The following is a 144,179-nucleotide window of genomic DNA, read 5'->3' on the forward strand; positions in this document are numbered from 1 at the left end:
TATGAACTTGTGTACCCTGCCGTTCAAAATCGAACACTGTTTCAACCAGTTTGATATTTTTCGCAGTTACGTTTTCACGTTTGAAACAATTTGTGAAAGTTTCGTGATGATCGCAGAAATATTCAATTTCTGGCGATTTTTTGAAATTTTATATAGAAATCGAATTTAAAAACTTCAGAGTCCATTTTCTCAATGCCTACTTTTTACATATGGGACTGACTTGCGATTCACGGCAGTGTTGTGGTTCCCTATTTTAAGTGCGAGAGTTCCCTGCCCGCGAGTTCCGTGACGTGAGCGTGCCGACCCTGAGGCTATTGTGTCGGGGAGTCTCAGTACCGCTCCCGACCGACTTACCCGATAATTACAAACCGGCGCCCGATTTTCTCCTGCCAATGAATCTCAGCTCATTTCAACCCATAATATGATTATTTCTTAAAATATTTACCAAATCTATAATTTTACTATAAGTTTGAGCTAATTTTCTTCACGCGGTCAGATTTAGTTATTTTTGAGACTACAAATGGCTCTCAAATGTTTGTTAAAGCTTTGTTTAGTACCAAAAAACTACCAGGCGTTGTTAGTAATCCCAATTTTGCGTAAACAAAAAAAAAGTTGGAAGGTAAGCTTATCGTCGATCATCACCCCCAAGTGTTTGACGGAGTGCTTCGAAGTGATAGTGCCATCGCCTACACTGATTTCCGATTACTGCTCCGACTTTCGGTTGTTCACAACCACCACCTCAGTTTTGTGGCGAGCCAAATCCTGTTTTCTGAACGTCATCCACGCCCAAGGAGAATACATTTTACTAAGGTGGCGCAGATAAACATTGCAAACCACTGGTTGTCTCTTCCACTCTTCTGGTGTTCTTATGCAACTAAAATAGTGACGTCACTATTTCAGTTCCATAAGAACACCAGAAGAGTGGAAGAGACAACCAGTGGTTTGCAATGTTTATCTGCGCCACCTTAGTAAAATGTATTCTCCTTGATCCACGCCTACACAACCTCGATCGAGTGGGCAGTAGTCAACTCCACTTCTGCGATCGATTCACCATAGACTTCCAGCGTAATATCGTCAGCGAAGCGAACGATCTCCATCCCCACCGGGAACTCTAACCTCAATGCCCCGCCGTACATGGCATTCCATAACACCGGAACCAGGATGGAACTTTGAGGGACTACTGAGGTTATGTGAAAGCACTTCCGACCCATCTCTGTGTCGTAAACTAGTACTCGATTCTGGAAGTAATTTCCAAGAATCTTGTACAGGTAGACGGGTGCGTGAGTGCATCGGAAATAGCCAGCCAACTGGCGCTATTGAACGCGTTCCTTACATCCAGGGTCACTACTGCACTCGGCGATTTTTGTAACCGACAGGATAGCGTCGACGATCGACTTCCCCTTCCGGAAGTTGCTCGGGAGACCATTTTCATCCTCGGTGTGCCTCAACATCTTTTCAAGCACTTTCCTCGCCATGTCAATCACGCATATTATTGTATATGCCGACGGGTCTCCGGGTGGTTCCCTTGCATTTGACAATAGGACCAGGCTTTGTCGCTTCAAACCTCTGGGAAAACTTCTTCGACCAAGCATTTCTGCATAGCAGACCTAAACATCTCGGAAGTCCCTGCTTGTCCCTGGAAGTCTTTCAGCTGTGTGAATAAAAATATATGGTTTGTTCAGTAAAATCGAAAACCAACATCAAGTCAAATTGTCCCATAATGAAAAGTAATCGCAAGTCAGTCCCATTATGAACTTGTGTACCCTGCCGTTCAAAATCGAACACTGTTTCAACCAGTTTGATATTTTTCGCAGTTACGTTTTCACGTTTGAAACAATTTGTGAAAGTTTCGTGATGATCGCAGAAATATTCAATTTCTGGCGATTTTTTGAAATTTTATATAGAAATCGAATTTAAAAACTTCAGAGTCCATTTTCTCAATGCCTACTTTTTACATATGGGACTGACTTGCGATTCACGGCAGTGTTGTGGTTCCCTATTTTAAGTGCGAGAGTTCCCTGCCCGCGAGTTCCGTGACGTGAGCGTGCCGACCCTGAGGCTATTGTGTCGGGGAGTCTCAGTACCGCTCCCGACCGACTTACCCGATAATTACAAACCGGCGCCCGATTTTCTCCTGCCAATGAATCTCAGCTCATTTCAACCCATAATATGATTATTTCTTAAAATATTTACCAAATCTATAATTTTACTATAAGTTTGAGCTAATTTTCTTCACGCGGTCAGATTTAGTTATTTTTGAGACTACAAATGGATCTCAAATGTTTGTTAAAGCTTTGTTTAGTACCAAAAAACTACCAGGCGTTGTTAGTAATCCCAATTTTGCGTAAACAAAAAAAAAGTTGGAAGGTAAGCTTATCGTCGATCATCACCCCCAAGTGTTTGACGGAGTGCTTCGAAGTGATAGTGCCATCGCCTACACTGATTTCCGATTACTGCTCCGACTTTCGGTTGTTCACAACCACCACCTCAGTTTTGTGGCGAGCCAAATCCTGTTTTCTGAACGTCATCCACGCCTACACAACCTCGATCGAGTGGGCAGTAGTCAACTCCACTTCTGCGATCGATTCACCATAGACTTCCAGCGTAATATCGTCAGCGAAGCGAACGATCTCCATCCCCACCGGGAACTCTAACCTCAATGCCCCGCCGTACATGGCATTCCATAACACCGGAACCAGGATGGAACTTTGAGGGACTACTGAGGTTATGTGAAAGCACTTCCGACCCATCTCTGTGTCGTAAACTAGTACTCGATTCTGGAAGTAATTTCCAAGAATCTTGTACAGGTAGACGGGTGCGTGAGTGCATCGGAAATAGCCAGCCAACTGGCGCTATTGAACGCGTTCCTTACATCCAGGGTCACTACTGCACTCGGCGATTTTTGTAACCGACAGGATAGCGTCGACGATCGACTTCCCCTTCCGGAAGTTGCTCGGGAGACCATTTTCATCCTCGGTGTGCCTCAACATCTTTTCAAGCACTTTCCTCGCCATGTCAATCACGCATATTATTGTATATGCCGACGGGTCTCCGGGTGGTTCCCTTGCATTTGACAATAGGACCAGGCTTTGTCGCTTCAAACCTCTGGGAAAACTTCTTCGACCAAGCATTTCTGCATAGCAGACCTAAACATCTCGGAAGTCCCTGCTATAGCTACTTTTACGGCCAGTTTTGGAACTCCGTCCTAACTTTTGGGCCTTTTCTACGCTAAGGGACTTTGCTATCTATTCAAGTTCCACATCGGGGACCCTTTCTCATCGCCAGCCCCAGTCTCCGGCGGTCCTACGACATGAGGCCAAGGGTTACCCAAGTAGCACCTGCAACTAAAATAGAAATGAACATCGTTGCAAACATGTTGCAACTAAGTTTCCCAACTAAGGTGGGAATTTTGCCGATCTCAGGGTCGTCTCATTAATTAATACCGCCTCTATCACTGCATCACCAGTCACTTACCTTCGGTGTGGGAGTTTATCTGTTATTTTCCCTGACAGCTGAATGGTAAACAGACCATTAGAAGGACCGAAGCGAAATGAATCAAGGTGAAGTCAAATTTTATAGCAACTTATCGAGCAGTAGGGTTGAAGACCACTTGTGGGTACGGAAAAGAGAGTGGTGTATATACAAGCAGGGAGTGCGTTGGCTAAATAAGGCTAACGGCCAATTGAGCTTACATATCTAGGTTTTATTGACCCATTTTAGGGACGATTTGGGTGTTGTTGAGAGACGGTTACATGGTACTTGCCGTTTTGATCTGGCGGTCGTTGCCGATCGTTGTGGATCCACGGGTGACTCGGGGAGGAATGGCTATCTCCAATGGAACACCAGGGCCATTCACGATTAGGCCTTGGCCGGACCTGGGCCTGGGCGGTGGTGGCGGCGATAGGCGGTTTGGACGTTTGCAGGGAAGGGTCCCCTCACAGCGGTGTAGCGTTGTACCTTGCTGGGTGGACTAGGGCCCGCCAGCTGGGCTACGGTTGATCCTGGACCGATCGATGGCCTTGGAATCGTTGGAGATGACCAACGTAAACCCACGCCGGGGTGTTGGCTGGTGCCGATGAAGTGGCAGAGGATTCTCTTTCCACAGGACGCACACGGTGATGACGAGTGCTTGGTTGAAGATGGCCGCCGAACTATCCCAATGGCCGACCTCCAAAATGGCGCCACGGGGTGGCACTTTCGTTGCACGTTTGCAAGGGTGAACCGGCGTTACCGGCGTTTATTCTCTCGGCCGCTGACCAAGTGTCCTGGCGTTCACTGGTGGTGAAAAGAAATCCTCCGGGCTTAGCCACACGAGTGTGTGTGAAAAGAAAAGGCCCGAATCTGGACCTAATCCATGTGATTAGTACCATTCCGTCTCTCATATATACATAACACCTTTTTTACAAATGTTCAGTTTAGCATTAGATTTCATACAAATTGATTTACCTTTTCTTCTTGCTTTTCCTTATACAGCGGTGTAGTTTTAGGTTTTCACTTGAACTCGAATCTGTCAAAATCTATTTAACAATTTATCATTTAAAAACTAACAAATTAACTATAAGATATCTTCTACTAACCGTACTAATACTTTTCTAACACTAACTCTTCAAACTTTTAGATTTAACCACAAAAAGCACTAACTGCTCAAATATACACCACGCGGTTTCTATAAAAAACTTTAGTTGGGACACTCTAGCGCGCACTACTGGTTTCTCCGAGAGTCGGACGGCAAAGAGGATGAATCCCCTTGATTCGGTAGTATCTACCCCGGCCTATCCAATAAGAAGTCCGACGAAGGGCCGAAGTTTGACAGTGACACTTCGTCGTGCCTGTCACCCACTATGCGCAGGGTCATTATTAGGTCAACACAAGTCGTAACGCCTTATGTTTTTGCTCAAACCACAGTCCGGACCGTACCAGGGAGAGCGATTGAGACGTGTACTAATTAATTGTAGATGACGTTGTCGAATCTTTTATTTTTGAGTATAGACAGCGGGGTTTACGCCACCAGTAAGGCTCTCTATTTGTTTTGTAGGTAAAGGAATGGGTAAAAGGTGCTTACTGGCAGGTCATGGAAAGACATGGGAAACTTACGGCAGAGCCGGCAAGCTATAAATTGGGACCAACGGTTACAAACTCGAGAATACTAGGATTTATAATGTTCTCGATGCAGCCTGGTTGGCCTCCATCAAGAACGTCTTAAATTTATTTCATTTTAAGCAAGAATAAGAAGTATCACTCAAGAGTACTCAGGTTTATAACGTTCTTGATGTAGGTTTATGCAAACTCCGCCGAGAACGTCATAAATCATGTACGCCAAATTGAAAACAAAAAAAAATATTGCACCGCGGTGGATTTTCTGAATCTCGTCCGATAAATTTAATCATCAGTCCGGTACCGTTGCCAACCAGGCAGATCTTTTTCGATAACCGGTCTTGATTCGGTGCAGTGTCTCATTCTCCCGGTCAGCATTTCCAACAGGTAGGGTATATGGATCATTCCTTGGCCTAATTTGCAAACCGCCTTGACAGTTTTGACCATAACTCATGAATTAATAGCACTAGAAATAATATGTTGACCCTATTACGCACTCTAGGCTATGCATGTTTCACCAACTGGAAGTAAACTTACGTAAATATTCAAGAATTTACTTAACTAAGTTGAAAAGATTCGATGTGATGGTATGCAACGTTGGTCTATGGTACATAAATTGGCCTATTAGTGGATACAACGTTGGCCTATTGCTTTCCATGCACTAGAACCACTTATTATGTCATTTTTTCAATATTTCTGCTGAGGTATTATCTCTGTTTGTTCACCAATCATACTTCCAAATTACATTTTCGGAGCCAAATTTTCAAAAAACTATAAATAAATCACTTAAACTAAAGTTCTTTCTTTTTTAGTAACGAAAACAATGCAACCCGATTATTGTGTTATATTTTTACAGTCACCGCACACAAAATCTATCTTTCTGTTCGTTCTTTCTGGTTCTTACGCAAGCAATGTTGTTGGCGTCACTTTATCGGTGTTTTTGACGTCACTTTACTGATGGGCCAAGATTTGGGTACATAGTGAAAAAAATGTCCTCAATATTCGGCCCACATGTAATTTGTAAAATAGTTATTATTCGATAAAAACAAACATACAAATTCAAAATAGCATCTTTGACCGTCGCATCAAATGTTCAGTTATTGAAAAGCCAATTCGAAATATTCCAGAATCATGCCATTTATGATCATGTGTATAGACTACCCACTAAGCCGAAGAATCATGGCGTCTACAAAAGCTAAACAAAGTGACATTTTCATACAATTTTAATACTCCAAAGTGCTAAAATTGAAACGAAATGTTACAGGTGTTTGGCGCAAAGCTTTTCCGATATCCAGTTCGGCGTGTTTGTTGGAGTTTTTGGATAACGTTAAGACAGGCCGAACGAGGGGACTATGCCAACGAAGCATCCCGATACCCTAAGTAGTTGTTGATTTTGAAGATCGATGACTGGAACCCCGATTGCACGGGAATCGACGTCCTGGATGACCAAACCCACCTCATTTCGGATGATGCAACCGGAGGAATTTGGCACTGCACCGCGTCGCGGTTGGGTTTCCGGGTAGGTGTTCTTGATTGGCAGCAATAATGGAACGATAAGAATCAAAATCTGATGCTTGAGTTTTTTCTTGTACTTTTCATGTATAAAACTTTTATCATGCAAGAACAGTTGCTCTTGATCAAGAACGGATGATTGAAGATAACTACAAGAACATTATAAAACTGAAAATAAGTTCAACAGTTCTTGTTGTGTTTATGGTTTTATGAACTCAACCTCAAGTACTCTTGGAGGTGTTTTTAAAATCACATATTGACGAAAAATAGTTGTGCTCAGCTGAAACTCCGATAAGATCAACTAGAATATGCAATGTTCCGATAAAACTTGGAATATGAAACAAAATTGAAACCAAAAACCCGTTGATAATGCCAAACTGAGGTAAAACATCTATATAACAACTATTGAAATCAAAACAAACGTCATCGTAGGTTGAAACTTGCGAAACCAATTTGTGACTAAGGTATAATCTCCTTGTTGCAACGAATCTTAGTTACAACCGTTTACGAACCGAGCCAACCAAAACATTGATACTGATTGTAATAAACATGTTGCATTTGGAACTAATTTATAACATAACTAAAAACTTTTGAACTTGCAAAAAGTGCGGCAAAAAGTTGTTGCGATCATAAAAAATATAAAATCTATCTATCTATCTATATATATAAAAATGAATTTCTGTCTGTCTGTCTGTCTGTCTGTCTGTCTGTCTGTCTGTCTGTCTGTCTGTCTGTCTGTCTGTCTGTCTGTCTGTCTGTCTGTCTGTCTGTCTGTCTGTCTGTCTGTCTGTCTGTCTGTCTGTCTGTCTGTCTGTCTGTCTGTCTGTCTGTCTGTCTGTCTGTCTGTCTGTCTGTCTGACCGCTATGCATTCGGAAACTACTGAACCGATCGGTATGAAATTTTGTATGTGGGTATTTTGGGGGCCGGGGAAGGTTCTTAGCTTGGTGTGAGACCTCTCCGGTCTCTGGAACGGGGGGCTCCCATACATATGACTTCGCCGGGGACGTTCCTATGGAGCTGTGTGTCAAAAAACACAGTAGGCAGGCAGTACGGCGTTTGCCGGGAAGTACAAATCTAGATGAGCGTTCAAAACAGACAGTGCTCGAGCAATGCTATTTTGGCATCGGAACCCGATTATCTAAGGAAATTGAAAAAGGACTATGGAGGCGGTCAGGACAAGGCAGTCAGAAAAAGAAGGTTAGACACCTTTTTTCCGCTTAGATCTAAAAGCGTTGGATAAGGTGAGGTTTACGTTGCGTGTGAAATTTGTAATCTAGCGTGATAATAGCAAGAATATTTCCAAAATAGGAGTAAGCTAGCATTGATGGTGGTTGGTCAGCATATTACGGCGCTGCAGGATTCAGGCGGTCCAAATTTACCATCATGGTACAGACATGCCCGCACTGCCCGCAAGAGTCGAAGATAACGGGACGCAGAATGGTCGTGCAGGCATCCACCGACAGCGAAATTCAACAGCTGCTTTAAGGATGTGTAATGCACTCGAACGACCTTGGATTGCTGGAAATCCGGCCGAGGGATGGATTCTAAGTGAAATGAATCAAATGGGTCAAAACGACGATCCTGGTAGAAAAGTATACGACAATCGGCAAGTACCTATGGTACTACCAGTGTTAACCTCTAAGATTATTCATAATTCATCCACGAGAAAAACTCCACACTATTGTGGCAATTCAATGTCATCATGCTCAGGCACTTCGAATAAGGCCAACGAAAACATAAGTCCTGTTCAATGAAGACAGTTGAACATTGTTGAACTTACTGCATCCTGATCTTACCTATTCGTCAACAAATGGGTAAGAGCAGGATACAGTAACTTCAACAATGCTCAACTGTCTTCATTTAACAGGACTATAGAATTCCGATCTATAGTTCACTCCCGATCAAAAGCTTTTTGTAATCGCCTCAAAAGAATTCTATTTATTTGAAGCCCATATCTCCGCTGAGAAGCATCCAATTTTAAACATGGTTTAGGCGAATCTTTTTAAAATATATTTGTATGTTAACTTAACATAAAACTGACATTTTCTTAAAAATTAATTTCAAAGAAAAAATTAACTTAAGGATTGGCTCTCAAATGGAGGGCGGAAAGACTTCACCCCCTCTAGAAAGAAGGGCTCCCATACAAATGTATCAGACATTTTTAAATACTCCGATAACTAATCGAGCAAGCGGGGCCAAATTTAGCATGTAGACGTAGAGGTTTATGGAGGCAAGAAACGTGTCTATGATAGTGTAAGACTGTCCCTCCTTTGGAAAAGGAGGCGTCAACCCAAATGAACGCAATTGGCCGGCCGTAGACTAACCACCTTGGACGGCTGAGAGGGGAAAGTTCCCTTACGTTTAGGGCCTTCGGCCCGAGCTATTATCCTCCTATGATGACTCACGCTCATTTACTATGTGTGTTGGACGGAGACCTACTAAAAATCCAAACAACGAGGTCCTAATGGACGGTACATTTCAAACATATCTAAAACTATGGTGCATGGTATTCAAATTTACCTGAGCAGTACTCTTCCCCAGAGCACAGCCTAGCTCCTACTAGGAAAGGCGGTAGGGGTTCTTGAACCGAATATTACCACTGCTGGTCCTTTCAAAAAATGGTGATCAAATAACGAAGAGGTGTGAACTATTTGAACAAAATTGTCAACTCTTGGTACTCGCTGGCTCTAACTTGTAGATGCAACATTTTATACGCTAACCTGATTGACAAATCCTTCTGTTCGAGAGCACCAAAGCATTGACTTATTTCTACCCGGTTTCACATTCATTTCCCTACAACATTTATTTCAAATAACTACGCAGAATTCACCAATATTGTATGTTTTCGGTAGCATTTAGAGCCAATCACAGGAATTCTACATCCTTTTTCATCAGAACGGGCAGTACCCATAGCAATAAGTCGTTCAATGAAGAAGCTCTCTGTGATAGACAGTCGCACCATAGACTAATATCAAGACCTCGATGTACCAAAGAAAACCATTAAATTTCTTGTGTCCAGTCCGGTACCCAATAAATATTCATTACCGTGTATTTTTTTCGTGTAAAATGCCTTTTGTGTAAATTATATTTAGCGTGTGACACCGGTCTGACAGCTCGGACAGTAAGGGACTAAACATAAATTACGTAAGTGGGTACTGAGGATTATTCACAATCTGCGAACTTGACTGCGGAAAAAATCGCGACCATGACGCCGCTGGTCGCACTACGTGTCCGCTCACTGAAATCTGCTTTTTTTGTAAGATTTATTATATTCGCTGCATAAAGACTTGATTATTAAGTCTGTGCATCAAAACATTTTCTTGTTTTTTTTTTTCGAAAAGTGTCCGCAGTACGTAGAACTTCAGCGAATTTCGTTTGCATTTGCAAGTTATGGGACCTAACCTGGTAACGCAATCCGTAAAAGGCCATATTCGCAACTGCATACGCCTTTTAACTTCACTATTAACACATAATAAGGCCGACAAAACTAAACGAGGTGCCAACGCAGACTATTATGGAAATGATTATATGCATGATTAAATGTACAAAACCAAATGAGGATTAACCTGAATGGACATCACGCCGAATGTTCACTGAATCCACAGAATGATCACCATGCCCTCTTTGTCACACATGTTGAACTTCATGCTGTTTATAATGCTCACTTCATCGGAGATTTATCCTTCTTTTAGTAATAGGCTGTTCTTTCAAGTCATACTGTTACATTTTCTATACGGAACAAATGCTAAAATTTACAACAATCATTCTTTCATTCCAACATTTCATTCCTTCTTTAAAAATAGGCTGTTCTTTTTGCATTGTTATGAAAGAATGGGCCTTCACCTAAAAAATCAACCAAAGATAAAAAATAATAATAAAATACGAATTATTTCTTTCTCAGGTAAGTAGCATGTTCTAATAGAAGTATTAACTTAGTCCAGAATATTGGATTATGCAAACGGATGAGGATCAATGTACCAAAAGGAAGATAACGTGCCTTTGGGGCCGGCCTTCCAATGTACACTGAAGTTTTTTTTTACGACGGTAATGGTCCCGCGTAAAAAAAACCGCGTTATTTCAAAAAACGTCGTAAAAAAAGTCAAGTCACGTTAGATGTGGTGCTGACTATTTTACGCGTGTTTTTGAAAAAACGCGGATTTTTTTACGACGGTTTTTGAAATAACGCGGTTTTTTACGACGGGTCTTGAAATAACACGGTTTTTTTTTAGGACGGACCGCGTAAAAAAAACCGCGTAAAAAAAAACGCGTAAAAAAACCGCGTAAAAAAAACTTCAGTGTATATACAAATGAGTTTACATACACTTTGAAACCAAACAACTAATTAATGATTGAAATGATCAATAAGATTGTTGAACAAATTCATTTGTACTTATGGTGGCAATGTTCGTATGTAGAACAAGTTAAGAAAATTAATAAAAACATTAGAAAAACTGTGTCATAGTGCAAGAGCCAACATTAAAATGGGCAATACAATGTTTGCCGGGTCAGCTAGTGTACAATAAAAACTAAAATGCTCCAAAAAATGAAGTCTTGTACGGATAAAATGTACAGTTTTCACCAGAAAATTATTGACGTATTCTATGAACTTATAAAATAAAAGAAAAAAAACAGATTAGAAGTAAAACATTATACCAATAAAAAAATCTGGCGAATGGAATACTGTATAAAGCTGAAATTTTTACAATTTTTTCGAACCAACTCTGACAAAATTTCTGCTTCGTTTGGCATTTCAAGAAAATATGGTTCGAAAGTTTTAAAACATCGGATTATCGAGCCCAACTTGTAAAACGAAAAATTGAAAGACAATAATTATTTTCTGATCATTGCAATCTAAAGCTATGTTCATTTAGAATCCGGAATGACAAAATCACGTGTATCTTAGGGATGGAATAACAAACATAAAAGGTGAAGCCCTCAAAACAAAGGTTATTTTTTGTACTTTCATGGAAAAATATCATTGAAATTATATATTTTTATTTTTCACACATTTTCTCACTTTTTCAGTGTTGACCTCTCTAAACATCTGCACAACGGTGGTAAATTTTAGCAACAACCCCTTCCGCACGTTTGTTCAACAATCAGGTCATCTATGCAGTGTCCTGAGTGCCTTGACTAGTCTGACTAGGATTCCGAAGAAAAATTGCCAAACTTTTTTTTTATTGCGAAATGAGGGGCAATTCAGTGAATTGAGAAAACGCGAAATTTGAGTGTTTTTTTCGTTGATAAACACTACCCATCTGTGACGATACCACTGAACGTCTCCGGCTGTCATGGCAGCTCATCAAAATAGGTAAAACCTCTACATATCCCTTGTGTGCGTTTTTGAAAAGCAGCACGCGATTCTTGAGGCTGTCATCCTTGTATGAATTGGTTCTCATCATCTTGTTGCGAAAAAACCATGCCCAGAGTTCGAACTTCTTGTCAAATCTTCAAATTCAAAGCAGATTTATCAATGAACCCAAGCTTTTTTCTTCCGAGGACTCTTCCTTATGCCATGGGTAACAACATCTGTGCACATAACACATAATGGTTTTGACGAATTAACATTTTTCGCGACTGTCGTACCTGACCACGCTAAATTTTCAACGTGTTTGTGCAAGATTTTTTTCCTCCTCTTGTCTTCAATCTGAAATAACTTTCCACTCGTTGCAAGAAAATCGATGAAATTTTCACCATTTAAAGAGGATTAGTGTATGATCAGAGTGCTGCAAAAGAATGATGATTATGTTCATTGAGAGCGCCACTAGAAAATGTGACATCATTCCGGATTCTAAGTGAACATAGCTTTAGCAGAAATTTGATAAGAACTTCAGTCCTATATTTGTTTGTTAGTTGCTGGCAGAATACTAGAATTAACTTAGAAAAAGTCAACCATAAACAAGCAGGATAATGAGCGAGATGAAAGAGGAGGCAGGCTGCCCCCTCTTCCATCTGTTTCTTTCTCGTGTATGTTTGGGAGAATGAGTAAGAAAAAAGAAAATGCTGGCTCCGCTAATGTTGATCACATAAACGAAACTGTTGATGCAAAGTCACTGGCAATGACGAATGTGATGACTGCACTGAAATCAATTTCATTGTCATCTAAACAAAAAACGCATTGTTGAATTCACAAGCATAAAATTTGGTTGAATGTACCATAAAATCAGAAAAATTGACTAAAACATTGTTGTTTCAAACCTATTTTGCATCGTGATTTTATGGCAAAATTAACCACGCAGTGTTTTTGAAATACCTGATTAGCATGAGCCCTTTTCAAAGATAAACTACTATCTTTGTGGTGAAAATGACAAAAATGCGTGGTTCAATGATGTTACATTCTCGATTTTACCATGCTTGTAGTAGTATTGAATATTTTATACCATCGAAATATAATCGAGGTTATTTTGTGGTTAATTTTACTGTTAATTTAGTCAGGTGTTTGTTGACAGAGAAATACTTGTTTATTTTCTCTATTAGTTGTTTAGAGATGGAAAAACCTTTAACCGTTTTTAATAAAAAACGATTGTGCAAACCAGTGTGAATCGGTATAAATAATCGACCTTCACCAGAAAAACCAAAAGGTTAGTGATGGTAAGTCAATAATTCACAAAAATATAGTTGTATGTTATTCATTTGGTGTTTCCGGTGCTAATGTAGAAAGCTTCTTGAGTACGACGGCCTCAATGGTTAATAATTTTCCAAGCTGACCAAGAGGATTTCTAATCTCTTACGGTAAGTATGCTTTGGTCTATGGAACGAATTGGTTCCAATTTTCCTTACCAGAGGTTTCATTATTTTCAGTATTGTTGCTCTAAACAGCTCTTGAAAATTTGGTCTGATGCATAACCTATAGAGAAACCAGAAAGCTGCTGTAAACTAGCTCGTAAGATAATGATGTAATATTATTTATATTATCAATGTTTTTTTTTATAAAATTTGTTTATTTTATGATGTATTTTGAAAACATAAAAACCCCAGATTAATCCACCTAGTGGTTATAGTGCCTTTCTCGTTGAATATGTACTCATGATCATTCCATCGACGCCTTAGAGTCAGTGATCAGCCCCAAAGCTCTGTGCCTTGATAACGGATGAGAAGGAGGAAATTCTCATATCAGCGATCTGGGAATGTACCACCTACGAATTCCTGAATCCTGAGAATACATTATTTAGAAAAACCAGAATTTTATCAAAATCATCATCGAATTGGGGCACTTATTCCGATGTTATGTTCAACGTATAGACAGAGCTGAAAATATCAGTTCTCTCAGTTGACTGCTTGACAAGCTAGGATATAACTTTTTTCACTGGTCTTCTACAAAGCTTTTTCTGCACACTTTAGGCTCTATTTTATTATCATTGGTTAAAAGATTCATGTAAAATTTGTAATGTAGTAATTTGTATTGCCAATTTTAAATCTTATTCAAATTTTAAACGCATTACATAGCTCACCCTCCAGTTGCAGCAAAATTTTGCGCAGTAATTTTAGACGCAAAAGGGGATTTTAAAAAATGTTCGGGGCTGATGCGCCAAAATTTCAATTCCATACAACATTGACCCATCCTACTGTATGTCAACATCTCAGGAATATAAAATGGTGTGGTTTGATGAGATCGCTCTAGTATTTTTTAGGTTTTTGTTTCTCTTACACATATCTATCGTTTGCATTGATTTTGTTCACTTTAGAAATTCCGCTGAAGCACTCAACGCTGCTTCTGCAACACCACCACTAGCCTCTTATGTAATCTGAGCCTATTTTCTTGCTAACCGTTCATCAGGTTATCGAAATGTCACGATTTGATGTGTGCCATGCATGAGTTTGGTATACTTTATACTAGACCACTTACGATGGGACACCCGGAAATGATTCTGTAACACTACCGGTAGTGTGGTCTAAGCTTATGTAAATACTATCTGTTATCAGATACAGATTACCCAGAACTAGTAATACTACCAGTCAAGCTATCGGTAGTAACATCTGTCGACTGTGCCTATTTGCTTATTATCCATTCATCAGGTTACTGACAAAAAAGCGATTTGGTGTACCGCAAGCATGAGTTTGGTTCATTTTTATATTGGTCCACTTTCGGTGGAACACTCTAAACCGGTTCATTTTTACATTTGACCAATTCCTGCGGGGCACACGGAACCGATTGTGGAACACTACCGGTGGTCTCTAACGTAATCTAAGGCTTTCTTTTGAAAACCGTTTATCAGGTTATCGAAAAAGCCGCGATTTGATGTGTCGCATGCATGGGGTTCGGTTTCCTTCCACATTTGACCACTTCCGGAGGAACACCCGGAACTTATTCCGGGACACTATTAGTTTTCCCAATTATGATCTGAGATAGTTTTTCTTGTTATTCGTTCATCAGGATACCTAAAAAGCCATTTGATGTGTCGCGAATATTGGTTTAGTTCTCTTTTACATTCGGCCACTCTCCGCGAGACAGATGTACAAGTAGTTTCTAATGTGGGCTTAGTCTAGTTTCTTGCTAACCGCACAATAAGGTTATTGAAAAGGCCACGATTTGATGTGCCGCATGTATGAGTTTGCTTCACTTCCATATTTGGCCACTTCTGGTGGACACCCGGAGCCGGTTCCGGAATGCTACCGGTTCAGTGAGACTATTTTCCTGTTTACCGTTCATCAGGTCATAGAAAAAGCGGCGATTTCATGTGTCGCATGCATAAGTTTGGTTTACTTTTATATTTGGTCACTTCCGGCGGGACACCCGGAACCGGTTCCGGAATGCTACCGGTTCGGTGAGACTATTTTCCTGTTTACCGTTCATCAGGTCATAGGAAAAGCGGCGATTTGATGTGTCGCATGCATGAGTTTGTTTCACTTTTATATTTGGCCACTTCCGGTGGGAAACTCGGAACCGGTTCTGAAATGCTACCGGTTCAGTGACACTATTTTCCTGTTTACCGTTCATCAGGTCATAGGAAAAGCAGCGACTTGATGTGTCGCATGCATGAGTTTGGTTCACTTTTATATTTGGCCACTTCCGGCGGGACACCCGGAACCGGTTCCGGAACACTACCGGTTCAGATATAGTCTGCGACTATTTTCCTGCTTACCGATCATCAGATAATCGAAAATGCCGTGGTTTGATGGGTCGCATGCATTGGTTTGTTGCATTTTCATATCTGGCCCCTTCTTGGGGTACCGGTCCGGAACACCTAAATGTCCATAACTCTGGAACGGCTGGACCGATCTGAACCATTTTCAATAGGAAACAATGGGACAATATGCCGCGTCGAATGAACCATCGGTCGTTGAAATCGGGTCATATTTACTATCTAAAAATGAGGTGACCTTTTTGTACACATACACACACACATACACACACACACACACACACACACACACACACTAGGGGCAGCAGGGACAGGAGTCCAGGGGCTTGACGAACCCCCCCTTCTGCGAGTCGGGTGGAAGCTTGGGAGTTTTCCTAAGCGAAAACCGTTCACACACCCGTGTGGATTACCACCTTTGGCTCTTCCTTCGGGGAGTGACCGAGCTTCTGGCTTCCAGACAGCTCAAGCGGAGGATGCCTAGGATGTGGTGGGGTTTCAACAGTGGGCTCTGTTGGATCCTCATAAAAAGCCACACATCTGCAAGCAACTCCGTACAAGCGATCTGGTACCGCTTTCAAAGTGCCTTAGCCCAAACACCCGGAGTGCCAATCGGCACATCAGGATTGATGCCAGTAACATCCTGATTATGGCATACTGGTCAATGCAAACGACAACGGACTACGGACTACGGATCGGATGACGACGATGGGCTGACATTCGTGCCATTCTGCTTCCTGAGTAAAGAAGGGTGACACCTACTTGAAACGGCGAGTGGGCTAATGGTGCGTCTGCCTCCGTCCCGGTAAAACCTTGGCAGGCCTTCGGAAACGTTCTTCACTTGTCCGTCAATTTTGATGGGTACTAGGCTCGGATGTAAAATTCCCGACTTACGCTGATCTGGCTCTGGACACGAACCCCATGAAGGTTCGTGTTCAACCCTCGCTTGGCCTCCCTGTTTCATAGACAACCAAGAGATCACGAAAGCGACTACGTACAGCGGGTGGAGATAGCGGCCCGGAGGGGGGACCCAATAACATGGAAGGAGAAAACGGAAGTAACAGTGGAAAGGTGGCGAATCCGTTCGCCAGAGGAGGATTGCTGAGGTCTCCGCCTCAGCAAACAGAAGGTGCAGAACCGCGGCAAGAAGCGGCTTCACAACAAAGTGCGGTACACTCGGAGCAGCAGCTGCCGACGAATAGTGGATGGAGCGTGCCTCAACAACAGCCGAAGGTAGTTGCGGCGAAGAACTTGACGGATGACCTACACGAGTTCGTCGACAAAAAGCACAACGTGCACAAGGACATCAAGGACTTGGTGTTGAAGATTAGGAGGGCTCTCGGAACTGCCGTGAAAGAATGGCACAGCGTGATGCAGAAAGCGGATGAGGCAGAGAGCGAATTAGCAGCGACTAAACATGCTCTTGCAGCAGCTACGCAGCGGCAGCAGCAACGAGCCACGGTCGAAAATATGGAGACGCCGAAGAACCATCGGAATACTCGCTCGGAGAAAAGAGGCAGAGATACGCCAGGAGAAGAGGAAGTCCCGAAGAAACAAAGAAGTGAACGGGAGCGCGGCAGCAATCAGAGAGATGATGGATGGCGCACTGTGGAGAGCCAGCAGGCGAAGAAGAAGAAGCGAAAGGAGAAGGAAGTACAGAAAAAGGAAGAAAAGAGGAAGGAACAGAAGAAGAAAGAAAATCGCCGGCCCCCTAGGCAGAGGAAGAAGGGTGATGCACTGATCGTCGAGGCGAAGGACAAGACGACGTACGCTGCGCTCCTCAGGAAAGTGAGGGAGGACCCGGAGCTAAAAGAGTTGGGTGAAAACGTGGTGAAGACCAGGCGCACCCAGAAAGGAGAGATGCTGTTCGAGCTCAAGAAGGATCCGGCGATTAAGAGCTCAGAGTACCGGGAGCTCATTGCGAAATCCTTAGGCAGCGAGGCCACCGTGAGAGCACTTTCACAGGAGGCAGTGCTCGAGGTCAAGGATTTGGACGAGGTCACGACTGAGGAAGAGCTGAGAGTTGCATTGACCGAGCAGTGCAACTTGGAAGTACCGGTGACAATCCAAATCAGGAGATCGTTTGCAGGTACCCAGACGGCGGCAATCCGACTACCAGTAGATGCGGCCAACAAGATAGCGGTAACCGGCAAGATCAAGGTCGGATGGGCGGTGTGCCCGCTGCGACTGGCTCCCCGAGTCACCAAGAAAATGGAGAGGTGTTTCAGGTGCATGGAATTTGGTCACCAATCCAGACACTGCAAGGGTCCAGATAGGTCCAAACGGTGCTGGAACTGCGGCGAAAACGGACACGTTGCTCGAGACTGCACGAAGCAACCCAAGTGCATGCTGTGCAAGCCGGAGGAAGGAAATGGCCACCGGACGGGAGGCTATAAATGCCCGGCCTACAAAAAGGCGAAGGCAGGCCAACAATGATGCAGATAACGCAAATTAACCTGAATCATTGCGACATCGCACAGCAACTGTTGTGGCAGTCGACAGCAGAGACAAAGTGTGATGTTGCGATCATCGCAGAGCCGTATCGGGTTCCTCCTGAGAACGGCACTTGGGTAGCGGATATAGCAGGATTGGCAGCTATACAAGTTATGGGCAGATTCCCTATAGAGGAAGTGGTGGAAAACTCTTACGAAGGTTTCGTGATCGCCAAAGTTAACGGTGTCTTCGTATGTAGCTGCTATGCGCCTCCAAGATGGACCGAGGAGCAATACAACCGGATGTTGGATGCACTCACTGACACGCTGGTAGGACGTAGGCCAGTAGTCATCGGCGGCGATTTCAACGCCTGGGCCGTTGAGTGGGGCAGCCGGCAAACCAATGCAAGAGGATATAGCCTACTTGAAGCTCTGGCGAAGCTGGACGTAAAGCTGTGCAATGTAGGAACAGTCAGCACATTCCGCAAAGACGGTCGTGAATCCATCATCGACATTACATTCTGTAGTCCATCGTTGATGGAAGACATGGACTGGAGGGTGAGTGAGGAGTACTCCCACAGCGACCACCAGGCGATCCTCTACAAGATAGGCCAGAGAGCTCCTACGTCCATCCAGAGAACTAGGACTTATGAGCGGAAGTGGAAGACGAGGACTTCGACAAGGAGACATTTATTGAGGCACTTCGGCCAAACAGCGATGCGGCAAACCTCGACCCAGGATGGTTGACGGAAGCGCTAACAACGGCATGTGATGCAGCAATGCCGAGGAAGATTGAACCTAGGAACGCTAGACGCCCAGCGTATTGGTGGAATGCGACGCTCAGCACCCTTCGTGCGACTTGCCTCCGAGCTAGGAGACGAGTTCAGAGGGCAAGAACTGGAGCCGATAGAGAAGAGCGCAAGGTTGCGTTCCGTGAAGCTAGAGCTGCCTTCAAACGAGCTATCAAGCAGAGCAAGGCGAACTGTTACAAGGAGCTATGCCAGGAAGCCGACGCTAACCCCTGGGGAAATGCCTACCGCATCATAATGGCAAAGCTGAAGGGCCCAATGACGCCAGTCGAAATGTGCCCAGACAAACTGAAGGGTATCGTGGAGGGCTTGTTTCCAAAACACGATATAACAACGTGGCCACCTACACCGTACAGCGAGGGCGATGCGGAATTTGACGTAAACCGACTGGTCTCCAACGACGAGCTCGTTGCCGTGGCGAAAGCATTGAAGGTGAAGAAGGCTCCCGGTCCGGATGGAATCCCCAACGTGGCGTTGAAAGCAGCGATCCTGGAGTATCCTGATATGTTCAGGTCAGTGTTGCAGAAATGCCTGGAGGAAGGCATCTTTCCGGATATATGGAAGGTCCAAAAACTAGTGCTGCTGCCAAAACCAGGGAAGCAGCCGGGAGATCCAGCATCGTACAGGCCGATCTGTCTGTTGGATACGCTCGGAAAACTTCTGGAGAGGATTATCCTTAACCGGCTGACCGAGTATACCGAAAGTGTGAGAGGGCTGTCCACGATGCAGTTCGGCTTCCGCAAGGGAAAATCGACGGTTGACGCAATTCGGACCGTCGTTGAGATGGCGGAAAGGGCATCCTTACAAAAGCGGAGAGGAGATCGCTACTGCGCCGTGGTAACGATAGACGTTAAAAACGCGTTTAACAGCGCCAGTTGGGAAGCTATCGCCGTAGCCCTGCATAATATGCGGGTCCCCGACTATCTGTGTAGGATTCTAAAGAACTATTTCCAGAATAGAGTCCTTGTGTACGAAACCAACGTAGGGCAGAGGTCGTTTAGAGTGACAGCAGGTGTTCCACAGGGGTCAATACTTGGCCCAACGCTCTGGAACGCAATGTACAATGGTGTGTTAACACTGAAGCTTCCGGCAGGTGTCATTATCGTAGGGTTCGCAGACGACGTTGTCTTAGCGGTATCTGGCGAATCAATCGATGAAGTCGAAGTGCTGGTATCGGAGGCAATCGACACAGTCGAAAGATGGATGAATGGAGTGAAGCTGCAGATAGCCCATCACAAGACAGAAGTGCTCGTAGTCAGTAACCGCAAAGCAGTGCAAAGGTTGGAGATCACGATCGGAGAGGAGATAATTTCATCGCAGCGCGCTTTGAAGCACCTGGGCGTGATGGTCGATGACCGCTTAAACTTTAACGCGCACGTTGACTACGCCTGCGAAAAGGCGGCGAAGGCGGTTAACACAGTAGCGAGGATTATGCCAAACGCGGGCGGTCCAAGAAGCAGTAGGAGGCGCCTCTTGGCAAATGTTGCAACCTCAATACTTAGGTATGGAGTGCCAGCCTGGGCTCCGGCGCTAAAAACGAAGAGAAACCGTGGAAAGCTGGGCAGTGTGTTCCGGCTCATGGCTATGAGAGTCGCGAGTGCCTACAGAACAATCTCGTCGGAGGCTGTATGCGTTATCGCTGGGATGATGCCCATCTGTATCACCCTAGAGGAAGACGTCGAGTGCTATCGGCGGAGTAACGCAAGGAATACGAGAGCAGCTGCTAGAATTGACTCGCTGGCGAAGTGGCAACAAGAGTGGGACAATGCGGCGAACGGAAGGTGGACCCATCGACTGATCCCAAATGTGTCGACGTGGGTGAACAGGAAGCATGGGGAGGTGAACTTCCATCTGACGCAGTTTCTGTCCGGGCATGGCTGTTTCCGGAAGTACCTGTTTCGATTCGGTCACGCGTCTTCCCCTCTGTGTCCGGAGTGTGTGAACGTGGAGGAAACACCGGCGCACGTCGTCTTCGAATGCCCTAGGTTCTCGGAGATGCGCAGGGATATGCGCGGCCTGACGGTCGACAACATTGCCGAGGAGATGTGTCGCCACGAAGACACGTGGAACGCTGTCGACAGAGCAGTAACGGGGATGCTGTGCGCGCTGCAAAGGAAGTGGCGCGAAGACCAGAGAGCGCAGGACCGCGATCCGGGTAGGCATGATCCACCGCCGGGGACATGACTGAGTCGTCCGTAACGTTGCACCGGTTTTGGTCGTCAGAGCGCCGGTGAACCGGAAGTCTTCCACCAACCGGAATCGCCGGGCCGACTTTGGCACCATACTGGTCGGAATGAAAACATCGGTGTCGAGAGAACTTCCACCGTCGGGGACTTTCTCTGTCGGAGTAGGCTAGGTCCGTCCACCGCCGGGGACTAGACCGAGTAATCCGCGAAAAAGCACCGGAGCTTGGTCGTCGGGGCGCCTGTGAACCGGAAGCCAGTCTCCAACCGGAATCGCAGGACCGACCTTGGCACCAGCCTGGGAAGTATCGGGAACGGAAGAAGTTTCAGTGTCGGGGAACTCTTCGTCGGATAGGGTAGATCCACCGTCGGGGACTATCCGGGTCGTGTGCGAAAAGCTGGACGAAAAAGTGGAGTGGCACCGAAAGAGCACTGTTCGGAGCAAGTTAGCAGCATCTAGAATAACAAATTTGGTGTATGTTTGTACCAACTGTGTCGCTGAATGGCGATAGGTTAGGTACGAACACAAAAATGATTAGAATAACAAATTAAAATGCGAAGAAATGTGCATGAGCACAGAAGAAGGAGAGCGCATGAGCGCATTGCCCCCCCTGAAGCAGTCGCGTCAGTGGTACCAGGGGGATCGAGGCAAGTAGCAGAGTTTTTCCAATCGGTTTTCTCTGCTGAGGGTGGTAGGGAGGAAAAAAAAAAAAAAAAAAAACACACACACACACACACACACACACACACACACACACACACACACACACACACACACACACACACACACACACACACACACACACACACACACACACACACACACACACACACACACACACACACACACACACACACACACACACACACACACACACACACACACACACACACACACACACACACACACACACACACACACACACACACACACACACACACACACACACACACACACACACACAGACATCATCTCAACTCGTCGAGCTGAGTCGATTGGTATATAAGACTTGACCTCTCCGGGGGCTCTATCCAATTTTCGTTTTTGGAGTGAACATATAGCCTTTCGGTACACCTTGGTGTACGAGAAAGGCAAAAAATGATTTCAAATGAAACTTTTTGATTTCAAATTACAATGTACATCAGAAATACTACCACGCTGCAGTAAATCTGGAAAAGTCAAAACTACTACTTTTCGTTGTATATTTAACTGATAAATAGTTTATTCAATAGTAAAGACAACAACCATAACAGAAGCTCAGAATAATAGTAAAAATACTATATTTCTTCTTATAATAAGCACAAAGTCACTTTGGTTGAAAAACGTTGGTGCGAGTCTATTAATAACAAACCCCATTTTAGTCATTTTCACTTTAAAACTACTTTCAGTGTAGCTGACTAGTTACCGAATCTGTCACAATTTTTTGGGCGACTGTTCGTTGTATCTTAGTTATAAATCGATTACGTATTAAAACCGATTACAACATGAATACATATTTTTTGTAATTGCGTTGCGAATTCCCCTACTTTTCACTCGCGGTAACAATGATAAAACGGCCTACTTTTCTTCACTGAAGCAAAGGTGCCGAAAAGTACTACTTTTCGGCACTCTTTAGAGTGCTGAAAAGTAGTACTTTTCGGCACTTTTGCCAGCACACACTTTTGGTTGAGTACCACTACTTCCGTAGATACATTGCTGTTTCTACATACACTGACAGGACGATTCAGATTCTGATTTGAACTGCCAATCAGGCGTAGAAGCAGAAGTTGAACCCACTTTTGCTTATGCTTATGATGCTGCATTACGACGACGGGAGCTTGAAAACTTGCGACAGTTGGCCTACCATAGCCTACCTGATCGAAGAAAATACTATGAACTACGTCCTGCCGCGCATGGAGGCTCGCACGTGGTTGCTGCTGATACACGTTTGTGTAGCTAGAGAGATTATACTATACGGGTGTTTTTGCAATTACAAAAAACTTTGTATGCAACGCGTTGCAAAACTCGATTTTTTCAGCACTCGTCGTATTTATCTAACTCGGCAAGCCTCGTTGGATAAACGTACAACTCGTGCTGAAAAAATCATCATTTTGCAACTTGTTGCATAAATAACTATTATATTGACTCCGCCTTTTGCGCTTTTTTCGTTGCAATTTAGTCGTTATTAAGACGATTGGTTCAAATGGCATAACTTTCAATATAGTTGCAAAGAAATTATAGGAACTTAAAAAGGTCCAAGTGTGTTGCTTGGGTAAGATCATGACGCGGAAAAAGCTCCTCGATGATCCCTTCCATCTCTGGAGATTGTTCTGTAGGAGCCATTACACCTATCGTCTTGACCATCACGATCCTGTAGGCATAATCGCTTTGATTCCTTTTGGCACTCTGACAGAGACCCTAAAAGCAGGACTTTTTGCCTACCCTTATCTCGGTCTCCAGTGCGACTTTTACAGCGGCGACCACCACACGGTGTCAAAATTTTGATTATTATCGAACTTTCATGTACGTCGGATTTTTCTTCATAGAATGTTGAAATTTCGGCTATAATGTATAAATGCAAAATTTGAAAATATTCTATTGATGAATTGCAAAAATGGTGCATAGAATACAAAAAAAAACAGATATTTCATGTGATGCTCAAACCATTATGGTGCATCCGACGCCTAGATAATAAAATAAACGCTGAAATGGTGCATGAAATTTCATGATATCACTATGATGCATTAGATTCTTAGTTGATTAAAAGACAGTGCATTAGATCAGCAAGGTGCGTGTATACCTTGACGATTCTGTGGACGCTTTGAAAAAGGTGCATGATGCTAGTGTGCTGTATTAGTGGTCACCGTTATTCAGAGATACTCGACATTATTTATCGCTAGGTGCACGAATTGAAAAAAAAATGGTGCTAGGAATTCAATGTGTAGCCGAAGTCACCATGGTTCACGTACATGGAATACAGTTTTGGAATACGAAATGCGTGAGATTAGCCTAGATGATTCTGAGAACATCATGGACGTGCATGAAATACTAAGATATTGTATTTGTCAGTGGTGCATTAGTTGCCACCATGATTCAATGATTCTCACATCCAAGGTGCAAGAATTGCAAAAATGGTGCATAGAATTTAACCTTCACGTACCCGACCCCCAACATCTCATTTTCAAAATGCTGGCATTTCGTCAATATTCATCCAATTTTTTTGAAGTCGCGCTCAATCGATCATAAATTAGAACAAGTTTAATACACCCAAGTGGCCATGTAATATCCGGAACTATTCCGGAGATATTCCGGATTGTACTGGGGTCAGTGACGGTGCCGAAATGGCTAAAAATGATTATTTCGTGTGTTATTTTGTTTGAACCATCGATTTTCAGCGGAATTTTCATTGCGAACAATAAAACACAACTGCGATAACCAGATTTGAATAAGTGGACCCATCCGGATCACCGTGACAGGTTCCGCGGGGGCCTCATTGGGGACATTGATGGTTTTCATCCAAAACATGTCGTGTGACATATCAAACTTCATGATTTCGAATGACTGATTCAGAAACGATACCCTGAAGTCTGTATCAACTAATATGGCCACCCCGGAACACTTAGCATAAGTTCCACGGGGATGACATCGGAGACATATCAGGTTTGCAATCAAAACATGGCGTGTGACGTATCAAACTTCATGACTTCAAGAGAATGGGGCAGAAAAAGTTGACTGAAGTATGTTGTTACTGATGTGGCCGCTCCGGAATACCTGAAACAGGTTCCGCGAGGGCCTCGCAAGCACAATAACACACACGAAATTATCACTTTTAGCCATTTGTCCAAACACACACTTCCCCCACCCCCTGACCCCAGTACAATCCGGAATATTGCCGGAACGGTTCCGGATATTACATGACCACTTGAGTGTAATAAACCTGCACCAATTTATGATCGATTAAGGGCGACTTCAAAAAAATGGAGTACAATTTAATGTACGGTATGCCAAAATGGAGCCTATAAAATTCAAATGTGAATAAAATGCTTAGATGACGCGTGAGATGGTGCTTAGATGGTTTTGTGAACATCATGGTGGTGCACGAAATGCAAACAAGCTGCATGCTGTCTGCATGGTGCATTAATATCACCATGATTCTGTTATACTCAATGTAGGTGCACGAATTGCATAAATGGTGCAGGAAACCCAATGTGGCACAGTAATCATCGTGGTCCAGGTACATGGAATGCTATTTTGTATTCGAAATGCGAAAAAGGTGCATGGGATTCATATGTGAACCACATCATAATGGTGCATAAGATGGAAAGGTTTGAAGAAGGTGCATGATGCGAGTGTTCTGCATTAGTCGTCACCGTTATTCAGTGATTATCAACATGATGCATGGTTGGGTGCACGGATTGGTGCATATAATACAGAAAAAAGTATTTTAAGTGATGCTCACGCCATAATGATGCATTAGATGTGTAGATGATATGATAAACGCTGAAATGGTGCTTGAAAAGCTTTGATGTTGCATGAAATTTCATGAAGGTGCATATCAGTATGATGCATTAGATACCTAATTGATTAAAAGACATTGCATGAGATCAGCGTGATATCCTGATATGCGTGGATACCTAGATGATTCTGTGGTCATCAGGATGGTGCATTGAAAGCTTTGAAGAAGGTGCATGGTGTTAGTGTACCTACTGTTTTAGTCGTCACCGTTATGAAGTGATACTCGATATTTTGTATGGCTAGGTGCACGAATAGCAAAAAAGGTGCTTGGAATTCAATGTGGTGCCGAAGTCACCATGGTTCACGTGCATGGAATACAGTTTTGGAATACAAAATGCCAAAATGGTGCATGTTTTTTAAATGTGGTGCTGACATCACTAATTAGTTAAAAGATGGTGCGTGAGATCAGCATGGATGCCTAGATGATTCTGTGAACACCATGGGTGTACATGGAATACTAAAAAAATGCATGTGGTGCAATAGCTGCAACCATGAATCAGTGATTCTCAAAATTGCATGGAGATGCAAGGTGCAAGAAATGTAAAAATGATGCATAGAATTTAATGTGGTACGGAAGCCAACATGGATTCGGTACATGGAATACAATTTGGTGTACGATATGCCAAAATGGAGCCTGAAAAATTCAAATGTAAATTAAATGCTTAGATGATATATGAGATGTTCAGGTGGTGCATGGAACTTGAAAAAGCTGCATGCTGTCAGTATACTGCATTTCTAGATTGAGTTTAAAAAAGGGCAAAAGTAACATGAGAGAGTTCTCTTCATCGACTCTCTCTTCTGCAAATTGAAGTGACAAGATGCAAATTCAATCGAACTTTTTAACACTTAGAGTCTAGATTGCATAGCAACCTAACGATTTATGACTTAAAGTGCAACCATACTTGCATCTTGTCAGTTTAATTTGAAGAAAAGAGAGTTGATGAAGAGAACTCTCTCATGTTAGTTTCGCCCTTATTAAATCTCAATCTAGATTTGACGGCAATATACCTCAATTAATCTCAATATGGTGCATGAGATGCTATTAACCTTCGAAGAGTTGCATCTTTCGACGTTCGCACCATATTTCTTAGATATATTTTTTTTGTAGAAGGGGGGGCAAGTGCCCCACCTTGCCCACCGCCCCCCCCCCCTGTGCACGCTAGTGGTGGCCTTCCATTTCTAGGGTGAACTCACCTAGGCATGGTCACATCGCACGCACGCAAGAGAACCGCTACCAGCTCATCGTCATCTAAACCAAGTAGGTTCCGCTCACGGACACTTTCCCCGCATTGTCAAACAAGCATAGGGTGGGTGTACCAATTATGGCACTACCTAAGGAAAGCTATTTATACAAAAATAACGAGAAGACCAACGAATGTCATCAATAAGCTAAAAGACAGCTTAGTTTCTATACTTTACAAGAAAAATATAGAAACAGAGCCTAAACTACTTTTAGTATTGATTACAGCGTGTGTCAATGATAGGAACCGTGTACCAGTTATGGATACATTTTTTAACTTCGGTTCCTTTTCGCACTATTTGCATGCATTCCTTATGGGGTTAGCCATAACTGGTACACTATGGCGAAAAAGGGTGCAAGGAAGCCGAAATTTTAAGGAAAATGATTTATTTCTACCATGATTTGAGGAAAATGTGGAGTTTAAATGAGTGCGACTATCTTTTGTAAACGTGGTCTGTTGTTCACAATTTTTTTCTTGTTGGTTAACATGTTAACAATTTAATGTACGGTATGCCAAAATGGAGCCTATAAAATTCAAATGTGAATAAAATGCTTAGATGACGCGTGAGATGGTGCTTAGATGGTTTTGTGAACATCATGGTGGTGCACGAAATGCAAACAAGCTGCATGCTGTCTGCATGGTGCATTAATATCACCATGATTCTGTTATACTCAATGTAGGTGCACGAATTGCATAAATGGTGCAGGAAACCCAATGTGGCACAGTAATCATCGTGGTCCAGGTACATGGAATGCTATTTTGTATTCGAAATGCGAAAAAGGTGCATGGGATTCATATGTGAACCACATCATAATGGTGCATAAGATGGAAAGGTTTGAAGAAGGTGCATGATGCGAGTGTTCTGCATTAGTCGTCACCGTTATTCAGTGATTATCAACATGATGCATGGTTGGGTGCACGGATTGGTGCATATAATACAGAAAAAAGTATTTTAAGTGATGCTCACGCCATAATGATGCATTAGATGTGTAGATGATATGATAAACGCTGAAATGGTGCTTGAAAAGCTTTGATGTTGCATGAAATTTCATGAAGGTGCATATCAGTATGATGCATTAGATACCTAATTGATTAAAAGACATTGCATGAGATCAGCGTGATATCCTGATATGCGTGGATACCTAGATGATTCTGTGGTCATCAGGATGGTGCATTGAAAGCTTTGAAGAAGGTGCATGGTGTTAGTGTACCTACTGTTTTAGTCGTCACCGTTATGAAGTGATACTCGATATTTTGTATGGCTAGGTGCACGAATAGCAAAAAAGGTGCTTGGAATTCAATGTGGTGCCGAAGTCACCATGGTTCACGTGCATGGAATACAGTTTTGGAATACAAAATGCCAAAATGGTGCATGTTTTTTAAATGTGGTGCTGACATCACTAATTAGTTAAAAGATGGTGCGTGAGATCAGCATGGATGCCTAGATGATTCTGTGAACACCATGGGTGTACATGGAATACTAAAAAAATGCATGTGGTGCAATAGCTGCAACCATGAATCAGTGATTCTCAAAATTGCATGGAGATGCAAGGTGCAAGAAATGTAAAAATGATGCATAGAATTTAATGTGGTACGGAAGCCAACATGGATTCGGTACATGGAATACAATTTGGTGTACGATATGCCAAAATGGAGCCTGAAAAATTCAAATGTAAATTAAATGCTTAGATGATATATGAGATGTTCAGGTGGTGCATGGAACTTGAAAAAGCTGCATGCTGTCAGTATACTGCATTTCTAGATTGAGTTTAAAAAAGGGCAAAAGTAACATGAGAGAGTTCTCTTCATCGACTCTCTCTTCTGCAAATTGAAGTGACAAGATGCAAATTCAATCGAACTTTTTAACACTTAGACGCTAGATTGCATAGCAACCTAACGATTTATGACTTAAAGTGCAACCATACTTGCATCTTGTCAGTTTAATTTGAAGAAAAGAGAGTTGATGAAGAGAACTCTCTCATGTTAGTTTCGCCCTTATTAAATCTCAATCTAGATTTGACGGCAATATACCTCAATTAATCTCAATATGGTGCATGAGATGCTATTAACCTTCGAAGAGTTGCATCTTTCGACGTTCGCACCATATTTCTTAGATATATTTTTTTTGTAGAAGGGGGGGCAAGTGCCCCACCTTGCCCACCGCCCCCCCCCCCCCTGTGCACGCTAGTGGTGGCCTTCCATTTCTAGGGTGAACTCACCTAGGCATGGTCACATCGCACGCACGCAAGAGAACCGCTACCAGCTCATCGTCATCTAAACCAAGTAGGTTCCGCTCACGGACACTTTCCCCGCATTGTCAAACAAGCATAGGGTGGGTGTACCAATTATGGCACTACCTAAGGAAAGCTATTTATACAAAAATAACGAGAAGACCAACGAATGTCATCAATAAGCTAAAAGACAGCTTAGTTTCTATACTTTACAAGAAAAATATAGAAACAGAGCCTAAACTACTTTTAGTATTGATTACAGCGTGTGTCAATGATAGGAACCGTGTACCAGTTATGGATACATTTTTTAACTTCGGTTCCTTTTCGCACTATTTGCATGCATTCCTTATGGGGTTAGCCATAACTGGTACACTATGGCGAAAAAGGGTGCAAGGAAGCCGAAATTTTAAGGAAAATGATTTATTTCTACCATGATTTGAGGAAAATGTGGAGTTTAAATGAGTGCGACTATCTTTTGTAAACGTGGTCTGTTGTTCACAATTTTTTTCTTGTTGGTTAACATCGTTAAAGGGTGAAAATCAACTATGGCGAATAATTGGTACTATAGCCATAATTGGTACACTTACCCTATATTTGTTTTCGCGGCGTTCAACTTCAAATGTTCAATACGCTTTGTTATCCCGGGTAGAGGAAAAAATCTCAATAATATCATATTTTGATATTGAGATCAAAATGTGATATTGGCTTGATTGACATAAGAGATAAAAGATCTAAAAATAATATCTAAAATTTACTCCTGGAACATCATTATCAAATCATATTTAGATCTTGTAAGATCTAGCCAATAGCAACGAGCTATACGTTTGATCTTGAAATATCAAATTTTGATATTGTTCAAATGTTCCAGGAACATTTTTCAAATATTATTTTCAGATCTTTTATCTCTTATATCAATCAAACCAACATCACGTTGTGATCGTCAGTATTTCACATCTACTCGGGATTACGCGTACCGCATTTTGGTTTTGGGTTTCCCTCTCGTTATCAACAAATGCAAAACAGTGCTTGTTACCCAAGTATTGACTTCTGGTGAAATTTCGGCGTTCCATACGGCCAACGTGGCCAACAGCACGCTAAAGTTCTCATCATATCCCCTTCTTCCGTTCGTCACATTTGATCACGATTTTGTGAACCTCCAATCGTTGCTTAATTCAAAGACGCCCCCTAGCCACTCAGCTATGTAGGAAGTTTTGGATTTTGGACATTCTATCAGCCAACGGAATGGTTAAACCAAAAAATTGCAACAGTGTTTTCGCACTAACTGCTCCGATGACCCGGCCATGCTGATATGTGAGGAGAATTTTTTATTGAGATTACGCGGGATTCCCACGAACTGATAGTATTGACTACGTACAAGAAAAATTGCCTACGTTCGACTTTGTTTCTTAGTGTTCTGGCTGATCTCGATACGTTTGGTATTCTGAAGTGCGGATGAATATAGTTTTGACCTATGCCAGTAGAAACTAGTGTAGTTACGATGGGCACGTTGATTGTTCTAGTGTGTAGTGTTTTTGCTATAGCATACTGCCAGGATTCCAGGTAGGTGTTGACAATAGGATACGTCGCAGTGCGTTGTCGATCTAGTAGCAATCCTTGGTTCTCTGTATTTCAGTGTGATCATCTTTGGGCCAAAACACATCCAGCCAAGACTACCTTATACTGTGGCCTTGATCAATCCGCTCAAGTCAGAAGTGAGAATGAATCTCACCTTGGATTGTGAAGGAAATGCTTCTCAGCTTATTAAAACTCTTAAGAAGGAGAGTGTTGCGCGTTACAATTTAAATATTCCTGATGGAATAAGTATTGACAGTGAATGTATCTTTTGGGCCGCCAATGATGGAGGAAATATAATGGTGAAACAAAATGCCGATGTTACCGTTGCTAAAAAGACACTATCGATATTTATCCTTACCGACAAACCCATCTACAAACCTGGTGATATAGTGAAATTTCGGGTGGTCGTCCTCGATTTGGCGACAAAGCCAGTTAATCATATCGACAGTATCCAGATCGATTTGGAAAACAGCAATGGGGAATCAAGGAGGCAGTGGACTCGAGCTGTGCTTTACAAAGGAATATTCGAAGCCGCTCACAGGTTGTCGTCGACTCCGGAAGTGGGCAGTTGGACCATTAAGGTCACTGCAAAAGATGTAAGCCTTACTGCTACGATTTAAGTATGCAATTAAATCATTTTCCTCTTCCTCCTGGCGTAACGTCCCAGCAGGGATGAAGCATGTTTTTAGCTTAGTGTTATGTTAGTATTTCCTTACATTTCGCTCTGAGCATTCATTTTCATTCTACTCCGTATTGGGCAATTAGGCTTTCGTGGCAATGATGATAATCGATATTCATTCCAAGTTTTTCCGTGACCAAGTAGGGATCCCACATAAAACTCACTGGAGCAGTTCGCAATTGGAAAATAAGGATACTCTTGCATAGTGTTTTGTAGAACATTCTTAAGGACAAACGTCTTGAAATCCCGCTTCAACAGTGCTTCAGAGCTTCAGGCACACAAATCTCAAGAAGCAAGCTTCAAACAGCAGTGTATTTTTTTTGTTTTTGCACTAAGGTGGCCCATACTTATATGAAAATCAAAAATTCTGAAAAATGCCAAGTCTTACCTACTGAATCAGTTATTTTAGTCTCCCAGAAGCTACGTTCAAAATTTGAGCAAAATCGACAAAGAAAAGGGGGCGCTCAACAAGCTTAAAGTTTGTATGGGAAATCGTGGCCATATGTATGCAGAAATCTTAAGTTTTCAAATTTTGCCGCTAGGTGGCGCTGTAAGCGTTAAATATTCGAACCCTTCGGTATTTTTGTAGGTTACTATATGCCAAACAACTTTGTCGAATACCGCAAAGTGATAGAACGTCTGTGAAAAAAGTTATACACTAGGTAAAGTGAGGTGAAACATTATTGATATTTTTCCAGTACATGTAAAGGAATAATATCAATAATGAAATCTCAATACTTTGCCTCCCTTTGCCTAGGGTATAACATTTTTCATAGACGTTGGATCACTTTGCGGTCCTCGACAAAGTTGCTTGGCCTATAGTCACCTACAAAATTACCAAAGGGTTTGAATATTTAACGCCTACAGCGCCATCTAGCGGCAAAATTCGAAAACTTAAGATTTCTGCATACATTTGGCTACGATTTCCCATACAAATTTTAAGCTTGTTGAGCGCCCCCTTAGGCTTTATTGATTTTGCTCAAATTTTGAACGTAGCTTCTGGGAGTCCAAAACAACTGATTAAGGAGGTAAGACTTGGCAATTTCAAATATTTTGTTTTTCATATAGGTGTGGGCCACCCTATTTTGCACACTTGTAAAAGACCTAAAAACCTAAAACCAACTAAACTCGTTTTAAGCTTATTACTTTCTTCCGCTTGCCTAATTCGTTTTAATTTATTTGTGGAGAAATAGTTTATTTTTTCTTTCTCCTTAGTTTTATTTCTCCCTTGACTTATTCCCTACTTTCGATATTGCTTTTAAAACTGAAAATTTTCGTTGCTTCGCTGAACAACATGACGTTTTCTTCCAGCGAAGGCTTAAGAGATAAGGATTTCAGGATGTTTCAGAGCGTTTTCGGCGGGATTCAGAGGGGTTACGGAAGCGTTACGGAGGAGTTTTAGGGAGTTTCTGAGCTTTTCAGGTGCGTTACATGGGGTTTGAGAGGGTTTTAGGGGGATCTTTGAGGCGTTTCAGGAAGTTGCAGAGGATTTTCAGAGACCACATCCCAAAGCCCTTTGAAACGCCCCTGAAATGCTATCATACGCCACTAAAATCATTAGGAACACCCTTAAAATGCTCCTAAAATTCTTTGAAATTACTCTGAAATGACGTGAATCGCCCCTCAAACCCCTTCCCGACTAGATGGACATTACAAAATTATAACAAGCTGTGTTATTTTGTTACAATAATTTTTTATAACAAGGGTTGTTATAAAACATGTACCGTTAGTAGTTAAAATAACAAAAATTCTAACAAATTTCCCACTGAAAAGAACAAAAATGTAATAACTTGTGTTATGATCATAACAAAAATATTACAAAGCTTGTTCCATGAAATATGATAGAATTTAACAAAATTATAACAAATTGTGTTATAATTCCCTTGACACCTATTAGGGTAAAAACTATTTTTTACTCATTTTTGGGTAAATATTTTTAAGTGTGTTATTCTATTTTTAGAAAAAGTAAGTAACATAAAAAAATAGTTTCCAGAACGTTATAAAATTTTTGGATCCAAACGGGATTTGAACCGATGAGACACCTTTCATCGGTAGAAATCTGGAGCTTCTACCAATGAGGCCATCACGGCTCTTGAAGAGGGTGGTGATAGAAGCTTTACTGGTTCTGCGTATTGCCAGTTTCGTCATTCAAATCCTTGTATGTCAGACGTACACGCGAGGGGTAGTATGACGTCACATTGGGCTCGTTGACACATAAAAGACTTGATTTGTCGTGAGAGATTTTGTTTTAATCGATCACAATTATATCATATGCAGATATGAAAACAACTTTAGATATAATTTAGTTATGTTCAAAATTTTATTTTATTTTAAGCAATGAAATTAAATCCATCACATAAGCGGTCATCAAGTATACTGTCACGTTTGGAGGAGGCAGCGAGGGTTGAAAATTTCCAATTTTAGCGTTGCGTACTTAATCCTTCAGGACGCGCGCTGGTGGAAAAAGTACAACACCAAAAAACCTGAAAGGTTAATGGATGCTCCCTAAGGTCGAAGTAAAATTGGCAGAATAAACAAATTCCATGATTAAATCGAGCAATATAGAGGGCATTTTTTAATGATAATAATTATTCAATTCCTCATACTGTTTTGGTATTTCCCGTAATCGATCTCATGTTTTCGTGTGTAAAGACACGTCATTTGTGTAAAATTCAAGTCAAAAGTATTGGAAGTTCCATGTAACGGAAAAAATGCTCATCTGGACGGAAATTACACCACATGCAATATCCATCGGGTGACTTTGGGTATTATCAGCTGGTTGGTTATCTTCATAACGAGGGTTTTGTCAGCCATCCCGATCAGAAAGGCATAACAAAATTATAACCGATTAAGTTATTTATTTCAAAGATTTTTCATAACAGATTGAGTTATAAAATTCGCCGGTTAGGTGTTAAAATAACAAAAATTATAACTGAAATTGCTCTAGTCATAATATAATTATAACAGGTCTTGATACAATTATAACAAGCTTATAACAAAATGAGATATAAAAAATCAATCAAATTATATCACATGTTATAAATATATTGGGTAAAAATTAAATAGTGTAAAAATTAACTCATTTTTCGTAATCAATTTTTAGAGTGAAATTTTATTTTTAGTAAAAAGTTACTGGGATCAAAAAACTTCTCCACATAGTATACATAAATCCCAGGGATTCGAACCTACGACGGCTAGAATCTAGAACAGGAGCTCGTCGTTTTTACCAGTGAGGCCATCACAGCACTTGAAGTGAGGGGCGATATATGCTGAAATGGTTCTTCATATTGGTAGCTCCTCTATAAATAGACTCGCTGATCCAACTTACCGGAGAGGGAAAGTATGACGTCATCATACCCAGTTATGACGTCACCATGCACGTTACTACAGCCCATTTAGTCCCTCAGCTTCAATGTCGTGTGCGCTCGTTGTGCACTAGAGCCAGCGTTCACTACTTCGGAGCTGGAGCCCACAACGCTGTACCTACGCGAATGGACGTCACACGAAACTGTTTTAAAACAGTTGATAGCAATTATATCTTCGTGTTATTAACTAAGTTGAACAGATAGCTAATGACTTTCGAATAGTGAAAAGTGTGTAACTAAGCACTAGTTGCGCCAGCGTTTATTTAAATGTTTAAAGCGTTTTGTGGCATGTTTTATTTCATTATTTTTAATTAATGATATTCCTTCTGCAAAGTTCTTCAGTAGTATTATGGCGCTTAAGTGGTGAATGTTTCAGTAGCAATATCCACCGCAAATTCTTGCAGGAATATTTCTTTGGAGAGGAATTTATGAAGGAATTTTTAAAAGGATAGAAAAAAGCATTTCCATAATGAGTCATTGGTGTAATTGTCGATAAAATTTGTAGAGAAACCTTTTGATAAATACTTGAAGTAATTTGTTTTCGAACACAGAGCGTTCAGGAAATCCACTTCGTTTCGCTGTTGAACTGAATATTTTATTAACTTTAACAAAACAACTTTACTTCATTTGCTAGTACATAACTATTTCGATCGGCAGATATGCATACACAGTTTATCTATGCGGAAAAAAGCTGTAGTTAATTGTAGTGATATTCACAGCAGAGACTGAGTGACCACATACTAAGAAATTTCGAAGAAATTGGAATTGGATTGAAATATTTAACTTTAAAACTAGAACTTAATTAATTACTGAGATCCTTCAGAATTTCTGATGGATTTTCCCTGATGGAGAATCCTTTAAGGAATGCATAGGCTGAAGTAATTTGCTAAGAATGTCTTAAAGAATCTCCCTTTTGGATTCTCTGAAGAAATTCTCAAGGGAAGAAATGTATGTTGGGTTTAAATCTTAAGTTAAACCTTGCGGGAAATCCCTATCAAGAATGATCTGTATACTGTACAATTGAATTCATATTAGTAGTTTAAGTTGAGAGCTCCGACAGATCAAAGGTGACGTAATCTGGTCGGTGAAATATAATTGGTGAAATGGTTTCGTGTTCCATGATCAGAGATGATGGTTCATAGGAGTGGTTTACTTGGGATCTCAACATGTATATGAACTAATCTTCCAACAAATCCTTGGGGCAAAGTTCTTTGAAGAATTCAAAAAGGTGGTCATGGAAAAGTCATGGAGGAATTGTTGAAGAATTGAAGGATTTCCAGGAAGAATACGTGGAGGAATTTCTTATGGATTTTTTGCAGAAATTCCTGGAGGAAACCTTTAAAAATTTTTGGAAAAAATCTCTAGAGGAACTCCTTGGAGGAATTACAGTAGGAATATTTAAAGTATTTTTTTTTATAGGAATCATAGGAAGCCTTTCTTGAGAAATTCTTGGAGAAGTAGCTGAAGAATTCTCCAACCACAATTTCTAGAGGAACTCTAGGGGAAATCTATTTAAGAACTTTTAGAGAAATATTTGAATATTTGACTGGACAATCGTCAGTAAGAATTCATGTAGGAATCGTTGAGAAAACTCTCGGAGAGATCTCTGGAAGAACTTCTAGTGAGCTCCCTAGAAGACCTACAAGAGAAATACTTTTAATATCTCTAGAAATATTCCCTGAAAGTTCTCCGTAGCCATCCATAATAAACATTCAACCTGTAAGACATGTTCACAATCCTGTAAACAAATGTAAACGCCACAGTTCAATTACATATAACATTTTCCACTTGAGAGCCAAGGACTTCTCGACAACTTCGCTGATGAGTGATGATCCGAACTTCCTAGGACAGCAGAATAATGAGATTTAACATATCAAATAGCTCGTAGTAGTGAAATTGTGCATACAATTTTACACCATTCGAGAATTTCAAGAATCATGAACAACTTTGCTGAACATACGAACTGTGCAGGTGATTTGGATCATGATAAGAAACATTTAAAATTACCCAATATCATCACGTAATGGTGGAGTTGCTTACCTCATTTTCCACCTTCCAAAGTCATAAGCTTTGGGGCCGTCCATATACCACGTGGACAACTTGGAGGGGGGAGGGGGTTCAAGAAAAGTCCACGCTTGTCCACGGAGAGGGGGGGAGGGGATTCGTCAAATGTCCACGTGGACAACATTGACATAAGAATTAAGAAACAAAGATTTACAAACGAAACATTATTGATGAGATATTCTTCCATAACAGTTCTTTACATTTTATTTTATTATACATGTTTTTTTTTATTGGACGTGACTTCTCCAAGGAAAAAAATCATGGCATTGACTCATCGACTAATTTGTTTTAAATTATGACAACTTCTAATTACTTACTTTTTTCATCGAGGAATAATCTGGAGATTTAAAATGGAGTGTACACCATGCAAATGCTGGTGTTTCAATCAGAAAACTTTCATTGAGGTTCTTTGTGAATTTCTCGAAGTTTCATATCAAATTTTGTAAACTACTTCGAAGTTTCAAAATACATGTGAAGATTTGCAGGCTTATCTCAAACGCTTTTTTGGAGCTTCCTTTAAAATATAAAATGTTTCTAAAGGATATTGAGGTCTTAATTTCAGCAATATAATTTAGTTTCGACTATTCTTTATGCATTTTTGAAAAGTTGCTGTAATTTTGGTTTTTGTAAGATACTGAGAAATATGATTTTATTTCAACACAAATTTAAGAAAAAAATTACTTTGTCTTAACAAAACAAAACATTTTAAAAAACGCCGTCTTCAACCAGTGATTGCACAGACTGAGCAACCTCTTACATTAAGTGATGGACATCACACGAAACACCCAATGATCCAGTGGGGAATTTTCCGTTTGACGACAAATTTTCACCGACTGGAGCGGGAATGGAACCCACACTCCAACAAACATAAAGCTCAATTAAAACCAATGTTGAAAACTTGTAGCTACCTATTTTGTGCCTCTTTGAGAAAGACTTTAAAATGAAGTCACTCAAAAAGTTTTCTTACTGTATGTTTTTTTGTAAAAAAAAAAAAATAGTAATTTGTTTGTATTTTATATAAAGCTATAGAATATATGTTATTCATAAAATTATTTATTATATTTAAGGCAATGTTTACGAAGAAAAAAGAAAACATTTAAAAAAACTTTTTAAATTGACTTTTCCGTTTATTTTAGAAATATAAAAAAAAAAACATTTTTTCGCATGTCCACGTGGACATTGGTGGAGGGGGGTAGGGGTCAATGAAAAGTCCACGCTTGTCCACGGGGAGGGGGGAGGGGGTAAAAAATCATGAATTTTCTGTCCACGTGGTGTATGGACGGCCCCTTTCTGTACAAATGTGATGAGACATGAGATTTTTTGGTAGTTCATATAATAAAAGATATCAACAATTGTGTATTTTCTAAACACAATGGCGCCATACAGCGGTTAATTTTCGCACTAAACATTACCAAAAAAAATATTAATTAGTTACACATTGCATTTTAAAAAATATTACTGAGTTTGTTATAATGTTGATATAATGATGATTAAAATCACATATTCATTTATTGTAACTGACTTTGTTAGAACCTTGAAATGATACAAACTAGTTTTCGTACCGATTCCAACAAATATATCTAAATATAACAAACCTTGATATAGATATCAACCGTTAATATAATTATGTTATGTTTTTGTTATGGCTTTCTGATCGGGATATTGCCTTAAACTTGCTCACACAGAAAAAATGACGCTTGTTTAAAATAATGAAACGTATGGTTGATTATCAAACAGGGAATTCAGGTATTTCGAAGTCATATTTATTTGTTCTTTCTTAGAGTTTATCGATAAAAACAACCAATTACCATCATTCGATATACGAACGTTAGATATTTCATTTGTTTCTACAATATAAAGTTCACAATCTTCCTATAACTTTCAAATTGTTCGTCCAATCAAGTGAGTGTTAAAGAGAAAGTTTGTGGGATAAAAAATGTGTTGGAATTAACATAGTGTTGTTGATGGAGCATCACAAATAACTTATGAAAAGGCCCCATTTTTTACATATTGAGAGAATCATGAAATTAACTTCCAAATATCTATGAAACGGTTACTTTTAGTAAGATAATCATTAACGGCATTACGATACGAAATTTTTGGTGGAACCATATTCTGGCATTGAAACATATCTTTTTATCGACCAAAAGCAATTTAAAAAAACCCCTCAAAATTATTATTAGAAAAGTTTTTTTAATAATGTATGCTCCATGTTTCATTTTGTCACCAGAACACCTTATTTTCCTTCAAAATTATACACGGTAAAAGAATGACGTATTTTGAGAATATGAGTTTTTGTGTTAAAATATGTTTTTTTTTTTGAGTGAAAAATGTTTTTTTTTCTGTGTTTATTTTTTCACTTGGTTTCCTTACCATTCCTTTTCAGACACTTTTTCTCTAATATGAATGGTTTCCGAGTTACAGTTTTCAAGAACATTCATGTCAAAAACATATACGCACTTCTCAAAAGTTACTCTAGATACCAAACGATCTTTTCTCACGTCACAACACAAACACTTATACTATTGTTATGCTGAATACGTTAGCTAAGTTTCGCCCGAAACCGAGATATTAAAGTGTTGTCGTATACCGACTTCGCGCAGATTCGCTGTATAGTGGTTTCACTTTTACACGACTTTCTCTACGCGGCTTTTCCACAGTTTGGAAGTTACGCGTAGTTCATTAGAGAAGATTTTTATTTCCTGTTAGCCTTTTTTTCCGCCGGCCCTCCAATGTCTTCTAAAGAACGCTACAAAGCGCTGCAACATTACAAAATGAACTGTATAAAAGCAGCTTTTTTGATAGTTGGATTTTTATTCGATTGGCACATCTTCCAACAACTATTCCGGATGTGGATTAGAGTGCAATAAAAGAATCCCAAAAAAATAGAAAACAAATAGTGAACCTACCTGTGAAGCATTTGATTCGCAGCTATATAGTTTGTTTTGATAATAATGTTTGAATCCGACAAGTCATGTTGATATCCCAACAGTTTTTTTTTACTACAGATTCTAGCTGTGATGATATCGCATATCGATAGCTTCAAAACACTACTTGTTTGTGAATTTGGAAGGTTAAAACTAAATGATAACAAGTTCTGTTATATTTTTCATAACAAATATGACGCCGTCCACAAATTACGTAACGCTCAAGGGAGAGGGGGAAGTACAATCGAGCGATACGGTCAATACAAAAACTTTAGGACTATCATACTAAAAAGCGTGTTGGAAGAGGAAGGGGTATTAAAACATGACGATTTTAGCGTTGTGTTATAAATGAAAGCTACCCATGTTATACGTTTTGATTTCAACATTTTCTCTCGAGTGGTCAATATTACAAAAACTATCAAACTTGTTTGCGTCAATACAAAAAATCTAACAAATTTAGAAATTATTATATTACAAAAATCATAGCAAATATTATAATAAATCTGTTACGAAATTATGTTATAGGCAATTATTTTAATACGCATAATGTAACACATTTCGTTACATACCTGTTTGAATAAATAATACAAGTTATGTTATAGTTTTGTTTCTTAAATAATAACAAATTGTGTTACAATTTTGTTATGGTCATTCAAAAATGAGAATCCTTACAACAAAGTTATATCAAATTATGTTATTTTTAACAACAATTGTTATAATTTTGTTAGTATCTTGTTAGGTGCTTCTGGTCGGGTTGTTATGCCCTTTGAAGGCTCCTAAGGTCCCTTGAATTGCCCTTAAAGCACCTTGAATCGTCCCTGAAACCTCCTAAATTGTATTGAAATGCCCCTGAATTTCGCGTAATCCCATGAAAACGATATCAAAACTTGACTGAACGCCCTTAAAAGGCATCCTCTGAAACAACCCCCTGAAACGCCCCTGAAGCTCCTTGGAACCCTCTTTTCTGGGCTTTCAGGGAACTTTATGGAAACCCCCTTGGCCCCACCTCAAATGCCCAGGAGCAAGACCTGTTCTCACGAACTAGATTCCCTCATTAAAGCCCAAACTTAATTTATGCACACATTTCCCTCATTTTATGCCTTTTTTGATTCATGCACATTTTTAATTTATGCACCCCCAGCCATGTGCATAAATAGTCCATTTTACGTGCCGATTTTATGAATGAATTTTGATAGGAGGTAGCGTCCAATAACCCGCGAAAATCAATATCATCATCAACATTGTTGTCACTTCGTAAAATGCACAGCAAAAAATCTGTCAACAATAACTTTATACACATGTATTTTCAGCAAAAAGCTCTAGTGTCGACTCTCCATGTCTCGATGTTCTACATCTCGATATCTCTCCCTATCTCGATGGTTTGATTGGTCCCTCCAACCTGCATATATCTCGAGCAGAAGAAAATATCAACAGCATAATAAAATATGTTTTTTTTTTGACTTAATAACTGAATAATGGAATCAGTAATTTTTATCATTCGAGTAATCGGGCTACGTGGTATATCAACACGCGCGCGCTTCTCATAGTTATTTTTTCGAGTTTTCGGCGAGTAACCTTTTCTTTAAATCACCAAATTGGTGACTACGGGATCGTCTTCGCGAGTGCTTTCATAAACATAGTGAAGTTTTGCTGAATCACTTCGTGCCTATCGATAAAACTAAATTAAAGTTTAGTGCAACGAGCATACGGTGGTGCTACAAACAATAACACTACCAATACAAGCATCGCGGCAACTGCGTGGATCGTGTGAATTACCTGCAGTGTCCCGAACGAAAGTTGGTGTTAAAACATAATATAATTTAGCTCAGCTTGTGTAGTTAATAAAAGTGAAACTCCAAAGTGGATCCGAAAAAGTGGTGCAATAATCCGGTCAAATGACCGGTAAACCTCCCGCCCCCCCGAAGGGGCCACCAGATAATCCACCCGGATACCATGGCTGCGGAAGAACTCCGGAATGGATGCGACAGAAGGACGATATGGGTCAAACGGCAGTTTTAGTGCTACGGTGCAAAATCGACGACGACGGGACAACCACGAAGAGAGAAGTACGGCTCCCAGAACCATTCATCATCGGATCATCAGTCCAAGTAGCTATTGGAGAGAAAGAAGCCCGAAGTGTAGCTGCATCTCGAGAAGGTCGTGGGTCACGTTATCTCCTACGCACCAGCTCCAGGAGCATTGTTGACAAGCTGACTAAACTAACGGAGCTTATCGACGGCACGCAGATAGAAATCTTTCTGCACCCGACACTCAATACGGTTCAGGGTCTTGTTTTCGAACCAGACTCTATAGATACTGACGAGAAGGTAATCGAAAAAAATCTGAGGTCTGAAGGAGTACAAGCAGTACGACGAATTAAAAAGCGCGTAAATGGCAAACTGCAAAATACACCTCTGTTGGTCTTGTCATTTAGCGGAACTGTTCTACCTAGCTACGTTTTCTTCGGATTACTGCGGATCTCTGTGAAGCAGTACTACCCTTCACCTATGCTCTGTTTCAAATGCGGAATGTACGGCCATTCACAAAAAATGTGCCAACAGCCAGGTATCTGTTTGCGATGCTCGCAACCGTTGCACGTGGCCGATGGAGAGCAATGCAACAATACGCCCTATTGCTTTCACTGCAAGAACGGGCATTCTGTTAAGTCACGAGACTGTGCTAAATTCAAGGAGGAGGACAAAATAGTGCATCTGAAAGTCGACCAAGGTATCTCGTACACCGAAGCAAGACGTCGGTACAACGATGACAATAAGCGAGAAACCATCGCTCGCATCATTCAAGACCAACTAAAACAGGAGATTGCCACCAAAGATCAACTGATAGCATCGCTACAACAACAAGTTGCTACCTTAGCAAAAGAACTCGAGTCGCTGAAATCATCGCTCAACCTTCGAACGCCGTGTGAGTCCCCTGCTGCATCGAATGTACAAAGATCATCAAAGCACCACTCATCGCAAAAACCACCAGCCACTACCACCCAGTCAATCCCGACTACAAAGCATACCGAAACCCGTGAATCGAGAAAAGACGGTGCCTTCTTGGAGCCACCGCTTGATAAAGCCGACCACATTCGCGTCCTTAGATCTGGTATCGTCCGTAGTCGAAGCCGAAGTGGTAAACGTCAAAGCGAAACTTCGCCACACGACACAAACAGCAGCAGAGGTAAACGTTCGCTGACTCAGCCCACAGCAAGCCAGAACACAATCGACATAGACGAATAATGGCTGCCCACACCCTAAGAGAACTAACGCAAAGTTTTGATACTGACCCAGCTACCGACCCTGACATGACAACGGAAGAACGAAGCATACCAAATAACACAAGCCTTGACCCCCGCAATACCCAAGCTGGACCTGTCCCTGGACATCGATTATACACTACGCCAAATGATCGCGAGCGGTTTGAAGGAGGGGAATGTGCAGTACCCCCTTCACTTCCAAAAGAGGAAGCGTGGCTGTTGAGTGAGGAGATCCGGGACGCATTCCTCCAACCTGTTGATCACCAAACTCCCAGCCCGGCCGCTTTGCCACCTACAGTACTATCCAACTCTGAAGAATACGACAGATATAGAAACATAAACTGTGTTTCTTCGCGCAGCAGAGCAGTATATGATTCGCCAAGTGCGAGGCCTCACACGTCGACCCTGACCAGGGATGTCCCGGATCACTCCGATGAGCCTCTGGCGGCAGTCGGCGTGTGCAACTCCAGCTCCCCGGCAAGTATCACTAAACATTTGTTTAACAAAACCCAGTCAAATTCCTCAAGCGCTTTCTACAACTTAGGCCCATACATCGGCGACACAAATCCCCGCACCTCTGCCTCAACAATCGGACGTTCTCGACGAGGGGAGGGAGAGCGTGTAGTAACCTCCCCCCTCCCAAACCCGGGAGTGGATGTCCGGGGGGAAAGGAATGGGGCCAGTCACGAGCGCCTTACATTCCTTCCATCCTCCTGGAATCCAGTCGAGTTGGCCGAAAACCGCACCGAGAGACTGACGGAAACCCGAAACCAACAACCGCTAACAACACCCGTGCGACTAAACGTATCAACTACAAGATCAACCTCTATGTCATCCAGTGTCTCCAACAACGGAAGAGTAATGCTTTCGCCAGCCTTCGCCATACAGTGGAACGTATGCGGTCTACGATCGCACCTTAACGAACTGCAAATCCTGACATCGAAATACCGTCCAGCTGTGATCTGCGTACAGGAAACGAACTTGGATTACCGCAAATCAGTGGAAGGGCTCCTTGGATCAAATTACCAGCTATTCGTCAGTAAGGGATCTGCACATGGTAGACAAGGTGCTGGTCTCGCCATCAGATGTGGAACTCCCTTCCAACGAATTTCAATACAATCCGATGTACAAGCTGTTGCGGTACAACTTTTTGTGCCTGTGAAGATTACTGTCGTCTCATTATACCTACCTCCGAAGGATAAGGAGGCTACGAGGCTACTTGCAGAACTACTACAAGAAATACCCAAGCCTGCCCTACTTCTGGGAGACCTCAATGCACACCATACAGCATGGGGTAGCAGGATATGTGCTTCTTCTTCCGAAGCTAAGAAAAGGGGAGACCAAATCCTAGAACTTGCTGTCGACAACGATATGGTGGTTCTCAACGATGGCTCTCACACCAGAATTGATCCAGCTACTGGGAACTCGCAAGCTCTGGATATATCCATATGCTCTTCATCTGCTGCCGCCAAATTCACGTGGAGCACAGAAGCGGACTGCTCGGACAGTGATCATCTACCCATAATAATCAACACACCAAGCTATTCGGATGAAACACGTCATCGAAAAAGATGGATATTTGACCAAGCCAACTGGAATCTCTTCGAAGATCTCACAAGGACAACCCTGTATCCAGGACACTCACTGTCAGTACAAGAGTTCACTGACAAAATCATCTCTGCCGCGGAATCTAGCATTCCGCGAACTTCTGACAAAAACGGGCCAAAGTCAGTAGTATGGTGGAACGAAAATGTAAAAGCGGCTGTTAAACTTAGACGTAAATGTCTCCGCGCTCTTCGCCGGCTCGATGCTGAAAACCCTAATAGAGCAGTGGCACTTGAACAATTCCACAAGGCGCGTTCGGCATGCCGGAAGCAAATCAACGAAGCAAAGATGAGTTGTTGGGAAGATTTCGTTGAAAGCATCTGCCCATCGAGCCAATCAAGTCAAATCTGGAACAAAATCAACAGGCTCCAAGGGAAAAGAAAAAGCTCTACAATCACGCTTAATCTTTCAGAAGGAATGACCAACGATGGTCAAAAAGTAGCAGAAGCCCTAGCGGATGAATACGAAAGCAAATCCTCCAACTCAAATTACCCTGAAAAGTTCCGGAAACAGCACTGTAAGGATAATAAGCCGTCCACTAGAAATCAACGCCCAAATCTGTACAAGCGCTATAATGTAGATTTTTCAGTGGAAGAGCTCATGTGGGCTCTAGATCGAAGAGGAGGATGTTCAACCGGAGCAGATAACATAAGTTACATAATGCTGCAGCGTCTCCCATTTACTTCGAAAATCGCGCTTCTAGAACTGTTCAATCGAATTTGGAGTAACGGAATTTACCCAGCTATATGGAAATTAGGAACAGTAATACCCATACCGAAGCCTGAAGCAAATCGAAGTAAACCAGAGGGCTATAGACCCATAACATTACTCAGTTGTCTAGGAAAACTATTTGAAAGAATGGTTAACCGCCGCCTTGTCACTGAACTGGAGACTACAGGAAAGTTAGATCCACGACAGCATGCCTTCAGAGCAGGTAAAGGTGTCGACACACATCTCGCCAGATTAGAATCCCTCCTTCAACTTGGACAGGATGACCACGCGGAAATAGTTGCCCTTGACATTGCCAAGGCATACGACACAACTTGGAGACCCGGAATTCTGCGTAACCTCACGAACTGGAAGATAACAGGTCGGATAATGAACATGGTCTCCAGTTTCTTATCCGATAGATACTTCCAAGTAGCTTCCAACGGACATCTTTCAAGCATCAGAAAAGCGGAAAATGGAGTACCACAAGGATCCGTGTTGTCTGTGACACTGTTTTTAGTGGCTATGCAGCCAATTTTCGATAAGATACCTCCCGGAGCAGATATCCTGCTATACGCTGACGATGTAATCATTATAGTTAAAGGAGAAAACTATTCTGCAGTCAGAAAAAAGTTACGACAAGCCGTCAACGCAGTGAACGACTGGGCTGTAAGCGTTGGTTTCTCTATAGCACCAGCAAAATCGAAATTACTTCACGTTTGCTGCACACTGCACAGAAAACGAGGACGTGCCATCAAGATAAACAACATTCCGATTCCCATGGTAAGGAGAATGAGAATCCTTGGCATTACAGTAGATTCAAAGCTTTACTTCACCCACCATTGCATGGACGTTAAGAAAAGTTGTGGTAGTAGAATGCGTATATTGAGGATCTTGGGTTGCCGATTGAAAAGAAGTAGTCGAACTACCCTGCTAAATGTAGGTTCAGCGCTAATCTTTTCGAAACTATTCTTCGGACTAGGTTTTTCCAGTTCGAAACTTGAAACTATTGAGCAAATATTATGCCCAATATACAACGACGTCGTTCGCAGAGCATCAGGTGCATTCGTGACCAGCCCAATTACCTCAATAATGGCCGAGTCTGGTTGTCTCCCTTTCCGCTTATCCTTAATCCAGCGGTTATCACAGATAGCTGTGCGACTCTTAGAAAAAAACCCTGAAGCAATCGACTATCCGATAGTAAGACGAGCAAATTATCTGCTTCAACAAACTACTGGAACCACACTTCCGAAAATCAGCAGCATAATAAGGTCTTCCGACAGACTATGGTACGCTACGACTCCAAATATAGACAACAAATTAAGAAACACCGTCAAGGCAGGTTCCAGCCAAAATGTAGTCGTGCCGGTCTTCCAAGAGCTGATTGCTGAAAAGTATCACTCCCATCTACAAGTTTTCACCGACGGCTCCAAAGGCAATGGCTCTTGTGGCGCTGGGGTAGCGATGCCCCACGAAAAGCACTATTTCCATCTACCAAGCGTCTGCAGTGTATTTTCCGCAGAAGCTTTCGCCCTCAAAATGGCAGTGTCGAATATCAGCGAACATGAAAACGTTGTTATTTTCACAGACTCAGCAAGTTGTCTCGACGCCCTACGAAGTGGCCGCTCCAAACATCCTTGGGTGCAATTCATAGAAAAAAACATCGGAAACAAGAAAGTAACCTTTTGCTGGATCCCAGGTCATGCCGGCATTGCTGGCAACGAACTAGCAGACAAACTTGCCAAAGATGCCAGAGATCAACCGCTTCTCGATACTTCCATTCCAGCGCAGGACGCCGTTCTTGCTATAAAAAAGGATATTTGGGCAACATGGGAAGCACAATGGTATCAATGTCGGACACAACTTAGACAGATCAAACAGACGCCAAGGAAGTACACGGATTGCGCAAACGCCTCGGATCAACGCATACTAACGCGTCTCAGGATAGGACACACTCGATTGACCCATTCGTACATCTTGAAAAACAATTCTCCCCCAATATGCACCTGGTGTGGCGTCCAACCGTCAATCGCGCACATTCTCATCGACTGCAGAGGATACACTCAAACCCGGTCCAACTGTGGAATCAACGGATCAATTACGGATATTCTAGAGAATAACGCTGAAAAAGAAAAATCAATCTTGAAATTTATTAAGGAAAGTAATTTGTATAGTGAAATTTGAAAAATAATGTTCTAACAATGTAATGCACTATATATTCCCTCGTGACACGAATGCCACAATAATGGTAAAGTGTCGTTAATAAATAGTAATAATAAAAAAAAGTAATTTTTATGTTATAAGCATATCATATTATGTTGTACACTTGTCTGTCATAAGCGGCAAAATTACAAATATCATACACACTTAGAAATTCTGAAATTTCCACGAAACGGAATCGCCAAAAAACGTAAATGTTTTCAAGACTGAATCACAAATTGGACTCAATTTTACGCGCATCATGTAAGTGCCGGATGGTTAACAAATCCGTTTCACCAGAAACGTAGAATCAGTATCACGTTCATCAGCCACCTTCTAACTTGGTGAAATAGCCGAGAGGTAAGAGATGTGGCTCACGATCAGCAGATCCGGAGTTCGAATTCCCATGCATGACAATATTTTACTTTTCTATGTTTTATCTGTCAAATCGGTTCTAGCGATTGCTAGACGCTAAGAAAAAATTAGTTTTATTTTGGGGTGTCTTGAAAGACGTAAATTTACATGTTATAACCTCTAAATTTGTGTTTTTGAAGATGCTCGTATATGTCAGGTTCAGGACACTTAAAATTACATGATATTTTCTAGGTGTGTAACAAAAAATGTTCTTGGAAGACTCATTCAATAACATGTTTTGTTAGATCAATTCCCGATCAGAAAGGCATAACAAAAATATAGCATGAGCATGAGCATGAGATGACCGTACAATTCGTAGTTGCTACTCCGTTACTGACCAGAACGGTCAACATTGCACAGGGAACCAAATGGATGTAGCCTGGGTGTAGCTTTCCATCCTCAATGTGCAATTTTGAAGGTTCAAAACTTTATATTGTCAGTACCGGCGCCGGCCACGTCCTTACGGTCATCGGGGAAGGAAAGGAATGTTGGTGTGACATCCGTTGCTACTAGAGACCGTGTGTACCTCCGCATCCCCACGGTTGTCACAGGAAGGACGTTTGTTAGTGGGAAGGGAAGGGATAGAAAGTTACATAGATCTGGATTCACATTGGTAAGTGGTGTGAGCTATGCAACCCTTGATATGATTTAGTCTTCCGTCAGCCGGCTGTCGGAAGAATACAATAATTTTATTGTATGTTTGTGTATTAAATTTAATTATATACCGGATATGAATATTTTTTAAACCACGCTTATGTCGGATCAACTCGTAGTAACGCACGTTTTAAGCTTATCGTTTCTCAGTCAGAAAATAATCTGTATGCAATTCCGTTTAGTGTTACTGCCAATGCTGAAAAACCGAAAGCCGCGCCGTAGCTTTGCGAGAAAACTGGACAACCAAACAACTACAATCGTTGCTTTTGAGTTTCATTTATGTTCTTGTATTATTTTTTTTTTCGCGTTCCCGTGTTAATAAGATTGCGGATAATAAAACCGTTGTACATATTGATTATCCGCGAATGTTCGCAACGCGTAATATAAGTTGAAGGTGTGATGAACAGAAATACATTACCGTAAATGTTCGAAAAATAAATCGAAATTATGGAACTCGGCACGAATAAATCGACGCGGAAAACGTGGTCTACTTGTCACTGTATCGTACGGTAATCTTGACCTTCCTAAAGAAATAGATACTTCGCCGTTTTGATCGCTGATTGCCTGCTTGTAAATCTGAAATAGAAAAAAGTATTAAATTGTGATACGTTCTCCACTGTTATATTTTTGTAAATTGTTATTTATATATAGTTTAAATTTACCTCCATCCCTCTGAAACAAACGGTATATTAGCAGTCAAAAATAAATAGAATAAAATAAATAAATAAATAAATAAATAAATAGTGTAAAAAAGTACACCAAATCTTGATCCTGGAATGTTCCTGCATTTAAATAAACCAGGCTGGAAAATTGCAAGATCAAAACATGAAATGGTAGATCTTACACCGTAACGCACCATTCCAAGGTGATCTACCCACGTTACGGGTTAGAAAGGCATAACAAAAATATAACTGATTAAGTTATTTATTTCAATGATTTTTAATAACAGAATGAGTTATAAAATTCGTCGGTTAGTTGTTAAAATAACAAAAAATATAACTAAAATTGCTCTAGCCATAACATAATTATAACAGGTCTTGATACAATTATAACAAGGTGAAATGGTTCTTCATATTGGTAGCTCCTCTATAAATGGACTCGCCGATCCAACATACCAGAGAGGGAAGGTATGACGTCACCATACCCAGTTATGAGTCACCATGCACGTTACTACAGCCCATTTAGTCCCTCAACTTCAATGTCGTGTGCGCTTGTTGTGCACTAGAGCCAGCGTTCACTACTTCGGAGCTGGAGCCCACATCGTTGTACCTACGCGAATGGACGTCACACGAAACTGTTCTTAATACAGTTGATAGCAATTATATCTTCGTGTTATTGCGCTTAGCCAGAAAAATTTTAGTTTCACACTTTTACAGATCTGTCAGTCAGTTGTGCGCAAGGGTGAATCTCATATCATGGGCAGTATCCATATTTGCATTACTTAAAACATACCCAACCGGTATCAATCGCGTTCGATCAGTACAAGACTGAATGTAACAAATAATGGCACAACCAATCGAATCAGTAACAATTCCAGAAAATATTGTTTTATTAAATAAAAAGAAAATCGCGTTAAGTACTGTTCCTTTGAATTCCAGATATTCCCCTAACAAGCCCAGGTTAATCATCATCATTTTTTTTATTTCCATTTCATTAAAACAATCTCGAAAGGGACCATAATGAGTTAACTTACCTTTCCACGCAAGTTATCAACAACAACAATCAGCCGGTGGGCGAGCGTCGATGTTTGTTTTGGTCGCAGACAATAGGTAGGGTGTGGGACCATTTGGGCAGGAGCACCTATTTTGGGCACTTGCTGCTGCAACGTAGTCAATTTCAAACCGACTGACTTGAATTTTTGCACATGGCTAGATACTGTGCGTATCTGATCGTGTCTCAAAAATTAAGTCAATCGGTTTGAAATTGACTGCGTTATAGCAGCAAGTGCCGAAAATAGGTGCTCCTGCCCAATTGGTCCCAGACCCTACGTGCTGCGAGTAGCTTTGGCGCGCAACGACCGACGTCGTCTGCTTCCTTGCTCCTGATTGGCTGCGCGCAACTGGAGTGGAGCTGCGCGTAACTGCCCGGCGCGCAAATTGCGCAAAATATTCACAATAATAACTTAGTTGAACAGATAGCTAATGACTTTCAAATAGTGAAAAGTGTGGAACTAAGCACTATTTGCGCCAGCGTTTATTTAAATGTTGGAAGTGTTTTTGACGTTGAATAACGTCGTTCGGCAAGATATGGGGGTACAATTCAGAAAACAGAAAATTTGAGCATGTAACGAAAAGTGGTTAGGTTTTGACCGCTAATAACTTTGTCAATTCTTGATGGATTTTCAATCTTTTTGCATGAATCTATCAGCAATTTATTTACGCGTCGAATCCATGCTAGGTAAATTTTGATTTTCAATAGTAGACTATTGCAAATTTAGGAAAAGTGAACCCATGTTTTATCCAGCCAATCACGTTCGAGCACAGTTTTGGATTTTTCCGTCGACCACCGAGCAGTATAAAAGATAATCTTCTTCTCCTCTTCCTTCATTCTTCATCAACACCTCGAGGGGAACATGCCGTCCAGTCGATGAAATTTGTAAAGAAACCTTTCGATAAAGTAATTTGTTTTCGAACACAAAGCGTTCAGGAAATCCAAAGGGATATCCAAACACTTCGTTGCGCGGTTGAACTAAACATTGTATTTACTCTAACAAAACAACTATAATTCATTTGGTAGTACATAACTATTTCAATCGGCAGATATGCATACACAGATTATCTATGCGGAAAAAGTTGTAGTTAATTGTAGTGATATTCACAACAGAGACTGAGTGACCACATACTAAGAAATTTCGTAGAAATTGGAATTGGATTGAAAAGTTTAACTTTAAAACTTGAACTTAATTAATTACTGAGATCCTTCAGAATTTCTAATGAATTTTCCCTGATGGAGAATCCTTTAAGGAAATTGTGATGCATAGGCTGAAGTAATTTTCTAAGAATGTCTTAAAGAATCTCCCTTTTGGATTCTCTGAAGAAATTCTCAAGGGAGGAAATGTACAGGGGATGGCCAAAATGTTTGGGATAGGCAACTTTTTTTCTCCCACAAAAAGTTGGAGGGGTTGTATACTAGACACGACCGCAAGTCTGACGTTGAATAACGTCCGTTTATGCATTAGTTTCGGTTATTGAATGCTGTAATTAACATTGATAAAGACAGTGATGCGAAATTTTTTTTATATATATATATCAAGGTTTGCTATATTTAGATATATTATATAGATATATGTTGGAATCGGTACGAAAACTAGTTTGTATTATTTCAAGGTTCCAACAAAGTCAGTTACTATAAATGAATATGTGATTTCATCATTACATCAACATTATAACAAACTCAGTAATAATGTGTAGCAATGTGTAACTAATCAATATTGTTTGGTGGTGTTTAGTGCGTAAATTAACCGCTATATGGCGCCATTGTGTTTAGAAAATACACAATTGTTGATATCCTTTATTATATGAACTACCAAAAAAGCTCATGTCTTCATCAAATTTGAAAGCTTATGACTTTGGAAGGTGGAAAATGAGGTAAGCACCATTACGTGATGATATTGGGTAAATTTAAATGTTTCTTATCATGATCCAGATCACCTGCAAAGTTCGTATGTTCAGCAAAGTTGTTCATGATTCTTGAAATCCTCAAATGGTGTAAAATTTTATGAACAATTTCACTACTACGAGCTAATTGATATGTTAAATCTCATTATTCTGCTGTCCTAGGAAGTTCGGATCATCACTCATCAGCGAAGTTGCCGAGAAGTCCTTGGATCTCAAGCGGAAAATGTTATATGTAATCGAACCGCGGCGTTTACATTTGTTTACAGGATTTTGAATGGCCACAGAGCTCTTTCAGGGAATATTTCTAGAGATATTAAAAGTATTTCTCGTAGGACTTCTAGGGAATTCACTAGAAGTTCTTCCAGAGATCTCTCCGAGAGTTTTCTCAACGATTCCTACGTGAATTCTCACTGACGATCCTCCTGTCAACTATTCAAATATTTCTCCAAAAGTTCTTAAAGATTTTCGCTAGAGTTCCTCTAGAAATTGTGGTTGGAGAATTCTTCAACAACTTCTCCAAGGATTTCTTAAGAAAAGCTTCCGATGATTCCTACAAAAAATTACTCTAAAGATTCCTACGGTAATTCCTCCAAAGAATTCGTCTAGAGATTTTTTCCAATAATTTTCAAAGGAATCCTCCAGGAGTTTCTGTAAAAAAAACCATAAGAAATTCCTCCACGTATTCTTCCGGGTAGTCCTCTAAAGAATTCTTCGACAATTCCTCCAATTCCTAAATATAGCAAACCTTGATATATATATATGTATGTATATATATATATCAACCGTTGATATAATTACGTTATGTTTTTGTTATGCCTTTCTTAATAACAGAAAAATTGTGAACTTGTTATTGTTGTGTTATTGTTCATCACATACTTGTACATTCTCTATAGTAGAATAAAAACTAAACTTGTTCTACAACAAAATTTATTATTAAAATGTTATCTTGTGGATATATCCCAATAACTTAAACACAACAAAATAAGATTGGCCTACAAAACATGTTATTATAAAGATATATTTTGATAAGTTAACAATAACAAATTATGATATCAAAACAGCCTATGTGATTCTGTTGTTATCAATTTGCTATTCTCCTCTGCTCGGGATTTTTCCTCTTTATATATCGATATCTCCCTATCTCGATGCGATGTCGTTCTTTTTTCTTCTAGATTTTTTTCTCCTCTATATGTCGATATGCTCATTTTCACAGGTTACTACACCTCGTTTCCTAGGTGCAAAACATTCTGGAAAGGCGAAGTGACATCTGTTAGTTGTCGGGTTTTTCCTAGTAACGGAGGTTTTTACAATCTAGTGTGCATTAGAAATTGGTTCTTCAATTCGATCTCTCTCTCTATCTCGATGGTCCGTTCAATATCGAGAACTGGAGAGTCGACTCTTTTTGCATGACCACGCCCGTCCGTGCACAGGAAAGGCGTCAAGAGTGGGTTTTTTTTCCTAATTTTGGCAAAGAGCGGAAGGGTGCCTAGTGTAAGGAATATTGACAATGGGAGGAGCTTAACCCCCAAAACCCCTCCTTTGTGCACGAGCTTGTGCATGACAATAATCCACTCCCATATCTAGCAGAAGACCGCCGTCAAATATCAGGATAGCCAACTGTCATCTACATGCTGCACTCTTCTCTGAACTAACTGTAGTAATTTGATGAAACTACAATGAAATCACAGACAAACAGACGTAACTCTTCGAACATTTTTCGATTCAAATCATAGTCACGGAAACATATTCGCCCAATGCTAAAGGGACAATGTTTGGCCGACCACCAACTAGGTGGCGGTAGTGAGCAAACGTCAAACTCGAACAAAAACTATGCGTTTCCACAATCAATTCAAATTTATTTTTTTCGCTGAGATCCACCATCTATACTTAACCACAACATTCTCCAAACTGATATCATATTCGACCAACCGAGTCATTCATCACAATCATCTTTCTCTTTCTTCCCTTAGTTTATTGTCTGATCTCCTTCTTTTTCTCCCGACAACCAGCGCTCTAGCTCAGAGTAGGATTTCGAACGGCTCGCTTTTCGTCAATTGCATCATTGAGTAGAATTTCGGTGTGCATACAGCTTCTCAATGAATGCACCGATGGAAATTGTTGTGCGCTTTTGAAACTAAAATTCATCTAAATTTAATAATGCCTACACGCAACCGGAGATTGGCAGATTCTAATACAATGCGGTTTGAAACATATACAAATATTGTATTAAGGCTTTGCAAATACAAAAATTGGTAGGTGGCAGTATACCAAAAAATGTATTGGCTTCCTAGAATCTGGAAAAGGAAAATTTCGCATGTGTGCGTGTGCTCTGTCGCATTGGTTTCTCTTTATTTGTTCTATTTTTAGACTGGTCATGGTAGCAGCGGCGGCATCAATTACCAAAACATGTTTAAAAAGAAATACGAGCGGCGGCGGGAATCGAACCGAGACAGTATAATGGTGATTCACAGTACCCTGCGCTCTAACCTGCACGGCTACAACTGCGCATGGATACAGGAGAGGCTGAAAGCCATCATTAACAACACAAACGTGGCTTGGTGATGGAAACGATACAGCCACCACACTGCACAATGGGCCCAGAGCCGTATTTACACGCAAAACAAGGAAAGCTACCAAAAATTGAGATATGCCTTTTCTACCAATTTATGTATTAAAAACGTACAGAAAATGTGATAAATCATAATCCATTCGTTGTATTAAGATGCGCTACACGGTTCCATAGCTTCCATACCACTACACACAAACACCTCCATTCAAACCCGAGAAGTTGAACCGGGTTGCGTCTAAAAATAACTTTCGCTTTGCTGCTGAGCTTTGCGTCCTATTGTCTACATGGAATTTTCCACTTGCGAACAGCAACCTGCTGGATGCGCCCTAATAGAAAAATATGATACAACGTGCTTAACAACCCTTTCGGACTATCATCTTGATCATATACGGAATGATACAATCATTCGGCCAATCATCAGTGTATAATACATTTTTATTAGGGCGGGCTTTTCAGTGCACAATGGGTCTAGAGTCGTATTTACGAAGACAAAAATGGGGATTTTTTTTTTATTATCGAACACTTTGGGCCGAAGGGTCTCCGATTTCAATGAAAATTTTACCAGAGCTAGAGGTCGTGGATATATGACCATATATGGAATTCAAAAAAATCATAGTCGACTATTTTACCGGGAATCACTAGATGAAATTTCACGATTTTTCAAAATTTTGTAAAACATACCAAACTTCAAAAAATCATATCTCAAAAACTATGCATCGTAGAACAAACTTTTTTTAATGAAATCAACGCCAAATTACCTCAGCAATCCGATAAAAATACATTGAGAAAAAAGTTTTTCAGACAATTTTTCACCATAGAGAAAAAACGTTTAGATATGCTGATAAAAGTACCGTCTGTATCATAGATTATTTTGAACAAAATTTTTCCTAGCGCAAAAATTAATGTTCTTCATTTCGTTCTTTGACGCCAAAATGGAATCTCTTACCGTTTTAGAGATATAGCCAAAAAACCAACGGCCAGTCGCTATATTTTCATATGAAGCCATCTACATCAGCGGCCCTTCATTTGTTGCAACACATTTGCATTGCAACGAGTAAATGACATTCGCTCATTGAAACGTAACTTTGACACTAACGTGCATCGGAGTGCATTGACAGCACATATATAGCACTTGAGTGCCTTTTGAATGCATTAAATAGTCATGTTTTGCTATGATCGGGTTTCTAACTAAAATGTGTTTCAAATAACAAGTGAACAACGAGCTAATGCCACCGGTGAGCGTAAAATTACTTATACCACTCATGCCCTATATGTTTTCCATTTCAATTTAGGAAAACAATGAAAACAAAGAAAACTATTAACGGAGAATGGTTACTACTCAGCAAAATATTTGAAATTATACCTAACGAAAAAAAAAATTGCATACGAATTTCTATCTTATTTAACTTAATTTTACATCAAACAATTTCTTGCATGGAATGTTCAACGCAAGCTTCATACTGAGAGCAAGCTGTAAATTTATAAACTGATGGAGAAATGTGTGCGATACGACGAGGTCCTTTTGTTACAGGTTAAATGATATAACATTTTTAACTGTGTAAGTAACAAAAATGCATAGTTGTGTAGTATTTTTTGATTATAATTCTTTTGCATCGTTCAGAAATAACGAAAGCATTCTAGAAATTTTCAAAAGATATAGATAGTTAAGGATCCAATATTGACCCATGAAGCTTCGTAAATGCACAGGCTGTGAATGAAAATGAGGACGTTAGAGGGTTTCTTGAAATTAAACATTTACCCCAGTAAACATTTTGGTCTGTATAATTTATGTTTTACAACACTATATAAGAACCTTTCCACTTGTATAAAATGCACAAAACTGCTATATACGTACCAAAGTGGAGGCCATATACATACTTCAGACGACAAATCACGATCTTGACGAAACATTAATACGATGCCATGAATTATCAATGAAAATGATTTCCTATGACTAGAGTTACGATGTCCCAAATTAACAAAAAAGAAAAAAAAAAGAACGAGGCTATCACCTACCTAGCCTCGAACACAGAACCTTGAGATCCGCAACCTGATACTATACCACTGCACTAATCTTTACTTCTTGGAGAAAGAGAAAAAAATGTATAATATAAACTTAACCTTTCTAGGCAACTATAAAGGCTCTACGACAATTCTGTCTAAGTCACTGTGATTCCGTTCGACACATCTCTGACATAGTTTATCATACAAATGGTTTGTCAGTTTATACGACGTATAACGAGTATAATTAACGTCTAATACAATGTGTCTTGTTTACATCGCCAATCGTCGTCGTCGTCGTCGTCGCTGCAAAAATTGTGAAGTAAAAGCTTCGTAATCGAATTCCAGAATTTAGGATACGTCTAACGTTTGATTCAGCACGGGGAAAACCGGCGGAAGTTGTAATCAGCATCCTAGAATAGTTTCCTGGCTGCCCCGCAGAAGCTGTACTTAAAAAAGGTAAGTCGCAGCCCGCACAGTTGCGCAAAGTGAGCATTAAGAATTCCGGAAGGTATCTTCCACCAAGGCGCTTACCGTCTCATCGAGTTTGTTAAATAACAGGCTGTGTTTTAAACAAGTGGCATTCCCGTGGCATTTTCTTCAGTGGAGCTGGCTCTTACCAGCATAGAAGAGGCTCCGTTTGGCGATTTAATTCCAAACTTGTCAGATTTCAATCATAGAATGAGGGGTGAAATTAGGATGGCCGCGGGTTTGACGTTTTTTATTAGCACTGGGGAAGGTAAGGGATTAACTTCTGATGTGGTTTAAATAAAGAATATTGTTTAAGACTACTCCGTGTTCTACAGCTACAAATTACATCTTGCAGCAAAAGCCACATTTTAACCAGTAATTAGCTCCCTACCACGGTATAAAGTTTGTGTGAACATTTTTTATAAGTGACTGTGATTCTGTTCGTCCCTATTGTATCACAATATATGATCAACCAGTTCTACATCACTTCAGTGATTTTGAATCGCATTATTTACGGCTAGATTTGTTTTCAAAATAGATCATCGTAAAGCAATCACAGTCATGATGTATATACAATTTCAGTTGATATGTTTGCAGCAGAATTTAGCATTGTTTACGAATATGATTTTTATTGAAAGAAAGTACGATTTCGGATACACATCCTTATGCGACGTGTGGTTCACTGGGACTTGACATCTTAGAGCATTAAACAATTTTAGACAATATTTTAATCATTCGAACCGTGCACCTATTTGTTGTTTGATTCGAATATATTATGGGTGGTAGTATGGGTTTGTCATGCTCGTTCTCAAAACTGATGAAGTCTTTTTGACAACAAATTGTTAGTTAGAAAAAAGTAATGAATTGATTGATCTTACATTTCAGTGTTTTTTCTACTAATCAATGTCAAAACTTACTTTAACGGTAATGATCGATCCTCCAGCGTACCGTGCTGTCTCAACTGTTGTCAACTCAGTAGCTCTATACAGAGCTCGGTATTAATCTTTGCTAACCATTGCTGAAAATTATTATCGTCACTGTTGGGATTGTGTCGCTTCTTAGAACAGGAAAAGCTTGGTTTGAAGCAACAATGTTTTATTAGCGCGTTAAGAAGTTGTAGGCATGGTAAACTTTAATTTGTTGCCCGTACTAATTAGTACATGTTTATTTTATTATCTGTATTAACGAGATTTTTAGCCATAGGCTAGTTCATCTCGGGACCCACACTTTACTTCCCTTCGTATGTCGGGAGTGGGATTCGATCCCAGGTCCTCGGCGTGACAGTCACGAGCTGTAACCATCACACCAGATCCGCTCCAGAGAGTACATGTTCGTTCCTCTCATCCATGGTATATATCTTTTAAAGTTCCGTTAAGTTTTAAATTAGTGTTTTTTCTAAAGCACATTATACAAACACATTATGCACAGACCATGCTATTTTTTAAATATTGAGTGGAAAATGTCTCTTTATGGTGTATAGAAGAATCCACATACCAATGATCATTTAAGCAACAAAAACTCTATAAAATCAAAATAAAATTACATGTGTAAAGAGACCTTATAGTTACCTGATATCCACTCATCTCTAACGGCATATGATTGCTTTGATTGAAAAAAAAAATACGTTGAAACATGCGTTTGCTCGTTGTAAACTTGTTATTTGCAACGCTTTCTAGTTACAAATCCATTAATTTCAAAATTTGATAAGTTGTTGCATTTGAAATGCACTAAAGTGCCATATATGTGCTGTCAGTGCACTCCGATTCACGTTAGTGTCAAAATTACGTTGCAATTAGCGTATGTCATTTGCTCGCCGCAAAGCAAATATGTTGCAACAAGTGAACGGCCGCTTTTGTTGATGGCTTCCTATGAGAATATAGCGACTGGCCGTTGGTTTTTTGGCTATATCTCTAAAACCGTAAGAGATTCCATTTTGGCGTCAAAGAACAAAATGAAGAACAATAATTTTTGCGCTAGGAAAAATTTTGTTCAAAATAATCTATGATACAGACGGTACTTTTATCAGCATTTTTAGAAGTTTTTTCTCTATGGTGAAAAATTTTCTGAGAAACTTTTTTCTCAATGTATTTTTATCGGATTTCTGAGGTAATTTGGCGTCGATTTCACTAAAAAAAGTTTGTTCTACGATGCATAGTTTTTGAGATATGATTTTTTGAAGTTTGGGGTATTTAGAAAAAAATGGGAAAATTGTGAAATTTCATCTAGCGTTTTTCGGGAAAATAGTCCACTATGATTTTTTTGAATTTCAAATTTGATCATATATCCACGACCTCTAGCTCTGGTGAAATTTTCATTGAAATCGGAGACCCTTCGGCCCAAACCTGTTCGGTAATAAAAAAAAATCCCCAAATGTTTCTGCCAAGTTCTGTCATTTTTTTTTTCATTATTGTGAAATGATTACGGTCAATCAAGTGTGGCTTATCCAAAAATCTGCTGATTAATTATTCTCTATACAATATCAGAATGTTTTACAAAGTTATAGCAAATTTACAAAAATAAAACATTCGATTGATTTGTCTTTATTCAAGAGACTTTCAGCCCTTGGATAAAACATTCAAATCATTAGAACTTTTCGAAAAGTTTTCAATAAATTGCAACTTTTTAGCCTTTGGTCATATTTTAGTCGAGTCCAACGATACATGAAGACCAATACATTAGTCACAAACTTTTAAAATTTAATTTGATTCGGTTCGCTTAGTCCTAAGGTACAGTAATTTGATAAACGGAAGTCAAAAACTAGATATAGATAGAAGGGCTCTAATTTCGTGTAAAGTTGAATCACGAAAAAATATCAATCATTTGAATGATTTTGCAAATGTGTAACTAGCGCCGCCTAGTGGACCATTAACTGTAAGCTCTTAACTTACTTAACAACGTTGTCGAAGACACCAACTTTCTAAGTGGTGAGAGTCCTGAGATATATGAAATTTAGAATTTGCCGTTTATTGGTGGAATTTCTAATTAAACGATCCATCACCATCCATCATGGCATCGCAAATAAAATTATTAGAAAGCAGATTTTTGAATCAGTTTAACCAGACGAACCACCCTAACATAACAATAATAGGGAATAGGGTCAACAATTGAAAATAAACTTTCTAAAACACAATATTTGTCTAAAAACTTAAAGCTGAAGCTTAAACAGTTATGTCTTCGCAAATACGGCTCTGGACCCATTGTGCAGTGTGGCGGCTGTATCACTTCCATCACCAAGCTACGTTTGTGTTGATCATGATGGCTTTCAGCCTCTTTCTTATTCATAAGCAGTTATAGCCGTGCTGGATAGAGCGCAGGATACTGTGTAACACCATGATAGTGTCTCGGTTCGATTCCCGCCGCCGCCCGTATATCTTTTTAAACATGTATTGGTATTTGATGCCGCCGCTGCTGCCATGATCAGTCTAAAAATAGAACAAATAATGAGAAACCAGTGCGACAGAGCACACGCACACATGCGAAATTTTCATTTTCCAGATTCTAGGAAGCCAATACAATTTTTGGTTTCTGCCACCTACCAATTTTTGTATTTGCAAGGCCCTAATACAATATTTGTATATGTTTCATACCCAATTGTATTAGAATCTGCCAATCTCAGGTTGCGTGTACGAAGACAAAACTGACAAAAGTTTTTAGGCACATATTGTGTTTTAGAAAATTTCTTTTTAATTGTTGTTCCTTTTCCCCATTATTGTTATATCAAACATCTGGTTAAACTGATTCAAAAATCTGCTCTCTAATAATTTTATTTACGATTCCATGATGGATGGTGATGGATCGTTTAATTGGAAATTCCACCAATAAGCTGCGCCAGAGATCAACCATATTTTAAATTTCTTATATCTCAGGACTCTCACCACTTAGAAAGATGGTGTCTTCGGCAATGTTATTCAGTTAGCTTACAGTTAATGGTCCACTTGTTTCGAAATTTCGTCACTAAGTGGCACTAGTTACACATTTGCAAAATCATTCAAATGATTGATTTTTTTTCGTGACGTAATCAACAAGCTGTAAATTTTGTTTTCTTTGATCGTGTCTAAGTCCAGTCACGCAGAAACTGTGCCCATTTACGCTCATCTTTCACTGATTTTCTCAGTTTCATTTACCTTACAAAAGAGAAAGAGAAAAAAACGCACAATAAAATGTACATAATTTCTCTCACGCAGAGTTTTTGTGCGGGTGATTACACGGAAAGATTGATGTACACAGAGCAAGGAGTAACTTTCACGCAGCGATCGAAAAGACAAAAGATTTCATGCAAACTTGTGTGAAAATTCACGCAAATTTGTGTAAACCCGGATCAGCACATTTTTTGTGCTGATCCAGTCGCACGCAAATATGAGTGAAAAATCCTTTGTCTTTTCGCAAGTTACTCATTCGCTGTGTACTTTCGTTTTAGGGTGTAGAGTGCTGCGTGAGAGCAATGAGAGCCCGCAAGTCAGATTCCCAGTGCGCAATTTCTGCGCGCACGCAGAAAAGAACAGAACTCAGTGCACACGTAGTGTGTATAAAGGGGTATATCGTCGGTTTCCTGCAATAGGGGCACAACTCAAAAAATGTGAATTTTCAGAATAAGCGTTTGAAAATTGGCAATCATGAAGCACCTCCTGCAAATTCACTTATTTCTCTCATCATTTGACAAAAGTAAACAAATTTTGATTGTTGTATCATTGAAAGGGGCTGAAGGACTATTTGTTTCATGAATTTTTGACAACTATTTTTCAACGACTATTGAAAAAGTTGACTGGTTTTGAGTTGTGCCCTTACTGCGGAAAATTGGTGAAAATGCCCAAATCTCGCGTTTCACAACGAATTTTGGAACGGGTCTTTGTGAGATGAAATTTTACATAGTTTTTCATCATTTGCCATCAAAATCTCAAAAATGACAAATTTTGAGTTGTGCCCCAATTGCAGGAAACCGACGATATGTTGTTTGAGCATTTGGTGAACCGAAAGCATGCCAGTGAGTCCAAAACCCACTACGGGGTATCAACTCCTGTGATATCAGAGACAAGCAGACGTCTTAAGCTGGTCAAAGACTTACAGTTGATTGATATTTTGGTTTAAATTCCACCAACAGGCGGTGCTAGAGAGTTAACACATTTTGACTTCCATATATATCAGGAAAATTTACAAAACATTGCAACTAGCGCCGCCTAGCTGCAGAAACTCGAACCAAACGATAATTATTCTGAAAGCCCTTGATCTACCAAACAATTTTGCCGAAGACACCATCTTTCTAAAGAATCAGAATGCTGAGATATGTGAAATGTAAAATTTGTACGCTGTCTAGTGCCGCCTAGTGGTGAAATCACGAATCATACGGTCCATATTCTGAAAGTCCTTGACCAGCTGAACAACTTTGCCGAAGAAATCAACTCTTTAAGTAATCAGGATCCTGAGATATATGGGATGGAAATTTTGTCAGTATTGCATCTGCTTGTCTAAGATATCACAGACAAGTAGATGTGACACTAACGAAATTTCAATCTCATGTATCTCATGATCCTGATTACTTAGAGAGTTGGTGTCTTCGGCAAAGTTGTTTGACTGGTCAAGAACTAACCGATAATAAGACTTAAGGTTCAAAATTCCACCGCTAGGCGGCGCTAGAGAGCAAACAAATTTTAAATTTCGCATATCTCAGCATCCTCAGTTTGTAGAAAGATGGTGTCTTCGGCAATATTGTTTGGTAGATCAAGGGCTTTCAGAATAATTACCGTTTGGTTCAAGTTTCTGCAGCTAGGCGGCGTTAGTTGCAATTTTTTGCAAAGTTTCCTGATTTATATGAAAAACAAAATTTGTTAGCTTACTAGCACCGCCTAGCGGTAGAATTTTGAATCTTAAGTCTCATTATCGGTTAGTCCTTGACCAGCCGAACAACTTTGCCGAAGACACCAACTCTCTAAGTAATCAGGATCATGAGACATATGAGATTAAAATTTCGTTAGTGTCACATCTGCTTGTCCGTGCACTTGTCGTGCACTGGAAGCACGATTGAGTGCGCTCTTAACACGAATAATTATTTTTGTGTGCACATTTTCTGCGCGCACAAAATGTGCAGGCAGAAACTGAAAAAACATGTTTGTTCTAACATTTGTTTGAGCACTCATTTTGAGTGTGCCGCGATGGATGCCAGAGAGTGAGTGGCTGGTTTGTGTGCAAATTTGCTACAACTTTGTAGAACATTTTGAAATTGTATAGAGAATAATTAAATAGCAGATTTTTGGATAAGCCACACTCGAGTGACCGTACTCATTTCACAATAATACAAAAAAAAATGACAGAACTTGGCAGAAACATTTTTGTCTTCGTAAATACGACTCTAAACCCATTGTGCACTGAAAAGCCCGCATCCGGCAGTAGTGCTGTTTACTAGTGGAAAATTCCTAGTAGACAATAGGACGCGAAGCTCGGCAGCGAAGCGAAAGTTATTTTTAGACGCAACCCGGTTCAACCAGGGGACTGTTATGGTCTTCTTGTTTTCTTACCCCGCATTAAAATTATGCTGCTGTGTTGAAAGATTGGTTGTCAGCTTGAGCCCTACGCTTGAGCCGCTGTTATGCTGGCTACGAAAACATTGCATTGGTGGGATAGGGATGCCAATTCCTTGGGTTCAACTTCTCGGGTTTGAATAGCAGTGTTTGTGTGTAGTAGTATGGAACCTGTGGAACCGTGTAGCGCATCTTAATACAACGAATAGATTATGATTTAACACATTTTCTGTACGTTTTTAACACATTATTTGGTAGAAAAGGCATATCTCAATTTTTGGTAGCCTTTCTTGTTTTGCGTGTAACTCCCTATTTCTACAATAGGGAACCGCCCACCCGGATAAAAACTAACCATAGGGTGTATGGTGAAAACCATTTCTGCACCATACAGTGTACCAGCTACAATAAAGTGTATTGTGATGAAATGGTTCGCTATACTATACATTTACATTGGATTTTTATGTAACAATATATTATACTGTTTTTCTTACGTTTGAACCATTCACTTTTCCGAAACATTATTTTTCCGTGAATTTTTAATTATTTCTGGTGTTCGATTTGAATAGGTCGTATGTCGTATGTTTGCTGTGATTCATATGCAGATTCAACCTATTCAAATCGAACACCAGATTTATTCAGTTTAACATTTTTTCCGTGCTTTGTTTTGTTGATGTTTGTGACTTTTTTGATGCAAAGGAAAGCTTTCATAGGAAAGAGAAAAAAGTGAATAAGTTGAAACATCAATTGAAAATCAATAACATGTTTAAATCAGTGGTAAACCAAATGTCCTATTCTAAGAACTGCAGGTCCAAGCAGGGGTCCAAGAGATATGGCGGGCTAGGTGTGTAGAGTGCGATGAGAGAAATACGAATGTAGGCAAACCCGGAATGATGCAGGTCAGATTACCGTAAATCAGTGGATGAGTTCAACACTATTATTTCTGTATTTGCATTTAGGGGAATTTTCTCCTCTTCTCTCATGTGAACTTGCCTTCGACCACAATCGAATCAAATGCGATTGACAAACTTTATCTTTGACGCAGAGCCATCTTTAACACATGGACTGGACTGAACACTGAAATGACTTTTAATATAGGTTCGTCTGCGGGTTCGCTTTTTAACCTAACTTATACTTGGATCGAACTTGGCAGTTTTCTCATGAGTTGTTATGTATTTCCGTGTATTTAAAACTTTAGTCAAACTGGAGCCTCAATATTGCAATAACGGTTAAGCACGCTGTAATGATACTTATGTACCTCGTCACCCACTTCATGCAACTACATTAGTGGTCTAATAATACTTAGCGCGCTCGGCATAGTTCCATCATGCCGCTCAAAGTGTTGCCACAAATAATGCTTAGTTTGCGAAACCCGGTTATCTGGCTGGTGGGGCATGGGAGCCTAAGCTTCAACTGTTAATGCAATCAGAGACTACTCAGACCTCGACTCAGACTTGGACGTGGGCGATCCAATATATGAAGGGTTATCCAAAACGCTCTGGAGAATTCCCAAAGCGTATCTCATAATGCTAGTAAGCCTGAGATGCCATTAACAGGAGGAAAATGACAAGATAATATAACATTAGATGGTTTATGTAATGTAAACCAATACAACATAACAAAAGAGAACCATTCCAAAACCATTTAATTAAATGTATAACCAGTACTGAAACTACAATTAAAAACAATATATTTACGGTACATTTCATTGTTTGAAACCATATGTGTACCATACAATGTATGGTTTATTAAAACCCACGTATCAGTATTTATAACAATTCATTTACAATATAATGTATGGTTTTGCAAAAAAATATATATGGAGAAAAATATTTTTTTATATTGTTACGATACTTAACCACCCGTATAGTATATTGTAAAAATCTTATTTACAATTTACTGTATGGTGTTTACATTACATTTTATTGTTTTTGTATTTTTATTTTTACAGTAGTGTCTATTGTAAATATATGGTTTTAAATAGTACTGTTACAATACAACGTTCGGTTTTTCTACTGTATTTTTTATTCGGGCAACCTTCATGGTATTTGCTAAAGAGAAAGTGTTGGATATTACGCTTTGCTCTAGCAGAATTAGTCACGAGCTGACCAATTGACATGCGTCTTCATCTGATTTGACGATCGCTATATCTTTTTTGAAGATTTAAATGGTTACTTCGTAAACATTGCGTTTCATGAATCCTCGGTCAACAAACTGGGATATTTTTACTGATTTGGTTGCGGCCAAATTTCATGGATACCCACCATCCATTGACACTCCAAGTGATTTAGATGATGCCGTTGATACTACAACGACCTGCATTATGGAAGCTTTTGAAGAAGCATGCCCTCTACGGTCTGTGAAGATCACAAGAGGAACCCCTTGGTGGAACAATGTAGAAAGAGTTGGAACAGACGACGTTCGGCTGCACTAAGGGGATTCAGGTGGAAAAAATCGAAAATTGACTTTATTCAATTTAAGATTTACCTTCGGTAGTTGAAAGTAGACTACTTGGACCAGTAAACCCTAGAATATTAGTTTGCCAATCCCTACACTGCAAATTTTGTTTGCTGTTATTCAGCAAATTTTGCTGATTTTTTTTGTGCTGATTTCATTCAGCAATACGAATTTACTGAGTATCAGCAATTATTTTTCAACTTGCTGGACCATCCAGCAATTTTGACAGTTGATCAGCAACGTTGTGCTGATACTCAGCAAAAAATTTGCTGAAATTCAGCAATTTATTTTGCTGATTTTTTTTTGTGCTGGAAGCATTTAAACAAATTTGGTGTGTATACTTATCGAGATATTGGTAGCAGAATGAGACCATTGCCGATTTTTGGTAAAACAAATGAAATGTTCAAATTTACATATCTTTGGCTTAAATGAAAAATGTCATACTTTTAAAGTAGTTTCTAAAAGCTTGCTGATAAACCTTTCGAAGGGCGTATTAGACGTAGAAATGTTGCTTGTTATAGTATTAAATGATACCACATTAAAAAGTTGGAGGGGTTGTATAGTAGATACGACCGCAAGTCTGACGTTGAATAACGTCCGTTTATGCATTAGTTTCGACTATTGAATGCTGTATTGAAGTTGATATAGACTCTGATACGAAGTTTTGGGGTCCTTTGGTTTGATTGAAGATGTTTATTGATAGACCTTGATGTTAGTGTAGTGGAGGCTGCCATACGAACTCGAAAATCAACTCTTGAGTAGAATTTTCTGTGGCCCTGAAAAGGGCCGTTTGTTGGATTGAAGATGATGATTTATACATTTTGATGTTCATGCAGAATGATTTATCGTCATGCTTCCGAGAATTGCGCATGTATTTCGCAGCCATATGCGACATTTCACTACACCACAATATTCAAACTTACGAAAACGTACAAAACCTTTTACTGAGAATCACTCAAAAACACTGCTGCCAACTTCACAAGAAATAGCCAGGTATACAGAGAAAGTTCCATCTCAAGAACAGCTAGATACAGCAACTTGATGTCTGTGATAGTGAATAAAACATTTTCATTGATGAATTTACAGGTTGCGCTATTCAGTTCTTTTCGGGACTACCGATATAGATTTCTCTCAAAAGTTAATCTTGAGTAGTTGGTTTTGAAATGTCGACACTTAGGGTTCATTCACATATTACGTAACGCAAAATTTGACAATTGCAGACCGATTGTGCGATATTTGCCAGAAAACCGTTCGCCAGAAAACCATTCGCCAGAATGACAAACGCCAGAAAACCATTTGCCAGAATGGACCATTTGCCAGAATACTATTTGCCCGAAAGTACCATTTACCAGAAAGTACCAATCCCCAGAATTTATTATTTAATATTAAATTCTGGGGATTGGTACATTCTGGCAAATGGTACTGTCGGGCAAATATAAATTTTCTCCATTTTCTAAGAATTAATTGAAACTAAAGATGTGATTGTGAGAATTTGGTGGATATATTTTAGTCCATTATTATAATAATGTCGTCAGCTTCATTCTTTTACAATAATTCAATATGTTCACTGCTAGGATGATCTCTTGGTTTGTTTCGACAAAGGACGAATAGGGCTAGAACAACGAAAACCACTGGAAATGATTCACCGGTAGTTATTGAGCAAAGAGAAAATCGATGGAGAGAAATCGATCATTGCAGATACGCCTATATGATACTAAGCGCGAGACTTCCATGTAACTAGGCTATAAGTGCATAGGTCCACAAACATCTGGTATGGTGAAAATACTGCTGACCGAAGTCCATTGAGTTGTCCAAAAAAAGTCTCACGAAACCTACTGCAAACCTATCCATATACGTGAGAACAAAAGATGTTTGCAAAGTTCTTACAGATAGATTAACACGGGAAATCTGAACACAAACCACTACCACACAGGAATTTGGATTGGTCAATTAGGCCGAATGGTCAAAGGATATCACACCCAATCCTGAATTGCTTGTTCGGTACTTTTTTGACGAAATTAGAACAGCAGTACAATTTCAGTAGTTTCGGTAATCGATTTTACTGAGGCTCAGTACTCCAACTGTCAAAAACGGGTGCAAAATGTAAACAATCCATTACAGCTGTATTCAGCTGTTCTAATTTCGTCAAAAAATTACCGAACACGGTAATAAAATTAAATAGAATGATGATCTAGAATCGCAATTCAGTGATTATGGAACAGGAATCAGAACGGTTTCTTAAATTTGTTCGGCTTTCCAATAATTAGCTGATACTTCTACAAGGTTAATTTGCCTTATTGTTTTACCGTAATCAACAATCAATGTCAAAATCTAGTGTTACAACTAAGAAGAACAGCCTATGTTTAGAAGAAGGCAAAATTCACTAGTTGAACATCAACGGTTTCGGTGCAAAAAGCTATTTTTCTACAACGAAACTATTCTCTCTAGTTCAAATAGTGAATTTTTCCTTCTTCTAAGCACAGACTGTTCTTTCTAGTTTCATTGCAAGATTAGTTTTTGGCATAAATTAGTGATTATGTTGGAACCATAAAGCAATATTGGTATTGCGGAACTAATAGTTAATTATTGAAAAAAAAAATAACAGATCTTTAACCCGATTATTGTTAAAGAAGGAAAGATTCAAGGGTAAAATACAGTAGCTCCATCTTCAACAATTAATTTAACAGCAAAAAAGAGAAAATGAAAAAAATATGGCCATTCGACAAAATAACTTTTTGACCTAATGGACTTCGACCAAATGATATTCGACCCAACGGCCATCAGCCGAATGCCCTAACACCATTGATATTAAGATTCTATTACAGTAGCCGGAGCACCATTAGCCGCAATACCATAAGCCCAAATAAGATAAGGGAATATATTGGTTTGAAATGTCGCAAATAAACTAAGTTCATCTAGAAAGAACAGCAGATGATTAAAAGAAGGAAAAAAAACTGCAGGAATTATTAGAATTTATTTCCTCAAGAACAATGCTATACATTTGATCAAGTGATATTCAGCCTAATGGTACATTCAAGCTTGTAATATTGGGGGTAATGGCTTTCGGGCAGTGACAGTCAGGCTAATGGTATAGGTAAAACCGTCACTTAAGTTATCATTTCTGTATATTTTACTCGTTGCTCCAAAAGGTGTTTGTTTATGCTATTCGATTGACTAAAGTGTGTGATCAACAATTCCGGGTAATTTTCCTGTTGGCACAAAAGTTATGATTTAAAGTGATCATGTTATATGTAGTTATTGTCATAAATAAGCTTAAAAATAACTTTCAATTGAAAAAAGGGAATCTTTGAAAAATATAAGTAAAGACAAAAATTGCATATCAGTAATATCTGGAAAGAACATCCTATGTGTTGAAGAAAGGAAAATCTTTGATGAGTATTGATCAAATTCTGTCAAAATAATATTTGATCAATTGGATCCACGTCATGATCAACTTGTCCACATGGCAAATTTGTGGAAATGCTCTAATTGAAATTGCGCACATCAATAAAATAACTAAATTACAAAAAAGATTTAATGTATTGTGAAGTTTGAAAGGTTTGGGTTCACATCATTTTTTTTGTTTCAGAGTGATTTGTTCTTCTTCAAACTATAGGCTTTTTTTTCAAAGTTGCTCTAAAACCATTTCTTGTTTGCTCTTACATAAGTTCAAATAATTTATTTCACTTTCGCATATAAATCTGAACAAAAACATTTTACATTTTTACAATCGTTATCATGGGCTAATCGACCCCAAACAAATAAAAAACATGATTTATTTTTCATTAAGAATGTTTTAAATTATCATTAGATTGGGAACACTTCTGGATTGAGAACTTTGGAAAATTTCTGGGAAATGGTACTTTCTGGGGAATGGTACATTCTGGCAAATGGTTTTCTGGGAAATGGTTCTTTCTGGTAAACGGTTTTCTGGGAAATGGTATTTTCTGGTAAATGTCTTTCTGGCCAATGGCATTCTGGCGAATGGTTTTCTGGCAAATATCGCACAATCTTGCAGACCCCTTCCCCCTCCCACGTAACAACTTTTGTATGAAAAATTTGGTATGGAGCGTAACGCGGCGCTAGACCCCCTCCCTACCCCTTAGCGTTACGTTATATTTGAACGAACCCTTACGTGTTTTCACTATCTAGGAGAATTCGGTAATAACTCTTGCAGAAAATTCAGAATTGTAGCCCTCACAAGGACTGTTTGATTTCGCGAAACCAAAATATGGTCAACTTTCAGAAGGGATTTGTGTGCTGACTCCGATGTGGTACGTCCGTCATCTACCGCGGTCGACAATGTGGTGAAGAATGGGCAAGCGAAACGCAAAAGCGCTCTCGTGAACCCCACCGCATTCGACGACGCTTTTGCAGTAGTTGGTTTCAAAATGTCGATACTTGCTAGGAAAATTCTGAATTATCGCCTGCAGAAGAATCGATTTGTAGTCCTCCTAGTCTCCTCTCTTGTGGGATAGTTTAATAGCCCTTAAAAGGACTGTTTGGATTTGCAAAATAATTGCAAGTGCGTTTGGAGATGCAATTCCGTATGTTTCCAAATTCGGAACAGTAGCGGTGATGTTCAATGATGCAAAGTCCTCTAATCTGGTTGGCGACTCCAATTGTCTGCCGCGCACCGTACGACCACACACAACCGTTGACAACCACCGCTGCGGTGGCACCGCGCTCTGCATGACAAAGAATGCAGAGCGAAAATGCAAACAGGGAAACCGAGCTGTGCTTCTCCGTCTCTAATCCGGTTGGCGACTCCACTCGTGCTGCCGCGAAGATGCGCACCGACCACCGCGCTCGGCTGGCAAAAGAACACTAAACGAAAACGCAAACGGAGCAAACTGCACAGCTCTCCGCCGATGCGTTCCCGTCGACGAATTGATGAAGAATGAAGGAAGAGGAGAAGAAGATTATCTTTTATACTGCTCGGCGGTCGACGGAAAAATCCAAAACTGAGCTCGAACGTGATTGGCTGGATAAAACATGGGTTCACTTTTCTCAAATTTTCAATAGTTTACTATTGAAAATCAATATTTACCTAGCATGGATTCGACGCGTAAATAAATTTCTGATAGATTCATGCAAAAAGATTGAAAATCCATCAAGAATTGACAAAGTTATTAGCGGTCAAAACCTAACCACTTTTCGTTACATGCTCAAATTTTCTGTTTTCTGAATTGTACCCCCATATCTTGCCGAACGACGTTATTCAACGTCAAAAAAAAATCAAATTTTCTCCATACAGACCGTTCCATACAAAAAAAAGTTTCGCAAAGTTTCGCTTCGGGACTACTTCTTTGTCTTTGTTCAGGATCCCTGGGAGACATTGAAATCAAAATTGGCTGGTACTAGCTGCTATTCTGCAATTCCAATCAAGATGTCGGTGATGATTGATGATTGCTATATAAAATCACCCTATTGACCTCTGATGAAACATTTGGTCGTCATGGCCGCTTTTCTCGGTAGATCAATCATAGTGCAGTCTAAATTTGGTCTTGGATCTCTTAGCGAAGCGTGTTTTTACGAAATGGAAAACAATTTGTAAATAGGAACAGAAATCTTTAAACGTCTAAAAGTATGCAATGCTCTTATAATTTCATGCTATTCGAAACTGTCGTGTTAAAACAACCTGTTCAACATGTTTTTCATGTTTTTCAGGCACAAACCCTATGAATAGGAGCAAGACATTATGAAATTGACGCGACAATATTTTTGGCCACCTGTTTGTATGGAGCCGCCCCATAGTGGGCTGGTTCGGAGGCTTTCAAGTCGGCTCGCAAGGCCTACAGGAAAGCTCTCCGGTCTGCTGAACGATCCGGCTGAAAAAAAACTAGGAGTGGGTAATGTCTGAGACATAACCGCAATGTTGACGTAGGACAAAGACTGGAACGAGATTCCGACTTTTATATTTCCATAATATACAATGTTTATTGTTATGACAATACAAATGGTGGACTGATGTGTTGAGTAAAGTTGTTGTGATCGCTTTCGCTGAACGCATTCATAACCCAACAAACATTTTTGCTGTATCACACTTAAATTCAGAAATTGATCTCGGTAAACGGTTTACCGAGAATCCAACAGCTGATATCTCGGTAAAATATTTACTGATTCTCGGTAAACCAGTGAAGACAATTGTCAGACAAAAGAGGCACAAAACAAGCAACAAAGAAGGTGCGACGATTACTCTTTATCCCTACTGGTAACAGATAATGACATGATCTCGAAATTTTTTGTTGCAGACAAAACGGAAGCTGAATTTGTTGCGTACTTTTCAACTCGTGAATAATCAATTATTGCTAACCCAAAGTCGAAACGGTTTGATGATAGAGCTTCACCAGAGTTGCAGTGTTTACCGACTCGAAGTTACCGTTCGAAAATCGCAATGCAAGGCTTAAAAATCTCTAAACTCGTGGTGTACGATGTTAATCCCATTATTTTCAAGTTGGGACAAACTTATGTCGCATGGGTTTGTTTGTCGCAACACAGGTTGCGACATTGTCATTATTGTTGCGCGATGGTTGAATTTTGATTCACTGCGGTAAACCATTACCGAGTCTCGGTGGACTTTGCCGAGATCTCGGTAAAAAGTTTGATTACCGAGATCTCGGCAAAGTTTTAACGACATCTCGGTAAAACTTTTACCGAGAAAGTGAAAATTATTACCGGATTCTCGGATGTTGGATTCTCGGCAATCCGTTTGCTGAGGTCGGCGATTTAATTTAAGTGTGATAAGAGTAAAACAAATCACTCTTAAGCTAACTTTAACTCAAGAAGCTGTTATTCAGCTGAATTATTAGATAATTGAACGGCATTAGATAGATCTTTTCAACTAAAGTTTAACGTGAAACTCTTCCGACAATGAGCCATTTTATGAAGTGACAACAATGTTGATGATGATATTGGTTTTCACGGGTTATTGGACGCTACCTTCTGTCAAAATTCATTCATAAAATCGGCTCGTAAAATGGACTATACACACTCAATCCTGAATTGCCTGTTCAGCATTTTTTTGACGAAAATAGAACAGCAGAACTATTTCGGTAGCTTCGGTAATCAATTTTACTGAGGCTCAGTACAACAGCTGTCAAACCTGGTGCAAAAGGTAAACAATGCAGTATAGCTGTATACAGCTGTTCTATTTTCGTCAAAAATTTACCGAACACGGTACTCCAAATTAAGTGTGTACGTTGTTTTCATCCGGGAAGAACATATTAGTGGCCGACTTCACTATTGCTGAACTACCAAGCTTTCAGTCTGTCGCTTTTAATTATCCGAATCATAACTCTTGAGGCATCATTTTCACTGATCCTGGAAAAGACCGTTTATAAAACGGAAGATTTTGGCAAGGCAACTGCATGAACTCATCACGCAATGTGATTTTACCCATACCAAGGGGCTAATCGCTTGGAACATTGTGCCAAGAGGTACCAAGCACACCGTCTTATACGCTGTGTGGCACACCGAGGCACTCTGAGGCACAATTTTGACACTTGAGTTTGGGTGAAAAAACTAGGCAACCATGTGCATTTGACCTGCAAAATGAAAACAAACAGTTGGTTGTCTTGGTAGTTGCCAAGCAAAATCTGAATCATCAAGCAGTGGCACTTCGGGGCACACTGAGGCACAATTAATACCCGTTGGCACACTGAAAATAATTGGCGCAAGTAAAGATGTGCTCAGCGACTCCCCCTTGACCCATACTGAATGTGGCCGTTTGCTGTCGTGGATTAGATTCCTGGTGCTGCCACCACGATAGCCGAGAGTCATCGCTGAGTTTGTGTGCTGCTGCCAAGCTGGGAGGTGACATCTCCCTTCTCCTTGACTGATCCAAGGAAAATGACGAAAGATAACAGAGGAAACAGCTGTTACGCCCCTAGATTAGCAGATGAAGCTCCTCCCATTCGGCGGGCTTTCCAGTTTATTCCGTTTGTATGACCCACCCACATTGTGTCAGACGCTTCAAACGACTAATCAACCGTTCTTTGAGGCAATTTTTAATCGAACGGATAAACTAATTGAAGTATTGAATAGTTAAGATCATTTTAATTCGATAAATATTAGAATGAAGCAATGTTCCAGGCACATTTGTCCGAATAAGATAATGCGTTGTTAAATTTCGTGTAGAAAGATTAGTGATCGATTTTGCTGTTGCTGAGCCACCAAGCATTCAACCATTCACTTTTCGAATGCACTACACTTTTACCGATCGATGGAATATATCCGAAAATTATCCGGTTCATAATTCTTAAGGAATAATTTTCTCTGGTCCTGAGAAGGTCCGTTCAAATAACGGTTGATTTTAGAAAGACAATTGAAAATTATCCGCACTGAATGCGGAAAGCCATCGAAAACTGCCGCCGCCTGCTGCCGTGAATGAGATTCCTGGTTCTATCAGATAGATAGTCGAGAGTCGTCGCTGAGTTGGTGCGCAGCTTACCCAGCTGCGGAGGTAACTTCCATTGCCAGGCCCACCGCAGCCGTGATCAGTGGATGAGATTCCTGGTGCTATCACTCGTCGAAGTTGACGTGCTGCTGCGCAGCCGTGGACGTGATATCCACCTCCACCCTCCCTGACTGATCCAATGAAAATGACGAAAGAAATCAGAGGGAACAGCTTTTATGCCCCTAGATTAGCAGATGAAGCTCCTCCCATTCGGCGGGCTTTCCAGTTTATTTCGATTGCATGACCCGCCCCGCATGCTTCGGACGCTTCAAACGATTTTTAACCAAGAAATGAGAGAAATTTTTATTTAAGAAATAAAGTAACATTAAATATAAAAATATTTAGATCATTTTAATTCGAAAAATGCTAGAATTAAACAAGGGTTCGTCCTTAAATTACGGCACACAAAAATTAGTCATTTTCAACCCCTCCTCATCCCTATGTCACACTTTTTGTATGGGATCTCTGAAATTTTTGTATGGGTCGTCACACTTTGCTGACACCCCCCCCCCCCTTTTTAACGTGACGTAATTTCTCAACGCTCCCCAATGTTTCACGAAAAATGGTTCTGATAGGACAATGCGTTGCTAAATTCTGGGTGGAACGATTAGTGGCCGGAATTCAATCTCTCATTTCTCGATTGAACCATACTTTTCTCGATTGATGGAATGAAATTATCTGATTTCCAACTTTTGAGGAATTATTTTCGGTGGTCCTGAAAAGGACCGTTTGATTATTTGACGATTTTAGGAACGAAATGGCATGAAAACATCATGTCACGCAATTCGTGTTGGTGTTCTCCTTGCTAAATATAGGATGCCACCGAAATCTGGTACGCCGCTTTCTGCCATGGATGAGATTCCTGGTGCTATCCGCAAGATAGCCGAGAGTTTTGCGGCTGGGTTGATGTGTTACTGTTCAAGCTGTGGAGGTGACATCCACCCACCCTGCCTGACTGATCCAACGAAAATGACGAAAGAAATCAGAGGAACAGCTTTTATGTCCCTAGATTGGCAGATGAAGCTCCTCCCATTCGGCTGGCTTTCCAGTTTATTTCGTTTGCATGTCCCGCCCCGCATGCACCAGACGCTTGAAACGGTTAATCAACCGAGAAATGAGAAAATTTTCATTTAACGAATAAAGTAATCAAAATATTGGAAGATTTAGATAATTTTAATTCGAAAAATGGTTAAATTAAACAATGTTTCACGAAAAATGCTCTGGATAGGATAAAGCGTTGCTAAATTCCTGGTGGAATCATTAGTGGCCGGCATCATTATTGTTGCGGGGCCACCAAGCATACAATATTTCACTTTTCGGTTGCACCACACTTTTACCGAGCGATGGAATGAAATAATTATCTGATTCACAACTCTTGAGGAATAATTTTCTATGGTCCTGAAAAGAACCGTTTGAATATTGAACGATTTCAGACAGAAAATTGGCATGAATTAATCATGCCACGCAATGCGTGTTAAATTTCTCCGTGCTGAATGCTGAACGCAGTCGAAAATTGGCCCGCCGCTTGCTGCCGTGGATGAGATTAGTGATCGCCCTCACTGTTGCTGAACCACCACCAAGAATTCAATCTTGCACTATTTGGTTTCACTACACTTTCTCGGTCGATGCAGGAATTAACTCTCTAGGAAGCATTTTCGAAGAAGTTGAAATCAATTCATCATGCCACGCAATGCGTGTTGGATTTCTCCGTGCTGTTTGCTGGAAGCCGTCGAAAATTGGCCCGCCGCTTGCTGCCGTGGGTGCGATTCCGGATTTTGCTGCTGCCTCTGCCACCACCGTCGATCAGTCCGATGTTCACTTCCTTGGTTTGCCGCGTTAGACGGTTAGATGGCGAATGTGCAACAGCACCCTTGCCGAAAACCACCGCCACCGAGCCGACACGGCCGTCAAAGAAGAATGACGAAAACGCAAACGAAGAAAGTGGGCAGCTCTCGTTCGATGCGTTCACCTCGAGACGACAAAGACAAATGAGGGAAGATGCGAAGAAGCAGTAGCTTTTATATTCGACGGGAGCATCCAAAATGTGCTCGATCGTGATTGGCTGGAATAAACATGGGTTTACTTTTCCCAATTTTTCAATAGTTTGCTATTGAAAATCAGCAAATGTTAATATTGGACATAATTGGTGTAAAGATTTGCAATCTATTGGAGCCAAAATTTTGAAAATTCAACGAGAAATGGCTGAGTTATTAACGCTCAAAATCTCCACTTCAAACGTAACGCGGCCGATTTCTGAAAATTTAGAATGACACCCGGTATAGAAAAGAGAGACGTAGTCCTACGTCAAAAACCTTAGTACAAATGTTTTCAGCTTGAGTGAAGTCAGTCGGTTAAATAAAAACCTTGCGAAATCTTAGGATTTACCCTGAAACTCCCTGATACACTCTCGAACCCCATGTAACGCACTTGATAACATCCGAAACCCCCGAAAACGCTTGCGCAATGCCTCTGAACCCAGTCTAAAAATGTTGTGCGTAAGACTTCCTGTAACGCCTCCGAAACCCCCTTAAGACCCACTTGGACACCATGTAGCGCACGGAAGACGCTCGGAAACCCCCGAAAACGTACCGGTAACGCCTACAAAGCCCGTCGAAAATGCTCTGAAACTCTGCAATACTTTCGAAAACCCCTTCAAATCCCCTCAAACCACTCTGAGATCCCCTGGTACCTCGCGGAAACCCCTTGGGACCTCCCCAAATAACACACTTGTCACCGAAGAGTCACGGCGGCGCAGGTTTTTGTTACGCATAAGTCATTATGACTTTCTTCTAACAAATAAACACATACTTGCTAGAAGTAAGTCACAATAACTTCTGCGCAACAAAAGTCTGCGCCGCCGTGACTCTTCGGTGACAAGTGTGTTACTTGGGTCCTGAAACGCCCCTGCAACTTCCTTTGTGCTCCCCGTGGTCCCCGTTACCGCAATAGTTACCACCATTATTAAATTTTCTTATGCACAATAATGGTTCTGAGCAGCTTTCCCTCTTTTTGACGTTGAATAACGTCCTTCGGCAACATATAGGGGTGTAACTTCAGAAAACCGAAAATTTGAGCATGTAACGAAAAGTGGTTAGATTTTGACCGCTAATAACTCTGTCATTTATTGATGGATTTTCAAATTTTTTGCATGAATTGATCACAAATGTATCTACGCATCGAATCTATCTAAGGTTACTATTGATTTTCAACAACAAACTATTGAAAATTTGAGAAAAGTGAACCCATGTTTTATCCAGCCCATCACGTTCGAGCACAGTTTTGGATTTCTCCGTCGACCGCCGAGCAGTATAAAAGATAATCTTCTTCTCCTCTTCCTTCATTCTTCACCAATTCGTCGATGGGTACGCATCGGCGGAGAGCTGTGCAGTTTGCTCCGTTTGCGTTTTCGTTTAGTGTTCTTTGGCAAGTCGAGCGCGATGGTCGGTGCCTCTTCGCGCGCGGCGGCTCGTTTACCGGATCTGAGACGGAGGAGCACAGCTCAGTTTGCATTTTCGCTCAGCATTCTCACAGCACATTCTCACGCTGTCGACCGCGTGGACGAACGGACGCATCGACGACAACCGAGCAGCAGCGGCGGTGGGGAATAATTTATCATTTCCCCAGTTCGGAAGCGGATGGGCGCCGACGACACGGCAGCAACGTGGTTTGGTTTTGTGAAATCAAAATTAATCAGTCCTTATTAGGGCTACAATTCTAAATTTCACGTAAGAGTTGATTCGAATTCCTCTAGAAAGCGAAGAATCGCAAGTGCAAACATTTTGAAACCTACTTCGAGAGCACCGCCGAACACGGTACAAGCACCGCCAGCAAACCTAGCAGCAGCAGCGGCGGTGGCTTATTCGCATTTTCCCAGTGCGGTAGCAGATAAGCATGGCAACAACTGGAAATATTTTAATCGCTTGATGTCGAATTTATTCGGTGACAAAAGCATACACTAATGCGCGCATAATAAATCTGCTTAAAATTTCGTCAACTTTGAAAAATGGCAGGTTTGTTGGAAAATGAAAACTGTTAACCAGCGTTGCCAAATTTCAATAAGAATTTTAGAATTTCAAATATCTGTAATCTTTAGAAATGTTGGTCGAAAATACATGACTTTTGCACTATATACTGTCATTCTTTATTAAACATTATAATATTTCAGACTCTAGTTTAATTTAAAAACACTTCACTAATACTTCACTTTTGCAAAAGAAAATAAAAAATGAATAACTCCTTTAAAGAAAAACTAGAAAGGACGAGCAAATTCCTTTTAATTCTACTACTGTGCTTATCTTCGGACAGATAGGCCTATTTCGTCTGTGACTTACAGACTTCTTCAGTGTCAAGTGCTCGACTTATAATATTGGTTAATCCTAAGCCTATCTACTGATTTGGTAATGACTAATAATAATCATTTTAGTATATTTTAATACTCCGCTATAATTAATGCATATAAATTTGTATGATATCGTTGAATTTTACTCCCCTCACACCTAACCAATCACGTCCGAGAGGAGAAGCCAGGCCATTGTGCCGTATAAAAGTAAACTGCATTTTCTCATCTTCCATGATTCTTTCTTCACGCTAACGCCGCTCAGCACTAAAGTGCATAATTTCCAGACTACACCAAAAATGTGTAACCCTTGCACATTTACAAAATCAGCTCCAGTGTCCGCAAAATTGTTAAAATCGCAAAAATTTTTGTACGCCAATCTAGGTAGGATTACTAGTGACCTTGGAAAACAAAAAAAAAATCAACATTTCGCATCTAGAAGAGTGTACGAGCTGTTTTTTGAGAATGTGTAACTGCTACACATTTTTGTGTGGTCTGGAAATTATGCACTTATGAGTAGGTCTTACACATTTTAGTGCTGAGCAGTTTTAGCGTGTTGACCCCTCGAGGGGATCGCATCGAAGAAGAGCTAGCCAGTTTCTCCGTTTGCGTTTTCCATCAGTATGCTTTGGCAAGCCGAGCGCGGTGGTTGTCGGCTGTTACGCTCTGCTTCGTATCATCGTTGAACGCGGCGCCAGTGGAGTAATCAGCCAGTTCAAACTGGTGCGCGCAACAACGAGGGCTTTCTTTTGCCCCGAGTTTGCGCATCATCACCATCGGAATCAATGCCACCGATGCCGTTCTGGATTTGATTGCATAGCTACCGATTTTCACCTCATGCAACAATTGAACGATTATTGTACAACAAATAAAATTAAACAGCCTTTCTAAGGGCTTCAAAAATGTTCCTCACAAGAGTGAATCGAATAATTTTCTTAGACGACGCGTCGGGTCACAAATATGTCAAAACCGACTAAGTCCTAAAACCGTAGCATAAACTTTGCAAGCGGAATAGTGGAAATATATTAGATTGTTGTAGCATCCTTTATATTTCCCTGCCAAATTTTAATGTGTGCTGTGTCCGCAAAAATTAAACATTTCTATGCCCATTTTTGCCACACAATCTAGAAGAAAACTGTATGATATCTAGAAATTCTTAGTTATATAATTACATATCGGTAATTCCAGTCCACCAATTAGCAAAAGCTTAATGATTTGCATTTTTGAATGATCTGTTGGATTGCGTCTGTTTAAATTCTTATAAAATGAACGGTTACCAAGACAATTCTGTTATAGGTAAAGATTTTTAACGGGTTTTGAAAAATTCGTTTATGGAAATATTTTAAAACCAAGTACTAGGCGGAACAAGTCTTATATATATGTATATAAACCTGCAAAACCTGCAGAGAAATTATGCGAGAGGATTTGAAATCTGCTTAAATTTTCTTCGCAAAATAATTACCTGTTAGCATCCAAAGAAATTCAAAGGTCTAGCAAACTACAGTTGGCCCGCTGAAATTATTCTGCAAATTGACTCACTGTATTTCGAGAGCAACAACATAGTTTAATGAAAGAGAAACTAGTTAGGACTACCAGTACCTGGTTGCCCATAAATGGTGAACCAAGAAAACCTATTGCCGGGCTAGTACACATGTGTCCCAGCAAATTTATGACCTATTCAAATTGAACGGCAAAGTTCATAAGGAATGAATCGGATCGAAAATAATGATGAATTGTAAACTCCACTATCAATTGCCGTCTACAATCAAACTAAACCAAACCAAAATTTCACATGACAGTCTTTATCAATTGGAGGTTTGAGTGTTCGACTGTTTGGATGCACTAGATGTTGGAATTCTCGGCTTTGCAGTCTCCAAACTCCTTGGAACGACAACGGGTTTAATTCGTCCCTACGTTTCGGCAATGTCGTTCCAAGGAGTTTGGAGACTGCATAGCCGAGAATTCCAACATCTAGTCTTTATCAATGTTAATACAGCATTCAATAATCGAAACTAATGCATAAACGGACGTTATTCAACGTCAGACTTGCGGTCATGTCTAGTATACAACCCCTCCAACTTTTATGAAGTGCATAAAAAAGTTGCCACAAAGTCCCTTTGAGGCCACAAAACTCACGAATAGATGAACCGATCAGCATGACTCTTGCTCGGTTCAATTCGTCTTTGGGCGGCTGTGTTTATAAGTTGAAGAAATTACGGAAACCATCTGAAATGTGTGAAGATGGTGAAATTACTGATTTCTCTATGAGCTGGGCAGAATATCGACGCAATTGAAATGGAATCAATCTTTAGTGCGCTGCTGTGATGAACTCAACAGTTGTCAACCAACCAAACCTTAGCAAGACAAAGTTTGCCGGGACAGCTAGTTAATGATAAAGTTCAAATATGGAAATAAAAATATTTTCCGATTTTATCACTGTTCCTGTTCTATCACCCTAAAACTCACAAGGTGATAATATCGGCACATTACTGTATTGCCGGAATTGTCGGTGCGGCCCACGGGACGCACTCATTTTTGCGTGATTTCGTCAAATCACGAAAAGTCACGAAAGTAATTTCAGTTACAGTGTACAACGTTATCCTCGATACTAAGCTAAATACTGAAGCTTCAATACGATTTTGCATGTAAATAAAGTGGTTCTAATTTTGTGGATAAAATGCACAAAGTGCTCATTATGTCAACTCACTGTATTTTCTGCATGCTCTGTACATCAAAATAGCCAGGTACTGAATCCAGCACCTTCTATATTCCCGTTATCGTTGACTGTGAATTAAAAAAATATTGTTCTTTTTAGGGTATTATTTCCAACGATAAATCCCAGCAGTTCGAGGTTCGGGAACACCTGTTGCCCAAGTTTGGCATCAAAGTAGAACCTTCGCGCATTTTGCTAATATCCGAGATGGAGATCCGCTTGAACATCGAGTCCTACTACACATTCGGGAGTGCAGTCCGGGGAAACATTGTTGTAAAATTGGTCGACCGAAATAAACAAAATTCAAGCACTCACAGTATATCGAGGACTTTTGTTGAAAAGGATGTCTTCCGGTTCGAGCTGGAGGATGAACTCGATACTGAGTATGAAAAGGATTATGCCATGGTGATGGTCAACGTTTCACTGACGGAAGAGTTTTCCAGTAAGTGAAATGAGGAATGGTATTTTGTTTAAAGATTTATGTAAACGTATTCAATTTAATTCAGATTTCACGAGGCACGTATCAAGGCAAATTCTTGTATACGAACACCCGTATAAGATTACACTTATTAAGGCCGCGAGTAACTACCGGCCTAACGTTCCATATCACTGCAAACTGTTGGTCAAAGATCACAATGGGGTTCCAGTAACAAACCGGTTGATAACAGCCAAGACGGATGCAGGTGAGGAACGGTCAACGAAGACTGACAGCCAAGGAATTGCAACTTTAGACCTTCCCATGCCATATGCTGCAGACGCAGTGGACATATCGGTGAGTATTCTTCCTATAAGATTCGTTGATCATACTGACCATTGCTTTTATATTAGGTTACCTTTGAAAACAGGGACTACGAAAATGTTTATAGTATAACAGGAATGGTAGGGGTATCAACCCAGTACCTGCAAATTTCCCTGCTCAAAAGGTTTTCATTAAACCAATAGAAAGTTAAGTAATTGTATTAATTCGGAATCTTTTCAGAAATGTAAAGGAGTCGACTGTGAGCTTCATTGTTAAGTCGAACGAAAAGTTCTCTCATTTGTTTTACTTTGTAACAAGCCGTGGAAACATTTTGTTGGCAAAATATGAGCGGTTTTCTAACAAAGTAAAATATACGATTAATTTTAAACTTACCGTAGATATGACGGTACAGTCTAAGCTGCTTGTCTACACACTCAATTCCGGTCAGCTGATTATGGATTATTTTGAACTGGACTATTTTGCCAACGAAGTGAGTCGGGTCCAAAAAGTAGTGATAATCCGTGAAAAATAAATAATTTCTTTATTTTTAGTTCGAGTTTTCATTGGAAGAATACACATTTCAGCCAGATCAAGATGTTGAAATAAATGTCAAAGCGGAGAAAGATTCGTATGTAGCTTTTCAGGGAATCGACCAAGGAGCTCTTCTACTGGGACAAGAGGGATTCGGATTAACGAAGGAGCATGTTCTTGAAGATCTTAATGAATACACTCCTTATCATGGTGATCTCAACATTGACGCCACAAATGTAAGATGTTATCGTGGACAAACAGATGTAGCATAGAACATATCGTCGGTTTCCTGCAATAGGGGTACAACTCAAAAAATGTGAATTTTCAGAATTAGCGTTTGAAAATTGGCAATCTTGAAGCACATCCTACAAGTTCACTTATTTCTCTCATTATTAGACAAAAGTAATCGAATTTTGATTGTTGTATCATGGAAAGGGACTGAAGGACTATCTGTTTCATGAATTTTAGATTACTATTTTTCATCGACTATTGAAAAAGTTGACTGATTTTGAGTTGTGCCCTTATTGCGGAAAATTGGTGAAAATGCGAAAATCTCGAGTTTCTCAACGAATTTCAGAACGGGTCTTTGTGACATGAAAGTTTGCATAGTTTTTTATCATTTGCCATCAAAATCTCAAAAATGACAAATTTTGAGTTGTGCCCTTATTGCAGGAAACCGACGATATCTACATATCATAAATTCAAACCCGCATACATATCGTCGGTTTCCTGCAATAGGGACTCAACTCAACATTTGTCATTTTTGAGATTTTGTTGGCAAATGATGGAAAACTATGCAAACTTTCATCTCACAAAGACCCGTTCCGAAACTCGTTGAGAAATTCGAGATTTTTGCATTTTCACCAATATTCCGCAATAAAGGCACCACTCAAAATCAGTCAACTTTTTTAATAATCGTTGAAAAATAGTAATCCAAAATTCATGAAACAGATAGTCCTTCAGCCCCTGTCCATGATACAACAATCAAAATTCGTTTACTTTTGTCAAATAATGAGATAAATAAGTGAATTTTGGAGGAGGTGCTTCAAGTTTGCCAATTTTCAAACGCTTATCTGAAAATTCACATATTTTGAGTTGTGCCCCTATTGCAGGAAACCGACGATATCATCGGTTTCCTGCAATAGGTGTACAACTCAAAAAATGTGAATTTTCAGATAAGCGATTGCATATTCATTTACTTCACTCATCGTTTGACAAAAGTAAACGAATTTTGATTGTTATATCATGGACATGGACTTGTAGGGCTATCCGCTTCATGAATTTCGGATGACTATTTTTAACGACTATTGTGTTTCCCAACGAATTTGCCATTTGCCATCAAAAACTCAAAATTGACAAATTTAGAATTGTGCTCCTATTGCAGGAATCGTCGGTTTCCTTCGTATATAATGTAAAACTATCACAAACGGCTGTATATATTTGCTTGTCTATGTAGTTCTTATACGTATTATTCCTTATAACTGAACTCTTTTCTTTCCGACAGTCTTTTGGTCTATTTTCGAGAATGGGTTCAAATGATCAAGGTAATAAAACATTTGATGCTAGATAGTAATTGTGGTTGTGTAATGTGTTGTATCTCTTCTGATTTTAGATGAACCAAACCGCAATAAGCGCTCAATATACCGTCCAAAACGTCAAACGACAGTTAAGCCCATACTCCTCAGAACTGATTTCCCTGAATCGTGGCTCTGGACGAACTACACAATGAGAAATCATATGTACCTAACCGTATCTGACGTAATACCCCATACAATCACTTCCTGGTATGTGACTGGGTTTGCCCTGAGCCCTACTCGAGGATTGGGACTGGTAAATGCACCGGCGAAGCTGACTGTTTTCAAGCCGTTCTACATTATTGCAAACCTGCCGTACTCGATCAAACGAAATGAAACTGTCCGAATACAGGTGACCCTGTTCAACTTTTTGTCCAATTCGTTGACAACGGACGTCACTTTGTACAACAAGAGAGATGAGATTGAGTTCGTGGATCAGACATCGCATGACAGTAAGTAGCATTGGATTTTTTTTCTGGAGTGGGTCCGGTCAAGATTGCTCCAAGGTTGCATGGTGACCAGACTTGAATTTGAATACAACCATATGCCAACATACTGCCCCTACTTAACTGACGGAATTGTAATTAAAATGGCTTGGATGGAATTCCACATTCAAAAGTAGTGTTTTATTTTTATTTTTTGCCTTTCAGGGATTTTTTCCAGGAGTTTAATCTGGGGATTCCTCCAGGCTTTACCTCTGGGGATATTCCCAGAAGTTCCCTCTAAGATCACTTTCAGGAGTTCCTTCCAGTGCACAATGGTCCGTGAGCCGTTTTTATTTGGAAATAGTAGTTTACGCAGCAAGGTGCAGAATGAAGATTTTTACAGCACAAGTCATACATTTATCCAACGAGGCTTGCCGAGTTAGATAATTACGACGAGTGCTGTAAAAATCGAGTTCTGCACCGAGTTGAGTACACTCATAGCACAATTATGAGTCACTCAAGAAGCAATGATTTCATAATATGAATCGATATTCATACAAAAATAACCCTTTCATTATTCTTATGTAATATTTTTATCTTGTTAAATTCACTCTAGGTGGTGAAAATTACTAAAAGGTTGGTAAATAATGAAAACCACAATTATGGGTCAAAATTGGCTGTGTAACAATTATGGGTCAATTTGTTGCCTATTGTGGGTCACACAAGAGGAATCGGCTCAATAATAATGTTTTGTCTATTTTTTCAATGAACGATCACTTATTCTCGGTAGATCAACTATAGTAGAATCTAAACCTGGTCTCAAACCTCTTAACGAAGCGTGTTTTCACGATTTGGAATACATTTTACAAAATTAGAAAAAAATCTCCAACACAACCACCGACACCACTGCACAAAAAGTGACCCATAATTGTGTGATTTTCGGTGTACCTTAGCACAATAATAAGTCACTTAAATTTTGCCTGAAATGAGCTAATTAACTGCAATCACATGAATTTCCACATTAAGAACGTAAAGTATACCTTTGTTCTGATGGCGATACCATTTTGCACTTGAAAATCACTTATTTAAGCTCGCTTTTACAGAACTTACAGAAGCAGCGCACGCACTTTTGCGATATTCACAATCGTAGCGTTACCTTGACAGATGGTTTTGCGCGAACAAAAAATTATTGAAAATATGGATGTTTGGACGTATAAGACAAAACAAATCAACTTATGTACGAAAAATGATAATGGCTAACAAAATCTTGAAATTAATTAGAATTTATCTATTAAAGTTGAAAGTGATCAATAACTGTGTGTGACCCATAATTGTGCAATGAGTGTACTTATCAAAAGGATGAATAATCACAATGATGAAAAATCAGTGATATATCGTCCCCTTAATGCTAGAACTAGGTAACTCGAAATTTGACGTTTTTGAGTTGAATATACCATTATATCAAGCTTTTTGAGCTCTACAATATATCCAAAGACCAATGAAATACGATTATAAACGACAAAAATATTCACTAGTTTCAAAACTAGGTATCTCAGTGTAGAATACAAGAACTGGGTGCTATAACTAGGTAACTGGGAAAACCATATCTATTTCCAACCGCACAGGTTAAAAGCTATCGGCTGCTAGGACATGGAAATGTTACTTGCCATTCTTTTGTTAGTAGATTGAAAATCTACTACTGTTTTTGATTTTAGGCCTTAAAACCTAAAAAAAATACTTGTATTGATATAGCTAAAAACCGTGACTGTTCGTAGACGATTATTTACGAACATTTTGAGGTGTCATGTGGTGACATAGCAGGCATCCTAGCAAAATCAGTAATTACACGTTAATTTCAATATGTGAATCCTTTTAAATTTGCATAATGCAACAAGAAAACTGAAAAGAATGATATCTATAGTGGTAAAAACTAGGTATCTCAGAACATCTCCTCCATTGCTTATGTTGCGTTTTGAGTGCTATAACTAGGTAACTCGACATTTTTTTTACCATTTATTGTTTTTATCAAAGGTTTAAACCAAAATAGTTCAAAACTTTTTCTTGTAGCAGAATGAATAGAAGCTGAATAAGCAATCAATGCAAAAAAAAATATTATTTTAAAGGCTCCATACCTTTGGAACAACTGCATGAAAAATTGTAAAATTTTCAAAGTCGTTTTTCTCGAAACTATGATTTTCGAGTTACCTAGTTCTAGCATTAAGGGGACGATATGATAATTTTCTTTGGTGTTGTAAGATTTTTGGTTGGTGTTTTCTGATCGAAAACAACATCGATCCTTCAATTTTGGTACAATTTCGGGCTTCAATTGTCCTGGAGATAGTCACATGTATTATTGTATTCGGGCTTAAGGATTTTAACTTCCAAAATCAACTTTTTGCCACTCGTTACATATATAACTATTATAATTCCAGCAAAACGTCGCAGAAAAGCAATAGTGGTGCCGTACTATCAACCAACATCAGTTTCGTTTCTTATCAAAGCCAAAAAGCTAGGTGAAATCGCCATCAAGATCGAAGCCGCCAGTCAATTGAGAACTGATGGACTAGAGCACATGCTTCGTGTAACTCCAGAGAGTCGACTGCGGAGCGAATCGCAATCACAATTCATCAACCTTCCTTCGCATGGCAGACAGAATTTTTCAGAAAAATTGGACATTCCGAAGGCTGCGGATCAAGGTTCGGTCAAAATTGAAGCAATTGTCCAGCGTAAGTATTGATCTGCGTTACGGTATTCAGTGCAGGGACAATTGGTGTTTTTTTAACCTATTTCAGATCACATCATGGGAACCGTTGCTCAGAACTTGAACAATTTGTTCGAAATCCCAACAACTGGTACTGGCAGTTTTAATCTTCTGACTTTCATTCCTAACGTAGTTATACTGGATTACATCAAAGAGATAAAGAAAAAAGAGCCCGTCATTGAACAAAAAGCCATAAATTATCTATCCACTGGATATAAAAACCAACTGAAGTACAGACATTCTAATGGAGCATTTGGACAATGGGATCCACCAGAGAATAAACCAAGCGTATTTTTGACGGCATTAGTTGCCAATGCTTTCAGCACTGCATCCAAACATATTGAAATCGACCAATCCATAATCACAACAGCTTTTTCTTGGATTGAAGGAAAACAGAAAGGGGACGGATGCTTCGAAGAAGATGGAGAAAAGATTTATGAACCCATGCAGAATAGTGCATCGTCCATTGCCCTCACGGCATTCATAGTTGTTGCCATCAAGGAAAATGAGAATACGGCTATACGATTCACCCAACTGATTAGAAAAGCAACGAACTGTTTGGCCGATAGCTTTTATTCGCTCACAAACACACATGACATAGCATTGGCTACTTATGCACTATCGTTGACGGGGCATGCAAAACGACTTGACTTCTTAAATAAACTCGTTTTAGAATCCCACCAACACGGCGAAGAACGCTACTGGGATAGCGAGCTACAAGTGGAAATTGCAGGATACGCCATTTTGTCTTACCTAGCACAGGATATGTACTTTGAGGCCATTCCCATCATGAAGTGGTTGAACAGACAACAATACTCTACTGGAGCTTTTTCCGGTGTTCACAGCACTTTTATTGCACTGAAAGCACTTGGAAAAATGGCTGCACATCTAATTACGAAACAAAACGATTACACTGTGCATATAAGATATGGTAAACATCATCAATCATTTGGGGTTGTATATTCAGACAATCTGAAACCGATCAGTCATGACCTTCCTGATGATACCCGCAAGGTTGACTTTGAAATTGTAGGTATTGGCTCTGGTGTACTCCAAGTGACGTATCAATACTTTTTGAATATCCAAGCAAACCCTGCACATTACGCTTCATTTGACTTAGATGTAAACGTTCTCGGTACCAGCACATTCGAGGTTCAAAACCTGCAAGTGTGTTTAAGTTATAAACAGAAGGAAGCTTATAAGTCTTCTGGAACTACTTTGGTGGAGGTTCACCTTCCAAGTGGACTCGTATTCCATGAGAACGCAGTTAAAGTTCGAAGCCGTCATGTAAAAGTATGTTTCATTGTCTAGATTTCTTCTTTCCGTTTTGTACATGTTACAACATATTTGTAGAAAACCGAACGAGCCTTCCACAACACCGTCATGCATGTTTACTATGATGAAGTGAGCACATATTATCAAGAGTGCTTCGAAATAACGGCCTACCGGAAATATCAGATCGCTCTGCACCGACCGGCCCACGTAATAGTATATGATACCAATAATATGGGTAAGATTGCTTCAAGACAATAATGGGTCGAATAATAATTGGAACTGTTTTGCTATTGCAGATAAGTACGCTGTAAAATCGTATGAAGGCAAGGTGCTACAGCCGTGCCAAATATGTGACAGGGAGGATTGCAGATCGATGGATTGTTAGCGCACATGGACCGAAAGAATTGATGATTTCATCAAAACGAAGACCAGTTATGTTCAACAATGACGATAGAGTAAGGTTTCTGTTCTGTACATGTTCACTGTAACAGACTAAATAAATAAATGAAACAAAACTATTATTTTTTTATTCTTCAATCACTTAACCTAATTTACCAGGCGGCTGTTGTCGTTTTCGTTTTTGATTCAGTTCCAACCTGGGTTGGAACTGGATGAGATCACAGTTTCAACCCCAACCCGACTTCGGTTTCGCTTGTACTAAAGTTTGTTTGAGTTTGTTTGACGTTTGTTTGTTTACACATTTTCCGCCAATCCAGTTCCAACCCAGGTTCAAAAACGAATTCGACATGTGATCCACTACGTGCTGAACCCCAAACAAATAATCGTTTCAGGACCAACAATTGAAAAAGGCAAAATATTTTTCCACACAGAATATATTATTTGCCAAAATACTAGGGCAATCGTAACAAAAAGTTATTTTGTTAATTGATATATGTTACTCTAAATAAAAACGTGTGTGAATTTGTTCGTAATTGGGGTCCTGAAGAAGAGATAAAAATTTTTACTCGTAAATTACGCTTAAATCAAATGTTTGTCCCGAAACTGATGTTGACTTCAAAAACATGGACGAATCGCAACCGGCAGTAATTTACAGCTCTATTGTCCACTAGGGCACTGCGTGAGCGATTCCAATTGGAAACTGTACATACACTTTGTACAGCACCTAAATGTATTCTATTTCTAATTGTACTACATCGAACTGGTTGCTGCTTTCACTCTCTACCCTATCATGGTAGAATGATGAGCACGGGGATGTTGATGTGTAGTGGTTGGTTGTCCGATTGGGGGTCCATTATGGGTTGCCGTTCGCCGATGTCCAAGTATCCGGGTTCATTCGAGCCATGGGCTCAGAAGAGGGTCAGTGTCAGCTGCTCTCAGGGGGAAAGAGCAACTGACGAAAGTGCCGGGGCTGGGTTCGAACCCATGACCATCTGCTTATGAAGCAAACGTGTAGCTACTACGCCACGGGCCCCGGCAGTCAAAACTATTATATCATGTTATTAAGAAATTATCTGATTAAGTTCAGAAGCCAGACAAGCTTTTTTGACGTAGGACTACGTCTCTCTTTTCTATACCGGGTGTCATTCTAAATTTTCAGAAATCGGCCGCGTTACGTTTGAAGTGGAGATTTTGAGCGTTAATAACTCAGCCATTTCTCGTTGAATTTTCAAAATTTTGGCTCCAATCGATTGGAAATCTTTACACCAATTATGTCCAATAATAATATTTGCTGTTTTTCAATAACAAACTATTGAAAAATTGGGAAAAGTGAACCCATGTTTATTCCAGCCAATCACGATCGAGCACATTTTGGATGCTCCCGTCGAATATAAAAGCTACTGCTTCTTCGCATCTTCCCTCATTTGCCTTTGTCGTCTCGAGGTGAACGCATCGAACGAGAGCTGCCCACTTTCTTCGTTTGCGTTTTCCCTCATTCTTCTTTGACGGCCGTGTCGGTTCGGTGTCGGTGGTTGTTGGCAAGGGTGCTGTTGCACATTCACCTTCTAACCGTCTAACGCGGCAGACCAAGGAAGTGTTTCAACATCGGATTGATCGACGGTGGTGGCAGAGGCAGCAGCAAAATCCGGAATCGCACCCACGGCAGCAAGCGGCGGGCCAATTTTCGACGGCTTCCAGCGAACAGCACGGAGAAATCCAACACGCATTGCGTGGCATGATGAATTGATTTCAGTTTCTTCCTAAAACCGTCCATAGTTCAAACGGTTCTTTGCAGGACCATCGAAAATGCTTTCTAGTGAGTTAATTCGATAAATTTCCTCCATCGACCGAAAAAGTGTGATCAAAACAAATAGTGAAAGATTGAATTCTTGGTGGTGGTTCAGCAACAGTGAAGGCGATCACTAATCTCATCCACGGCAGCAAGCGGCGGGCCAATTTTCGACGGCATTCAGCATTCAGCACGGGGAAATCTAACACGCATTGCGTGGCATGATAAATTCATGTCAATTTTCTGTCTAAAATCGTCCAATATTCAAACGGTTCTTTTCAGGACCATAGAAAATTATTCCTCAAGAGTTGTGAATCAGATAATTATTTCATTCCATCGCTCGGTAGAAGTGTGGTGCAACCGAAAAGTGAAAAATTGTATGCTTGGTGGCCTCGCAACAATAATGATGCCGGCCACTAATGATTCCACCAGGAATTTAGCAACGTTTTATCATATCCAGACCATTTTTCGTGAAACATTGTTTAATTTAACCATTTTTCGAATTAAAATAATCTAAATCTTCCAATATTTTGGTTACTTTATTCGTTAAATGAAACTTTTCTCATTTCTCGGTTGATTAATCGTTTGATGCGTCTGGAGCATGAGGGGCGGGTCATGCAAACGAAATTAATTGAAAAGCCAGCCGAATGGGAGGAGCTTCATCTGCAAATCTAGGGGCATAAAACCTGTTCCCTTCGATTTCTTTCGTCATGGACGGCACAAGGGTTGAATGGTCCGCTGAGGTAATATACTTGGGATTGTTGTTCGACGAAAAACTCCTTTTCCGCTCGCACGTTGAGAAGACCCTGGTCAAATGCTCTGCATTGATCAGAAGCCTTTATCCGCTGATCTGCCGTAGATCCCGTCTCTCGAGAACCAATAAACTGGCGGTGTTCAAACAAATCATTGCCCCTGTAATTTATTACGCAGCTCCGGTGTGGGATCAATGCGCACAAACGCATAGAAATAAGCTCCAGGTAGCTCAGAACAGGGCGATCAGAATGATCCTTGACCGTCCTTATGACACCAGGATCACTGATCTTCATGACGAAGCAAATGTGCCAAAAATAGATATTAAAATACAAGATATCAGAAACAAGTTCGCAGAAAAATGTGGCACATCTGAACATGCTTTGATTAGCAGTTTGTATATAGTAGGTTAGGTGTAAATAGTAAATTAGGTTAAGATTGTATATAGTAGATTTAAGATTACAAACAAACCAAATCCACCATGTGGAGAAAAACATAAACACATAGACCAAGGTCTAAACATGTAAATATTAAACACAAAAAGGAACCAAAGATGAAAAGAAAACATTCTGTATCACTTAGACTTAAGCATATGTAAAACCAATACAAAAGAGATAAATAAAGATACATTTCAATCAATCAATTTCTTTCGTCATTATCGTTGGATCAGTCAGGCAGGGTAGATGTCACATTCACAGCTGAGCAGTGGCACATCAACCCAGCCGCAGCTCTCGGCTATCGTGCGGATAGCACCAGGAATCTCATCCATGGCAGAAAGCGGCGTACCAGTTTTCGGTGGCATCCTGTATTTAGCAAGGAGAAAACCAACACGCAATGCGTGACATGATGTTTTCATGCACTTTCGTTCCTAAAATCGTCAATTAATCAAACGGTCCTTTTCAGGACCACCGAAAATAATTCCTCAAGAGTTGTAAATCAGATAATTTCATTTCATTAATCGAGAAAAGTGTGGTTCAATCGAAAAATGAAAAATTGAATTCCGGCCACTAATCGTTCCACCCAGAATTTAGCAACGCATTGTCCTATCAGAACCAATTTTTCGTGATACATTGGGGAGCGTCCAGAAATTACGTCACGTTTAAAGGGGTCCCCCCCCGGCGGGTTTCCCAGTTTGTTCCGTTTGCATGACCCGCCCACATTGTGTCAGACGCTTCAAACGACTGCAACCGTTCTTTGAGACAATTTCTAATCGAACGGATAAACTAATTGAAGTATCAATGGGGTCAGCAAAGTGTGACAACCCATACAAAAATTTCAGAGGTCCCATACAAAAAGTGTGACATAGGGATGAGGAGGGGTTGAAAATGACTAATTTTTGTGTGCCGTAATTTAAGGACGATCCCTTGTTTAATTCTTGCATTTTTCGAATTAAAATGATCGAAATCTTTTTATATTTTGGTTACTTTATTTGTTAAATGAAAATTTCTCTCATTTCTTGGTTGAAAATCGTTTGAAGCGTCCGAAGCATGCGGGGCGGGTCATGCAATCGAAATAAACTGGAAAGCCAGCCGAATGGGAGGAGCTTCATCTGCTAATCTAGGGGCATAAAAGCTGTTCCCTCTGATTTCTTTCGTCATTTTCATTGGATCAGTCAGGGAGGGTGGAGGTGGATATCACGTCCACGGCTGCGCAGCAGCACGTCAACTTCGACGAGTGATAGCACCAGGAATCTCATCCACTGATCACGGCTGCGGTGGGCCTGGCAATGGAAGTTACCTCCGCAGCTGGGTAAGCTGCGCACCAACTCAGCGACGACTCTCGACTCTATCTGATAGAACCAGGAATCTCATTCACGGCAGCAGGCGGCGGCAGTTTTCGATGGCTTTCCGCATTCAGTGCGGATAATTTTCAATTGTCTTTCTAAAATCAACCGTTATTTGAACGGACCTTTTCAGGACCAGAGATAATTATTCCTTAAGAGTTATGAATCGGATAATTTTCGGATATATTTCAACGATCGGTAAAAGTGTAGTGCATTCGAAAAGTGAATGGTTGAATGCTTGGTGGCTCAGTAACAGCAAAATCGGTCACTAATCTTTCTACCCGAAATTTGGCAACGCGTTATCTTATTCGTACAATTGTACCTGAGACATTGTTTCTTTCTAATATTTATCGAACTAAAATGATCTTAACTATTCAATACTTCAATTAGTTTATCCGTTCGATTAGAAATTGTCTCAAAGAACGGTTGCAGTCGTTTGAAGCGTCTGACACAATGTGGGCGGGTCATGCAAACGGAACAAACTGGGAAACCCGCCGAATAGGAGGAGCTTCATCTGCTAATCTAGGGGCATAAAAGCTGTTTCCTTAGTTATCATTCGTCATTTTCCATGGATCAGTCAAGGACAGTGGAGATGCCACCTCCCAGCTAGGCAGCAGCACACCAACTCAGCGGTGACTCTCGGCTACCGTGGTGGCAGCACCAGGAATCTCACCCACGACAGCAAACGGCCGCATTCAGTATGGGTAAAATCGCATAGCGAGATGAATTCATGCAATGTCTTGCCAAAATCTTCCGTTTTATAAATGGTCTTTTCCAGGATCAGCGAAAATGGTTCCTCAAGAGTTATGATTCGGATAATTAATAGTGACAGACTGAAAGCTTGGTAGTTCAGCAATAGTGAAGTCGGCCACTAATATGTTCTTCCTGGATGAAAACAACGTATTGTCAAAAGAGTTTCACGTTAAACTTTCGTTGAAAAGATCTATCTAACGCCGTTCTATTATCTAATAATTTTATCCGCTCGATGGAAATTCTCTCGTAGAACAGTAATTTAACCATTTCTCTTCAAAACGAAATATCTCTTGAACTAGTCAACATCTTTCCAAGTAACCGAACCAGCTGAATAACAGCTTCTTGAGCTAAAGTTAGCTTAAGAGTGATTTGTTTTACTCTTATACAGCAAAAATGTATGTTGGGTTGTGAATGCGTTCAGCGAAAGCGATCACACAACAACTTTACTCAACACATCAGTCCACCATTTGTATTATCATAACAACAAACATTGTATTATGGAAATATAAAAGTCGGAATCTCGTTCCAGCCTTTGTCCTACGTCAACATTGCGGTTATGTCTCAAACATTACCCACTCCTAGTTTTTTTTGTTCGGGTGAGCCACTGCGACCAGTATTTAGATCTTTTGTGGCATTACCCGTATCCTTAGTATTTAGTGCATGTCGTACTACTCCATTGTCATTGAGAGGCAATGAAGCATCGATTTCTGTACAGTTCCTGTTTTGTTATCCCAGAGCATAGCATAGCATAGCATAGCATGAATACTTGCACAAATCTTGGATGGAGTTGCAAAGTTGAATATTTCCATTGACATTGCTGATGTCGCTACTATCTTCAATGTCATAGATTCACTCAACTCCACACACCTGGCCAAGTCCTTGCAAGCATTTATAAATCCCTTCATCAACTTAGAAAGAGCCCAGAACTGAAGCATCTTCCAATAGATGAAAGGATGTTGAAAATAGCGAATTTTCAACTTATATGCAGTTAAATATACTGAAATAGAATTATTTATATATAAATAATATTGGAAAGATCTCACCAATTGTTGTGGGGGTTTTGTGGTTCAATACCGATCATCTAATTGTTTTGATTAATGTTCTTCTCTGTAAAGAACAACACAATACTCAGCAAAGAACAACACAATACTGAACACTAAACACCCGCGCATCTATTGTTTTGATTTTCACTCGAGACAATAGCGAACACGATCGATTATGCTGCCATACTCACCCCTAACAGGAGCGATGCATGCACAGCAAAGAACAACACAATACTGAACACTAAACACCCGCGCATCTATTGTTTCGATTTTCACTCGAGACAATAGCGAACACGTTCGAATATGCTGCCATACTCACCCCTAACAGGAGCGATGCATGCACAGCAAAGAACAACACAATACTGAACACTAAACACCCGCGCATCTATTGTTTTGATTTTCACTCGAGACAATAGCGAACACGATCGATTATGCTGCCATACTCACCCCTAACAGGAGCGATGCATGCACAGCAAAGAACAACACAATACTGAACACTAAACATCCGCGCATCTATTGTTTTGATTTTCACTCGAGACAATAGCGAACACGATCGATTATGCTGCCATACTCACCCCTAACAGGAGCGATGCATGCACAGCAAAGAACAACACAATACTCCTGTTTTGTTATCCCAGAGGTGCAAGAAATAGATTGCGATAAAAAGGTCCCGTTATCATAGAGATTTAAATCCCAGTGAAAGAACGCCCCTAATCAAACACAATCTATTTGAATTCTGAGATAAACAAAACGGTGGTACTGATATTTATCCATGCATCGGAACTCTAGCCCCATCCATGTCTTGCTTCTAGTTTAGTCCCAGGACAACAAAGAAAAACCCGGAACTTTAGGCTAGTTGCAAAATTTTGTCAAATTAGATAATGTGTTCTGCAATAAGAATGCACGTGAGTCCTTGAATTACCAGAACTTAACAGTCCTTGATAGGTTGGTACGCAATTAGATACGTAAAGCATGTTTGTTTTCCTAACATCAAGTGTAGTCTCGGGTGGGCAAAGTCCGATTCTTTAACTATCAGCAAGGCAGAATAAATGCAATTTTAGAAACTGTCACCAGTAACAAGGACTTTGTACCATGAATCCTTATTACCAAAACACATTACCCCAACTTGACAAACCGGATGTCACTATAGGGTTCGGTTTGGTAGATCTTGAACCGTAACGCAACACATAAAGGCGATCTACCAACGTTACGGGCTCCGTTAAAGATCGAGCATATTTTAAACCCCCTCAACCATTCATCCATCAGCACGGGTCTCCTGACACCTTGGATTGGGGTTCCCTGTTTAGTGGACTTTTACCCCCGGAACAGGTAGTCCGTAGTGTTATTCTTAGCCAATTGAGACAACCGCTACCGACACTACACAGCTATCTAGGCTGATCGGGAAAAGAAGCTAATATTGATAATCAACTTCATACGGACCCGAACAGCCGAACAGACAAGCTAAGAATAGTTTCATTAAAACGATTGAAATATTAACGCGCACTGAAACGGCAAAAACTAGTAGGTAATGGTAACGGCGGCCGCCCCGGTACGTTCTAGAACGACTGAAGCAACCGGATGTCGCCACCGCATACGCGCAGAATCTCGAGGCCGGACGAGGGTGTGCTCGACTGCTGGAGTACAGTGAAAGCAGCCATCAACAACGCAGCCGAGAGCACTATCGGGTACGTAGAACGGAGTCGACGGAACGATTGGTTCGACGAGGAGTGCAGAGCGGTTCTGGAGGAGAAGGATGCAGCGCGGGCGGTAATGCTGCAGCATGAAACCCGACAGAATGTGGAGCGATACAGACAGAAGCGGAAGCAGCAGACCCGTCTCTTCCGGGAGAAAAAGCGCCGCCTGGAAGAAGCAGAGTGCGAGGAAATGGAACTGCTGTGCCGTTCACAGGAAACACGCAAGTTCTATCACACTTAGAAATTCTGAAATTTCCACGAAACGGAATCTCCAAAAAACGTAAATGTTTTCAAGACTGAATCACAAATTGGACTCAATTTTACACGCATCATGTAAGTGCTGGTTGGTTAACAAATCCGTTTCACCAGAAACGTAGAATCAGTATCACGTTCATCAACCACCTTCCAACGCGGTGAAATAGCCGAGAGGTAAGAGATGTGGCTCACGATCAGCAGATCCGTAGTTCGAATCCCATGCATGACAATATTTTACTTTTCTATGTTTTATCTGTCAAATCGGTTCTAGCGATTGCTAGACGCTAAGAAAAAATTAGTTTTATTTTGGGGTGTCTTGAAAGACGTAAATTTACATGTTATAACCTCTAAATTTGTGTTTTTGAAGATGCTCGTATATGTCAGGTTCAGGACACTTAAAATTACATGATATTTTCTAGGTGTGTAGACATCAAAAACTGAATGGAAACATTCATTTGTAAGGTCGGAAATATTATTAGGAAAAATATGTGAGTAATCGTAATGTGTTCTACAACTCATTTCAAACGAAACCACACACCTACACAGCAAGAAAATATCATGTAATTTTAAGTGTCCTGAACCTGACATATACGAGCATCTTCAAAAACACAAATTTAGAGGTTATAACATGTAAATTTACGTCTTTCAAGACACCCCAAAATAAAACTTATTTTTTCTTAGCGTCTAGCAATCGCTAAAACCGATTTGACAGATAAAACATATAAAAGTAAAATATTGTCATGCATGGGATTCGAACTCCGGATCTGCTGATCGTGAGCCATATCTCTTACCTCTCGGCTATTTCACCGAGTTGGAAAGTGGCTGATGAACGTGATACTGATTCTACGTTTCTGGTGAAACGAATTTGTTACCCACCAGCACTTACATGATGCGCGTAAAATTGAGTCCAATTTGTGATTCAGTCTTGAAAACATTTACGTTTTTTGGTGATTCCGTTTCGTGGAAATTTCAGAATTTCTAAGTGTGTAGAAAATATCATGTAATTTTAAGTGTCCTGAACCTGACATATACGAGCATCTTCAAAAACACAAATTTAGAGGTTATAACATGTAAATTTACGTCTTTCAAGACAAATAAAACTATTTTTTTCTTAGCGTCTAGCAATCGCTAGAACCGATTTGACAGATAAAACATAGAAAGTAAAATATTGTCATGCATGGGAATTCGAACTCCGGATCTGCTGATCGTGAGCCACATCTCTTACCTCTCGGCTATTTCACCGCGTTGGAAGGTGGTTGATGAACGTGATACTGATTCTACGTTTCTGGTGAAACGGATTTGTTAACCAACCAGCACTTACATGATGCGTGTAAAATTGAGTCCAATTTGTGATTCAGTCTTGAAAACATTTACGTTTTTTGGTGATTCCGTTTCGTGGAAATTTCAGAATTTCTAAGTGTGTATCGCGCCACTTGGGCGGTGGCTTCTATATTCGTCTGTTTTCCACTATAACTCAGTCAATTTTGAACTAATTGTAAAAAAAACAAAAAATAATAAAAAAAAAAAATAAATAAAAAAAAAAAAAAAAACAAAAAAAAAAATAAAAAAAAATAAAAAAATTGACTTGAAATGTTGTACACGGGTAGACACTATACCTATCTCACCACATTCCAAAAGTTGTGTCAATTGGGGCAAATTTGACTGAGTTATACCCGAACAGAAGAGAATAACAATCACATAACAAAATGCGTTATTTTGGTAAAATAACTGAGTAATGAAATCAGTTATTTTAATGTTATTAACATAACATATTCTGTTATAAACTTGCTTGTCATAAGCGGCAAAATAACAAACAACATAACAAAAAAATGTTCCTGGAAGACCAATTTAATAACAAGCTTTGTTTGTGTCAATAACAACTTAATAACCATGAATTTGAAAATATTTCAATAACAAATTTTGATATTCAAAAGTTATTGATAACAAGCCAAAAGCTAAATTTGCGGACCACTCTTAAGGTAGAGTTGCGAATTATATAATATGAGTCTAACTATTTCCGAGGAACTACTAATCTACCAAGTATTACAACATTCTGAGATTTTCTATGAAATGGATACGACTATATGTAACTGGATACAAAAAAAAATAAAAAAAAACAGGACATAATTGTCGAAGTTTTCATAAAATAATAAGCTGACAAGATTAATAATTAGAATAATTAGATAATATGTACGGAATGCTGTAAAAAACGTAAATCTCCAATATTGTAGTTATAATTTAAAAACTTGTTATTGTTGTGATATTGTTTATCGAATATTTGTACACTCTCAATATCACAATAATAACTTAGTTTGTTCTATAACAAAACATGTTATTTGAATGTTGTTTAATAGGTGCATATCAATAGCTGTATAATAACAAAATAAGATTGTCCTACAAAACATGTTATGGAAAAGTAATTCCTTGATAAGTTAATAATAACAAAACAAGATATAAAAACAGGTTATGTTATTTTGTAGTTATTATTTTGCTATTCTCTTCTGCTCGGGTAGTGGAAAACAGACGAATATACATAGAAGCCACCGCCCAAGTGGCGCGATTCCCTACCACGTTCAGCGCCGCAATTGATTTCGCCGCTTTAAGCGCAATCCTCTGCTCACGCTTTTTATGCAAACCATATAGCACTATGGTTAAATGGATGACGACCACGATGAGTATTGACCACAGCAATAATGTTTGCTGCTCGTGGTGCTCGTCGTGCGTTTGCTGGTTCTGTACGACTGTGGTGAGATGCAAATTACCGTTTTCGTTAAGTTGTTTACTTTGGTGTTTACCCATAATCACTTTAAGGTGAATAAATAACGAAGCCACCCCTAGAACTTTCAAGAGCACAAATCTGAAGAACCTAATGTCTGACCACGCTAAAAAGTTGATCGATTGGTCACCCGCTGGTAGTGACCAATCGATCAAGTTTTCATCGCAATCCATCATTTGGTTCTTTAGATTTGTGCTCTTGAAAATGCTAGGGGTGGCTTCGTTTTATATTCACCTTAACTCCACTTGGATTAATGAATTTCCTTTTCTAAGTCTTCTCTCAGACTTAGAACCTGCACGGTTCGCCATGTGAATAAGTCGGAGGTTCGTTGTAGAATGAATCTTTATTCTCTTCGACCTTACTTGCTACACTGAACTACAAATCAACCCAAATTTAAGTTGTTTTGACGCAATCCCGGTCTTCCGTGGAATAACTCAAATTTGCGTTAAACAGCGAAAGTGGTGAGTGAGTAGTTCTCGTTTGAGAGCGGCAAAAAAATTAACCCAGTGGTAAGTTATTTTCACCCAACGGAGGCCTCAAATGACGCAAATTTGGGTTAATTCAAGAAAACCCAAATTTGGCTTCTTCCACGGAAGAGCAGTCTCGGTGCTTCTCTCTTTGTTTTCGATAACATTGCGGTGGGGCGAGGGAGAAAACAACCCAACTTTGAGTTAAAACTTTAAGCAGTTTAGCCAAATTTGAGTTTTTAAAACTTATTCTTTGGGTTATAATATTTTTCCGTGTAGGTTACATCGATTGATTGGTTAATGGTAGAGATAGACAATGTACAAGTGAGTCGGATAGAGTTGCGCTGTGCCAGAGTGTAATGGGAACCCGATGTAGATCAGTTAGGTGCAATGCTTTGCAATGCGCATCGATGCGTTGCAATGCATTGCTGAGTGTTGAATTTCAGGTCGTTTACATTATGCTTTCGGGTTAGCTTCTCATGCCACATGTTGGCTGGGAAGCGTCATTTGATTTGTGTGCAAAAAAGAGGTTTGTCGACTCAAGTGGTTTTCGAATAGACTGTGGGATACAAGGATGGTTCTTCGCGGTAGGCAACAATGATAATTTATATGTGCAGGCACAGCACAATAGCGTTTAAGGCTCTAAAACCATGCAATATGGGGTAAATTTGGTATGGAGAAGATGTTCGGAAACCAAAAATGGCGACCGGAATATCCAAGATGGCGGTCTGAAATCCAAGATGGCGGCTCCAGATTCAATATGGCGATTGTTTAATGGATTTTTAGGCCCTAAAACCATAGAATATGAGTATATTTGAAATGGGAAAAATGTCCGGAGTTCAAAAATAACAACCAGAATATCCAAGATGGCGGCCGCAAATTCAAGATGGCGGCCGCAAATTCAAGATGGCGGCGAAAAAAAAAGAAAACATCAAAAGCATTATTCAAATATTTTAAAATTCTTGGAATGATCCTCACCTTCTAGATAAAGCACTCTGCCTTGCAATGTGGAAGTCAAATTGCTCTGCATGCTCGTTGTACCGGGTAGCCATGAGTCTGCGAGCATCGTGTTGACCATATCGGCTGTTTCGGTGAGGTAGATGGGAAAACTGTCTTTGACGAAGAGGGCGCTCAGGAACATAGAGGTTGAGCTCTGCTAAATAGCTGATGCATCTACATCGTTCGCGAGAACCTTGGCAACGAAACCAGCTTGCAAATCATACCTTCTCTTCTCTAAAGTTTCAATTCAATGTTCGAAGGGTGAAAGATGTACAGCATTCCGCCATGGAAGATTCCGGAGCGGCAGTCGCACAAACCTTCGTTGGATTGCTTCAATCCGTTCAATCCAATTTCCGTTGTAAGGGCACCAGACCAGCACGCCAGATTCTAATATTGTCCGCACTAGAGCACAGCAGAGCGACTTGAAGCAAAGCGGGTCATGAAAACCGTTGGCAATTTTAAAAATGAATCCGAGCTGCCTGTTAGCTTTAGCAATCACATCGTCATAGTGCGGTTTGAAAGTTAGCTTGCGATCCAAGATTATCCCAAGGTCTCTAACCTCTTCTTTTCGCTCTAAAATCTCCCCGCAATGTGAATAGCCAAATATTATCGGACTCCGTCCTCTAAAGAAGGAAATCGTATTACATTTAGCGATACACAGCTCTAGACAGTTCCGTTTGCACCAATTTTCAAAAGATTCTAACATTCGCTGTAGCTGGTGATAATCATGAATATTTTCACGTCATCCGCGAAGAATAGGCGTGTTCCTCTGGGGAGAACATATGACACATCATTGATGAATAAGGAGAATAACAGAACACCTAAATTACTTCCTTGCGGTACACCCGATGGAATTGAAAGAATAGGGTCTGGAACCATTTGGGCAGGAGCACATATTTTGGGCACTTGCTGCTGTAACTCAGTCAATTTCAAACCGAATGACTTAAATTTTTGAACACGGCTAGATACTGTGCTTGTCTAAAAAATCAAGTCAATCTGTTCAAAATTGACTGAGTTTTAGTAGCAAGTGCCCAAAATAGGTGCTCCTGCCCAAATGGTCCCAGACCCTATGACGATCCAATTCGAATTTTCATTAATCTGCCTGATAAGTACGATTTGAACCACTGTACAAAGGTCGGCGATATGTATCTCCATCTTTTCTAGTTTGTGCAGAAGTATTCCGTGGTTTACTCGGTCGAAAGCTGCTTTGAAATCCGTGTACACAGCGTCTATACTTGCAACCCGGAGTCCATGGAGCTTGTACACAAAGAAGAGAATTCGACGAGATTCGTGGTGACTGATCTTTTTGGGTAGAATCCATGTTGGGCAGTGCTATATAGTTTATAGTTCTTGGATGACTCAAAAAGGGCGGAATTCACAATAATTTCGAGTAGTTTTGAGCAGGCACTTGAGATGTAATTCCACGGTAGTTCGCAATATCACACTTATCATCCTTCTTGTGTATAGGTGTAAGGAACAACATTTTCCATCCAGCGGGGAAACAGCTCCGTTGCAGCGACAAATTGAACAGTTTCATCAACGGTGTCACTAACGCAGATGAACATTTTGACGTAGGACTACGTCTCTCTTTTCTATACCGGGTGTCATTCTAAATTTTCAGAAATCGGCCGCGTTACGTTTGAAGTGGAGATTTTGAGCGTTAATAACTCAGCCATTTCTCGTTGAATTTTCAAAATTTTGGCTCCAATCGATTGGAAATCTTTACACCAATTATGTCCAATAATAATATTTGCTGTTTTTTCAATAACAAACTATTGAAAAATTGGGAAAAGTGAACCCATGTTTATTCCAGCCAATCACGATCGAGCACATTTTGGATGCTCCCGTCGAATATAAAAGCTACTGCTTCTTCGCATCTTCCCTCCCTCAGTCCCAACTAGCGACACGTGCGGACGTGTTTCTCGCTTCCTCCGTATAGTTCGCGTTTCGAGAGACGATGGAAGAAGAAGAGAACAAGGTGCCTCGTTATGTCGTGCTCGACACACCACCGCCAACCCGCAAACAAATGGCTTCGGTTGAGAAGCCCAAAATCGAAGAAGACGGTACTTTCGTGGCTCGAAAACCGCGAAAAGCAACCGAGAAAAGGAAGCCAAGCGAATCCCCGCCCGTCAATGAAGACGGAAAGCTGAAGCAGCAGTTGCTGAACAGCAACAAGTATGTGAAGCTGATGTCTGTTCCCCAGGATGGCAACGGAAACCCAACCTCCAGCGCTTCGCAAAACGCCAAACCAACTCCGATTGTGACAAACGCGGAAAATCAACCCACCAAGGAAAAACTTCCTCCCTTGGTAGTGAAAAATGTGGAATTCTATTCCCTCACCAAGAAAATGGAACAGTGTGGTGTCTCGCCGAAATACAAAATTACCCGTTTCGGTACAAAAATCCTCTGCGGCTCTAGCGAGGAATTCGACAAGGTGCAAGGGCATCTTAAAACCTGCGGCTTGGAGTACTACACTCATGATAAACCAACGGAACGCCCGTACCGGGTTGTGCTGCGAGGACTCCCGGTAACCGAACCATCCAAGCTCCTGACTTGCTTGAGAGAGCAACATAATCTCGTCGCCCAGTCAGTCCAAGCCATCAAGAGGAGGGAAGCATGTGCTGACTCGGAAGAGTATTTTTATTTGGTGTGCTTTCCCAAGGGGTACACCAACCTGAGAAAGCTACGCGAGGTGACGAACATCGCGCAAGTCATCGTGCGGTGGGAAGCATACCGCAGCAAGAGGCTCGACGTGACGCAGTGCATGAACTGTTTGTTCCACGGCCATGGCACCCGTAACTGCCATCTGAAAACTCGATGCAACAATTGCGGAGACAACCATGCAACAGAATCTTGCCCGGTGCAGGAGGCAAATGAAAAGCGATGCGCAAACTGCGGCGGAAATCATCCGGCTACAAACCGTAGCTGTCCGAAGCGTGCCGAATTCATTCGGATCAGGCAACAAGCAACAACGTCGAGTCAACCGGGTCGAAAATCAACCAGACGGGCTTCAAACGCTCCAGCGTTCACCGAAACGGATTTCCCATCACTTCCAAATGTCACGCCCCTCGGGGCACCAAGAAACACAGACAAACCGTCTGTCTCATCTGCATGGACCAACCGGCGGAATTTCAACACCAAACCGGACATTCCGGAAATCTCAACATCAACCGATGAAGGAAACCCTCTACCTCTGTTCAGTGCTGCAGAGTGCTGGGCAATCTTTACCGAGTTTTGCGGCAGGTTTCAACACTGCAAGTCCCGAGCAGACCAGGTCAACGTCCTGGGATTCATGGCCTGCAAATACGGGGCCAAATAAGTGGTATCCCTGATCCACCGACTGGGGCATCCGCTCCAAAATACCAACACCGAGGAACCGGCCCGAAATCCTTGCTCATCCGAGCGCGACATCGATTAGGTTATAAAATTTAGAATAAGTAGGTTATAAAATTCAAATAACATTTATATAAATATTATATAAGCCACTACAATCATTTCTCACGAAAACATAATCATGCATATCATCGCAGATATAAACAGACAAGCAAAGCTGAAAATGAACAACATGTATCTCTTGAATTGTAATTCCAATGTAACAACACAAAATGACAAAATAAAGATTGAATTTAACAACAACAAAGCATCTTCCCTCATTTGCCTTTGTCGTCTCGAGGTGAACGCATCGAACGAGAGCTGCCCACTTTCTTCGTTTGCGTTTTCCCTCATTCTTCTTTGACGGCCGTGTCGGTTCGGTGTCGGTGGTTGTTGGCAAGGGTGCTGTTGCACATTCACCTTCTAACCGTCTAACGCGGCAGACCAAGGAAGTGTTTCAACATCGGATTGATCGACGGTGGTGGCAGAGGCAGCAGCAAAATCCGGAATCGCACCCACGGCAGCAAGCGGCGGGCCAATTTTCGACGGCTTCCAGCGAACAGCACGGAGAAATCCAACACGCATTGCGTGGCATGATGAATTGATTTCAGTTTCTTCCTAAAACCGTCCATAGTTCAAACGGTTCTTTGCAGGACCATCGAAAATGCTTTCTAGTGAGTTAATTCGATAAATTTCCTCCATCGACCGAAAAAGTGTGATCAAAACAAATAGTGAAAGATTGAATTCTTGGTGGTGGTTCAGCAACAGTGAAGGCGATCACTAATCTCATCCACGGCAGCAAGCGGCGGGCCAATTTTCGACGGCATTCAGCATTCAGCACGGGGAAATCTAACACGCATTGCGTGGCATGATAAATTCATGTCAATTTTCTGTCTAAAATCGTCCAATATTCAAACGGTTCTTTTCAGGACCATAGAAAATTATTCCTCAAGAGTTGTGAATCAGATAATTATTTCATTCCATCGCTCGGTAGAAGTGTGGTGCAACCGAAAAGTGAAAAATTGTATGCTTGGTGGCCTCGCAACAATAATGATGCCGGCCACTAATGATTCCACCAGGAATTTAGCAACGTTTTATCATATCCAGACCATTTTTCGTGAAACATTGTTTAATTTAACCATTTTTCGAATTAAAATAATCTAAATCTTCCAATATTTTGGTTACTTTATTCGTTAAATGAAACTTTTCTCATTTCTCGGTTGATTAATCGTTTGATGCGTCTGGAGCATGAGGGGCGGGTCATGCAAACGAAATTAATTGAAAAGCCAGCCGAATGGGAGGAGCTTCATCTGCAAATCTAGGGGCATAAAACCTGTTCCCTTCGATTTCTTTCGTCATGGACGGCACAAGGGTTGAATGGTCCGCTGAGGTAATATACTTGGGATTGTTGTTCGACGAAAAACTCCTTTTCCGCTCGCACGTTGAGAAGACCCTGGTCAAATGCTCTGCATTGATCAGAAGCCTTTATCCGCTGATCTGCCGTAGATCCCGTCTCTCGAGAACCAATAAACTGGCGGTGTTCAAACAAATCATTGCCCCTGTAATTTATTACGCAGCTCCGGTGTGGGATCAATGCGCACAAACGCATAGAAATAAGCTCCAGGTAGCTCAGAACAGGGCGATCAGAATGATCCTTGACCGTCCTTATGACACCAGGATCACTGATCTTCATGACGAAGCAAATGTGCCAAAAATAGATATTAAAATACAAGATATCAGAAACAAGTTCGCAGAAAAATGTGGCACATCTGAACATGCTTTGATTAGCAGTTTGTATATAGTAGGTTAGGTGTAAATAGTAAATTAGGTTAAGATTGTATATAGTAGATTTAAGATTACAAACAAACCAAATCCACCATGTGGAGAAAAACATAAACACATAGACCAAGGTCTAAACATGTAAATATTAAACACAAAAAGGAACCAAAGATGAAAAGAAAACATTCTGTATCACTTAGACTTAAGCATATGTAAAACCAATACAAAAGAGATAAATAAAGATACATTTCAATCAATCAATTTCTTTCGTCATTATCGTTGGATCAGTCAGGCAGGGTAGATGTCACATTCACAGCTGAGCAGTGGCACATCAACCCAGCCGCAGCTCTCGGCTATCGTGCGGATAGCACCAGGAATCTCATCCATGGCAGAAAGCGGCGTACCAGTTTTCGGTGGCATCCTGTATTTAGCAAGGAGAAAACCAACACGCAATGCGTGACATGATGTTTTCATGCACTTTCGTTCCTAAAATCGTCAATTAATCAAACGGTCCTTTTCAGGACCACCGAAAATAATTCCTCAAGAGTTGTAAATCAGATAATTTCATTTCATTAATCGAGAAAAGTGTGGTTCAATCGAAAAATGAAAAATTGAATTCCGGCCACTAATCGTTCCACCCAGAATTTAGCAACGCATTGTCCTATCAGAACCAATTTTTCGTGAAACATTGGGGAGCGTCCAGAAATTACGTCACGTTTAAAGGGGGGGGGGGGTCAGCAAAGTGTGACAACCCATACAAAAATTTCAGAGGTCCCATACAAAAAGTGTGACATAGGGATGAGGAGGGGTTGAAAATGACTAATTTTTGTGTGCCGTAATTTAAGGACGATCCCTTGTTTAATTCTTGCATTTTTCGAATTAAAATGATCGAAATCTTTTTATATTTTGGTTACTTTATTTGTTAAATGAAAATTTCTCTCATTTCTTGGTTGAAAATCGTTTGAAGCGTCCGAAGCATGCGGGGCGGGTCATGCAATCGAAATAAACTGGAAAGCCAGCCGAATGGGAGGAGCTTCATCTGCTAATCTAGGGGCATAAAAGCTGTTCCCTCTGATTTCTTTCGTCATTTTCATTGGATCAGTCAGGGAGGGTGGAGGTGGATATCACGTCCACGGCTGCGCAGCAGCACGTCAACTTCGACGAGTGATAGCACCAGGAATCTCATCCACTGATCACGGCTGCGGTGGGCCTGGCAATGGAAGTTACCTCCGCAGCTGGGTAAGCTGCGCACCAACTCAGCGACGACTCTCGACTCTATCTGATAGAACCAGGAATCTCATTCACGGCAGCAGGCGGCGGCAGTTTTCGATGGCTTTCCGCATTCAGTGCGGATAATTTTCAATTGTCTTTCTAAAATCAACCGTTATTTGAACGGACCTTTTCAGGACCAGAGATAATTATTCCTTAAGAGTTATGAATCGGATAATTTTCGGATATATTTCAACGATCGGTAAAAGTGTAGTGCATTCGAAAAGTGAATGGTTGAATGCTTGGTGGCTCAGTAACAGCAAAATCGGTCACTAATCTTTCTACCCGAAATTTGGCAACGCGTTATCTTATTCGTACAATTGTACCTGAGACATTGTTTCTTTCTAATATTTATCGAACTAAAATGATCTTAACTATTCAATACTTCAATTAGTTTATCCGTTCGATTAGAAATTGTCTCAAAGAACGGTTGCAGTCGTTTGAAGCGTCTGACACAATGTGGGCGGGTCATGCAAACGGAACAAACTGGGAAACCCGCCGAATAGGAGGAGCTTCATCTGCTAATCTAGGGGCATAAAAGCTGTTTCCTTAGTTATCATTCGTCATTTTCCATGGATCAGTCAAGGACAGTGGAGATGCCACCTCCCAGCTAGGCAGCAGCACACCAACTCAGCGGTGACTCTCGGCTACCGTGGTGGCAGCACCAGGAATCTCACCCACGACAGCAAACGGCCGCATTCAGTATGGGTAAAATCGCATAGCGAGATGAATTCATGCAATGTCTTGCCAAAATCTTCCGTTTTATAAATGGTCTTTTCCAGGATCAGCGAAAATGGTTCCTCAAGAGTTATGATTCGGATAATTAATAGTGACAGACTGAAAGCTTGGTAGTTCAGCAATAGTGAAGTCGGCCACTAATATGTTCTTCCTGGATGAAAACAACGTATTGTCAAAAGAGTTTCACGTTAAACTTTCGTTGAAAAGATCTATCTAACGCCGTTCTATTATCTAATAATTTTATCCGCTCGATGGAAATTCTCTCGTAGAACAGTAATTTAACCATTTCTCTTCAAAACGAAATATCTCTTGAACTAGTCAACATCTTTCCAAGTAACCGAACCAGCTGAATAACAGCTTCTTGAGCTAAAGTTAGCTTAAGAGTGATTTGTTTTACTCTTATACAGCAAAAATGTATGTTGGGTTGTGAATGCGTTCAGCGAAAGCGATCACACAACAACTTTACTCAACACATCAGTCCACCATTTGTATTATCATAACAACAAACATTGTATTATGGAAATATAAAAGTCGGAATCTCGTTCCAGCCTTTGTCCTACGTCAACATTGCGGTTATGTCTCAAACATTACCCACTCCTAGTTTTTTCAGCATAGATGAAGGAATGCCGTCTTGTTCGGTTGACCATGAATTCTTGAGTTGACGGAGAGTGTTTAAGACATGTTCTTCAGTAATTTCGAAGTTCCCAAAATCGAAACTGTGCTCTGGAGTATCACGAGCTGCTGAAGTTAACTGCGAGGCAGAAACCGTAGCATATGAGAAATCACTCTTTAAGTGTTCCGCAAAGAATTCACATTTACTCGAAAATGATTCAGCTGAGGAACTCCTATAGAACACACTTGCTGGCAAGCCTTCTTCCTTACGCTTGGATCGAACAAATGACCAAAACTGTTTGGGATTGGTTCTCAGGTTTCTTTGTGTTCGGTCGATGTAACGATCATAGAGAAAGCGATTGTGCCTGATGTATTCGTTGCTGGCTGACACGAAACGGCGTTTAGAACCATCAGTGCGGTTACGTTTGTACTTCTTCAGGGCAGATCGTCTGAGGAGCTTTAATTTGCGAAGCCGAAATGTGCCCCACGATGGTTTAGATGGCGGTTGTTGTCGAGGGGCATGTGTTTCAATGACGTTTTGAATCAGACCATTTGGGCACCTGCTGCTATAACTTAGTCAATTTTTAATCGATTCACTTGATTTTTAGAACACGATCAGGTACGTACAGTTTCTAGCTATAATCAAAAATTCAATTCAATTGGATTAAATTTGGCTGAGTTATAGCAGCAAGTGCCCAAAATAGGCCCCCCTGCCCAAATGGTCTCAAACCCTATTTCGTTTACTAATATTAAATCAAGAATCCTTCCGCTTGAGTTCTCGATATTGTTGACTTGCGTTAAACAATGGAAAAAGAATGCGTCATACAAGCTGTTCCCAGATGCAGTAAATTGTGAGCTATGAATATCAAGCTTTAGACCACCGTCTTCGGAGGCAGTCCAGCGCCGTTCACGGTGATCTGCGAATAAGAGAGCTCCGTCACAAGAGTCCAATCCGGATAGAATGCTTCCAATAAAATCGACGTGGTGCTGGATGAGGTTTGCATCGTTTCTACGATCTGGTGGCAGATAGAGCACGCCAATGCTTATAGAGTAAGTATGCAGCTTCACTTTCACCCACAGTTGCTCCAGTGATTTGATTATGGGAGCCGGATCAACGCGAGAGCACAAATCTGAAGAGACGACTATTAAAACTCCACCTCCACGAGATTTTCGACTAGGTAGGGTATCGGGATGCTTCGTTGGCATAGCCCACTCGTTTGGCCTATCTCAATGTGAACCAGAAACTCAAACAAACACGCATAACTGAATATCAGAAAAGCTATGCACCAAACAACTGTAACATTTCGTTTCAATTTTAGCACTTTGGAGCATTAACAATGAATGAAAATGTCACTTTGTTTAGCTTTTGTAGACGCCATGATTTTCCGGCTTAGTGGGTAGTCTATACACATGATCATAAATGGCATGATTCTGGAACATTTCGAATTGACTTTTCAATAACTGAACATTTGATGCGACGGTCAAAGACGCTATTTTGAGCTTGTGTATTTGTTTTCAACGAATAATAACTATTTTACAAATTAAATGTGGGCCGAATATTGAGGACATTTTTTAACTATGTACCCAAATCTTGGCCCATCAGTAAAGTGACGTCAAAAACAGCGATAAAAAGACGTCAACAATGTTTCTTGCGTAAGAACCAGAAAGAACGAACAGGAAGAAAGATTTTGTTTGCGGTGACTGTAAAAATATAACACAATAATAGGGTTGCGTTGTTTTCGTTACTAAATTAAGAAAGAACTTTAGTTAAAGTGATTTATTTATAGTTTTTTGAAAATTTATCTCCGAAAATGTAATTTAAAAGTAAGATTGGTGAACAAGCAGAGATAATACTTCAGCAGAAATATTGAAAAAATAAGATAATTAGTGGTTCTAATGCATGGAAAGCTTAGGCCAACGTTGTATCCACTAATAGGCCAATTTTTGTACCATAGACCAACGTTGCATACCATCGCATCGAATCTTTTCAGCTTAATTAAGTAAATTCTTGAGTATTTACGTAAGTTTACTTCCAATTAGTGAAACATGCATTGCCTAGAGTGTGTAATAAGGTCAACATATTATTTCTAGTGCTATTAATTCATGAGTTATGGTCAAAATTGACACGGCGGCTTGCAAATTAGGCCAAGGAATGGTAAATATACCCTATTTAGCGAATTGCGATCCGTTCTAAATACAGAGTATGAACCATCAAATAGCTTTCAGGGGTTTTCAGACATTTCGGCTCGCGGTGCACTTTTTGAAAATAAATCGCTCCACGGTGCACAAGTTCATTAATGGTAAAAAAAATATATATAAATTCGTCGAAAAGCTGTCGTATTTTTCACAGCATTTCCAAGGTGCATACGCTCGTCATTATTTTTTTTTCACGAATTATGGCACTGTCTTACGTTTTTCATTACTTATCGGAGCATAGTAGAGTGACATATAGACTGTTTCAGAAATTATAAATACACTTTGTTTACTCAATTAAATGAACTGTTCTAATGATTTTTACCAACTTGTTTCAGAATATAGCATATTGTACTCCATATTTTTATATTTCCTTTCAATTGTCTTGATATTTTAAAGAACAGTCGAGTTCTCTAACAAAAAACTTAATTTTTCAAATTTGCATTTGCACAAAGGTGTTTTTTAATGATTTCAACATTAGTTATCACTAAATACCAAAAATATCTAAATTTTTATCACAATCGCTTTCTCAACAAGTTGTCTAAGTAATGCCTTGATCAAAATTTGGAAAAAATCGATAAAGGCATTCCCACATAATTTTTTCGGAGATCAAGTTTCATATTTTTTAAGGTTTTCTACGGAACATAAGAACTACCATACAGTTTCTTAGCTTTCCTGAGCGCACTTAATCTAAACAAACTTATTTGTTCAGCTCATTCGATCCTTCTGATGGCAAAGCTTGTCATACCATAAAAACGAATGCAGTAAGCAGTAATTAAGACATTCGTTTGTTTAACATTTGTTGCTACTGGTGTTGTTGAGAAATTTGAAACAAAAAAATGTATTGAGAAGGCCCGTAATGGTGGTTCTTGATCAAATATTCCAGTAAAAATTACTCTTACCAATCAAGAAATATCTTTTATTATCGATTCAGTCATTTTATTGTGTTTGGAAATTAAATATTTCATCTGTAAGATTTTTTTCTTTTCTACTATGCTACACTTTTTGACCACTTTGTGCAACTTCAAATTTTAATCATCTAGTTTACAGAGCCCTATTTTTTAGCTTTTACCAGAAACATCAACAAAATTGGTATTATTTGCTTCGTTAGCATGTTTACAATAAGAGCTAGAAGAAACTTTTTTGGATATTATGCTCAAATTGAAATGGCAGTCAATCGTTAGTGTATTTATAATTTCTGAAACAGTCTATAGTTATTCGACTTGGAATATTTCTTGCTCATAATGTTTCTGAAAACTTACAGACAAGATCTTTATAGAAGCGGAATGAAGTCTTGAGCTGAATTAGTGGTATTTTGTTTTCAAGATCCTCGGGGAAGTCCTTTGAAGACTACTGTATTATTTCTAGTGTGGTTTTTTGATAGACGTTTTTCCAAGGCTTTCACCATATTTCTTAAAAATTTCTAGCAAGACATTTGGATTATTTTATTTTATTTGTTTTTTTTTTGTCAGAACTTTGGCATATATTGACAATGTATTTGGTAAATTCCTTCCAGGCTCTCTTGTCAATTCGGAAGGAGATTTCTATAAAAATCATAAATACGTTATCAGTAGAATTCTTTGTTAACTGATTTTGAGAACAGTGATAGTTCCTTCTCTGGTATTAAGCAAAGCCACAGAAATATTAGTAAGATTTCTTCTGAGATTTTTTTTAACGCATTCATTTGAAGATACATTGGAGATGCCTTGTAGGCAGGGTTCCTGATTTCGACTTTTCATCTTCTTCCACATGCGAAGACAGTCAGCAGCGAACGGTTGTCGCTTTAATTTGCGTGCTTGCTTGTCAGCGACGACAGCAAACTCCGGCGAACGGTGGGAAGCCACACTTGGAAATTACTCATTCGTCCACATTCGCATCGCAAGCGATCGAGCGGTGATGCGACTCGTGAGTGATATTGTGCATACGAATTTTTGATGTTTCTAAAAAATATTATTTTCTTTGCTAATCTAGCATTTCAACAACAATACACTAAAAATGTATGCATTACATGCAAAAATTCTCTTCTAGTTATGATAATAGCCGCTTCGATCGCTCACCAGCATTCTTCACCATTCGCCATTCATTCATTCGCGTGCGATCCAAACTGCGACGAATGGCAACGAATATCCATGCCGCACGCTATGTCTGAACCAGCAGATTACAAAAATTGAATGTACATCGGGGTTCTTTCCACAGAATATTAGAATTCATGCTATATTATTATATGCGGAAACTTTTAAAATATTTCATCGGGGAAATTTTAAATTTTTCCCCTTTTTGGCTGTTTTCCATACAAATTTGCATGAAATTCTCATTATCGGCCAATTTTTCTCCCATACATAATGTATGGAAAAAAATTTCACCGATAGAATATTTCTAAACCTTCTGCACATGAAAATATAGCTTGAGTACTGATGTTTGGCGGAAAGAAACCCAATGTACATTCGATATTTATAATCTGCTGGTTCAGACATAGCGTGGCCGACCAATTTGCGCATCGCTTCCCACTGGTGATGGGGTTGCATGTTTGATCATGACTATTCGTTTGCTGCATCTTTCTCGATTCGCTTCAGCAAAGAGGAGTGAATATGAATGGAGTGAGGTGAATATACCGATCCTTGCTTGTAGGCAGTGTTGCGAAACTCATGCTCACGAGTAAAAAATACTCTCTCACCTTACTCATTTGTGAGTAATGCTCACGCTGTGAGTTATTCACGTATGAGTATACTCATTTGTGAGTAATGACGTCTTACTCACTTGCGAGTATTACTCACTTGTGAGTAATACTCACGCGAGAGTATGACGTCATTACTCACGCGTGAGTTACTCATTTTACTCACGGTGAGTTTAGTGAGTAATTTATTTTTGTTGGTTTGAAATGATGTTTTCGTTTGTTCTGTATTGCAATAGTGATTATTTATAAACTAGGCACAGTTTTCGAGGAAAGGTGGGTCTGCTCGAGAGCTTTAGCACCATAGGCTAAAAATTTTTATTGTTTACCTATACGCAGAAAAATAATACATATTAGAACCAAATTCAAAGAGACTTCATTTCTAAGTCGCGTGGTTTATTGAATCCAAAAAATATTTTCTTTGATTTCAATATCGGAGAATGCACATAGCCAATAATGAGCAAGATGATTCAGTTTTATCCTGAGATTTTCAAGAGCAGATGTGGCCGTGAACGATAGCTTGCTATCAGTGATGCATATTATAACAGTACCCGTGTTCGGTTCTCGAATACTTTTTTCCATTTCGTTACCACTTTTAAACAAAAATATTTTGTTTTTGAATCTAAGTCGATGGATATTTGTTTCTAAAAAATATAGACTTTGAGACAGTGAAGAGAATTATCAGACAAAAGAGGCACAAAACAAGCAACAAAGAAGGCGCAGCGATTACTCTTTATCCCAACTGATAACAGATAATGACATGATCCCGAAAATTTTTGTTGCAGACAAAACGGAAGCTGAATTTGTTGCGTACTTTTCAACTCCTGAATAATCAATTATTATCAGGTTGCGACATTGTCGTTATTGTTGCGCGATGGTTGAATTTTGATTCACTGCTTTGAGATCACAAAATTGCTTAGTTTCAAAGCAATAATGTTATAGATTCAAAGTGAAGAAGTATTTGAAACTAAAATCAACGCCGCGAGGCTTGATTTTAGAAACAATGAAATGAATGCTTTGAAACTAATGCCAAATATTTGTAATTATCGGGTAAGTCGGTCGGGAGCGGTACTGAGACTCCCCGACACAATAGACTCAGGGTCGGCACGCTCACGTCACGGAACTCGCGGGCAGGCAACTCTCGCACTTAAAATAGGGAACCACAACAGCACTTCACGGACAACTACGGTTTATTCGGTCTAACTGGTCTGTATTTCTGGCGCTTCCTTACACTCCTCCCTCTAGTTCCCACTTCCTTAAAGTTAACCTGACCTTATCGTTGGGGGCCCTTTGTCAGCAACACTCCACCACACCTGTCCTCCACTGCTTCCTGGATACTGTGCGCGATGGCGGCGCGCAGGCCTTCGGACAGCTTCCTGGTGCTGGCGCACACGATGGCGGCGCACGGTACTTCACACACCGCTATCAGCGATGGCGACGTCCTACGGGTTTGGGTGGTTTGGGGTGGCACTACACGGGTTCCTGAACCTCCTACGCGTCTCGGTCCTGCCGATATGGTGACGGATCGGCCTTCAGCAAGTTCTATGCCGGAATTCGCCCAGATGGTCACGGAGACGACATAGGGAAATCGGTCGTGCACTTTCACGTCAAAAACGGCGGGGTTCTGTAGTCCACTTCTCTGGCACTTTTTTCCACTTTTCAACCTTCTTCAATAACTTTTCAAACTTCAAACTCCAAACTTTTCAAACTTCTACGAAATCTTCCTTTTTAACTTTTAGCCTTTAAACTGTCTTGGTAGACGAACTCTGGGCAAGCATACCGAGTCGTTGACTGCCTTGAGGTTCATGACCTCGTTCCTCGGTCCAAGGTTTTTATATAATGGAAGGTTAAGCAGGTCGTTTAGTTTGTGGGGAAAAGCAGAGGAAGCCAAATTTCAAAGGAATTTGCTGAGGGGGGGTGTTTGTTTTCAGAATTTCTCACGGTAAAAAAATAATGGCCGCTCGGCCAGTTTTGACATCTAAGACTACCTTAGAATATGTAAATACCTTGCCTCGGTCATTGCCCTCTCCAGCCATCCCATTTCTCAATGGCCCCGTTACGCCACCCCTCATGGCCGCTCAATGGTTGGTAACCAGTCCATCTGGTGGTGGGTTTTCCAACTACGATGTGTAGCGTGCTGATGGTTGCTTTTAGGGTGGTGGAGTCTGGCCTTGTCCTGTCTAGCCTATCGGGAGCTTTTTAGCTGGGTGACACCTACACTAACCACGAGTATTACCTGCCATATTACATTTTTACATTTCACGCATCACAAATCACGAAGTTCTCGGTAACACTCACGACACAAAATAACCAACACTTACATATTTTAGATTCAAAGCAAAAAAGGTATTACGCCGTGGTTCAATGATTATTTATTTTCTTTGATTCAAAGCACTTTATTTTTGAGTTCAATATATTTTTTTCTGCGTATACGCATGAAAAGGAATAACATCAATAAGGAAATCTCTATATTTCGCCTCACTTTGTTAAGGACAAGGTATTTGGAGTACATTGCCCAAAATTTCTAGAGCACCGTTTTTTCGAACCGTTGAACGGATTTGGATGAAAATACATCACGCTATTGACAACCACTGAACAATTAGCGTGATGCATTTTCATCCAAATCTGTTCAACGATTCTAAAAAACGGTGCTCTAGAAATTTTGAGCTATGTACTCCAAATATCTTGTCCTTAAGGATATAACTTTTTTCGCATACGTCGGGTCACTTTGCGGTCTTCAATAAAGATGTTTGGCATATATTTACCTCGATATTTAATTACCTACTGTTACAACCTGGAGTTCTGGGTGGCCGAGACACATGACTTAAAACTTTTCTTCTTTGCATACATTTGGTCGTTTTCCCCATATGGCTAGTTTCTATTACTGTGCAAAATGGCCAAATAGTGGTTGAGTAATTCTCAGCAATGGTTGTAAGTCCCAACTCTTCGCCTATTCCGGTCACTGTTACCGATACCGGAAGAAATCACAACGGAACGTCAGACCATACTGATAATGAACAAAACCGATTATCCAACTCCAAACAGCAAAAACATCCAACCAGCCTCTTGGTGGCGGTTCAGTCTGTTTATACCACAGTCCTGCAAAGAGTGAAACCGAATCTGGCTATCGAACTGTCAAATCGGCTACCTATCGGGCACACCACACGCTTCCGTAAAATTACCTTTTTGACGTAGGACTACGTCTCTCTTTTCTATACCGGGTGTCATTCTAAATTTTCAGAAATCGGCCGCGTTACGTTTGAAGTGGAGATTTTGAGCGTTAATAACTCAGCCATTTCTCGTTGAATTTTCAAAATTTTGGCTCCAATCGATTAGAAATCTTTACACCAATTATGTCCAATATTAACATTTGCTGATTTTCAATAGCAAACTATTGAAAAATTGGGAAAAGTAAACCCATGTTTATTCCAGCCAATCACGAACGAGCACATTTTGGATGCTCCCGTCGAATATAAAAGCTACTGCTTCTTCGCATCTTCCCTCATTTGCCTTTGTCGTCTCGAGGTGAACGCATCGAACGAGAGCTGCCCACTTTCTTCGTTTGCGTTTTCCCTCATTCTTCTTTGACGGCCGTGTCGGCTCGGTGTCGGTGGTTGTCGGCAAGGGTGCTGTTGCGCATTCACCTTCTAACCGTCTAAAGGCTCCCCCAAACCGACGCGACTCTTTTCCAGCGACACGACTTTTGACGTTGAATAACGTCCTTCGGCAACATATAGGGGTGTAACTTCAGAAAACCGAAAATTTGAGCATGTAACGAAAAGTGGTTAGATTTTGACCGCTAATAGCTCTGTCATTCCTTGATGGATTTTCAAAATTTTTGCATGAACTGATCACAAATTTATCTACGCATCGAATCTATCTAAGTTGACTATTGATTTTCAACAACAAACTATTGAAAGTTTGAGAAAAGTGAACCCATGTTTTATCCAGCCAATCACGTTCGAGCACAGTTTTGCACTTTTCCGTCGAGCGCCTGGCAGTATAAAAGCTATTTCTTCTTCCCCTCTTCCTTCATTCTTCATCAACACCTCGTGGGGAACGCATCGGCAGAGAGCTGTGCAGTTTGCTCCGTTTGCGTTTTCATTTTGTGTTCTTTGGCAAGCCGAGCGTGGTGGTCGGTGCGTCTTCGCGCGCGGCAGCTCGTTCACCGGATCAGAGACGGAGGAGCACAGCTCGGTTTGCATTTTCGCTCAGCATTCCACAGTGTACAAATTCGAGCGAAAAAACGGACGCAATTCAGTTCCGGCCGCTAAGCAAACGTCAAGTACCCATTCTTAAGCAAAAAACTCGGAGGAATTGAATGGTGCCAACCCCATTCCTGAAAAACATCGGCAAGTGTCTCATTTTGGCCATTTTTCCCTAAATATGTCAAAAATACTTAAACATATCAAACCAAAATCCAAAAAAGGTAAGGGGAAACCCTGAAAATTAATGAAACATCATGTAGCAATGTCAGGCAAATTAGTTTAATAAATCGTCCCCTTAATGCTAGAACTAGGTAACTCAAAAATCATAGTTTTGAGAAAAACGGCTTTGAAAATTTAACAATTTTTCATGCAGCTGTTCCAAAGGTATGGAGCCTTTAAAATAATTATTTTTTAGCATTAATTGCTTATTCAGCTTCTGCTCTTTCTGCTACAAGAAAAAGTTTTTAACTATTTTGGTTTAAACCTTTGATAAAAACAGAAAATGGTTGAAAAATTGTCGAGTTACCTAGTTATAGCACTCAAAATGCAACATAAATAATGGAGGAGATGTTCTGAGATACCTAGTTTTTACCACTATTGATATAATTCTTTTCGGTTTTCTTGTTGCAGTATGCAAGTTTAAAAGGGTTCACACATTGGAATTAACGTGTAATTACTGAATTTGCTAGGATGCCTGCTGTAAGGTATCATGACACCTCAAAATGTTCATGAAATAATCGTCTACGAACAATCACAGTTTTTGGCTAAATCAATACAAGTACAATATTTTAAGTTGTTAAGCTTAAAATGAAAAACAGTAGTAGATTTTCAATCTACTAACAAAAGAATGACAAGTAACATTTCCACGTCCAAGCGTCCGATAGGTTTTAACCTGTGCGGTTGGAAAAAGATATGATTTTCTTAGTTACCTAGTTATAGCACTCAATTCTTGTATTCTACACTGAGATACCTAGTTTTGAAAATGGTGAATATTTTCCTCGTCTATAATCGTATTTCATTGGTCTTCGGATATATTATAGAGCTCAAAAAGCTCGATATAATGGTATATTCAACTCAAAAACGTCAAATTTCAAGTTACCTAGTTCTAGCATTAAGGGGACGAAATGTTCTCCACTTTTGATCACAATAAGTGTCTCATTTTGTCCAATATCCCCTATAAAATTAGAATATTTGAAAATTTGGAATGAATTTGAACAAAAAACTATGCACAGTTGTTAAAAAGTCGTGCTACTGTATGGAGAAACCTCAAATTGATCATGTCTTGTCCAACACATTCAGATATGATGTCTCATTTTGTCCAATATCCCCTATAAATTAAGAATATTTGAGAATTTCAGATGTTTTTCAACAAAAAACTATGCAAAGTCGTTCAAAAGTCGTGATACTGAATGGAGAAACCCCGAAAAGATTATCTCTCGTCCATCACATTTAGAGATGATGTCTCATTTTGTCCAACATCCCCTATAAAATTAAAATATCTGAGAATTTCGGATGTATTTCAACAAAAAACCGTGCAAAGTCGTTCAAAAGTTGTGCTACTACATGGAGAAACTCCAAACGGATCATGTCTTGTCTATCACATTCATAGATTATGTCTCCTTTTGTCAAATATCCCCTATGAACTAAGAATATTTGAGAATTTTTGATGAATTTCAACAAAAGACCATGCTAAGCCGTTCAAAAGTCGTGCTATTTTATGGTAAAACCCCAAATAGACCATCTCTTGTTCATCATATTTCGATATCATGTCTCATTTTGTCCAATGTTCTCTATGAATTGAGAATATTTGAGAATTTCGGATGAAATTGAACAAAAAACTATGCGAAATGTGGAGCGGACCTGGTGTGATAGTTAAAGCACGTGACTATCACGCCGAGGACCTGGAATCGAATCCCACTCACGACAAACTCGCAAAATGTGAGTTCTTCCTTCGAAAGAGAAGTAAAGCGTGTGTCTCGAGATGAACTTGCCCAGGGCTGAAAATCTCGTTAATACAGATAAAAAAGTTATGCGAAGTTGTTCAAAAGTCATGCTATCTAATGGAGAAACCCCAAACGGATTATTAATTATTCATCATATTCAGTGATGATGTCTCATTTTGTCTTTTCCCCTAGAAAATAAAAATACATAAACATTTTTAATAACAAAAACTATCTGTTGTAAAATTGTTCAAATGTATCGTAGTTTTATGAAGGGATGTTTAAATGATCTCATGGTGCCATTCCCTATTAGTTCTAATTTTATTGAATTATAGAGTGTCTCATTTAAGTCATTGTCCCCATTGCATTACATCAATAGTAAATTTACATAATAACTTTTTTCCTAGATTTTTTACCTAAGCTCGGCAAAAAGCAGTTGAAAGCTAATAAAAAATAGGTTAAATTACCGCTCTCATCTTTAAATTCGACCCAATTTCCAACGACACTGCCGTTAGTTTAAGTTCATTTTTTAGAACATTTGCCAGCTTTGGGTTGTATTTAAATATAAATATTTTTGAAAGTTTCACCTAAACCATGTTTAATGTTTCTTTGACTTATATCATTTAAAATCGGACGTAAATTGGCGGAAATATGGTTTTAGACCCTTGATATGTTTTTGAGGGGATGACTCCAAACTTTTGATCGGGAGTTTATATAAAAACAAGCATTTGTAATGTATAGGGAATAATGGATAAAATTAGACACTCAATATATCAATAAAATTGGAATATATAGGGAATGGCATCAAGAGATCATTGCGACATCCCAACATTAAATTACGGTACATTTGAACAGGTTCCAACTGATATTTTTTGTTTTGAATATTTTCATGTATTTTTAATTCCTAGGGGACATTGGACAATATAAGACATCATCTCTGAATATGTTGAACAAGTGATGATCCGTTTAGGGTTTTGCCATTACACAGCAGGACTTTTGAACGACTTTGCATAGTTTTTTGTTTAAATTCTCAGATATTCTCATTTTATAGGGGATGTTGGACAGAATGAGACATCATCTTTCAATGTGATGGGCGAAAGATGATCTGTTAGGGGTTTCTCCATTCAGTATCACGAATTTTGAACGACTTTGTACGGTTTCTTTCGAAATTCTTGAATATTCCTAATTTATAGGGGATATTGGACAAAATGAGACATCATATCTGAATGTGATGGACAACACACGATCCGTTTGGGGTTTCTCCATGCAGTAGCACGACTTTTTGACGACTATGCATGGTTTTTTGTTCAAATTCATCCGAAATTCTCCAATATTTTCATTTTATAGGGGATATTGGACAAAATGAGACACTTATTGTGATCAAAAGTGGAAAATATTTACTAAACTAAGTTGTCTGACATTGCTACATGAACTTTTTGAAATTTTCAGGGTTTCCCCTTACCTTTTTTGAATTTTGGTTTGATATGTTTAGGTATTTTTGACATATTTAGGGGAAAATGGCCAAAATGAGACACTTGCCGATGTTTTTCAGGAAAAGGGTTGGCACCATACGATTCCTCGGAGTTTTTTGCTTAAGAATGGGTACTTGTCGTTCACTTAGCGGCCGGAACTGAATTGCGTCCGTTTTTTCGCTCGAATTTGTACACTGTGCATTCTCTTCTCACAGCACATTCTCACGCTGTCGACCGCGGTAGACGAACGGACGCGGGACGGGACGCACCGACGACAACCGTGCAGCAGCGGCGGTGGGGGAATAATTTATCATTTCGGAAGCGGATGGGCGCCGACGACACGGCAGCAACGCGGTTTGGTTTCGTGAAGTCAAAATTAAACAGCCCTTATTAGGGCTATAATTCTAAATTCCACGTAAGAGTTGATTCGAATTTCACTAGAAATTGAAGAAACGCAAGTGCAAACATCTTGAAACCTACTTCGAGAGTACCGCCGAGCGCGGTACAAGCACCGCCAGCAACCCAGCAGCAGCAGCGGTGGCTTATTAGCATTTTCCCAGTGCGGTAGCGAATGGGCATGGCAACAACTAGGAATATTATAATCGCTTGATGTCGAATCTATTCTAAATTCAAGATACGGTGACAAAAGCATAAACTTTACGCGCATAATAAATCTGCTTAAAATTTCTTCAACTTCGAAAAATGGCAGGTTTTCTGGAAAATGAAAATGTTAACCAGCGTTGCCAAATTTTAATAAGAATTTTAGAATTTCAAATATCTGTAATCTTTAGAAATTTTGATCGAAAATACATGACTTTTGCACTATATACTGTCAATATTTACTAAACATTCCTAATGTAATCCTAAGCCTACATACTGATTTGGAAATGGCTAATAATAATCATTTTAGTATATTTTAATACTCCGCTATAATAAATTATTGCAGATAAATTTGTATGGCATCGTTGAATTTTACTCCCCTCACATTTAACCAATCACGTTCGAGAGGGGAAGCCAGGCCATTGCGCCGTATAAAAGCAAACTGCTTCTTCTCATCTTCCATCATTCTTTCTTGACCCGTCGAGGGGATCACATAGAAGGAGAGCTAGCCAGTTTCTTCGTTTGCGTTTTCCATCAGTATGCTTTGGCAAGCCGAGCGCGGTGGTTGTCGGCTGTTACGCTCTTCTTCGTATCGTTGTACGCGGCGCCAGTGGAGCAATCAGCCAGTTCAAACTGGTGCGCGGCAGCAACGAGGGCTTTCTTTTGCCCCGAGTTTGCGCAGCATCGCCATCGCAAAACCCCCATCGGAATGAACGCCACCGGTGCCGTTCTGGATTTGGTTGGCATAGCTACCGATTTTCACCTCATGCAACAATTGAACGACTATTGTACAACAAATAAAATTAAACAGCCTTTCTAAGGGCTTCAAAAATGTTCCTCACCACAGTGAATCGAATAACTCTCTTAGACGACGCGTCGCGTCACAAATATGTCAAAACCGACTAAGTCTTAAAACCTTAGCATAAACTTTGCAAGCGGAATAGTGGAAATATATTAGATTGTTGTAGCATCCTTTATATTTCCCAGCCAAATTTCAATGTGTGTTGTGTTCGCAAAAATTAAATATTTATATGCCCATTTTAACCACACAATCTTGAAGAGAACTGTATGATATCTAGAAATTCTTAGTTATATAGGGTAATTTTCCAATTGTTGCACGGCTAAAAACTCGCCTATTGTTGCACACTCCATGTTATTCTTATGAAGTGTGCAAAAATTGGCGAATTTTAGCCGTGCAACAATTGGAAAATTACCCTAATTACATATTGGTGCTTCCAGTCCACCGACTAGCAAAAGCTTAATGATTTGCAATTTTGAATGATCTGTTGGATTGCATCTGTTTAAATTCTTATAAAATGAAGGTTATCAAGACAATTCTGTTAAAGGTAAAGATTTTTAAATGGTTTTGAAAAATTCGTTTATGGAAACATTTTAAAACCAAGTACTACGCGGAACAAGTCTTGTCGCGTCCATTCTAAATTTCTATACAGTGACCCCACACCGATGAATCACCTTAATTTTGTACACTATTTATGAATCATCATGTTGATCAAATGAGTGATCCATAAACTGTGATCATTTTTGCCGATTCATAAATTGTGGGGTCACTGTATATAAACCTGCAAAACCAGAGAAATTGTGCGAGAGGATTTGAAATCTGCATCAATTTTCTTCGCAAAACAATTACCTGTTAGCATCCAAAGAAATTCAAAGGTCTAGTAAACTACAGTTGGCCCGCTGAAATTATTCTGCAAATTGAGAGCAACAACATAGTTTAATGAAAGAGAAACTAGTTACGACTACCAGTACCTAGGCTGCCCATAAATGGTGAACCAAGAAAACCTAGTGCTGGGCTAGTACACAGGTTTAAATAGTTCTGACGTTCGATTTGAATAGGTCGTATCTGTATAGGAATCCCAGCAAATTTACGACCTATTCAAATTGAACGGCAAAGTTCATAAGGAATGAATCGGATCGAAAATAATGGTAAATAATAATCTCCACAATCAATTGCCGTCTACAATCAAACTAAATCAAACCAAAATTTCACATCATAGTTTTTATCAATGTTAATACAGCATTCAATAATCGAAACTAATGCATAAACGGACGTTATTCAACGTCAGACTTGCGGTCGTGTCTAGTATACAACCCCTCCAACTTTTTTTTTTTGTCGCTATGTTTTTGTCGCGAAATCGCTGCGCACTGATTTGAAAGGGACCTTCCACACTGCGACGACGTCGTCGCAGGCGACAAGCGACAGTGCAGCGATTTTTGTACATGTCGCCGGTGTGTCGCGGCGCCGGTCGCTGCATGCACAGTTTTCGTCGCTGTCGCGGGGCGACTAAGTTTTGTTTGTGACTAGTTTTCGCGTTGGTGTAGATGGTTGATGCGACGCATTTATCGCTGTAGTCGTTGAGAAAAATCGCGGCGATAAAAAATCGTGTCGCCGGAAAAGTCGCCTTGGTCTGGGGGAGCCTTAACGCAGCAGACCAAGGAAGTGTTTGAACATCGGATTGATCGACGGTGGTGGCAGAGGCAGCAGCAAAATCCGGAATCGAGCCCACGGCAGCAAGCGGTGGGCCAATTTTCGACGGCTTCCAGCAAACAGCACGGAGAAATCCAACACGCATTGCGTGGCATGATGAATTGACTTCAATTTCTTCCTAAAACCGTCCATAATTCAAACAATTCTTTACAGGACCATCGAAAATGCTTCTTAGAGAGTTAATTGGATAAATTTCCTCCATAGACCGAGAAAGTGTAGTGAAAACAAATAGTGAAAGATTGAATTCTTGATGGTGGTTCAGCAACAGTGAAGGCGATCACTAATCTCATCCACGGCAGCAAGCGGCGGGCCAATTTTCGACGGCGTTCAGCATTCAGGACGGGAAAATCTAACACGCATTGCGTGCCATGATAAATTCATGTCAATTTTCTGTCTGAAATCGTCCAATATTCAAACGGTTCTTTTCAGGACCATAGAAAATTATTCCTCAAGAGTTGTGAATCAGATAATAATTTCATTTCATCGTTCGGTAGAAGTGTGGTGCAACCGAAAAGTGAAAAATTGTTTGCTTGATGGCCCCGCAACAATAATGATGCCGGCCACTAATGATTCCACCAGGAATTTAGCAACGCTTTATCCTATCCAGACCATTTTTCGTGAAACATTGTTTAATTTAACCATTTTTCGAATTAAAATAATCTAAATCTTCCAATATTTTGGTTACTTTATTCGTTAAATGAAAATTTTCTCATTTCTTGGTTGATTAACCGTTTCAAGCGTCTGGTGCATGCGGGGCGGGACATGCAAATGAAATAAACTGGAAAGCCAGCCGAATGGGAGGAGCTTCATCTGCCAATCTAGGGACATAAAAGCTGTTCCCTCTGATTTCTTTCGTCATTTTCGTTCAATCAGTCAGGCAGGGTGGATGTCACCTCCACAGCTGAGCAGTGGCACATCAACCCAGCCGCAACTCTCGGCTATCGTGCGGATAGCACCATGAATCTCATCCATGGCAGAAAGCGGCATACCAGTTTACGGTGGCATCCTGTATTTGGCAAAGAGAAAACCAACACGTATTGCGTGACATGATGTTTTCATACCATTTCGTTCCTAAAATCGTCAAATAATCAAACGGTCCTTTTCAGGACCACCGAAAATAATTCCTCAAGAGTTGTAATTCAGATAATTTTATGCCATCAATCGAAAACTAGGAGTGTGTAATGTCTGAGACATAACCGCAATGTTGACGTAGGACTAATTTTTAACGCATAATAAAGAATTTGGGGCTCACAGATGAAGTAAACGTGTATCTATTCAGCATAAATCGTCGGTTTCCTGCAATAGGGGCACAACTCAAAAAATGAGAATTTTCAGAATGAGCGTTTGAAAATTGGCAATCTTGAAGCACATCCTACAAGTTCACTTATTTCTCTCATTATTAGACAAAAGTATACGAATTTTGATTGTTGTATCATGGAAAGGGACTGAAGGACTATCTCTTTCATAAATTTTAGATTACTATTTTTCATCGACTATTGAAAAAGTTGACTGATTTTGAGTTGTGCCTTTACTGCGGAAAATTGGTGAAAATGCAAAAATCTCGCGTTTCTCATCGAATTTCGGAACGGGTCTTTGTCAGATGAAAGTTTGCATGGTTTTTCATCATTTGTCATCAAAACCTCAAAAATGACAAATTTTGAGTTGTGCCCCTATTGCAGGAAACCGACGAAATAACGGCCAGAGTAAAATCACTATATGCTAAAGACTCGAAATCTGGCGATTGTTGCTGGTAATGATGATTCCCGTATCATGACGATGATGCTGCCGAGCAATGCCTTTAAAGTTGAAGGATTCGTCATTGACATAATCGTCATCATTGAAAATTCGAAAGCAGTTTTCTCGTACAAAGCTGAAATTTCCGCAGTGAAAATGTATTCACTGTATTGCGGCTGAAGATTGGAGTACAGTGAACTTATTTTCACTGCAGAAATTTCAGTTTAGAATGAGAAAACTGCTTTCGAACTTTCAATGATGACGATTATGTCAATGACGAATCCTTCAACCTTAAAGCGCATTTGACAGGTATCCTACTCGATTGGAATGACATTGACAGTAAATTTGGAATTTCAAATACCAAATATACAGCGGTGATATTTAGTATAAAAATTAAACTTTATCGATAAACTAAACTATAAAAATTAGAATTAGTTGAATTTTTAGAAATAATTGAATAATGCTCCAAATAACTCTTTCGGAAGCTTTGGGGCCCTTAAAAGAACCATTTTGGTATAATTCATTGCCACCCATGCCGCCACCACCGATTGATCCGAAAAGAATCGAGGCTTCATTGGACAGAGGGCGGTGCCACCCGCTTGCTCATCCGTTGAAGCGGATCTTTTTTGGGATCTTGCTGCTGCTGCCACCGACAATCCATGAAAGAATCGGGGCCCCGGCAAACAAAAAGTGACGCCAATCGAATTTTCGTTTGCCGAGGCGGATTTTTCTTTGGATGTTGCTTCCGCTGTTGCCTCCACCGCCGATGGATCCGAAAAGAATCGAGGCTTCGTTGGACAGAGGGCGGTGCCACCCGCTTGCTCATCCGTTGAAGCGGATCTTTTTTGGGATCTTGCTGCCGCTCGGTGCTGTCCGTCCGCTGCTGTGTGTGCCGATGAAATGATCGAAATGTTGTTTTGTTGTTAAATCCAATCTTTATTTTACTCTTTTTGTTTCTGTTACATGTATACTTAACTTAAGTGATTTAAGCTATACGCTTTTTCAACCTTTGATTATATCTGTTTAAATCAGTGATTTGTGTATGTATGTTTCTAGTGAAATTATGTGTGTTTTTGTTATAACTGTGTTAACTGTTTTGTTTTAATTATTTACTACTTAACCTAAATTTAAAAATCCTAGTTTTACTTCGCTCGGCTGAGCGGTGGCTTGGAGTTCCTGTTGTACTCACTGAAATCGTTTTGGAGCGGCAGCTTCAGACGATGATTTGGAATTACGGCCTTATTTAACTCCGTACTTGCAGGCCATGTCACCAATGACGTTGAATTGCTGTTTGCGGGTTTGGCATTGTTGCAGCCGTCCGCAGAATTCTGTAAAAATTGCCCAGCACTCCGATGCGCTGAACAAGGGCAGATGTTCGGTTCCGTCAGGAGAGGTACCTTCGTTTTGATTCCCCTCACCGATGTGGGGGTCCGAGGAGCGTTTGTTGGTCCATGCGTTAGGTGCAGTTTGATGGCTTGAAGCATTTGATGGTCCGGCGGCTGCCGATGTACTTGGAAGCGTTGGGAATTCCGCAGAAGTCAGCGCAGGAGGACCTTTATTTCCTGCTCGTCGACCTCGCTGGTGCGCTACCGTCGATTGTTGCCGAATCCGAATGTACTCGGCTCGCTTCGGGCAGCTGCGATCAGTTGCCGGGTGTGCGCCGTCGCAGTTGGCACATTTCTTCGTTGCAGCATCCTTCTTGGAACACGTCTCGGTTGCATGAGCTTCGCCACAATGATTGCATCTGCATTTCAGGTTGCAGTTGCGAGTACCGTGGCCGTGATATAAACAGTTGAGACACTGCGTTGCGTCAGCTCTCTTGTTGCGGTAGGCCTCCCACCGCACAGCGATTGAAGCAATGGTTGTCACCGCTCGCAGCTGCTTCAGGTTGGTGTGCCGCTTTTCGAAGCTCACCAGGTGGAATTTTTCGTCCATCTCCGCACACTCACCCTTCCTCCTGATGATGTGCGCTGACTGGGCGATCAAGTCGTGTTGCTCCTTTAAGCACGTCAGGAGCGCTTTCGGGTCGATCGTCGGGAGACCGCGGATAACGACACGATAGGGACGTTGGTTCGGTCGGTCGTGTGAGTAAAACTCGAGACCAGACTTGATCAAATGTTCTTTCACTGCGTTGTATTCCTCGGCAGTGGCGCATAGGAGTTTTGTGCCAAAACGGGTGATTTTGTACACCGGTTTGGCAATGCACGTTTCCATTTTGTAGATAAGCGTAGCAAAAGCGACATTTTTAACAACCAGCGGCGGTTGCTTTTGGTTGCTAGTGCGGGTGTTTTCCGGTGGGTTTGTTACCGGACATGACTTTCTTTTCGGAGCTGGGGGTGTGCTGGAGGCTCCATTGCCTTCGGGATCCAGTGGGGTGGTCGCCAGCTTGGCGAACTTGTTGCTCTTCAGTAGCTGTTGCTTCAGTTTGCCATCGCCGACGGCAGGAGGGGATGTCTTCCGCTTATTGGTTTTACCCGCGGCGGAACCAGCCTCTGCGTTCATCGAATCACCTGAGTCGAGTGGATACGGCTTGTGTCCGGTCTCATCTCTGATGAGTGACACCACTTTCGGCTTCCTTTTGTTGTTTGACAAAAGCCAGCTTTTGGCTTCTCCTTCTTCTTCCGTTACTTCCATAGTCGGCGCGGAAATTTTTCGACCAAGCGCAAAACACGTCAGGACGTGCCGCTTGCTAGGACTGGAATGAGCCAAATGATCGAAATGAGTGTGTGCACCACTTATATAAGTTTCGTCGTGTCGCCTCACAGAACTATGCTTGATTGTGATTGGTTGGGTAAGACTGATCTCGAGCTTTTACTAATTTTCAGCTCCAGCCTCAGTCAAGGCACATCATTCAATTGAGCCCCAGCTAGGAAGCATAAATCGTCGGTTTCCTGCAATAGGGTCACAACTCAAAATTTGTCATTTTTGAGATTTTGATGGCAAATGATGAAAAACTATGTAAAATTTCATCTCACAAAGACCCGTTCCAAAATTCGTTGTGAAACGCGAGATTTGGGCATTTTCACCAATTTTCCGCAGTAAGGGCACAACTCAAAATCAGTCAACTTTTTCAATAGTCGTTGAAAAATAGTTGTCAAAAATTCATGAAACAGATAGTCCTTCAGCCCCTTTCAATGATACAACAATCAAAATTTGTTTACTTTTGTCAAATGATGAGAGAAATAAGTGAATTTGCAGGAGGTGCTTCATGATTGCCAATTTTCAAACGCTTATTCTGAAAATTCACATTTTTTGAGTTGTGCCCCTATTGCAGGAAACCGACGAAATTTGTGGTGTTGTAGGTTTAAAGCTTTTACCATAGTTGATGACGTCAAACCCGACATCAACCTATCATTCACCTATTTTGATTTTAGCCACCAAACCTAACATAGACCCAATAGTTGATCGATGTTGGTCCAACAGTGGCCCAACATTCGATAAAAATTGACCCGACTTTAACCCGACATTCGACATTTTTTCAGTCTGGCGGAATCCAGAAAGAAATCAGAGGGAACAGCTTTTATGCCCCTAGATTAGCAGATGCAGCTCCTCCCATTCGGCTGGCTTTCCAGAATATTTCATTTGCATGGCCCGCCCCGCCTGCTTCAGACGCTTCAAACCATTAATCAACCCAGAAATGGTGTTCGAACTGAATTTTCAAGAAGCGGGACCACAGTTCTGCGGTGTCAGGGCAACTTTAACTGTAATATATTTAGGTGTCAAATTTACATATAAGAGTATTATGAATAAAGCTACTTACAAATCTTCAGTATTTCCTTAATTCTTTAAGATTCCTCTCGTAGCTAATAATTTTAGGTTAGGTTTCAAACTGTAGGCTATAAGAGATTGTTGCATGATTAGTTTTAATGATTTTTAATAACAAATAAATTTTATACTTGCTCCAAATTTTCAACTCTAGACGAGATATTTTAACTAATTGCAAGTTTTAATTTATTTATGCAATTGATTTCAATAGAATTCTGTGCGCGTGTAAACTGAAAATTGAAATAAAACTATTACACATATTTTCTGTCTCAGTTCAATAAATCTTACAATATTCGGAAATAGCTATCCGCCGGCTTGTCCTTCAATAGCTGTAATTCAACGCACTAATAATCAAATTAACTGGGTTTTTGCAAATTCGTTAAACTTCCACTAGTCATTCAAGCATATCCAATATTTGTTCTGTTTTGGTACGGAGTCGATTTGTCATACCTACGCTCTGCTACCATCAAGCTGTCAACCTGTCAGTTGGACATACGACAGGCAGATCCGAAACAAAGATGCAACAGGGCAGTCAAGCACAGGCTAGGGTTGTTCGCCGTCACATACCCCCTCCCGTGAACGCCTATGGTTGTCTAGAGCAAGTTCGCAACTTTCAACGACGTCGAGCAACGCCAACTTCACTGCTGGCCGACGATGAACTCCTGCAGCTGTTCGTACCCATGCTTGTCGGGTCTTGCCATCGGCACCTGGAATCACCTTCTCTACACGTCCTCTTGTCCATTGGTTTCTTATTTCTCCATTCACCACAAGTACCAGATCCCCGACCGCAATGTCCCTCACGTTGTCAAACCATTTGGAACGCCGTGATATGACTGGCAAATATTCTTTTAGCCATCTTCGCCAAAATCCGTCGGCCAAATGCTGCGCCAACTTCCAGCTGCTTCTCAAAGCTGTTCTATACTCTATTGGTAGCACCGCAAGTTGCTTTACTCCATTGGAACTTCCCAGTAAGAAGTGGTTTGGCGTTAAGGATTCTTGATCGGCAGATTCTACAGGGATGTAGGTCAGTGGTCTAGAGTTTACGATTCCTTCGGCTTCAATTATGACTGTCTCTAACGTTTCATCATCTGGTTTTCTAGTCGCTTCGGCCAAGGTCCCTATTGCTACCTTCACCGATCGAACCATTCGTTCCCACGCTCCTCCCATGTGAGGAGCGCCTGGTGGATTGAAGGACCACTTCGTGTTAGCATCAGTAATGATTGAGGCGAGTGTCCGGTTCCGTTCTGCGATCTCCTTTTGACGTAGGACTACGTCTCTCTTTTCTATACCGGGTGTCATTCTAAATTTTCAGAAATCGGCCGCGTTACGTTTAAAGTGGAGATTTTGAGCGTTAAGACCTCAGTCATTTCTTGTTGAATCTTCAAAATTTTGGCACCAATCGATTGCAAATCTTTACACCAATTATGTCCAATAATAATATTTGCTGTTTTTCAATAACAAACTATTGAAAAATTGGGAAAAGTGAACCCATGTTTATTCCAGCCAATCACGATCGAGCACATTTTGGATGCTCCCGTCGAATATAAAAGCTACTGCTTCTTCGCATCTTCCCTCATTTGCCTTTGTCGTCTCGAGGTGAACGCATCGAACGAGAGCTGCCCACTTTCTTCGTTTTCGCTCATTCTTCTTTGGTGGCCGTGTCGGCTCGGTATCGATGGTTGTCGGCAAGGGTGTGTTGCACATTCACCTTCTAACCGTCTAACGCGGCAGACCAGGGAAGTGTTTCGAAAATTGGATTGATCGACGGTGGTGGCAGAGGCAGCAGCAAAATCCACAGAAAGACCCGCCGTGACGGACGAATTTGCGAGTTGCGTCGCTTTTCTTTCCTCGGGGCCTCGATTTGGATTGAGTGACAGCGGCGCATTGCTGATAGCATCAGGATTCGCATCCACGGCAGCAAGCGGCGGGTTAATTTTCGACGGCGTTCAGCATTCAACAAGGAATAAACCAACACGCATTGTGTGGCATGATGAATTCATGTCATTTTCTGTTCAAAATCGTTCAATATTTAAACGGTTCTTTTCAGAACCATCGAAAATTATTCCTCAAGAGTTGGGAATCAGATAATTATTTCATTCCATCGAACAGGAAAAGTGTGGTGTGACCGAAAAGTGAAAGATTGAATGCTTGATGGCCCCGCAACAATGATGATGCCGGCCACCATTGGCTCCATCCGGAATTTAGCAACGCTTTATCCTATCCGGACCATTTTTAGTGAAACATTGTTTAATTATAGCATTTTCGAGTTAAAATGATCTGAATCTTCCAATATTTTGGTTACTTTATTCGTTACATGAAACTTTTCTCATTTCTCGGTTGATAAATCGTTTCAAGCGTCTGGTGCATGTGGGGCGGGGCATGCAAACGAAATAAACTGGAAGCCAGCCAAATGGGAGGAGCTTCATCTGCTAATCTAGGGGTATAAAAGCTGTACCCTCTGTTTTCTTTCGTCATTTTCGTTGGATCAGTCAAGGTGGTTGGTGTCACCTCCAGCCCGGCAGCAACACACACGAACACAGCGACGACTCTGCTCGGCCAGGAATTTCAGCCGTAAGGATGGAAGAAAATCACTTCTAACGATAAATGATACACCATACGAACAATCAAAGATAGCCGTTGCTCTTACGGTAGCACGATACGACACCCTCGCGCTGTGCTCGTATCACAGAGCAATCAAACATCTGATGCACGCTTTATCACGGGATCTACCGTTATCGGATCATGTTACAAGTCGCGATAAACTTTATTCATCACGATTATGGCCACTTTTGCTCCCGGAGCCAAAATTCATGATCTGGAATAATACATTCATATGCAGATCGTGAAGCTTCAGCAATAAGAATGCACAAAAAGTGATCGAAAATCGAAATTTATCATTTCGACTTCATGATAACGATCGCATCGCGGCCGCACATCCCGAGCGATTCATTATTCGCGGAGCATGGTTTGTTATGAATGCTTGACGACAAAATTCTATCGTTGTTGCTATGATCGCGCGATGCCTTCCAACCGCGACACATTTGGGATCCTATCATGATCACTAGATTTCCAGCAAGCTGCCGGTTAGTGTTCGAGGGCATTCAGAATTCAACGTGGCGTAAACTAACATGGCAGGACCACATCAAAATCGTCCATAATACAAACGGTTCTTTTCAGGACCACGGAAGATCTTTCCTACAGAGTTATGAAAAGTGAAAGACAGTTCCGCTTCTCAGCAAAAGTGAAGCCGACCATTAATTTTATCCATAGCAGCGAACAGTGGGTCAGTTTTCGGTGGCCCAGCATTCACCGCGCAGAAACCCAACACGCATTGCGAGGAATGGTGAATTCATGTAATTTTCTCTAGATTCCAGGCCTAATATCATCGATCGGGAAAAGCGTGGTGCAACAAAAAAGTGAAATATTGAATGATTGATGGCTCAGCAACAATGATAAAGCCGGCCACTAATGATTCCACCTGGAATTCCACAACGCATTTTCCAAATAAGACCATTCGTATATTTCATTTCTGGGATGATTAATGGTTTGAAGCGTCTGGGTGCATGCGGGCGGGGCATGCAAACAAAATAAACTGGAAAGGCAGCCAAATGGGAGGAGCTTCATCTGCTAATCTAAGGGTATAAAAGCTTTGTCCTCGGTTTTCTTTCGTCATTTTCGTTGGATCAGTCAAGGAGGTTGGTGGCGCCTCCAGTACGACAGCAGCACACACCAACCCAGCGACGGCTCGGCTCGGCTGGAAATCTCATCCAAGGCAGCAAGCGGCGGGTCAGTTTACGACGGTTTCCAGCATTCAGCATGGAGAAAACCAACACGCATTGCGTGGCGTGGTGAATTCATAAAAATCGTCCATTATATAAACGGTCCTTTTCAGGACCAAATAAAATCCTTCCAAAAGAGTTATGAGTTTGACCGGCAGTGGACTTTGGCAACGCATTATCATATCCGGACTATTTTGCGTGAAAAGTTTTTCAATTCTAACATTTTTCAAATTAAAATGATCTAAATCATCTAATATTTTGGTTACATTATCCGTTCAATGGAAATTGTCTCATTTCTCGGTTGATTAATCGTTTGATGCGTCTGGAGCATGAGGGGCGGGTCATGCAAACGAAATTAACTGGAAAGCCAGCCGAATGGGAGGAGCTTCATCTGCTAATCTAGGGGTATAAAAGCAGTGTTCTCTGTTTTCTTTCGTCATTTTCGTTGGTTCAGTCAAGAAGGTTGGAGGTGGATGTCACCTCCAGCAAGGCAGCAGCACACCAACTCAGCGACTACTCTCGGCTATCGTGCTAATGCACCAGGAATCGCATCCATGGCAGCGGAGCGGTGGGCCAATTTTCGACGGCGTCCAGCATTCTCCGCAGAGAAAACCAACACGCATTACGTGGCATGGTGAATGCATCATAATCGTCTATTATTCAAACCAGTTCTTTTCAGGACCATCGAAAATGAATCCTCAAGAGTTAATTAGATAATTTCCAACATCGATCGAGATGTAGTGCAACCAAAAAGCAAAAGACAGAGCATCGTTGCCAGCAATAGTGAAACTGGTCATTATTCTAATCCACGATCGCAATATGATGTTTGGGAAGCTGAGGAATTCCACGGAGTCATGTCAGTCGATCCTGAGCGACCATTTCAAAAATATCTGAAACTTTGCACAGTTTTTCAATTTCATCTAAATCGCCATTTTTCGATATCAAACCTTCATATTCACTCACGACTAACTTTTCAAAAGGGTGTATGCGAAAATAGTTCAAAAATATTCTAAAAGCTGTACAGCAAAAACGGATTGTTCGATTGTTATGAATTTTTCAGCAAAGTTAGATAACTAAATGATGATTCCTTAGAAAATATACACTGTAAAAAATTTCTTTTTTTACTATAAAAAAATATGATCTTTGTCACAAAAACTCAAATATCTCAGAACCCTATCTTTTTACCAACGTCAATTTTTTAGGGAAAATGGCCCATTATATCAGCTATCTACCATAAAATTTTGGTGATGGTAAACTGATAAACAAAAAAGTTATGACATTTCAAACATTTCACAATTTTTACATTTAGTAACAAAAAAAAATTTTTTTCTGTGTAAATTATTTCGAGAACTATATTTTGATGCTGATTTTATTGTAAAGGCTACCGCATGAATTAAACAAGTTGTTTTCATGATATTTTTGTTTGATTATTTATAATTACTATAGTATCTATTTGAACCTTACACGCGATCCTGTGTTGTGATCAAAAATATTGAGATTGTCATACTTTTTATTGTACGTGACTGGTGAAAAAATCCCTTGATAGTGTTGAAAAGCTGTTGATCATAAGAAAAATGGAATTAAACTTATTTTGAAGACGAAAGCTGCATAATAAAAGTTTTATATATATACGCGTATACGTCTAGTTGATCTGCAAAAAAATACCTCTTAGGGTCGATTTCTTCACCCTGGCTTAGGCGTTAAGCCAGGTTTAACTATATGGGTAAGCCTGGCTTACGGGTTAAGCCGAGGTGAAGAAATCGGCCCTTAGAGAACAGACTTTATGATCGGAAAAATGCGAGTAACTTCAACAACAACAAATGCATGAGAGGTACATACCACAGACAAACAGACAAAACGCCAAGAACAATTTTCGTGAAAACCCATCGCCCAGTTCACACTACCACCACCTGGTGGAAATGTTTCACGAAACACTGCGTTGTGCAATATCGTCATCAGAAGGCGCTAGTGTGAAACGTCAAACGCAAAGAAAAACGATGGGCACTCTTCTGGTTATGAAAGCCACAACCAAGATTCAAAATGATCGTTAAAGGCGTGGTCAATGAAAATTTCGTCAGTGTTACGTTTGTTTGTCTGTATAGTGTATACATACCATGAAAATGCTCACGAAAAAGCAAAAAAATACTACCGCTATGGATATTAAAAATTTTATAGTAAATTTTTTCTTCGTCCAAGCAAACAACACCAAACTAGTCAGTTAAAACTAATAAGTGATTTTGTTTATTATAATCTAACGAACAACATGAACAGTCGCTTTCTCAAAGGTCTTCAACTCAACGCTCTCTTGTAGACCGCTTGTGAAAAAAAAATGTTCAAAAGAGTTACGAAATCTCATAGATAAACTGAAAGAGACTGGTTATGCCCAAATTGAATACAAATTTACGCATTTGCACGTCCTGCCGTCTAGACTTTGACAAACGAGCCATCTGTATATCATCGGTAAAGCAGGGCGCAGGAAGTTCGAAAACGACAACAACTGAGAAATTGCCAGAAGTGCTAAGTGCAGAGAGTCATGCCACCGTACCATCAGCGACATCTGTTTAAACAATTTAATCACGCCTCTTTTCAAAAATGCTTTGAAATATACTTCAACATTTATACCCATTTCAATATTTTTAACGTTGCAAAACACGCTTTCAACATTCATCTTGAAGAAGAGGGAAAACACTTGTCCTCAAATGTAACAGCAAATTAATCAATAAACGACTAATGCGCGGAGGGCGTGATAAAATCGGAACAGTACTGTACATATAATATACATAATACATAATAAAAACAGATTGTTTTACTTACGCAAGGCCATTAACAATAAAATCAGCATCAAACTGCGCTTTCCGGCCGAAATAATTTACACTAAAAAAAATTATTACTAAATGTGAAAATTGTGGAATGTTTGAATTGTCATAACTTTTTTGTTTATTAGTTTATCATCACCAATTTTTTATGGTAGATTGCTAATACAATGGACCGTTTTCCCTAAAAAATTACATTGGTAAAAAGATAGGGTTTTGAGATATTTGAGTTTTTGTGACAAAAATGATATTTTTTAATGTTAAAAAAAGATTTTTTTTTCACAGTGTACATTTTCTTAGGAATCACCAATTAGTTATCTAACTTTGCTGAACAATAAAATCTGCATCTAACTGCGATTTCTGATCGAAATAATTTACACAGAAAAAAATATTTACCAAATGTGAAAATTGTGAAATGTTTGAAATGTTATAACTTTTTTGTTTATTAGTTTACCATCACCAAATTTTTATGGTAGATTGCTAATACAATGGACCGTCTTCCCTAAAAAAATTACGTTGGTAAAAAGATAGGGTTTTGAGATATTTGAGTTTTTGTGACAAAAATGATATTTTTTAATGTTAAAAAAGATGTTTTTTCACAGTGTATATTTTCTTAGGAATCACCATTTAGTTATCTAACTTTGCTGAAAAATTTATTGCAATCGAACGAACCATTTTGGCTGTGCAGATTTTTGAATATTTTTGAACCATTTTCACATACACCCTTTTGAAAAGTTAGTCGTGATTCAAAATAAAAATTTGATATCGGAAAATGACGATTTAGATGGAACTTAAAAACTGTGCAAAGTTTCAGTTCAATAGAAAATCATGAATTAAAAAATTTCCTTAATTTTGATGCTGTTGCTTGGAATCGCTCAGCTATGGCTTAACGCCTTTCAATATTATAATCATTTTATCCTTTCGACGAAAATTCTTTCAAACAACGGTTGAACATTTATCTTCAAAATGAAATAATGCTCAACCCCCAAGTGATGGCCAACCACGCGAGTTACGGAAGGTTTAACTAATTAACATCTTATGAATGCGTTCAGTGAAATGAATCATATCGTCGGTTTCCTGCAATAGGGGCACAACTCAAAAAATGTGAATTTTCAGAATGAGCGTTTTAAAATTGGCAACCTTGAAGCACCTCCTACAAGTTCACTTATTTATCTCATTATTCTACAAAAGTAAACAAAATTCGACTGTTGTATCATGGAGGGGGACTGAAGGACTATCGGTTTCATGAATTTTGGATTACTATTTTTCAACGACTATTGAAAAAGTTGACTGATTTTGAGTTGTGTCTTTATTGCGGAAAATTGGTGAAAATGCAAAAATCTCGAGTTTCTCAACGAATTTTGGAACGAGTCTTTGTGAGATGAAAGTTTGCATAGTTTTTCATCATTTGCCATGACAAATTTTGAGTTGTGCCCCTATTGCAGGAAACCGTCGATATAACAACTTTAATCAACACATCACTCCGCCGATTTTAATTTTGCCAGTATACATTGTATAGGCCTTTTATGTGATAAATCCGTTAGGCATTTTTTTACGAAGGTCGGACAACAATGACCCGAAAAATCAGCTGATGTAAGACTTCAAATGAAAGGGCCCATTTTAATATGTAAAAATCAGAACTTCATTCCAGCCTTTGTCCTACGTCAACATTGCGGTTATGTCTCAGACATTACCCACCCCTAGTTTTTCAGTTTGTTGTTGGCTCCATGAAAGTTCGTCCCGTTATCACTGAATATCTCAGCCGGTGCTCCACGACGTGTAACGAATCTTCGAATTGCCAGAACACAGGAGTCTGTTGACAGAGCGTGAACAACTTCCATGTGTACTGCTCGGATGCTTAAACACGTAAATACACTCTGTCCATTTTCTATAAGACCAGATCATTTTTGATTGCTATTTCTCAGGAAGCAAACACATCACTTCAATTTATACCACGATATGTTTGTGTGAGTGAAACCTGTGCCATGCATAGGAATAATCGTGTGTGTGCGAACGCACCAAGCAGTAACTACTGTTTTTGCGATTTACCGTGTCCATTTTGTATAAGACCACTCTCAGATTCGCGTGTTTTCATTTTGCTGCATCAAAATGCCGAAGGGTAAAGTGCTCACGGAGAAGAAAAAGGGAAGAATCGAGGCATTTCACCAAGAAAAGTGGGAATTAAGGTCCGTTAGACATGACAAATATTTGGTCAAACAAGCCCAACAAAAGACCAACACAGCGAGAACCGTAGCAACCTTGGATGAATGTCCGGCTTCAATAGCAAATGTTTGTCATAATAACAAACAGTCCGGTCCCATCAAGCAATGATCTCGCTGGTCCTGAAGGGTACGATTGGAATCAAAGGTATCTGACGGCGAGAAGAGAACGGGTAGAATAGCTTAGAACTCCATTAAATCCTTGATGCAAATTAAGCAAACTTTGAATTTAAAGGTTTGCCTGGAGACAGTTTCAAAAGTTTTGATAAAAAAACCGCATATTAAAAGGGCAAAAAGGATTGAAGCTCCTAACCTTACAGCTTCTAATGTTGAAAAATAGCTGAATTTTACAAATACTCACATGAATAGGCAGTGGAATTTGGTAAGCTTTTGTGAAATGTTATTTTTCGGACCCCTTTTAATATTCCAATATAACTCTGAAACTTGTAAAATATTCTAGATTGTTTGAAAAAAATTTAGACTATTATCAGTGACGAAAAGAAGTTCAACTTAGATGGTCCAGGCGGCTTCAATGGATACTGGCGGATTTAGGGAAGGAAGAATATTTTTTTCAACTCGGAATTTCAGTGGTGGCTCATGCATGGTGTGAGCATGCTTTTGTGTAATCGAAGAGCTGGTTCACGTCTTTAAAACGAATAGTAAGGACTGCATCAGTATTTTTGAAGGACTTCTCTGCCGTGTGCATCATAGTTGTCCCATGTTAATAGGGATTCCAATAGAACATGGGACAACTATGCTGCACACGGCAGTTCTTCTCCCTTCCTTGCGCAAATATTATCGGAAGAAGTTTACATTCCAATAGGCATTATCCGCCATTCATACCAGCAACGAAACAAAGCAAAAGTTCAGGGACCAAAAAATCGATTAACTCGACTGGCCGGCGTGTTTACCTGACTTAAATCCAGTCGAAAACATTTGGGGGATTTTGGTTCGTAGGATTTATACTGAAGGAAAACAGTATGTCACCGTTGTTGAGTTGAAATCCGCTATAACAACAGAATGGGGCAAAATTGAGAAATCTGTTCTACTGAATTTAGTAAAGAGTATGCCAAATCGAATTTTCCAAGTCATAAATCTAAATGGCAAAGCAACGGATTATTGAACTTACAATATGTTGGTTTTTATAAGTTTTACTTAATGAAAATGTATAATATTTGAGTTGGTCTTATAGAAACTGGACACCTCGAAAATATAAAGTCTTATTACCAAAGTAATAGAAGGATCTTTTAATCAAAATTAATTTAGGACAAAAAATAACTTGTAATGCATTATACAATTATATGCACATTGACTCGAAATTGTTATTATTATAGTTGACTTGAAACAATTTGTGGGTGGTCTTATAGAAGTTGGACAGAGTGTAGTGCAATCCACCTTTTTACATTGCTTCGACCCTGTTTCACTATTACCGGTCCGAAGTAGTCTAGTCCTACGAAGGTAAATGGCCGAACAAATGGGGTAAGGCGTACCTTAGGCAGTGGAGCCATCCTTGGAGTCTCAGGAACCGCCTTCCATATACGGCATCGCATGCAATTCTTGGCTACTTTTGCGACCAACGCTCGCATCTTCGGAATTTGGTAGAGTTGCCGCATTTCGTTTACAATCGTTTCACGATTTCCATGTTGATAACGACGGTGAAACCAATCTGCCATTAAGATCGTAACGGCAGATTTGTCTGGAAGTATTACTGGGTACTTGGCTTCAAATGGTACGTACGCAGATAGTTCGAGCCGACTTCGCATACGAAGAACACCGAATTTGTCCAAAAACGGAGAAAGCTTGTAGATTTTACTGTTCTTAGTCACGCAACGCTTCTCGTTAAGTTGTTCCAATTCCGCTGAATAGTGTTCCTGTTGTGCCAACTTCCAAAGATTTCGTTCTGCCGTTGCCAATTCAAGTTGAGTGAGATGTCCTAACTCTAACGAAACTCCTTGTCGTTTTCGTTTAAGGTTGTTGCAGAAACGGTGAATGTATCCCATTGTACGGTGAAGTCTTTCCCAACGGCTGAAACGGGTTGCGTCTACAACTATTCTGGGCTCCGTAACGTGGAAATTACAGGATCTTATTTCTTCCGCAGTAGTTGTTGATTCTTGTTGCTGTTTTGGCCATGTATCCTCTGACCGACGTAGGAATTCCGGACCAAGAAACCACACGCTGTTTTCGTTGAGATCAGGTCCCGTTCCCCACTTCGTTGCACGGACAGCTACATTAGCTTTACTGGAAATCCACCGCCACTCTGACGATTCAGTTGTAGACAGTATTTCTGCTACACGGAATCCAACGAATTGATGGTATTTACGTTGATCGGAGTTTATCCATGCCAGTACAGTACGAGAATCCGTCCATAGCACACGTTTAGTTACTTGCAGATCGTGCATAGTGATAACGCTGTTCAGAAGCCGTGCGCCCAATACGGCAGCTTGGAGCTCCAAACGAGGGATAGACATCATTTTCAGAGGTGCTACCTTCGATTTGGCCGATACTAGCACTACATTCGCTCCATCAGCGGTTTCTACTCGAAAATAGACCGCACTGCAGAATGCGGACTCACTAGCGTCCACAAAGACGTGGATCTGAAGGGTCGCATATGTATCCTGATTGCCTCCTACAAAGTAGCAACGTGGAATGCGGAGCGTGTCCAACTGAGGGAGGTATCCGATCCATAGTCGCCATCGTTCGCTTAACTCATTGCCAATGGTTTCATCCCAATCGATCCTGGAAGCCCATATGTCCTGCATAAGAATTCTTCCGTGTATGAGATAGAATGCTATAAGCCCCAGTGGATCGAAGAGGCTCATAACAACTCGTAGTACTTCACGTTTTGTAGGAATGTGTTCTTCGGCCAACACGTTCCGTAGGTCTTCCCGGAGCTGAAGCGAGTAGGTGAAGTTGTCGCTCGAAGGCATCCATCTCATTCCCAAAACACATTCGGAAAACTCCTCCTTTCCAGCATTAAGCAGTTTTTCCATCGCCGTTGATTGAGCTCCCACGCGTTGGACGATCTCAGCACTGTTTGACAGAAAATTGCGGATTTCGAATCCTCCTCTCGCATGAATTTCTTTCACATCACGGCCGACTTTCACTGCTTCTTCTGTTGTTCCAAAGCTATCCAAGTAGTCGTCAACATAATGATGACGAATTACCGCATCGGCAGCTCTAGGGAATTCGCTTGCAAACTCCTGTGCGTTTTGATTCTTCACAAATTGAGCTGAACTTGGGGAGCATGTGGATCCAAAAATTGCCACATCCGATGGAACATTTCTTTAATATCAGCAGCCAAAGCGTACTGAAAGAGACGGAAATGGCAAAGAACTGCTGGAAGCGACGTCAATAAGTCCGGGCCTTTCATTAGGATAGAATTGAACGACACACCGTCCACAGTTGCTCTTGCGTCCATAATCAACCGGACCTTGTTCTTCCTAGGGTTTACCACTACCCCAAGTGGCAGATACCAACATTTATCCGGCCTCGTTGTTGTAAGTTCGTACTCCGTGGCTGCATGCGCATACTGTTTCGTCACGTAGTCTCGTATTGTTGTGCGTACGGTGTCGTACAGCTGTTCGTCCGATGACAGTTTTCTCTCCAGGCTGCGGAGCCGTCGATAGGCCATACCGTAACTGTTGGGCAGCTGCACGCAGTCTGTCTTCCAGAGGAGGCCGGTTTCGAAGCCGGTAGCAGTTCTTCGAGTAGTTGCTTCCAGTATCTCCCTTGCACGGCGATCTTCATCTGACTCCAAAGGTGCAGCAGGTGATGTTATACCGGCGTTATCGAGAGCTACGTAGTTTTTGACTAATTGATTTAGCTCCTGATCTCGATTGGTCCATCCTCCAACGTGAAACCCACAAGTAACCGATCCGGAGGCATTAGCCGAACACCCATAGATGCTCCATCCAAGTCGACATTTGGCTGCCATAGGTTGTCCCCAGTCTCCCTCTCGAATCTTCAACGGAATTGTGAGCTTCAGGTTGTCAAGACCAATGAGAAGCTTCGGTACAACTTCCTCGTAATCGCTTATAGGAAGTCCTCGGAGGTGAGGGTATCGTGCCGCTAGATAACTGTAGCAGAGTGCCTGCGCTGGAAGCATCAACTTTCCAACTGTACGAGCATCGGCAAGTTTATATTTCTGGCTCATCCTGGTTCCTGCAATATCCACCAAAAGTCGCCGAGATGTAGATTCACTACGTGTAACGTTCCCTGTCCACAGCAACTGCAACGGCTCACAGGGGCCAGAAAGCCCTATTTTGGCAGCAACCTCGTCCTCTAGCAGCGTCAGTTGGGATCCTTCATCGATGAAAGCGAATATGTCTATCTTTCCACTTGGCCCATACAACGTAACTGGTAGAATTCTGAACAGCGGACCGTTAGATGACTGCTGCGAATCCAAATGGCTTGTTGAAACGCCAACCGAAGTTACTTGTGGTGGTTGGTGCAGCAACGTATGATGCCGCAGTCGACACCCTGAAATGCCGCATCCTTGCCAGGTTCGACAAGGCCATCTACCGTGCTGATTTAAACAGGTTCTGCACAATGAATTCTGGTTCACGATCTTCAGCCGCTCGTCGACATTCAGCGATCTGAATTGCTCGCACTCATATACTCGATGACCTTCAGTTAAACATGCCACACAAATCTTTTTTTGAGCTTTATCCAGTCGGAACCTTGATACGGTAACATTTTCAGCACTCGCGTCCATTGATTCGGAATGAGTCTGTAGGTACACACGTTCTTTAGGTTTTTGTTGGGTTTTCGATGGCGTACTTGTCGGTTGGTCGTCGGCTACTTCAAAGGCTAACTCCACGATTGCGTTCATGAAA

The 144,179-nt window shown here is 40.3% G+C and overlaps 1 protein-coding gene across 1 annotated transcript; it reads left to right on the forward strand.

Moving 5' to 3' along the window:
* Positions 1–30,148: 30,148 nt before the first annotated feature.
* On the forward strand, positions 30,149–89,502 carry LOC109416022 (thioester-containing protein 1 allele R1). Its single transcript, XM_019689989.3, has 13 exons — positions 30,149–30,638; positions 30,712–31,249; positions 81,761–82,100; positions 82,165–82,430; positions 82,487–82,581; positions 82,638–82,887; positions 82,949–83,164; positions 84,433–84,472; positions 84,541–84,954; positions 87,360–87,653; positions 87,720–88,981; positions 89,042–89,198; positions 89,260–89,502. Exons 1-13 carry the CDS (start codon positions 30,550–30,552, stop codon positions 89,346–89,348), a joined length of 4,050 nt encoding a protein of 1,349 aa, XP_019545534.3. The 5' UTR covers positions 30,149–30,549; the 3' UTR covers positions 89,349–89,502.
* Positions 89,503–144,179: the final 54,677 nt, after the last annotated feature.

The sequence above is a fragment of the Aedes albopictus genome, chromosome 3, assembly GCF_035046485.1.
Source record: "Aedes albopictus strain Foshan chromosome 3, AalbF5, whole genome shotgun sequence".
Lineage (NCBI taxonomy): Eukaryota > Metazoa > Arthropoda > Insecta > Diptera > Culicidae > Aedes > Aedes albopictus.

Excerpts from the sequence above, each read along its gene's own strand:
- LOC109416022 (XM_019689989.3), top strand. The coding sequence starts at position 30,550 with ATGCCAGTAGAAACTAGTGTAGTTACGATGGGCACGTTGATTGTTCTA. Across the intron at positions 82,888-82,948 it reads TGGACTATTTTGCCAACGAA|TTCGAGTTTTCATTGGAAGA; the intron begins GTGAGTCGGGTC and ends CTTTATTTTTAG. Across the intron at positions 84,473-84,540 it reads AATGGGTTCAAATGATCAAG|ATGAACCAAACCGCAATAAG; the intron begins GTAATAAAACAT and ends TTCTGATTTTAG.